The following is a 144,179-nucleotide window of genomic DNA, read 5'->3' as shown; positions in this document are numbered from 1 at the left end:
ATTGATTCATTCAGCATATTTCCATCAACATCCCAGCCTCAGTTCCCCTTACTCATTAATCCTTGATTTATGTGGCAATTAATCAACATTTAAATCTTTTCACCTTACCAATAGCCCTTCCAGGACCTGTGGAGCCATCAAGCATCTCATACCTTTGGTCTACTTCTAGTTAAACCATTAGATCATTTTCTGGCAAACACATCATCACTGCCTGATTAAGAACGGTGAGGAGATGGCTGATGGGGTGTGATTAATTTTCTAGAGAATTCTACATTGTAAGGCAGATTCGTGGATGGTCCTAAATGGCAAGTTATTATTTTGCAAATCTAGACAGTTAATTGTGGCATGAACTTTGATGAGCTCTTAGGAAGCCAAATAATAGAACTATTGTCATGGGAGTGTGACCAGTTCCTTGAGAGTCAGCTTTTTTGTTGCATGTGGCTTGATATCAGTTCCTCAGTTTAAGTATCAAACGTGGCTTCCCTTCTACAATCTTAAACAGCATAGGGCTTGAGAATTTATGAAGTTGACCCAAAAATACGGCTTCTAACTCAGGGTTACTTTTCCAGGTTACAGTTACTTCCATGAAGAGTTTGTCAGTTTGACTATGCCATATCATTTATGCTAACTTCCCAGTTACTGAAACAATTTACAGTTAATGGTTTTAGTAGAGTGTAACTCTGATTGGGACTGCACTGTTAGTGTAGTAGTTCTTTATCTGTTTAACCTGTCCTTTTCTTCTTTGTGTCCAAGGGCTATCACTTTATTTCTGCTTCCTTCTTCAATTCATTGGGATAAATTTGGCAACAATACTTTATTCATTAAGCCCATTGTTCCTGGTATTACAGTTTTAAAAGGGGGGATTAAATATTTGAAGTTAGCCTTTTATCATCAAAGCCAGGTTGATTTCTGTGCTTCTTTCTGTGTATAAAAAGCAGCCTTTAAAAATATGTAACTTTTATTCTGAATGCTGAAAATAATTTTGTACCAGAGAGAAAATAAACTTTGCTTTTCTCAAGGTATTTGTATGTGGTCAATAAATCATTTAATCTACTAGAGTTTATTTTGCACAATAATGCATAAGCAACATGGGGATATGCTTAAATCTTCTATTGACAAATAGTAAACTCTCTCATTAAACTTAATCCATTGTACTGCAAATGTCACTCCCTCTAGCATTTCTTCCAATCAATATCTTTTACTCTCTGCTACCCTGTCAGATAAGATACAGTTTACATACAGAGTATTGACTCCACTTCCATTAGAAGATAATAGCATGCACACTGAAACCTCAGGGAGTTTACTAGAGAATAAAAATGCCCACTCTGTCAGTCACCAAGGTTTTGTGTGTGTCTCTATGTATGTATGTTATGTAACAATAAACGGGTGAGGAGAACTATGAGAATTCTTTGTAGAGATATTTTCCTTTGCATTTCCAGTCCCATGTGTACAGCATGTTTTACCTTATAAAATAAATAAAAAGAAGTATTGTTGAAGGTGTGGCTTGACACTGAAGTAATATATATTCTACATGAGAATATGAGAATAATAAGGACAAAATGGTTGTCTTTGAGGAACTGTTTGAAGTTAAGCACTTTCCTAAGAACTCTGATTTTTAGAATGCTTTTTGACATGTGATGTATAAAAGTGTTACACGTAAAGAATGTGTTACACACACACCATTTAGAATAAACAATACTTTTTTTGAAGTGCAAGTGAGTTAGCATAACAAGTCAAGGTGGACACAGGCCAATTCTGCATTGATGTTTAAGCCAGCTTTTCTGTGGACTGAAGCTGGCTTATATAAATCCGGAGTATCCTCGAACAATCCACACTGTCTGGGTGTGATGATCCTGAGGGCTGTATTGATTCACTTATCCACAAGGTGGCGGCATTGCTCTCATTGCTTTTGGACCACAGATCCTTATGGATCCACGTGATTTCTGCTTTATTGGTTGCAGCCACCATGCTGTGTCATGATTCCAAAGATGCAGAAAGGCTTAGGGAAGTCGTACACCCTTGTTCTACATGCTGTACTCTTGGCTCACCAGGTCATGCTAAGCCAGTATGTTGTAGTGGTTGGAATATTACATTAGGATCTAGTAAACCTAGGTTCAAATCCTGACTGCCATGGAAGCTTGCTGTGTGACCTCAGGACAGTCATGCACTCTCTGCCTAACCCACCTTGCAGGGTTTCTGTGAGCATAAAAGTGGAGGACAGGAGAATGATGTCAGCCCCTTTGCTTTCATTGGGGAGAAAAGTGATACATGCACGAAGCCAGCAAACAAAGGTAGTTTTGGAGACTAATGGAATGAGATGCAAAAGGAGAACCCATCCTCGAGTCCTCCCATATACATGTGGAATGTGGGGTGTGGCTGGGCCTTTTCCCTCATCAAATATGACTGAGGACAGAAGTGTTGCCATACATATGTGATATGTGTCTTGATGGGACACCTTGAGAATGAAACAGGGTCAGTGGCAAAGGGTTGACTTTTTTCCATACATCACTTATCTGCTTAGAATTAAAACTTATTGAGTCTTCTTTTAATTACAATAAAAACATAGTGATTTTGCATAATCTGTGGTTTTCCCATGAGAGAGCAAGCTGTGCACTCCACCTTCTATGCTTGAGGGCAAAAGAGCTTCATAGGTCGGTTTCTGAAATGAGACTAGGAATTTCAAGGCCTGCTCTGTTGTGTGATATTCTGATGAATCCATCTCTCTCCCATTAGCTGAACCAGGATTGGATGATGTTACCGAATGACCATACTTTTCCTTACAGATATTCAGACTGGAGTACAGCTACCTATTCTTTGATTTGGTGCTTTTAGTGTACAGAAATGACAGCTGCTCTTGCGTGAGCTCTCTGGATGTAAGTGGGGGCAGAATATAAGGATCATGCTACAGTTTTACATAAAAGCAGTTTTGTGGACTGCTGGCCTATTTATAGTTCCGGGTTTTATTTTCGAAGTCTCAAACAACTGCAGGATTTTTTTTCTGAACCTAGTGCCATATTCATTATAGCATGGGGGAGACTTATCTTTGCAGCACTATGTATGAAACTAATCTAGGGGGCTTCGTGGACCACACGCTGAACATGAGTCAGCTGTGTGATGTGGCGGCCCAAAAGGCAAACACAATTTTGGGCTGTATCACCAAAAACCAAGTGTCCACATCATGTTCAGTGATTGTGTCATTTTATTCTGCTGTGGTTAGGACCCTCCTAGACTGCTGTGTTTAGTTTGGGGCACCACAGGTTAATAAGGAAACATGCCCAGAGGATATGCCCAGAGGGATATGGAGACGAAGTCCTATGAGGAAAGGTTGAAGGAGCTGGGGATGTTTAGCCTGGAGAGGAGGCGGCTGAGAGGTGATATGATCACCATCCTCAATACTAGAAGGGCTGTCATATAGCGGATGGTGTGGAATTGTTTTTTGTGGCCCCAGAAGGTGGGATCAGAACCAATGGGTTGATATTAAATGAAAAGAGTTTCCGGCTCAACATTAGGAAGAACTTCCTGACCGTTAGAGTGGTTCCTCAGTGGAACAGGCTTCCTCGGGAGGTGGTGGGATCTCCTTCCCTGGAGGTTTTTAAACAGAGGCTAAATGGGCATCTGACAGCAATGAAGATCCTGTGAATTTTGGGGGAGGTGTTTGTGAGTTTCCTGCATTGTGCAGGGAGTTGGACTAGATGACCCTGGAGGTCCCTTCCAACTCTATGATTCTATACAATTTTATGATTTTAGTGTAGAACAGGGGTGGCCAACGGTAGCTCTCCAGAAGTTTTTTGCCTACAACTCCCATCAGCCCCAGCCATCAGCCATGCTGGCTGGGGCTGAAGGGAGTTGTAGGCAAAAAACATCTGGAGAGCTACCGTTGGCCACCCCTGGTGTAGAATGTCAGTTTGGGGACACCGCTAAACCAGGAATAAAGGTCTACTGTGAAATTGTTTTCCAAGACTCCTATCTTCTCATAAGAGGAACCATGAGGATCCGTGCCTCAAAAACATGTTTTGGATCCATGGTGCTGCCACGAAGCCATGGATCCATTATATCTGTGGGGAAAGCTCTTTCCATGGACGCAACATGAGATTGGATGGTGAGCTTGGGATGATCCAATGCAGATATCATGAGGATCCATGAGGATATGTGCTTCAAAGCCATGTTTTCGCTCCATGATGTTGCCACGATGCCCAGGATCCATGATTTCTGTGGTGCAAATTCTGCCCATGGACGTAATAAGTGACTGGATGGAGGGCTTGGGGGGATCCGAAGCAGAAATCATGTGGATCCATGAGGATCCATGGTCCAAAATCAAGTTTTTGGTCCCCGGCACTGCCATGAAGCCGTGGATCCATGATTTCTGTGGTGCAAACTCTTCCCATGGACAGGATATGTGATTGGCTGGTAATCTTGGAGTGGCCCAAAGCAAAAAACATGAGGATCCATGAGGATCCGTGGTTTGGAAACATGTTTTTTCAGTGCTGTGGTGCCACAAATTCGTGGAGGCATGATTTTTCTGGTGCTGCCTATAGTCTAAGAGAGGATCTACAACATGATGGTGGTTTGATTTCATTTCACCATAAAAATCATATGAATTCATGAGGATTCATGCTTTGCAACTCAGTTTTTGCACTGCTGAGGCGCCACGAATTCGTGGAGGCATGATTTCTGTGGTCCTGCCTATAGTCTAAGACAGGATGTATAGAATTAAAGTGGTTTGATTTCATTTCAATGTAGAAATCATATGAATTCATGAAGATCCATGTAGATCCGACTTTTACCCAGACCCTTCAGGGACACTGCATGATGAACAAATATGTCAGTTACCTTCACATCGGTCGTGCTGAAGAAAGTAGCCTTTGGCCCAGTACTATTAGCTTAGCTGTTCAAACCTTAAATTAGGAGGTGCACCCAGGTTAATACTTGGCCCTTAAATAAAACATATATCTAGCCTACTGAGATCGACTGTGGGCTTTTGTGAGCAAGAGGGGGGATGATTAGCATTTCTTCCTGATGGAGGAGGAGCACGAGTGCTGAGCATTTGCAATACTTTAGCCAGCTCTATTTGGGCTAGTCTTTAGGCACTCCATACAAGCTCAGAGGCTATACCACTGTAAAATTCATAGAGCTGAGGCAATGAATATTTTCTGATTTTATAAGTGGCAGAGAAAGATGAGCTTGGGAGTTTCAAAGATTTACATTCAGCCAATTTGAAAGTTGAAATGGTCATTTCCTAACCATTTGCCCTGAATGTTTTGAATTAACAAAACCTTTTTCAACCTCTTTTTCTCAGGTGCTTGATTCTGCCATTTTAAAGGGTTAAAATAAAGATATTACATCAAACTCCCTTCACCCTGCAGAAAAAACTGAAGGCTGGAAACCTTGCTGGGATTCCAGGGGATCTCCAGCTCTTGGCTGGAGAACTGCCCTTGTCTAATGTTATTTCTCTTTTTTTTTGTATTTACTTGAGGGAAAAGATGCCTCTGTTACCTGTTAACCTTACAAAACAAGGTTTCTGTATTCAGGTTTTAAAGTTAGATTTCCCTTGGGGGGAGGGGAGGCTCACAGACAAAGCCTGCTCATGTGGGAATGCCATTCTCTGAAGTTCCCCAGAATTATGGCTTTCAAGTTCCCCAAATGGGATGAGCTAAGGACAGAACATTTCTGGGGGAAAGGACTGGGGCTTCCTCATGTGGGAGTGCTTGAGCTAGTACTTGCTAAAAGGAATGCCTTATGCCATGAGTGTGGAACTCTGCATAGGCTCAGAGACCATTCTTCCTTCATGATTCTTGGGTAGCAGAACTGAGAAACGGATTGCCTTCTCAATTTCATTTCAAGCGCACAGACTGCCTAAACCTTTGTCCCTCGGATGGTGCCAGAAGAAAAAAATGCATCTTCACATGAAAGCCAAGTAGCTTTTTTGTGTAGACCTGTCGCCTAGGTGTCAATTTGGCCATCCATTGATATGTTTAACAGCTCTCACAGCAGGAGTTTTCCTCTCCTTTTGTTACCTGGTAGTCCGATCAGATAACATAGGACATCACATAGGACCGACCAATGAGGATTGCTGCAGGAAGCGCCACCTGCTGGTGGTAATGAAGAAAAGCTACAGAAAGAATAAAACCCACTAAAAGTACGCTGGAAAACAGCTCTTGGAAAGTAAGCAGCAACACCGAGGCTAATGCAGCTTCACTCCTGTTCCAGGATTTCAAGTGTAGATCGTACCGAAAAAGCAGGAGCTAGACAGGAGTGAGGCCAGTTTTCAGTGTGGATTGAACCATCTGAGAGGGTAGTATTACTGGCTCTTTTGCCCAGTGCAGAATCGGCCACAGTTTAAAAGCTGAAATCTGGTAGATATAAGTACAATTAAGTGGTGTGGAATTGGGATTGAACAGTGTAGTGACCAAGTTTATGGGTGAAATCAAATTATTCAGTATGGTTAAAACAACAACAGGCAGATTGTGAAAAGCTTCAGGAAGACATATCTAATTTCATTAGCGGGCATAACATACCAAATGATGTTTGGTGTAGGCAAATGTAAGGCAATGAACACTGGAACAAAAAAATCCTACTTTAAATATATCCTGATTAAACATTTGAGAGTGAGAGGGAATGAGATTTTGGCATTTAAAGGATAAGACAATGGAAATGCCAACTCAGTGTGAGGTTGTGTGACGAAGACAAATTCCATGCTAGCGATTATTAGGAAAGGAGCTGAAATTAAAACAACCAATAGTGTAATGACCCTGTAGATCTTAGATAAGGAATTAAGAACTTGAAAGGTTAAATAGATACAAATTAAGGGGCTCAATATTAAAATCAATAAATGTACAACATAAATATTACAAATTATGAAGAATATATTTATTACAAATTAGTTCAATTATTTATATTTATTTAAATTTTTGACTCCCCTTTCCGATGGCCAGGCTCAGGGTGGTTCACAGCAATTTACATTTCAGAAACAGGTAAAGCCAGATTAAAAAAAAAACCAGTAAAACGTTTCAATTCCCTAAAAACAAGATGGCATCAAGTTTGAATGATGCTGCTATCTTGCAGGAGAGTGAGAGCAGAAGTGGGAGTGCCAGATGTAAACAGTAGCTATCCTCAACCAAATACTTGGTGGAACATTTCTGCCTTGCAGGCCCTGTAGAACAGTAGTAATTCCTGCAGGTCTGGGATGGAAATTGGCAGAGTTCCACCAGGTTGGAGCCAGGACAGAGAAAGCCCTGACCTGAGTCAAGAACAGCGGGATATCTTGGAATAAACTTTGTAATAATGTCTTAATGGAAGAACACTGGTCTGCTATTTGGCATTCTATGCTTGTCAATTCATCTTCATGACCCATGAAACTTCAAAATTTAAGATATTAAGATATTTAAGATAACCAAGGATGAATATAAACAAATCACCAGTGCTTGTCGAGAAAAAGGAAAGCTAAAGCTCAGTATGAGCTTAGGCTGCCCAAAGATGCTAAAAACAACAGAAAGGGTTCTTTTCTTATGTTCAGAGTAAGAAAAACAGCAAGGACATGGTAGGCCCATTGCGAGGGCAAGAAAGTGAAATTGTAACAGGTAATGAAGAGAGGGCAGAACTGCTCAATTCCTACTTTTCCTCAGTCTTCTCTTCTGAGGGAAACGGTGCTCAACATGGCAAAAACAGAACATATAAGGAGGGTATGAAGTTTCAACCTAGGATCAGCATAGGGGTAGTACATAAACACCTAGTTTCTTTAAATAAAATTAAGTCCTCAGGGCCAGATGAATTGCATCCAAGGGTTCTGAAAGAGCTTGCGGATGTAATTTCTGAGCCTCTGGCTATTATTTTTGAAAATTCTTGGAGAACAGGAGAGGTGCCAGAAGATTGGAGGTGGGCGAATGTTGTTCCCATCTTCAAGAAGGGGAAAAAAGATGATCTGGGTAACTACCGACCCATCAGCTTGACATCTATACCTGGAAAAGTTTTAGAACAAATCATCAAACAGTCAGTCCTGGAACATTTAGAAAGAATGGATGTGATTACTTAGAGCCAGCATGGTTTTCTCAAGAACAAGTCATGTCAGACTAACCTGATCTCTTTTTTTGAGAAAGTGACTACCTTCCTGGATCAGGGGAATGCTGTAGACATCGTTTATCTTGATTTCAGTAAGGCTTTTGATAAAGTTTCACATACTATCCTTGTTGACAAGTTGGTAAAATGTGGTTTGGATCCTGTTACCGTTAGATGAATCTGTAATTGGTTGACAGATCACACCCGAAGAGTGCTTGTGAATGGTTCCTCATCCTCTTGGAGAGGAGTGACAAGTGGAATGCCTCAAGGATCTGTCCTGGGACCTGTATTATTCAACATCTTTATCAATGATTTGGATGAAGGAATAGAGGGAATGCTTATTAAATTTGCAGATGATACTAAATTGGGAGGGGTTGCAAACACAGAAGAAGACAGAAACAGGATACAGGATGACCTTGACAGGCTGGAAAACTGGGCTAAAACCAATAAAATGAATTTTAACAGGGATAAATGTAAAGTTCTTCATTTAGATAGGAAAAATCCAATGCATGGTTATAGGATGGGGGAGACTTGTCTTAGCAGTAGTATGTGCGAAAAGGATATAGGGGTCTTAGTGGATCATACACTGAACATGAGTCAACAGTGTGATGTGGTGGCTAAAAAGGCAAATGCAATTTTGGGCTGTATCAACAGAAATATAGTATCTAGATCACGTGATGTGATGGTATCTGCTCTGGTATTGTGTATTGTGCTCTGGAGTATTGTGTTCAGTTTTGGGCACCACATTTTAAGAAGGTTATAGACAAGCTGGAACGAGTCCAGAGGAGGGTGACGAAGATGGTGAGGGATCTGGAGACAAAGTCCTATGAGGAAAAGTTGAAGGAGCTGGGCATGTTTAGCCTGGAGAGGAGGTGGCTGAGAGGTGATATGATCACCCAGTACTTGAAGGGCTGTCATATAGAGGAGAGTGTGGAATTATTTTCTGAGGCCCTGGAAGGTAGGACCAGAACTAATGGGTTGAAATTATATCAAAAGAGTTTCCGGCTCAATATTAGGAAGAACTTCCTGATGGTTAGAGCGATTCCTCAGTGTAACAGGCTTCCTCGGGAGGTGGTGGGTTCTCCTTCCTTGGAGGTTTTTAAACAGAGGCTAGATGGCCAACAGACAGCAATGAAGATCCTGTGAATTTAGGGGGAAGTGTTTGTGAGTTTCCTGCATTGTACAGGGGGTTGAACTAGATGACCCTAGAGGTCCCTTCCAGCTCTATGATTCTATGTTAACCTAGTGGTATCTTAGTCCCAAACAACTGGCTAAATTTTCAACATCTAACTCCTCTTTATGTTGGAAAGAGTGTGGAGACATTGGCTCTTTTGCACATTACTGGTGGCAATGTCCATTTATTATGGCTTTCTGGAACACAGTTCTTGAACACATTGCTAAAATGACTGGCTATAACATACCATTTCAGTCTCTGATACTTTTTCTGCAATACTGGCGAGATACAATGGTACCTACAATCAGATGCTCTTTAATTGATAGCTTATTAATGGCAGCAAAGACATCAATAGCTTCTCTCTGGAAGTCCAACACAACACCTTCAGTCTCATTATGGTTCACAAAAATATGGGACCAATTAATTACAGAAAAAATCACAGACCAAATTGCCCAATCAGATATTTACCCTAAATCTACTTCTTTTGAAGAAAGATGATTCCCATTTATGGAGTATATTTCAGCTCACAATGTCCTACCAAGCAACTCAACTTATAGGCAAATTCTTTCTCTCTGAATCTTCGAATAGGATTTATTATTAATTTTATTTATATCTTACTTCTTTTATGATATTTTCTGTTATTTTTAGTTTACTTTCTTTCTCATTTTATATTTCTTTCATTATCATTTTCATCTTCATCATCATCACCAGATTTGAGGTGCAGTCAGACAGCACCACAGATTCAGTTTTTGGAAAAAAATACTTTGAGTATTATTTTGGTTAGTAAACTTGGTTAGATGAAGTAAACTTTTACTCTTGAAGATATCATTATGTTGAATTTTTTTTCATATATACAAAGAATCCAGGGATAAACAAAAACAGAACTTTATGTTTCTATGGGAAAATAAAGGTTTAGGCATTCAACAATAAATGCTATACAGTTTTAGCTGTTGGTATGTTAACTTGGAGAAACTAATGGATAAATTGTTATAGAGGTACAAAAAGAATCAACTAGAAATGGCCAGTCTAGATTATGAGTATAAAATAGCCAAATTTATCTTTCCCATCCTAGTCCAAGATTTCTGGAGTTTGTACCACAGAGACCTCAATATGTCTTTTAGATTTCCTCTACCGAAGAATACTGAATTTGAGAGTTTACAAATCAGTGCATGCCCCTCCAAGCAACCACACTAAACCCTGTCTGTTTCTTCCTGAAGACAGACTATGAGATAGGACTCACAAAACTCATGGAAGGGGCCATGGCTTAGTGGCATGCAGAAGGTCTGTAAGAAAAAGCCCCCTACTTTTTATACACATGGACATCATGATCACTAGTATGGTTGCCAGGGTGCCTGGGGTTTTGACTTGCACACATCTGATCTAAGAAGTGGACTTTGCCCATGGTTTCTAAGGCTTATGTGGATACTATAAGCCTCAGCTTTGCAGCAGCATTCTACATCTCTGGATGGGTGTTAGCCAGAACTACAGACAAGCTTCCAGCCACTCCTTGTGTGCACAAACTCAGCCATTGCAGTGGAAGAAGCCACGCTGCCATGAACTGTACAGGCAAACAGTTTCCAGCCTGTTTCCATGAACCAAAGGCTAACACCACCAGAATCACCATCTTGTTTTCCTGACTCCATTACAGCAAAGCAAGAGACTCATGTATACAACAGCTGCTTCAACTTTTGCATAAGGCAATCAAGCTTATCTTAAACATGGATCCTGCCAGACTGCTTAAGCTTTTGTCCAACGGAACCCAAGACAAAGGAAGGTGTCAGTATGGAAATAAAGTAGATGAAGAACATTTTCACCTAGAGCCAAACTTCTTTGTATAAATCGGGTGTCACCTTAGGTAACAGTTTGGCCTTCTATTGTCACCTTTAGATAAGTTTAATAGCTTGTTAATCACTTCCACCCCAATACCCTCACCCATTCTTTGCCCTAAAGGTCACCCTGGAGCCTCCCCCTTCTTGCCCATTGTTACCTGAAAGCCCAATCAGGTACCCAGGGCCAGGTCCACTCATTGGTCAGATATGGGTATCCAATCAGGTGCCCCTAATAATCAGGCCATTGGCTACCGCACTAGTCCAGCCCTTATGGTCATTGCGGAACCTCCCCTTTTTCTGAGGTCATGTACCAGCTGACCACCTGTCATCCGCCTCTGCACCTCCTACCCCCTAAGGGTTCAGGGTAGTCCTCTGACCCAACTCCCCACACGTGTGCATTTGACAGTACCCTATATCCCACTGTTAGATATGTCCCCGGTTCCTGATCAGTTGAGGGTCCATCCCCCATCTCCTTTTTGTCGCCATTGGAGCCGTCTTTGAAGACTACGATAGGTAATTATTACCCTGTTTGTCAATCCGTTTATGTACCCCTGTCTATTTCTATCTTATTTTTGTTAGGACTGTATGTTTGCTGTGTGACCTTATACTCTTGTATGTTTGTCTTTATTTCATAATAAATCCTTTTATATTATATTACATTGTCTCGTTATTGGGTAAGTTCCAAAGCAGACACCTTCTGTATAAACAGGTTTTCTGATCTTGCTAAAGGCAGATTGCCCGCCACTCTAAATTCCCCCAAATCCTATTTTTAGGGCAGTTTGCTTAACAGGTCTCATGTTCAATCCTTGTAATCTTGAGTAAGGACTGGGTGTGTGAGATGTGGAAACCTCTGCTTTAAACTCTGGAGAGCCACTGCCAGCCTTGGACAATATGGACTAGTTGGCAGGGTATGAACCTTTGTGAGTCACTGCTCATTTCTTCAGACTCACAAAAGTTCATACCCTGCGGCAAATTTTGTCCGTCTGCAGGGTGCTACTGGACTCTTGCTCTTTTCTATTGCTATAGACAGACTAATACAGCTACCCATCATGATCTATCTCAATATGTGTACATCTAGAGTGCCTGTTGGAGTATTTAAACCCTGTCTTAGGTGAATGACCAGTGCTCTGTTTCTCCTATCAGCTTCCCCTCCCATTTCCCTCTGTGGCTCCAAGGGCTCTGATAGGCTGTTTCTGGCTTCTCCATTGTACCAACAGGGTGAAAAAGGAATTATCTGTAAAGGATCAATGGGTTTAATGGGTTTAAAATCAATGGGTTTAATGATTGCTAACTCTGTCCAGTATAGTATCCATTATTACAGGTAAATAATGTAATATAGAAAAAATACCTACCTAGCACAGGTATCAATCTGCTTCCGCAAGTCCAAAGATCATTTTTATCATTCTCCTTCTTGACTTGAGAAACTGCTAAAAGATCTAATAGCTCCTTGAGGCTCACAAGAAAAAGGATAAACCCCAGGAGGTACTTCTTGAGCTTCTTCTATCAGGTTAGTTATATATCCTACTCATGGAGAAAGACACATCTGCCTCATGGTGCAACTGCTGTGTGAGCAAAAACACTTCCTTGATTGATGACAGGAAAGAAAATACATGAAAGCAAGAAGGAGAAAGGAACATCTACTTTTAACATTTTTGCTCTCCTTCCATTATAAGCACCTTATACCTCCAGTCTTTCAAACCTCAGATGAAACTGTCAATAAATCTTGAGAATGTAAAAGTCCCCATCTTTAGTAACTTTGTAGTACATGAGCTATATATATATGAAGGAATTATTCCTTTTTTAAAAAATTAGATGGTCCCTTTCCTTTTTTCACTAACTTTTTTAAAAAAGGCTTTCATTGTATAACTATGAAACAATGATAGAACAAAAATAACAAGTAATTATATTGTGCAACTATGAAACAACTATGGAATAAAAATATTGAGTGAATACTTTTAAAAAGTGTCTTCACAAGAAGACTGCATGTAATAAAGACAATATCACCCCCTAAAAATGATAGATTTAAATATTTTTAAGATATATCATCAATATTTCAGATGATAGTTAATCCTACTGGCAATTTTGAATAAATAGTATAATACATTACATTGCATTTTTGGGGGTGAAATAATAAAAAGAAAGAAATATTCTCTCTCTTCTATTTTGACAAAAGTTGCTACCGAATGCCTTCTTATAAGAAATTGATTCCTTTCCTTTCACAACATAAATGTATATAATAATCTCATAAAGCTATACTTTTCCAAAAGACCTGATACGGATTTATCATTTTAAAAGTTTTATTAGTTTCAAAAAGTTGAAAATGGGGAATAAGAAGGAAAAAGAAATAAAGATTACAAATCAGTCTTAATCTGCATAGAGAGTACTTTCAAATGATACAAGTCTACATCTGCAATACTTTCTTAAAATACATAGATTGTCACATATTGTTGTATCTAAACTGTGCAACATCAACATTTTAGTATTTAGTGTTATAAATCTTTTTGTTAAAATAACTATTGAATTTGACATTTCCAGTAAAAGCAATCTTATAATACGGAATCCAGAAAAAGGGAGATATAAGTTCACACCAGAGAATCTTAAGAGTCTTGAGTATCTAACCAGGTATAGAATTTCAACCAATATTTTCTTGCATCTTCTTTAGATTTTCCAGCCAACAGTTGGGATAAAAAGTCCAGCTCTGCTGTTTCCAGAATTTCCATATTTTTATCTAACCCCCTCTTGAAGGTGGCTATGCTTGTGGCCGCCACCACCTCCTGTGGCAGTGAATTCCACATGGTAATCACCCTTTGGGTGAAGAAGTACTTCCTTTTATCCATTTTAACCTGTCTGCTCAGCAATTTCATCGAATGCCCACGAGTTCTTGTATTGTGAGAAAGGGAGAAAAGTACTTCTTTCTCTACTTTCTCCATCCCATGCATTATCTTGTAAATCTCTATCATGTCACCCCGCAGTCAACATTTCTCCAAGCTAAAGGGCCCCAAGCGTTTCAACCTTTCTTCATAGGGAAAGTGTTCCAGCCCTTTAATCATTCTAGTTGCCCTTTTCTGGACTTTCTCCAATGCTATAATATCCTTTTTGAGGTGTGGCGACCAGAACTGCACACAGTACTCCAAATGAGACCGCACCATCGATTTATACAGGGGCATTATGATACTGGCTGATTTGTTATCAATTCCCTTCCTAATAATTCCAAGCATGGCGTTGGCCTTTTTTATTGCAAATGCACACTATCTTGACATTTTCAGTGAGTTATCTACCACGACCCCAAGATCTCTCTCTTGGTCAGTCTCTGCCAGTTCACACCCCATCAACTTGTATTTGTAACTGGGATTCTTGGCCCCAATGTGCATTACTTTGCACTTGGCCACATTGAACCACATCTGCCACATTGACGCCCACTCACCCAGCCTCAACAGATCCCTTTGGAGTTTCTCACAATCCTCTCTGGTTCTCACCACCCTGAACAATTTAGTGTCATCCGCAAACTTGGCCACTTTACTGCTCACTCCCAACTCTAAATCATTTATGAACAAGTTAAAGAGCATGGGACCCAGTACCAAGCCCTGCGGCACCCCATTGCTTACCGTTCTCCACTGCAAAGACTGCTCATTTATACTCACTCTCTGCTTCCTATTACTCAGCCAGTTTTTGATCCACAAGAGGACCTGTCCTTTTACTCCATGACTCTCAAGCTTTCTAAGGAGCCTTTGATGAGGAACTTTATCAAAAGCTTTCTGGAAGTCAAGGTAAACAACATCTATCGGGTCTCCTTTGTCCACATGTTTGTTCACCCCCTCAAAGAAATGTAACAGGTTAGTGAGGCAAGATCTTCCCCTACAGAACCCATGCTGAGTCTTCCTCAATAACTTGTGTTCATCAATGTGCCTACTCATTCTGTCCTTGATAATGCTTTCTACCAACTTTCCCAGTATTGAAGTCAGACTGACTGGCCTGTAATTTCCCGGATCTCCTCTGGAACCCTTTTTAAAGATGTGGGTGACATTTGCTACCTTCCAGTCCTCAGGAACAGAGGCAGATTTCAATGAAAGATTACAGATATTTGTTAGAAGATCCACAAGTTCAACTTTGAGTTCTTTCAGAACTCTTGGATGTACGCCATCCGGACCCAGTGACTTATTAGTTTTTAATTCGTCTATCAGTTGTAGGACCTCCTCTTTTGTCAACTCAATCTGACTCAGGTCTTTCAACACCCCTTCCAAAATTAGTGGTTCTGGGGCGGGCAAAAAGTTCTCATCTTCCGCAGTGATTTCCATCTCTCTGCCAAGAGAATCCTGGCTGCTGTATTGCAATGTGCCAACAAATGTCTCATCTCTTTGGAATAGTCCTCAGGAAATATATTCAATAAAAATAGTTCTGGTTTGAATTGAATCTGTGTCTTCATTATCTTCTGTAGTAATTCATGAGCCATTTTCCAATAGTCCTTCACCATCTCACATGTCCAACACGTATGGTAGAAAGAACCCACCTGTTTAGCACATTTCCAGCATTTGTTAAACATATTAGTATACATCTTACACAATTTCTGTGAAGTCATGTACCAGATATAAAACATAGAGATTTTCTTTAAAAGTTACTGATCTGGTTAATTTAATATTGAACTTCCACAATCTCTCCCATTCTTCTAATGTAATATTATGACCCAAATTTTTCACCCATTGAACCATACAGTCTTTTAAAACTTCATCTTGCATCTTCATCTGTAGTAGGTATGCATATAACTTAGAGATTAGCTTTTCTTGAGGGCTTAGGAAAATTTTATCAAATGGGTATTGTTCTGCATTAAAGCCTATCTTCTTGTCTTTGGCATACCTAGATTCAACTTGCATTCTCAACCACCAGTTCATTTTAATGTTCATATTTTCCAACTTCTCTCTGGTTTTCAAATGATTGTCTTTTCCCAACAAGTCATCATATCTATAACTCTGGTTAGGTTTTAAAAGATTTGGATGAGTAAATGCTTCCACTGGAGATACCCATCTTGGAATTTTTTGATAAATTCTCCTTTTTAGCCATGATCATGTATGGTACAAAGATTTCCTAAACCAATGGCTCTTAAAATAAAAATGTCCTTCAAGTCTTTGATACCATAGATACACATGCCAGCCCAGAGTGAGATCATATCCCTCTAACAGCAGTTGTCTCTTATCATTCAATAGTATCCAGTTTCTTACCCACAAGAGCACAGAAGCTCTGCAATACAATTGCCAGTCTAGAAGGCCCATACCTGCTATGGATTTACTTGAACACTTAGATTTCCCTTTATTCAAATACATGTTGAAAGTCACTAAAAAAGAGACAATTATGAAAAGAGTGTGCAAAAAACATCAGGACCCCTCAAAATACCAGTATAATGTCATGGTGCCACTGTCTTCCTCACCTTGACTTGCACAGCACCAGGCACTGCTATATGCCTTGCCTCATGTGGGGCTCAGCTGTGCCAGGTGCTGCCACCTTCCTTATATCCACATGGTGCTCAGCAGGTCTCATTCCTCTCCTCACCATTCCTTTTACAAGGCTCATTCAAGCATGGTGTTGCTGTCTGCCTCACCTTGAACAGAGCTCAGCCTGGGTACTGCTATCTGGATTATCCCCCAAGTCGGAATGAAGAGTCGGACACAAGGTATAACTAAGGGCCACTTTATTAAGTATAATAATAAAACGGCAAGGACAACCAGAACTGCGGCCTGGTCAGGACCAGGGGTCTCAACAGACCACTCCCCTGCCATTAGTGGGCAAGAGATGCAGCCCCCAGCAGGAACTGTTTGGCACAGCTCCTGCCAGGCCAGCCCAGCAAGGAGGCACGCCCCAGAGGGCCCAACCACCAGATGCACATCTCAATGGAAGGCAGCCTCTAGTGGAGCCTCAAGGACGGTCTGAATTCTCCCATCCCGGGTCATCAAACCCAAAGGTTGATCCTGCCAGACCCCTAACTTTCCAAAAGGGGGATGCTTTCTGGTCCTCCCCTAGCTGCATAGTACCATAAACCCTGTAATAACCTGCCACTACTAAAGCCAAGTCTCTACTTAGGCCTTAGCACACACAGGGAGGCCCAAGGCCACCCGCAGCTCTTGCTGGAGATCTCTCAAGAAAAGCATGTTACCTTTTTTCAGGAAATGCACCCCATCCCCTCTGTAGAGGTCAGGAAATTTCATAGAAATATCCGGGTGGGACAGATAGTGACCCAACCCCTCCCTTCCAATGCCTTCCTAATTTCTTTGTTAGCTTTGTAATGGGCCCCCTGCAGGGTCCCAAGCACTATGACAAACAAGGCAGGGAATCATGGCTGACCAAATTATAGTGGTCCTGGGCCATCTCTCCCTAATGTACCAAAAATCCTCTTGGGCCTGCAAGACTAAAGCCTGGCCTTTTACTAGCCTGAGATCATTCCCTCCCAGGTGAATGATTAAAACCTGAGGAGGAGGGCCAGCATTCCCATGGAATAACAATGGAAGCAGGCCAGGCCAATGAAGACTCCACTGCCCACGCCATTCAATAGTAACATATTGACTGAATCCCACCTGAGAGCCAACTGAAGTTCTCCTAGCCTGATGTGCGACCCAAAACACATAGCTGTGTCCACAGACGGGAACTCGGCTCCTCTGGCTAGGAACAATAGCATCTAAAAAACAATAACTGTCAAACTAGAAACCACCCTGAGCCTGCTTCGGTGGGGAGGGCGGGATATAAATTAAAAATTATTATTATTATTATTATTATTATTATTATTATTATTATTATTATTATTATTATTATTATTATTATTATTAAACAAGAACCATAACATTTCAACTTCAACAAATGAAGCTAGGAACTGAGCAGATGGTGAACATAAGATTTATAGGCTGATGAGCGCCAATGGCCCAAATGCTGAATGGAGGAGGAAGGATATACCAGAGTAGCTGCCATAGAGGCTGCCCCAATTCTAAAGGAGTGGGTACCAAACCGTACCCCGGACGACCCCAGATTAGCTAAAACCTGGGAAGTCACGGCTCAAAATTGATGCTTTGTCAGTGGGCTGCCATTAAGGCGACAAAACAAAAACTCATCATTGGTCCTCTGAACTGCCAAATAAGCAGCCAAAATGGAAACTGGGCACAACTCAAGTTCAAGCTTCCTGGCCCTATTAGAAAAGAAAAGAAAAAACTTACACATATATTCTGTTACCCCTGTGTTCAGGGGAAAAGACCAAGAAAGTTGGACAGGTTGAAGCCTTATCTTGATTGGGAAATGTTAGTGCTGAGAGCAACAGAGAAGGAAGGAGGAAATCTTAGTGGAGGTTTGGGCTCAATTTTCTGAACCAGCTCAGTGGAAGAAGCTGGAGTGGCTTGCAAGTTGGTCAGTTCAGGGCAGAGAGAAAATCTTTTCAGTTGTGCATCAGTTTGAGAATCATTTCAGGAAGGAATTGGGGAAAAGGATCTGATTAGGTAAGGAAGAGATGCAGGGTCTCACTTGCTGATCATTTGGCCCCCTTAGAGAACAGAAGGTAAGGGCTGTTGGCAACTGGAATTGGAGAAAGAAACTGGAGTTAAATCTGCCTTCATCACTCCTGAGGGTCTGCTATTGTGCGGCATTTTGGACCTAGGAAAACAGATGTATCTTTTCTGAAGCTGGCAAATAACTTGTGGAGTGGCAAGTCAGAATGTACAGAGGTTACATCACAGCTTTTTGAAAGGACTTGGACTTGACACACTTAACAAGGGTGCCAGGTGCCATCCAGGGGGAAGGTCTCAGCATCAAACTGGAAGAATGTCTGTTTAGAATGCCAGAGATGGTATTCTTGAGATACAGAGTGGGTAGAGGAAACATTCCACCAATGAGGGACAAGGTAGAGACAATCCAGAGTTGGGAACCTCAAAAGACCAAGAGCCAGGTTGGGGCTTTTCTGGATTTAGCGATGTTATGGAAATTGGACAAACTTAGGCCTTGTTTGTGGGCCAAGAGTTCATCCTCTTAACTGACTACACTTCTCTACTATGGCTGCAAACTGTGAAGAATGTCAAACTTATTTAGCAGCATGGTTCATATTAGCATAGAGGTGAACAAAAGAGAAGCTGAGTTGTAGCAGGAAGGTAAGAAGATGGGCCATTAGCATCTGGCTGGTGATTAGATTGTGAGTAATACTTGATCTGAGAGCTCCATTGTTCTTATTCATGGCTTTTGGGCAGGGGAGAAAGCCAGGCCAGGAGGATGCCTATGTTGTAATTGCTATACAGTCAGAACAAGCTCAGACATATTTTCTCAAGCCCTTTGCAGAGAGTGACTTCACTTGGCCTGTTTTTCTGATGAACGTCCTCCATCTTATGTACAGTCTTCGGGAACCTCACTTCTTGTGAAGTGCTCCCATAAAGGCAGACAGCGCCTCCTGGCTACACATTAATAAACTGGGATATAAAAAGTATTCAAATAATAGATGTTACAGATCTCCTAAGACTTATTAACATCCCAACAAGTTCTCTTCATGACATGGTTTGAATGGATTAAATCTATCTTTGGTTGTTGATCTCACTTTTCACAAAAAGGCCATGCTAATACCAGATAAAGTGGTAGGTGGTCACTGCCCATTGATTCACCCATCCTGAACCAAGAGCTATAAGGGAGAAGATTTGGGGATGCAAAAATCAACTATGATATCTCCCTTCTCACTGATTCTTGTAAATTCTCCTGAATTCTACAAATCTCTATTGCCATAAAGAATGTTAAATCATAGCATAAGGGCAGAATTAGGGGGGGAAACCTTGCCCTGTAAGTCAGAGATGTTCCACCAGGCTTTTTTTTTTTATCACAGCAATGGTTTCTTTATAGCTGGCACACTCATCCTTTATTTTTCCCCCCTTAATCTTTGCTTCGGCTCTCTTTTCACAATGGAGAACCTGTCCACACCACGTGTCAGTGATGCAGTCCAGAGTGGGGTAACATGTTTGATGCAATCTGAAATAATGTAGCCACCTTTTTTGTTCTTTGCTTTTACATTTGTTTTTAATGGTTGTATATCACCTAGAGCTTTAGACCAGTAAAGAATAGGTGATTCATAAATTGAATGAATTAAATAAATAGTGACTATTTCGGAATCTTTAGTCATTTCCAGGATTATAATGTTCAAAGCATCAGCTCCATCTAGGGAAGAAAGTATTGATCTAGCATCCTGTTTGGACATTCATATTGCCAGTTAGCAAGAAAAACACTTCAGGATGATCTTGTATAATACAGAATATCCTAGTTGTAATGACCTTTCATAAAGAAGATCATTCACCAATGGACAGCTTTGGAGAAATGTAAGTGGTAAACAAGACTGAATGTTGGCTCTCAGTTTCAAATTTAATGGCCAAAAAATAATCTAATTCTAAAATTAACTCTAAACTATGACATCTAAGAAAGGAGGAAATCAAACAAGCAAGGCCACTCTTAGGTTTATCTCCCTTCAATCTGGGGATAGTAGAACTAACAAAAGATACAAAACCAGAAAAATAAATACATTCTTTATACCAAGTCTCCTGAAGCAAGATAATATCATGGGTACTAATAAACTCTTGGACTTCAAAGGAAGAAACACAAGAAGAACAGCCAGAAATTCCAGGAAATAAATTTCAAAGCTAATCAGCTCTGAGTTTGATTAATAGATTGAATGTAATTAACAGACTTCTTCTCAACTATAATATGTGATTCCAGAGGAATGATTGATCTGGTAGATGGAAAATCCTCTCCTCAAATAGAAACAATAGCATCAGGTCTTCCCAAACATTTATAACACTGGTTTGTGTGGAGATATAAGGAGGGAAGAGATTCTCGCAAATTGGCACCATAGCATGCTCTGAAACATTTTGCAGCTAGGTATCACATTTCATGAAGCAATAGATTTTAGGTTAGAATACATTGCAACAAGTCTGATAAACATGTATGACTGATTAGAAGGTGGTAATCTGCTACAGGAACAAAGTAGATTAGAATTTGCTAGATCATAGCGAGCATTTAAACCATTCAGTTTATCGGGACTGCTGTTGCCTTCCCCAGTCATCTATACTTTACCCTCAGCAAGCTGGGTACTCATTTTACTGACCTCGGAAGGATAGAAGGCTGAGTCAACCCTGAGCCGGCTGCTTGAATCCAGTTTCCACTGGGATTGAACTCAGGTTGTGAGCAGAGCTTGGACTGCAGTACTGCAGTTTACCACTCTGTGCCACAGGGCTCCTTTTAATGGAACTACAAGGTTCTGGCACTTTCTGACACTTTCAGTTTATTGGGAGTAGAAGGTTCTGGCACTTCCAATTAGCTTTGAAAGAACTTGCAGATGATTTTTTTTTTTTTGAGAATTCTTGCAGAATGGGTGAGGTGCCAGAAGACTGGAGGTGGGCAAATGTTGTCTCCATCTTCAAAAGGGGAGAAAAGAAGGATCCGAATAACTAAACACCCATCAGCTTGATGTCTATAACTGGGAAAGTTTTAAACAAATCATCAGTCAGTCAGTCCTTGAACATTTAGAAAAGATGGCTGTGATTATTAAAAGCCAGCATGGGTTTCTCAAGAACAAGTCATGTCAGACTAACCTTATCTCTCTTTTTTGAGAAAGTTACTATCTTAGTGGATCAGGAAAATGCTGTAGACATAGTTTATCTTGATTTCACTAAGGCTTTTGATAAGATTCCACATACTGTTCTTTTTGATAAGTTGGTAAAATGTGGTTTGGATCCTGTTACTGTTAGGTGGATCTGTAAATGGCTGACAGATCGCACCCAAAGAGTGCTTGTGAATGGTTGCTCATTCTCTTGGAGGAGTGACAAACTGAATGACTCAGGGATTTGTCCTGGGACCAGTTTTGTTCAACATCTTTATAAATGATTTGGATGAAGGAATAGAGGGAATGCTTACTAAATTTACAGATGATACTAATTGGGAGGGGTCACAAATACAGGAGAAGACAGAGACAGAATACAGGATGATCCTGACAGGCTGGGCAGCTGGGCGAAAACAAATAAAATGAATTTTAGCAGGGATAAATATATAAAGTTTTGCATTTAGGTAGGAACAATCCATCGCATCATTATAGGATGGGGAAAACTTGTCTTGGCAGTAGTATGTACAAAAAGGATCTAGGAGTCTTAGTGGACCATACACTGCACATGAGTCAGCAGTGTGATGTGGTAGCTAAAAAGGCAAATGCAATTTTGGGCTGTGACAACAGAAGTATAGTGTCCAGATCAAGTGAAGTGATAAGATCACAGGTTTTCTAGGAGACAGTTGGAAAGAAGTAGATTAGATTGCTAAGAACTTTATTTTAAGCAGGCTCATTGGTATAAAAGGCAGAAATCTTTAAAGATGTTGGCATGAAAAGTTAAAAAACAGAGAGCCAGTAGACATGTACATCATATTAGGGTTGATCAGGGTCGAATAGATCATGACAATACTTCTATCATACAAGCAGGGCTTTTTTTGAGCAGGAATGCACAGCAATGCAGTTCCAGCTAGCTTGGTGTCAGGGGTGTGGCCTAATATACAAATGAGTTCCTGCTGGGCTTTTCTGCCAAAAAAGCCCTGTGTAAAACCATGGTGACATCAGGGTATATGGCTTACTATACAAATGAGTTCCTGCTGGGCTTTTTCTACAAAAAAAACCCCTGCATAGAAGTATTTGAAAAATATGATAGGAACCTTTATTCATCCTCTAACCCTCAAAAAATTGATATTCAACAATTTCTACATAGTTGTTGTTCTCTTACAATGTTTAGTTAGAACATCAAAAAGAATGAATCAAGTTTGCTTTGGTTTGTTTCACTAAAGAATTGTTCTGATCTTCTCTCAAAGGCCAAAAATAGGGCTTAAAAGTACCCCACCCTCTCCCCTGCCTTTTTACACACAGAAACTGAGAGTGGGATACTGTGGTTGCCTAGTAACAGCTACTGAGGGAATCATTTGCTTCAAGTTCGAAATATTTGCTTCAAGTTATAGACTCCCCTTTTATCATTTTCATGTTTTTAAACTCCCAATGTATTTTCCCCCTGATTTCACATTTTTCTTCAAACCTGGGACCCTATTCAGGTGTAGTGTATTGCGACAGCATAAGGCGACAACCATTTCATTATAATGCAATAGCGTTATTCCGCGCAGCCGAACAGCGGAGGCGACTGGGGACACCCAGGCGACTCCGCGAGAGCGCTGAGCCCACCAATCACCAGCAGTGGCGGGAAGCTCAACAGGCCAGGATTGGGCTGGCATGTCGGGGAAGAAGTTCCGGGAATGTATATAAGCGGAACCCGGCCGCGTGTTCCCTCTCTTGTAACGTGCCTCCATTGAAGCATGTTGCCCTACCAACGTCTCCCGTCTCAGTACGTTACAGTGGCGACGAAGGTGGGATTCTAGCCACGTCGGCTACATCGGAGACAGGGCAACCCACGGGCCACGACCGCCGCCATCGCCACCACGGCAACCCAGAGCGGTACCACCGGTCACATCGAGCCGTTCAACCCCGCGAATCCCGAGGGCTGGGAGTCCTACGCAGAACGGGTTGAATGCTATTTGAGGGCCAATCGAATCACAGAGGACAGCATGAAGAGGGACGTTCTCCTGAGCGTCTGTGGGGCGGCCACGTTCGAGATCGCCAAGGGTCTCTCGGCCCCCGCAAAACTCACCGAGAAGTCCTTCGCAGAGATCATCAGGCTCCTCACTGGCCATTTCCTGCCCCAACCATCTCGGTTGGCCCGCCGGTTCCTTTTCCACCGGCGAGACCAAGCAGCAGGAGAATCGGCCGCCGACTATCTGGCGGCCCTGCGCCAGATTGCGGGAAACTGCAACTTTCCTCGGCTGGAAGAGACCCTGGCCGATCGGTTCACCTGGGGCCTTCGCGACGAAAGGCTCCAGCAGCAGCTCTTCGCGAAGGAAGAGCTCACCCTGCAGAGTGCCTTCAGCGAAGCCATGGCATTCAAGAGAACCGCGAGGACCTTCCCCAAGGCAAGGGCCGATGCAGTCCACCACGAGGAGCTGGACCCCGACCGTCAGGACGAGGGAGAAGCGTTCCAGCTGCGCCGCCCAGCAGGGGCACCCAACCGCGCGCCACAACGACCCCGAGCGGCCGAGCGATCCCCAGCGGCGGAGAGACCGCCGGCCCCCAAGTGCGCCAGCTGCGGCGACCCCCACGACAGAAGGGACTGCCAGTACCGGACCTGGGACTGCCGGAGCTGCGGAAAGACCGGCCACATTGCAAGGGCTTGCCGAGCCAAGCTCAACCGCCGGAGGCCGACCACACACCACGAGTCGGCGGAGTTCCACTCCACAGCCTCCACAACCCTACAGGTACTGAACTTGCCCCTCGCAACCCCCGACAAGATCAAAATGGCGGTCCTCATCGAAGGGAACCCCTGCCAAATGGAGGTGGACTCAGGTTCCTCCATTTCCATTATAGCAGAGGAGACCCTGAGGAAACTGTGCCCCCGCCAGCGGCTTCAACTAAGGCCGGCGGACTTCATACGCCGGGACTTTCAGAAGAATCCGGTGCAAATCGTGGGGTGAGCCCGGGTGCAAGTCGAGCGGGGTTCCTTCTACGGCCCGCTGGACATCCTGGTGGTAAAGCACCAGCTTACCACCCTGCTAGGACTGGCGTGGTTCAAGCCCTTGGGGATCCGCTTGGAGGGGGTGGGGCAAACCCTAACACCCAGGGGGTTCGGGGAGATATGCCTAGAATTCCCAGACGTGTTCGACGGCTCCCTGGGGAGCTACAAAGGGCCGGCCATCTCCCTACCACTAGACCTGACGGTCAGGCCGATCCGGCTCAAGGCGAGGCGGGTCCCGTTCGCCTTGAAACCAAAAATAGAGGCCGAACTAGACCGCCTCACTGCCCAAGGGGTCCTGGAGCCGGTGGACTACGCCACCTGGGAGACCCCCATCGTAACCCCAATCAAGCCAAACGGGGAGGTGCGGATCTGTGCCGACTATAAGTGCACAATAAAAAAGGCACTGCAGGACAACCCCTACCCAGTGCCGGTGGTGAGCCACGTCTTGGCTGCCCTAGCGGGGTCTAAGATCTTCGGGAAGCTGGACCTGGCACAGGCCTACCAACAGCTCCCGGTAGATACTAAGACGGCGGAGGCCCAAACTATTGTGACACACAGGGGGGCCTTCCAAGTGCGGAGGCTACAGTTCGGGGTTAGCGTCACTCCGGGGATTTTCCAAAGTATAATGGACGCTCTCCTTAAAGGGAATCCCGGAGTACAACCGTTCTTCGATGACGTTTTAATCGCCGTCCCGGACACCGAAGAATTCAGCAACCGCCTAAGAGAGGTGCTCCACAGGTTCCAGGCAGCGGGGCTCAAGGTCAAGAGGGAGAAATGCTTGCGGGGGGTCCCACGGGTGGAGTTCCTGGGCTTTGCCATAGACGCAGCGGGAATCCACCCCATGGAGGGAAAGCCCCGAGCCATCATGCAAGCCTCGGCCCCCACCTGCAAAGCGGAGCTACAAAGCTTCTTGGGGGTGCTTAATTTTTATCATTCATTCCTCCCCCACAAGGCAGCCCTAGCAGAGCCCCTTCATCGGCTGCTGGACAAAAAAGCCCCTTGGGTTTGGGGCAAACAACAAGCCGCCAAGTTTCAGGTGGTTAAGGACGTCCTGGTGTCTAATGCGGTGCTCCACCATTTTGACGAGGGCCTCCCCGTCATCCTGGCTTGCGATGCGTCACCTTCTGGGGTGGGAGCAGTCCTGGGGCACCAACTCCCGGATGGGAGGGAGGTACCGGTAGCGTACTACTCCCGTACACTCACACCAGCCGAGCGCCATTACGCGCAGATAGACAAGGAGGCTCCGGCAATCATGGCGGGGGTCCGCAAGTTCCATGATTATCTGTATGGGTGGAGGTTCACAATAGCCACGGACCACAAGCCCCTCCTAGGTCTGTTGGCCCCAGACCGACAAACCCCCCAAATCCTTTCACAGCGCATGTTGAGGTGGAACCAATTCCTCAACTCATACACTTACACACTGGTCCACCAGGCCGGCAAGGCTATGGGCCATGTGGACGTACTCAGCCGTTTGCCACTGCCCGAAACAGGACCTGACCCAGCCCCAGCACACCAGGTCATGTTGGTCGAGTCCCTCCCGGAGCAGCCCCTCCACGCCGCGGAGGTTGCGAAGGCCACTGGCAAGAACAAAACACTGGCAAGGGTTCTCGACTGGGTGGAGAAGGGAACATGGGGGAAGAGTTCAGGGCCTACAAAACGAGGAGAGAGGAGCTAGCAGCTCACAAAGGGTGCATCTTGTGGGGAAGCAAGGTGGTGGTCCCCTCCACGCTGCAGAAGCGAGTTCTAGATTCGCTTCACGAGACCCACCCCGGCATAGTCCGAATGAAGGCTTTAGCCAGGAGCTACGTCTGGTGGCCGGGGATGGACGAAGAGATTGAGAACTGGGTTTGGAGGTGCAGCGTGTGCCAGGAGTCATGGCCAGAGCCACCCAGTGCCCCGGTTACACGATGGGAAACCACTAGGAAACCCTGGTCCAGGCTCCACCTAGACTTCGCGGGGCCCTTCCAAGGACAGATCTTCTCCATTAAAGCATGTTGCCCTACCAACGTCTCCCGTCTCAGTACGTTACATCAGGTTTGTAGAAAGATCTGTCTTACATGTTCACAGATCCAGTCACCAGATTTAAGCATCCAAAGATTTGGCCCACTTCTTTATAACCTTATAGCATATAGATGATGATATGATGATGCAAATAAAGCCTCATTAGAATGAGAGGGGGATTCTGTCCTGCAACTTTTCTGGCCCCTTGTAGTTGGCTGCAGTGGTGGTAACGGCTTCCCCGCCCTCTTATAAATGCTTCTATGCCATGGTAACAGCTGTGACAGCTTCTCTGCCTACCTACAGTTTGCTGTTTTAGTAGGAATAACCCCCTGAAGTTCAGTGGTTGTAGCAGGGAAATTTTTTCAGCCTTGGTGGCACAAGATAGAGCTCCCTAGCCTGCCTGCAGCTTCACAGTGTTAGCACTGTTGGTGTAGAGAGCATGACAAATTCTCTTCCTTGACAGGGAAAAAAAAGGCTCCTCTGGTCACTTGTAGCTTTGCTGTGTCTGCATTGACAGCAAGGATGGCTTCTCCACCTCAGCAGTGCGGTGGCTTCTCCAGCTTGGCTGCGGTGGAGACAGCTTCTCCATTGGTCCACAGCTTTGCAGCCTTTGGGAGACTGTCAGGACAATTTGACTCCTTTACCTGCTTGCAGTTCCACTGAACTGAATGCTGGAACACTATTTGCACTTGTAAAGATAACACTTGTTTGGAGGGGTATTGAAATCTGCTTTCCATTTTTTTTTTTTTAAGTTTTCAGATCTTTCAGCAAACTTGGAGCAAACCCCCAAGAACTATCTATTCATAGTCAGTGTGGCCCTGATCTGCAGATTAGATATCTCCCTGTACAATTAAGAACATGCAAAGCAAATTTCCCCAACCAAAATGGATTAGTGTTCGTATCAGCTTAAACTGAGGCTCTTGGGAGTAGTGTGGAAGATTGTGGTTTTGAATGTCTGACTCAGACACAGAGATCAAGAGTCAGTTACACTGTCTCCATAAACTTTCCTTCTAATAAGCAGAAACAACCCAGTGGGTATAGCAAACAATTGTGATATACCCGGGAAGTGAGAGAATGCTGTGGAACAATTTGTGTACATTAAAAAAAAACCTGATCCTTTCACAAGCTGCTGATATTGAAGAAAATTAGTAAGCACTTACATTTTATACTTTATTTCAGAAGTCATGGATGTATTAATATGCCAACTAAAATATTAATATCCCAACCAAAACATTAATAAAATAAGCTTTGTGAAATGTTTCCTTTTTCTTGGTTCTGCCTTATTGGAAAATATTGTTTGATTTCAGTATTTTAAATTTAGCAGTAAGGATCAGGTGAAGTTCTAAAATATTTTAAAATATTAATACATCTGGGAAGATCACAAACATAACACATTTTGGATCTTTTTTATGAGTGACAGAATGACATTATTAAATAATGTATAGCATATCTGAAGACCTTGAAGAAATGGGAAATGGTGTATTCAATAGTTCATGATACAAAAATAGTAGTTAATTAAGGAAGCAGGGCTTATCGTAAACATATCTCTATCTCCTCTGTTTATAAAGAATAAAGACAGCTATAGTATATGTTGGACATCTACAGAGTGCTCAGTTAAGTTAGCTGCTATTATTAGAAATGGTTTGGCAAATATACAGTACATGCACAAGGAAGCTACATTTATGAGTTAGGCTTCTAAGATTAAAAAAGGAAGAACAATTTGTATGTTCTGTCCAGGAAGACAATTCTCTTTATAGTCTACATTAAAAAGGTCTCAGAGTAGTATCCTCAGAGCCACTAATACCAATTTTATGTTATTGTGATCTTGATTCTCCAAACCACTGGATGTTAGAAACTACCAAATGAATCCTTTTTTTTTTTTTGCCAAGAAAAGAGACATCCAGTGGATAAAGCCCCCTTTCATTAGAAGGTCTTCCTCTAGTACAATATTGCTTACTTAACAACAAGGAACTTTGGATCCAACCTGATGATTGCTGCATGCTATGGAGAACTCTAGAAACACTAGAGGCATTCTTACAGATATAAGAAACCAAATCCATGAAGGGCCTTGTATGTGTCAGTGAATAAATTTAATTGAGCCTGATAATTGGAGAGCAGCTAGGAGTGACTGGAGAATGCGACTGATATGTACGTTCCACCTAGCTCCCAATAATAACCTAGTTGTGGTGTTTTGAACTATCTAGAATCTCCAAACTGACTTTGAGGGGAGACCTAGGTAGAATGCATTACAATAGGCTAGTCTTGATGTTACTAGGGATGAGCACAAACTGGGAAAATGCAGTTTATTTCATTTCATGGTTTGTGGCATACCCACAAACTTTTAGGAGGTAAAGAAACTGGTTCAGTTGATGAGGGTTGTGACTCAGTAGAATGCCCCGCCTAGCAAGCTAGAGTCACCAAACTTGCAGGGGATCTGCAGCTGATGTGCCATTTCAGCTTGGTGAGGATTGGACTGATGGGGTCCAAGTCATACCCTTCCCAAAGAAGACGTGCCCAGGAAAGTGCTTTCTGGGGAAAGGACTGCCTGTCATTTCCCTGAAAGCACTTTCCTGCGGATCACCTTTTTGGGGAGACATAACATGGACCCCATAAATCCAACCATTACCAAATTTGAGGGCAGGTAGTGGAGAGTCACCTGGAGATCCCATGAAATTTTGGTGTCTCTAGCTTGCACAGGACCCATTATATATACTTCACCTTTTAAACCTTCACCTGTTAAAATGACCACCTGTCATTGACAGGAAGACATTTTGACAGGTGCAGGTTCAGGAGATTCAGGAGTGTATAGAACAGATCCTATACAAGCTCGAGACATCAGGATCACAGGGAACCTCCCCCAGATGCTCCTCTACATGCCCTCCAAGTCCTGTGCCTCTGTTGCTTTCATGTTTTGTAAACATTTTGATTGAGTGGAGACTGTCTGGAAATTTATCCATTCATAAACTGCCATGAACCACTTGGAAAGTTCATGCCAGATGACTTGCCATGAACTTCACTTTGTGAACAATGAACCACCCAAAATTTATCACAAATTTTAATTCATGAGCTGGTTCATACCCATCCCTTGATTTACCAGGTTGCCAGATGGCCGCAGGGGGCCATATTACAGTATTGGGCCATCATGCAGGTAGACTGAGTTGGAAGAAAGTGTTTTGCACTTGTACTAACTTTCTTCTCCACCAGTAATGATGGATCCAGGTATAACTCCAAGGTTCTTAACTGAGTCAGCAGCCTCATGAAAAATAGGAAGCACCATGTCCTTCAAAATACCAACCTTCACTACAAGTATCAATTGCAGCTTGTCTGAGTTCTTTTCCAATGTATTTTGCTTTCAGCCATTTGACCATAGCAGTCATTCTTTAAGTTAATGTTGTTCCTTCTTTTTATTTGATTTTATACAAGCTTGTTCACAGAGTTGAGTATTGAGCTACATTTAAATTAAAGAGGCACATAGATTTCCAGGAGCTATTTACAAAATTGGGCTAAACCATGGGGTCACCTATCATTAGTGGCCTCACTTTAAGAGCTATAGTGGTTGGATTTCAGGAACACTATTTCCGATATATTATTGCATTTACACCAGCATTTTTTATTACACAAGCTTCCCATGATAGCTGTCATAATTTGAATTTATTCTTCCCTATCACAGGGTCATCTTTTTTTTTCTAAAAGGAAGCACTGAAGTGAAACTTTTTTATTTATTGAGTGCCATTCAGAGCAATGTGTTATGTTTTACATTGTATGGTGATGCAGGAATGGTTTATACTGCTCAGCAAAGTAGAAAAGCAATAAATTCTTTGATTATTTTTGTTAACCTTGAAGTGGAATAGGTCTTTCAGAATAAAATCAAAGTATGTGCTTGTGGTTCTGTTCTACAGTGGCAAGCTGTACAGAAAATCATTTGTTTTTTTGTGCTTTCTTTCTTGCTTCCCTCCCCCCCCCCCGCCCCCTCAGCATGTTAACTTCAACGAAAATCCTATTTATTTCAACTGAATTTTCAGGAAAGTATATTTGAATTTCCAGTCTCATTCCTTGCATATTAGCATAGTTTCAGGGTTGAGCTTGATGAGTCCTCATTAGAGGACAAACATGTCATGGTTGCTGATCCCAAATTAGTTGAAACCCTTACAGAACATCACATTCCTGGATACTCCAATTCCCACATGGCTGTCTGGACAAAAGCACCGATAGAAACCTGGACAGGAGACCCTGCTGAGGAACCCACTGGAGATCCATCTAGGTCCAAAGACCTGGCAATCAGTCAATCAAACAAACCTTTAATGGCATAGTAATACACTAAAGCAGGAATAAACAGTCCATAAACTAGATGCCTAAAATATAACAGAAGTTGCCACCAACCAGAACCCATTGAAATTAAAAAGTGTGAGCAGGCAGGCAGAATAGATCTATATATTGTATTCTCTAGTCCTTAACTTTCATACACATGACAGAAATTCAGCCACAGATGCAGTGGTTTTGGGAGACTTGTCAGATAACAAAAAGGCTAAATCATTATTGGTTATAGGTTTTGTAGCGGGGAGAAAAGGGTGAATCAAGTAGTGGTGCAGAGAAGAATAATGAAAGCAGCAAAAAAAGAATTTGTTGCATGGAATAAGGTTTATTAAAGAGGCAGGAGCAAACTCTTTCATTATAAGAAATACCCTTATATCTGTATAATATAGTGGGTTCAATGCATAGAAGAGGTGAGGTGGTAGTGATCATAGCTCTCTTTATTTAGTACAGCAGGGTAATGGCTGAACTCAAAGACTGCAGAACTGGGCCAAATATATGCACTTCAGGGTTCCCTTGCAAGCATGCCATTGGATCATTTAAACCAGGAGGGGGCCTGTGATTGGAGCAGGGCAGCAGGGATTTGAATCCTATTGCCCATTGTTCCTGAATCCCAAAGCTCAGTCCTACAGGCTCCAATGAGCCAGGCAGGAACACCATTAAATATACACACTTCAGTTCACATACACAACAATCTGCCTTTCAAGACAGCCAAAGGAAAAAGATTAAATCTGGCTAGCATAAAGGCTCTGCGATGTAAGAGATTTATTATGTTGGAAAAATATGTGCCATAGAATCTTGTGCAAAAAAGAGGCCAAAGTAACATGGGGACAAATTCCAGAGCTACTAGCGTTGATTGTTTGGTTTTCAATATCCCAGATCCTTCTTCAGACAATCTGAAATATGGCCCTTTCATCAGAATTGGCCAGGGAATCTAGATCAATTCCATGGATTTAATTTTGGACACTATAAATTGTGACCATGTCGAGATGTAAGGGTCCACAGAGAGGAGAGCAATAAGACTATTGGAAGGAGGGCTAAAATGAAGATGAAGTCAATGCTTGATAGCAGAGAACCATACGCATGATTCGATAAGATATAAACCTAGTTCAGCACAGAGGGTAAAGTAAGCGACAGAATTAGGTATACCAAGAATCCCGTGGAAGAAGATAGCATTAATGCATTCAACCTCTTTAGAGAAATTCTGGATCCACCCAGGGATCCCATACAGCAGATGTGAGATAATTGTGGCCTGGAAAATCCACAGAGCAGCTGGAACAAATTGGTTACCTCTTAGATGGAAAAAACGTGTTATAGCCACACTCCTATTCCTGGTCAAATTAAGAGAATTCTCCTAGTGGAAACACCATTTTAGGTTGTTCTGAAACAATACACCATGGTATTTTAAATGATTTGACCTGTTCAATTTCTCTGCCCTCTATTCTGCAACGAAAACACTTCCAAGATTTAGAAAAGACCAATATTGTTCTCTTATCAAAATTAACAGAGAGTTCTGTCTGTAGTAAATAGTGAACTCTGATAAGGATCGCAGTCGACCAACCCTAGTAAAAGAAAGAATCACTGCATCATCTGCATGTAATAAAATAGGGACCAAGAAAGTGTTCAGTTTAAGAGGATACCATCTATTTTAGCTAAGGAAGAAGAGAGATCTGAGAGAAATAAATTAAAGAGTGGGGGCCTTGTTCCTTGTTCAACACCCTTAGCCACAAGAGATTTTATGTGTAAGGGACCCTCTCCCATCGAATCTAACCTGGCAGATGTTTCCAAAATGTAATTTGTGGAGCAAAAACAGAAGACATTGGTTGATCCCCAGTTGGTGCAGTGACCATTTACCTACTTTACTATCTCTCTAGACAAGTTGTGTCTTATACAGACAGTCTATAGTTTGCCCTTCAGAAGGTGGACTTCCTCAATATAAAAAGATAAATTGTTCCTCCTCCTCACTGACCAAGATCCAAATTTGGAAGTCTAGTAGCATTGGAATGCAATTCAACAATAAGCTAGCCCATGCTACGTCTCCCGAAGAAGCTTTTCTAAAGGAGACTGTCAGTTATATTGTTAGTCCCAACTGGGCACCCTTTTATGGAGTCCCTCCTTTTATTTTAAAGCAAAGAGGGACTGTCACCTAATGCTAACCCAAAAGCAGCATTCTTTTTATATGAGGAAATGGCTTCAACTCCATAATGCAGTTAGAAGTAACAATAACAGAGCCTTCTGGTCCCTGGTATGTGGCCTTGACATTCCAATTGGAACTCAATCTACTCCTAATACTCCAGCAATGAAATAGAGTGCCTATTATGTTGATTTGTTTAATGATCCAGCGTCAACGGTTTCAATTAATGCCTTCTCAATGCTTTCAGATGTGTCTGACTGGCCTCTGGTTACCCATGAAGAAGTAATTGAGCTAATTAATTCTCATGAACTGCCTAATTCATAGAATCACAATTCCAAAAACCACCAAGTCTAAATCATAAATATTTAAAATCTAATAGTTATTTCTAGAATAGTTTCAGAAGCTTTGTTTAAAAACCAGTCTCTATTATCTAAACATGTATTTCAAATCCAAATATTATTGTATTCCATTATAAAAATTTAAGACAAAAATCCATACAGAAAGTTCCATTAATTAAGGAAATAATGCTATTAAATTGTGTTTAACAGAAATTAAAATGTTAGAAGATTGGATTTGTAATATTATGACAATAATTGAGTGCATTATCAGTATTATTTATTAGTTTTGCTGAAATTATAATTGTAGAAGGGGAGATCTCTATGTGTATAGTGGGGGAGGAGAAAATGCAAAATGAACATAACGTATTTTCTGGAAGAAAAAGATAACAATGAAACTAAGGAAATAATGCTATCAATATGGTTAAGAGAAATCTAAATGTTAGAAGAATGGATTTGTAATGTTATGACAATAATTTAAGGCACTATCGGGGTTTGTATGAGCTGCGTTGAAATTGCTATTGTAGAAGGAAGGATACTTATGTATATTCATATTTTGTATTTCTTATCTCTTCTTTCAGATTCTTCCCTCTCTTTTCTTTATCTGAGTTTTTAAAAATAAAATAAAATTATTTGTAGCAAAGAAAGTTCCATTTACAGATATTCCTCTCTCTGCAAGTTTCAATTGTAATACAAATAGCTATTCAGTCCATACAATTCAGCAGAGGAACAAAAGTACAAAAGTTCATTCAGCATCAATACGCCCGTTCTGGATAGTTCAAGACATTTCAGTAAATATCTTCTTCGGCTTCAGGCTGCTAAATGGAACTAAAAAAATCAAAACCATCAATTTTGTCATATATTACCCAGGACACAAAAGCAAGAAGAAGAAGATGATATTGGATTTATATCTTGCCCTCCACTCCGAAGAGTCTCAGGGCAGCTCACAATCTCCTTTACCTTCTTCCCCCACAACGGACACCCTGTGAGATGGGTGGGGCTGTAGAGGGCTCTCAAAGCAGCTGCCCTTTCAAGGACAACCTCTGCCAAAGCTATGGTTGACCCAAGGCCATGCTAGCAGGTGCAAGTGGAGGAGTGGGGAATCAAACCTGGTTCTTCCAGATAAGAGTCCGCACACTTAACCACTACACCAAACTGGCTCTCCAAACCAAACACTTAACCACTACACTAAAAAGCAAAATAGACACCCACTCTCATGGTCTGAAATGCTTACCTAAATTTCAATTTCTTTTTGCACAGAGTTCACAGCTTTGCAGCTGAATCAGTTGAGTTCTGTAACCCCAAGTAAATAGCACTTAAAAAGCAAACAGCTGCAGAGCCTCCGACACTGACTTATAGCACTTAAAGAGACATAACATTCTTACAGATACATAGAGAAGTCAATGCCGTGATTGAGACCAAATGGTTCATAGGTTTTAAACTCATAAATGAATCTAGAACTTTATATTTATCCACATTAAAATTCATTTTATTTTTTTTAGCCCAGTTGTCCAGCCTGTCAAGATCCTGTATCTTGACTCTGTCTTCTACTTGCCATGGGGAGTAAACAAAAACTCCATCTAAAGAGGCAGCAAATATCTGAATACCAATGGTGTGAGGCAGTATTAAAGAAGGCCTCAGTCCAACTGGTTGACCACTGTTTGAAGCAAGGATGCTTGACTAGATGAACCATTTGTCTAATTCAGGGGTGACCAAACTGTGGCTCTTTCATACATATCATGTGGCTCTCAAAGCCCCCACCACCCCATCAGCCAACTTGGAAAAGGTATTTCTCTCTTTAAATTACTTTTCGAAGCCAAACCAACCAGCCGCTTGAAAAATTTATTTAAAGTTGCTTTCTTTCTACCTCTACCTTTCCATCTATTTCCATCCCTCCCTCCCTCCTTTCCTGTATTGCAGCTCTCAAACATCTGGTTTTTTATTCTGTGTGGCACTTATGTTAAGCAAGTTTGGCCACCCTGGTCTGATTTAGCAGGTCCTGTTTATTTTCTTATTCTATAGCTTGTTGTAGTGTACTGTAATATATAGTATTGTAAACTATTGTTCATAAATATATTTCATGAGCATAATTTATTGGGTTGTATACACAAATTTTATTGGGACAGGTGCACCTAGGGCTGGCTTGTCCACTAGGCAAACTAGGCTGTTGCCTAGGGTGCCATGAGGGAGGGCACACCAAATTGGGTTCCCCCCCTCCCAGTGCCCAAGTAAAATGCCTAAATTTGCTTCCCTCCCCCCTGCCACTGCTGCCACCAGCCCCCTCTTTCTGCCACGCTCCTGCTGCCCCCTCCCCTCCAAAGCTTGCCATGACAATGCTGAGCCCTACTACTGGCTTCTCGCAGCTGCGTCTGCACGTTTTGTGAAGAGACGGATGGAAGAGACTTTGCTCCCCCCTCACTTCCGGTTCTGAAAAGGAGGGTGAAGAAGCTTCTCCATCCATCTCTTCATAAAATGTGCCGACGTGACTGTGAGAAGCTGGTAGTAGGGCTCAGCGTTGTCGTGGCAAGCTGCAACAGAGCACAGTGGGGGGGCAAGCAAGCACAGGGGCAAGCGGAGCATGGCAGAGGTGAGTGGTGATGGGAGGAGCCTACCTAAGGTGCCATGTGCTGTAGAGCCAGTGCTAGGTGCACCCATCATATTTTAGGATAAAATGGCTATGAGCCATTTCACTGGTCCATTTTGCTTCCCCTGCTTTCAAGCAAGGGGAAGCGAAACTGACAGGTTTAATGACTCACAGCCATTTAAACCTAACAGCTGACAGGTGGACCCACACTACTTAGTTATTAGGATTAAATGGCTCAAACAGCTGAACCAAACTAGAGAAAAGTCTGTTAAGTGTTTGGAAAAGGCACCTCCCGTGAACATTGCTTTGGGGGCTCCAAACAAGGCCAAGTTCATGCAGAATTTTGGCTCATGATTCAGTTCATGCCCATCTCTAGTATATATTTCTTCAGCAAATAATGGCTTATTCAATTTCATTTTACACAGGTGTGGAATTTTCATGTGCAGTATTTGCATGGCATATAAACTAGGAAGACACAATGAAACTGACCAATGCTTTTTTTTTAACCTGCAGAGAACACCCCACCTCTCAAAAGTAGTACTTTATAACTGTAGAGAACAAAGGATGTAAAAGCATTCTGAATGACTCTCCTCTACCTGCCCCTAAGGTTGGTGAGGATTGGATTTACAGGGTCCCACTTACATTCCCCCAGAAGGTACTACATTGTTCCAATGGATGAGAAAAAAACAGCAAAAAAGGGGGGGAAAGAAAAGAGAAAAGCAAGAGCAGAAGCCCTGCAGAACAGAAACAGAGACTGCTTTGCCCCCAGGCTTCTGTTTCCCCAGTGCGAGTGATCAATTTCCCAACAGTTGCTCCGTAGGTGCATTTTAAAGCACTGCGCCCTCCTATGCCCCTTGTAGTTTTGTGCTGTCATCTTTTAAGGATTAAGAAACTGTGAGGGGAACTGGAGGGAGCCATGATTCAAAATTCACCCATGGAGCAAATGGTGGGAAATTGATCACTTGCACTGGGGGGAAACCAGAAGCCTTGGGCTGGAGCAACAATAGTGAGAAATTGGAAAGAATCAAAGTCCCTGAGAACCTTTCCAGTAGAACTGAAGGTGTGTGTGTGTGTGGGTGCATTTTTGCTAACCTAGCAGAATCAGGGCAATGTGTCCTGAGACCATCTGAGACCCAAAACCAAATCAGTGTGCAATGCAGGGGTGGAATTCTAGCAGGAGTTCCTTCGCATATTAGGCCACATACCCCTGATGTAGCCCATCCTCCTGGAGCTATTTTTTGTAAGCTCTTGGAGGATTGGCTATATTATGGGGGTGTGGCCTAATATGCAAAGGAGCTCTTGCTAGAATTCCACCCCTGGTGCAATGACATATATAGACGTGATAACTTCAAGCCCTGAGAAGTAAGTAGACCTCTACAGGAAACTACAGGCCAGTCAGTCTGATCTCTGTCCCAGGGAAGATACTGGAGCAGATTTTAAAGGGATCAGTTTGTGAGCATCTAAAAGACAACTAGGTGAGCTGGGGAAGTCAGCATGGATTTGTCCTCAGCAGGTCCTGTCAGACCAACCTCATTTTCTTCTTTGATCAAGTGATAAATTTACTGGATTGAGGGAGTGCTGTTCATGTTGTTTACCTGTAAAGCTTTTGACAGGATTTCCAATGATGCTTTCATGGGTAAACTGGAGGATTGTGGATGGACTCTAGGATAGCTAGGTGGGTAGGGAACTGGTTGGAGAACTGCACTTAAAGAGTAGTTGTCAACAATGCTCCCTCTAAACTGTGGAGTCTTGTGAGCAAAAACTCTGCTTTGTGAGCTACTGCATAAATTAGGTTTCTCTGGGGTGATTTTTTCTGAGCTAAAACAAAAATTTGTGAGGTTAAAAAACTGTGAGCTAGCTCACACTCACTCAGTTCTAGAGGGAACATTGGTTATCAATGACATTTCATCTGAATGGTGGGAGGTGTCCAGTGGGGTGCCACAGGACTTGGTTCTGGGCCAGGTATTTCAACATTTTTATAAATGATCTGGATGAGTGTGTGGAGGGGCTACTCATTAAATTTTCAGATGACACCAAATTGGGAAGAGCAGCGAACACACCAGAAGATATAGAATTCAATGAGATTTGAACATGCTGAGTGGGCAAATGTGAACAAGATGCAATTTAACAAGGGTAAGTGCTGAGTTCTACATCTGGGAAACAAAAATGATCAACATGCATACTGGATGGAGGATACACTTCAGTGTGTGTGAACAAGATCTTAGGGGACAGGTGTACTGTAAGTTAAATGTGAGCAGCCAGTGTGATGCAGCAAAAAAAAAAAAAGCAAATGCCATCTTGGGGCATTTCAACATGGGCATAACATCAAAATTGCAAGATGTCATAGTCCCACTATACACTGCACTGGTCAAGCTGCACCTGGAATATTATGTGCAGTTCTAGAGGTCTCACTTCAAGGATAGGGACAGAATGGAGCGTGTGCATAAGAGAGTGACAAGGATGATCAGGGGCCTGGAGACCAAGCCCTATGATGAAAGGCTGAGGAACTTGGGAATGTTCAGTCTAGAGAAGAGGGAGGTTAAGGGGGGACATGATTACTCACTTTAAGTATTAGAAGGGCTGTCACTTAGAGGAGGGCAGGGAGCTGTTGCTGTTGGCCACAGATGATAGGACTCACAGTAATGGGATTGAATTAAGGATGGAAAGGTACCTGCTGGATATTAGGGGGAAAAATTACAGTAAGAGTTGTTAAACAGTGGAATCAGCTACCATGGGAGGTGGTGAGCTCCCTCTCACTGGCACTTTTTAAGCAGCAGCTGGACAAACACTTGTCAGGGTTGCTCTCGGCTGATCCTGCATTGAGCAGGGAGTTGGAGTAAATGGCTTATGATTCTATAAATAGACATGATGGCTCGAAAACACTGAGAAGTAGAACAAAAATTGATTCCAGTGGCACCTTTCAGACCAACAAAGTTTTATCCAAGCTATGACCTGAATTTACCCTAGGAAGTAGACCTGGTGATTCAAACCCCTGAGAAGTAAATAGATGTGGTTGTTTGAAGTCCAGAGAAAGACGTAGACATGGTGGCTTAAAAGCTCTGAATCCACCCCTGATACCCAAACCTCAAAGTATACAATGACATATGTAGACATGATGAAAACAAGCCCTGAGAAAGGGCTACACATAGTGGGTCAAAGCTCTGAGATAGAAGTAGATGTGGTGGCTCAAAAACCCCGAGAAGGAATTAGACATTGTGGGTCAAAGCCCTGACAAGGAAGTAATTGTAGTGGTTTGAAAGCCCTGAGTCCCCAAAGTACCCCCATGAAGAAGAAGATATTGGATTTATATCCCACCCTCCACTCCAAATTTCAGAGTCTCAGAGCAGCTCACAATCTCCTTTATCTTCCACCCCCACAACAGACACCCTGTGAGGTAGGTGGGGCTGAGAGGGCTCCCACAGCAGCTGCCCTTTCAAAGACAACCTCTGCCAGAGCTATGGCTGACCCAAGGCCATTCCAGCAGGTGGAAGTGGGGAATCAAACCTGGTTCTCCCAGATAAGAATTCGCACACTTAACCACTGCACCAAACTGGCTCTCCGTGGCAGCAGAGACGGTGTAATGAATGTTGGTACTCATTCTAGGGCAGAACCAGACAGGTGCAGAGCGCACCCATTGTTGGAAGTGTTTATTATTATTCTGCACACCCAGCCATCATTGTGAATTCTTCTACTCTATGGATAAGTGGAAACATATGTGAAGCTGGAAGTGCTACCCCACAAATCTAAATAAGTCAGGTTAGGAGGGACAGAAAGGCAGACCAGGCATCCCCAGAGATTTGACGGGGACTCCCAAGAGTACCTCCACAGCAAGTGGGAGGGTATAATGAATGTGGATACTCAGCTGAAGAACCTACTAGCTGGGGCTGATACAGATGAGTGCAGAGCACACACCCACTGATGATGGTGTTGTCTTTGACTCTACACCTGGGTCCATGAATGCCTAATTGCCAACAGCCCCCCCCAAAATGGCTTAAAGATGCAAATGTATACAATGGGAACCCCCAGACTTTTGACAGGGGCTCCCCAAAGTACCTCCATGGCAGAGGGGAGGGTATAAGTATACTCAGCCAAGAAACCCACTAGCTAGGGCAGAAAAAGACAATTTGCAGAGCACATCCACAGATGGAAGTGTTTTATTTGACTCTGCATCTGAGTAGCACACCCATCCATTGCAGTGAATACTTATGCTCTGCAGATAACCGGGAAGACATGTTAAGATACCAGAGCCACCCTTCATGTCTGAAAAGACCTGTTTTTAGGGTTAGAAATGTAGACCAGGTATCCCTAGAGTTTCAGTGGAGGCTCCTCACAATGATGCCCCAGCAGCTTGGCAGGCACCATAGCTAGATACCACAAGGAAAGAAGCATGACAAGAAGGCTCCCAGTAGCCACCAGAAAAAGCAGGATGTTAGGCCAAATGCCCTCAAAACGAGGTTGGGGAATTAGTTTGATGGACACCTGGCTCAAACAGGGATCTTTTTATCTATGTATACCAGGCTCAACCATTCAGAGAGTGATGCTCAATAAACATGGACTCTAATTTAATAAAATCAATTGTAATTTATTTGAAATAATAGTTAGTTCACACAAGGTATAAAAACAGTCACACATTCACACAGGTCTAAAGAAATATAGAGAGATCGATAGGGGTACATATAAGGATAAACATACAGGGTGATACTACCTCTCGCAGACTCCAAGGAAGACTCCGATGGCGACGAATGAGGGAACGGGGGAGGGCCCGAAACTGATCAGGAATCGGGGATGTATCTATACAGCGGGATATGGGGGTTGCTGAATAGAGAACACACCTGTGGGTAGCTAGTCCACAGGTTATATAGAGTCACCTCAGTCCTGAGGGGATGGGAGGTGACTGGGAGGGGAGATGGGAGGTTCCGCTGATGACCACGAAGGCTGGACATCGGCTGGACCAATGGCGAGTCTTTGGCGACACCTGATTGGGTGTATGCTTTGACCAATGAGCTTCACCTTCATCTGGGCATCCTGGAAACCTCCAAGTTGCGACAGGGCCTGGGGCGGCTCCAGTGATATCAGTATGGAAATGGCTGGGTGATTGGGATGAGATGGGATTATCTGGGAATGTGACAATAGAGAATCAGATATGGACCTAGGTATCCCCGGTGTAGACAAAGGACCTGGATGTGGCAGGAGAGATCCTTCCTCTTTCTCATCACCTCCTGGGTAAGAATTGCTGTGCAGGATATTACTGAGCAATTAGGATCAACAGTCGAGCTATTAATCCATTCATGAAACAGATGGGTTGCTTGCGGGCTAGGAATGACTCAAGGTGTGTACGTGAGGTTCCCACTTAGAAGGAATGAAGCCCAACCAGGCAGGAAGATGGCTACAAGTGGCGTTAGCAAAACACAGTGGCTTCCATGCTTAGCGCTTCAACACCGGTCGCCTGGACAGCTCCGTGGCGGCGTAGCCTCCTCCTCACCATGGCGGACTCCACGCATTAGCGGGGAAACGTCCGTGTGCATCTGCAGACACTCTGTGCCTGTCTCAAGCACATATACACTTATGCTGTTGGTACACATGAGTCCCTTTTGGTTCCTGAATAGCTCTGCTCGCACTCTCTGGCCAGACGGGTGCAAGCTTATTTCTCCAGGCGCCCTGGCAACCACGTTTGTGACTGCAATATTGGGGAAAGAGGGGTCATTTCCTCACAAGGAGGAAGTGGGGCAGTGAGAGCAAGAAGGATTTTGGACTTGGGAGAGGAAGATACTTTCCCCACCATCTCTGAACCACTGCTTGCCTGAAGATTTCTCTTCAAAGAGTTCTAGCAACTGCTGGTTTCTGGATGTTGCTAGTGCCTGTTTCCTCTTGGGAAAGAGCAGGGAAAGAAGGCTCCAAGACCCTGGGTGCTGTCCTGCTGGGAGAGTACTCTGGTGGGAGTGTTAGGTTTTGTGCTCAGGGATAGGGGCTTCTGGTTCTCTGTGGGTGGAGGGCTTCTTCTCCTTGTAACAAGCACCCCTTGACTTACTTTTACCTTCATGGTGTTCACTGAGCCCCTGTGCTTGACTTGAGCACAGGAACAAGGTGCCAATCTGATCCCTGATTTGAGAAACCTCCCAAATCCTTATGGCAGAAAGCAGATGAGATAATGAGCCAGAGTGGGGAAAGGAAAATAAAGGTACCTAACAGCTAATTGGATCCCTGATTCAGGAAACCTCCTTAACCAGGGGTGGGGAACATCCTGCCCAAAGGCCATTTACGGCACTCGAGATCACTTGGTCTGGGCCTCAGGGATTGCTGGGCCAAGCCAAGTCACATGGCAGCCTTCCAGGGGCCTGGTTGGCTGGCGAGGATCACTGTGGGGCCTGGAAAAGTCACTGTCACAGTTTAGGTAAGTTTCCTCCTCATTTCTTTATTTTCCTTTCTTTCTATTCCCCCCATTTCTTTGTTTCCCTTTCTCTCTCTCTCTCTTTGAACCTCAGTGGTGAGCATTGTGAGATAGATAGATAGATAGATAGATAGATAGATAGATAGATAGATAGATAGATAGATAGATAGATAGATAGATAGATAGATAGATAGATAGATAGATAGATGAATTTATTGTCATTGTTCTCAACAAAAAGAGAGCAACGAAATGAGGTGCTCTTCCACAAACATACCAACACATCAAACACACATATTCATAAACCATTTAAATACATCTAAAACCATTAAACCATTTAAACCATTTAAATACATCTAAAACGGATAAACATTCATAAAACCATTAAAACCATTTAAACCATTAAATAAACATTCATTAAACCATTAAACATTCATAAAACCATTAAAACCATTTAAACCATTAAATACATCTAAAACAGATAATCCTTCATAACCCTGCATTTAACCTAACCACAGCACTTGGATAGAAACTGTCCTTAAATCTGTTTGTCCTAGCCTTCAACACTCTATATCGTCTACCTGACGGTAAGATCTCAAAAAGCAAATGGCCCAGATGTGTATGGTCCCTTAGGATCATTTGTATCTTCCTTTTACATGCCATATTATACAGATCCACCAATGAGGGGAGAGAACATCCACAAATCTTTTGTGCTCTTCTCGTCACTCTTTGGAGCACCCTTCTCTCTGCTTCCGTGCAGCTCCCAAACCACACGCAGAGGCAATAAGATAAAATGCTCTCAATGGAACTACGATAAAAGGCAACCAGCAGACTCCCTGACAGTTGTAGTGATCTTAAGAGTCTTAAGTAGTATAGTCGTTGCTGGGCCTTTTTCTCTAGAGCTAAAGTATTTGCCCCCCATGTTAGATCCTGTTTCATGGTAATTCCCAGAAACTTCCATTCTGTCACCTGTTCTACCATAACACCATCAATAAACAACGGCTGGGTGTCCAAACTACTCTTCCTGTAATCCACTATAATTTCCTTTGTCATTTATATTTAAAATAAGATTATTTACTTTACACCAAAGGGACAGCTGTGAAGTACTGCTGCTGGGGTATGTGGGTGCCTTTAAGGGTCTGCTGGGAGCAGCTGCAGTTTCCGCATGAAGGGAGCGGTGGGAGGTGGGATCCAGCTACTACCAGTTTAATTTGCACTTGATTATACCAGATAGTGCGCCCTAATATGCTAATGAGTGTGTGACCTAATATGCTAATATTAGTGGATTTGGTGTAATATGCTAATGAGTTCCTGCTGGGCTTTTTCTGCAGAAAAGCTCTGGACCTAGGCATTTGCCTAGAGCGGTGGGCCAGGTGGCTGGGTGTACACCAAATTAGGCTCTCCCCACATGATTTCAAATAGAAAAACAACTATTTGCATTACTTTTGCTGGCTTGAATCATTCTCCCTCAGCGGAGCAGTTTTTTAAGTTGATAATTCTGTATGGTCTGCAAATGATGTTATAAATTAGGGTTTGTAGAATCTTTTGGGATCAAGTGCCGTGTTCTACTGGAGAAAGTTTTCCTTCCAGACATTTCATTCTCAGCTGCGGAGAACATCCTCAGTGGCGATGTTCTCCGCAGCTGAGAACGAAACGTCTGGAAGGAAAACTTTCTCCAGTAGAATACGGCACTTGATCCCGAAAGATTCTACAAACCCTAATGATGTTACCAGCCGTGAAAACCTGAAATCTTTGGATGTTATAAATATCCAAATGACCCTTGACAGAAAAAAGGTTTCCCATCCCTGTCCCAAATCCTGACAGCAGATAGCAGATGAGATCACTTATGGGGGGTGGGGGGGATGAGGGATAGAAAGGCATTCGATAGCTAAGTCTCTGTGCTCAGCATGAGTACAGGAAGAGCAGAACTATGTCTTTGGTTGCAGAAAACTCCTAAACTCCCACAGCAGACAACAAAGCAGATCACTTGCAGGAGAGGTGGCAGGAAGGGGGGAGAAGGCACTATAGCTAAGCCCCTGTGCTGAAAGTCAGAGCCCAGAGTCTACCACTGCAACCTAATCCCAAACCCCAGCAACAGACACCAAATCAAGCAAAGCAATGAATCAGCTCTTCTAGCTCTGTACCTCTTTCGCTTCACCAGCCAACAAAGGACGGAGAAGGAGGAGAGCCTGGAGCCCACAGACCATAAGGGGAATTCTTTTATTGGTATCCAGCAGTGCCTGTTAATTTTTGGAAGGCTCCTACAGGTTTTTCCAAGGCTGGAGAATTCTGTTTCCACTCTTGCCTTGGTGTTTTGTAAACAGCTTGATTGATTAGCACCAGTCTGTCTGTCAAGCAGCGATATTTTGAAATAATCAAGCTTTTGTTGTAACTCTATGACTTGCTCCAAGGACGGGTCATTGGAAGTAATACTGAATACAAAGTTACCTAGAGTCTTATAGGTTAGTGCAAAAGGTAGGGTTACAGATAACTTCAAAAGAATAACATAAAGATGAAAATGGGGATGAAGGTTCAAAGGCTACTCACTACTATCTCTTTATGCCTAAGGAATGTTCACATCTCCATTTCTCACACATTCCCTGCTAGCTGATAAGACATGGCTGTGTGAATCCGGGGGAGAGGCATTTTACACTGCTTCATACAAGGTTACTCTACACATCCTGAGAAGAGAGGGTTTTTTATTATGCACCCAGAGAGGGGGAAGGAAGAGGGATAAATGAGAGGGGAAGGGGAAGGAGCAGAAAGGTATGAATAAATCAGCACTTAGAAATAGCATGCTTGACACTATGTCCACTCATGAAGTGGCACAAATTACCAATTCATAATGGCAGAACCTCCATGGATGTTTTCCCACAGATCATGAACTGCCTAGAGTTTGTGATGAACTTTGGTTCATGAGTTGGTTCATTCCCATGCCTAGAAAATTGTCAGAGATCATAACTGTCATCCAAGGGATCTTCATAGTCAGATTTCAGCAAGTAAGAAAATAATTCTCCTTTATCTAGGACAGACTTCTTTTGCAGGTAGGAGTATGAATTTAATTCCTAATAAGGTACCTGTCAGATGCCTATATGCACAGTCATTGCATATAGAAACAAGAATGCAGCCATAGATTGCAACAAGAAAACACCTGGGCTTAAAAAGAAACACCCAAAGATTGGCATGTACAGGGGCTCATTCATAGAGCTGCTATCTCGGGACTGGGAAATTCCTTGAGATTTGGGACTGGAGGCTGGGGACAGAGGGGTTTGGGGAGGAGAGGAACCTTAGTAGGTTTAATGCTGAATAGTCCACCATCCAAAGCAGCTGTTTCTTATAGGTGAATTCCAAGCTGTTGGCAATCCTACTCATATCTTGTCTACTCTTTTTGTGTGTGTGCTTCCTCTAGTCGTTATTTCAATATTATATCTTTTTATGTGGGGGAGGGGGACTGCCAGTTAAATCTTCAGAGAGATATGCTGGGCATTAAGTGATGTAATATCAAATCAACCACAAGAGAGAGCAAAACATGGGCAAAACAAGAAAAAAACTCTAAAGGAACAGGAACACACAAGTGAGAAAAATGAGAATGCAGAAAACCCCAGAAAACCTTTTCTCTGCCAGGGGCCATATGGATATTTATAACATCATTCATGGGCCATAAAAATTATCAACTTAAAAAACTGCTCTGCTGAGGAAGAATGATTCAGGCCAGCAAAATTAATGCAGATAATTGTTTTTTATTTGAAGTCATGTGCGGAGAGCCTAATCTGCCCCCCCCACACACACACATAGCCCACTGCCCTAGGCAAATGCAAAGGTCCAGGGCTTTTTTGTAGAAAAAGCCCAGCAGGAACTCAGTAGCATATTAAACCACAACCCCTACTATTAGCATATTAGGTCATGCACTCATTAGCATATTAGACCACACCATCTGGGATAATCATGTGCAAACTGAACTGTGACAGTAACTTTTCCAGGCCCTGCAGCAATTCTGGCCAGCCAGCCAGGACCCAGGGAGGCTGCCACACAGTACATCTGGTTCTTGTGATCCCTGCCTGGCCCTGGGGAGGCTGCTGCACAGCACGGCAGGGCCCCGCGATCCTCACTGGCCAGCCAGGCCCCAGGGAAGCTGCCACATGGTTTGGTTCAGTCCAGCAATCCCCAAGGGCCATATCAAGTGACCTTGAGGGCCATATACAGCCCTCGGATGGAGGTTCCCCACCCCTGCCCTATGACAAGGAGCAATGCAGACCAATCTTGGTTCAAAACAACTGGAATTTTTTTGGTTTCTAATATTTCACCAGGCAAAGGAACTTGATCTTACCAGCTTTCCAGCGGTGAAACCAAAAAGTGGGGCTTCCGGTTTCGGCGATGCGCTGTTAGGAGTGGCTCAGACCGGTGTGTCCAGAGCCGCTTCTAAATCTGACAGTGGAGGGGTCTCCCCCCCCCTGGAGGGGAGACTCAACTCTGGGACCCAGGAAGGGTCCTGGAAGGCAAGTAGCTTGAGCGGTTGAACGGGGGTGACAGCGAAGGCGGCTGCCCTCTGATCCCAGTTCACTCCAAGCCTCACTGTCTCGATCGCCATTTTTAAATGGCTTGAGGGTTGACTGCCGGACTTTTACTTTTCCTCTTCTGATTTAAGCGACTTTGCATTAGCGGTATAAGCTGCACTACTACTATTAAGACTGTAAGTTTTCTTTCTTCTTACTATTGAATCTTGAGGCATTATCTTTGACAAGCAGGAAAAGAGGAGAACTGGGGCTGAAGCGGAATCCAAACAGAGGCAAAGGCAGAGAAGGGGGAGGGGAACTCTCTCTCCTTCTCTTTCAAGGCTTCTAAAAGTTTCTGCCTAACCTGCTGATGCTTATAATCCCTGCATGAGAAAGAATCACACTAATTTCTAAACATAGAAGAGACTTGATGGCTGAATTTAACTGATTGTTTTAAACTTCTTTCTGGAGAAAGATTTGACTTTGGGAAAGTTGTTTGCAAGTATATGCGGATGAGAAGGACAGCTGGCTTAAGAAGTGATTTGAAGCTTATGCTGAAGTGCTCTGAACAAATTTATGTGAGCTCCAACTAGACTTTTAAATCCTGGTGGGCATTGTATACTGAAATATAAAACATAACCTGGTTGTTGGTTGAAGGAAGAATGCCTATGCAAATTCTCAAAGTGGATTATAATTCTCTGATGGTGGATGTTATGGATATAACCCTTTAATTTTATTTTTATTTTGTATATGGTTTGAACATTTTATATGGTTTGAATATTTTTGGTTTTTGATTCATTTTTTTTTTTTCACTTTTCCCCTTTTCTATATTTGGACTTTCTTATTTTTGTTATTATTTTTTGGGGGGAGTGTCTGGTCCAGTTTGTGTTTTTCTTTTTCTCTTGGGTTGTTTGTTTAATTTTTGATCTCACTTGTGGATTATAAATAGGGCATTCAGCCCTGGATTACAAATTTACACCTTGAAGCAGTTGGAGGATCCTGTTGTGACTTGGATTTTAATTGAACTATCATTGGTAGAAGACCTGTTATAGTGAATTGTTTCTGCTTTAGTGAGTTGAACTGTTTTGGCTAATTGGTACTAAGGATGTTGTACTAAAAAGATTTTGTTTACTACTAGTCTTATCATTGTTTTGGGTCTGGCAAATTGTTGACAGAAGCTAGAAGGCTGTTTTTCTTTTAAAATCATTCTGTAATACTGACACTGCCTGGCAGAGATTAGCTTATCTACTATAAACAGGAATATTGAGTTTCAAAACAATCCTCTAAGAGGCAGCATATGGACCTTGTGGATGTGGGTGCAATTAGATGAGTGCCATCAAGCTTTACAAGATGGAATAAACTGCCCAGTGAAGTTCACTTGAAGCTTACAAGAAAGAGGATCAGAAATGATATTTTGAAGCAAGCAAGAGACAAACCTATGATGATAGCTGGAAATCTGGTGAAAATTTTGAGAGAGGTACCAAGGTCAGTGAGACAAAAGAGGAGAGAATATCAAGCTTTAACAAGCTTTCTGAGAGTGAGGCCGTTTTCGCATTAGCATTTACTCCAGGGTGGCATCCCATTTACCTCCAGATCTTTTGCTCGATTTCACACATGTTGCTCCGTGGTCACAGTTTGATCCACGGCGTCAGCACTTTCACCGCACAGTAGCTGGATGCGCATGTTAGCGGAGTTTCCTAAAACCTGCGGATCCACTCCACGGAGTTTGTTGTGGGAAACTCATCCCGTTCCACATTGACTGCTTTGGGGGCGGCACCCTCCTCTGACTTTCAGTCCTCCCACTCCATCCCCCTGGGATGTGCAATGCAAATCATGTACGCTGCTGGCCTGGCCAAACATCAGCCGTATAACCTAGTAGTCTGTGTTCGTGGTGCTTCTGAAACGTGCCTGCCTGGCCATTTTTTTTTTATTTTAGTTTCTTGCGTAATAGCGATACTTTACAGCTACGAAATCACGAAATTTCAATATATCAAGGAATCAATACCCTGTGTTTAATAACATATTTCGTTGAATGTTAAATTGCCTCAATTACCATTTCCATAATGGTTTAAATATAAGCCAAGACAGCTCCTCAAAACAGCCCCTGCATTTTCCCTTGAGCTCTTACGCTGAGTAAAAGCCTAAACCATTTTTTTAAAAAAAAGGGAAACACAGTTTTCATTTATTTCAATATAGGAAATATAAACACTGGGGTTTTTTTACTTCTATTTGATTGCGTTACTGCGATATTTCGCAACTACGGAATTTCGTCATATCTCTAATGCAACATACATCAGGGTCGATCCCTGCAAACATTTTTTTGGGGGGGAGAATCTCGTGAGAATTGTTACTGCTGTACAAGGATCAGGGAATCGCCCACATCACTGTGAATTAGCTAATGCTGGGAGGCTTCTAATGGGAGTGACAAATCGGGATGCGAGTGGCTGCAATAGTCACAATTTGCATGAGCTGAACAGAACACTGGGAGGAAGAAGGGACCAGTATTACTGGGTGCCATTGCACAGCTTACTGCCTCTACCACCGCACAGCAGCTACGTGCAATGGCATCCAGCAGCAAGCCGATCAGCACTCGTGGTGTTTCCTGGCATGAGAGGGAAACAGAAGCCTTGCTGTCCATTTGGACTGAGAATAAGATCCAGAAGGTGCTGGCTGCTAGCCACAAAAACATAGATGTTTACGAGGTAATATCTAGGGCAATGCATGCCATGGGACACAAGAGGTCGGCGCATGAGTGCCGCACTAAGACTAAGGGCTTGCGTGGAGACTACTGGAGATGCGTTAGCCACAATGTGCAGACTGGAAGATCCCCAGTTTACTGCCCTCACTATGATGTGCTGGACCGCATCCTTAGGAAAGATAAGTTCGTGCATTCCCCAGTCATCAAGAGAAGCTGGAAGATGCAGTTTTACAAGGCAAACAAGGCAAACATGCCGAATCAAGGATCAGAGAACATCTATTCCGCGAACCTCCAAACAATTAACACTGCTGATCTCGGGACGCACACCACTGAATCAACTCCTGGTGAGTATCCAGACCATGCAGTGCTCCCTGCCATGTACTGCTTATGATTTAGGCTCCCTTTTTACACATAATGAAACCCACGTAAGGGATTCCTATAACTTAGACATGTACTCCAACCTTAACTACAGCTTAGTTCTGCATTTGCATCCAGCATTCTCTACATTCCACACCAAGAGTGGTTCCTGTGGGGTGGCCGGTGATAGGAAGCCATGCTGTGGAGGCGTCGAACGACAACTCGCCTCCCAGTGCTTCGGATGCACCGTTATCCAATGTGCGACTGGAGAATCCCACGTGATGCGGATGGGGGACACTTTAATGAAGGGCAATGTGGTTGTTTGCCTTATTATACTTGCTACACTTCTCTGCCTTCTGTCTACCCTCCCTGAACTAGCGCAATAGCATTGATTTTTCAACATTACTATAGGCTCCAGCAGCGTGAACCCAAGCAATGCATTCCATGACCAGGATCAGGATTTTACTGCTGAACATCCAGCCAGCGTTGAGGAGTCATTGTGGGGTAAGTGCGGCATGCAGTGCTTGGGAGAACTGTTATGTGGCATATGAAAGCTTTTAGTGTAACTTAGAAGCATTGCCCAGGTTAAAATTGCTGAACCCTTGGCACCAATAAACAATTCAGCATACAAAGATCAATGCATGTTGGAGATGTCATGGACGCTGTGATTACTGCTTCATGTATGAGCAGAACTGCTCCTTGATGTGCGTTCCTGAAGAGATGGCACATGAAAGTATTTTAAATTAAGCATGGGCTTTGGACCACTAAGCAGGTTGAGGAAGGAGTCATGTATCAATTTCAGATGACGTTGATGAGGAAGGAGGGTGCACTATCCAAAGGCGAGGATCTGGACATGCTGTCCTCTCGGAACAGGAAGGAGGAGAAGGAGGTATGTTCGTGGGCTTTCTGCTTAATCCACAGCAGTGATGTCAATAGCTGCAGTACACGTCAGTAATGGGAACTTGTATAGTTACTCAAACATGGGGTGTATGGCCACAGTTCTTCAGGCAATGTAATCTTTCCATCCTTCTGCTTTAAGATGCTTCAGGAGAGGAGCTGCCGGTATCAGCAGCACAGCAAAGGAAGGATGAGAGTCTGGAGAACGAAGGTCAACGTCAACGAAGGGTTGCCATGCTGAATACTGTAGCTGAAAAGATGATGAGTCAAAGTCTTCTGGATCATGCTGACACCATGCAGCACTTTGACAGACTGCTATCGAATGAAGACCGCAGGTTCTCTTTCTTAGAGGGGGAGGGGGAGCGTGACAGGCAGGTTTTGAAAGAGGCCACAAAGGAGACTTTGGATGTTATGAGGGCAGCTGTGGAGATGCTAGGCAATGTTGCCCAAATTATCAGGGAAGGTAGGACACAGGCAAGGGTAGGTGAGGTACCAGCCACTGCAACATCTCCACCATCTGTCACACATAGCCAGCTACACCTCAACTGTGACTGCAGCAATACTCGGGGAGCACTGCCTTCAGATATAGCTTACCCAGTTTTGGCAGAAGACTCTATGCCTGAGAGTCAGAGCCTCCTGTGTCCTGCACCCTGCTGAAGTGGCAGTGTGGTTGCCCGTAGGGGCAAGAAAAGATCTTGCACAGGAAAGCAGAGGGTGTATTTTGAGCCCTAAAACTATTTCCTTTGGGATATCTGAGGATAACTCCCTTTAAGTATTGGTTGGCTACTTCACACGTGCAATACTTTAACTATTCCTGCTGCTCTGCCTATTTATTTTGCTGCGTTTTTCAACACTGCCACTTTATGGGTACAAGAAGGAATGCCCATCAAGGGAGGCAGTGAGTTGCAGCCATTGTTTACTTGTTATGACTGCTGTTATTGATGATGTTACTTCATTTGTTATACCTGCCCTGCACAGCCAGAGTGTTCCTGTCTTAATATACAACAGCTGTAAATCTGATGTTGTGTTCTTCTCAGGTTGATATAGCTGGAGCAATACTGCACTGTTACCGCACTTGTAATAAAGGTATGTTTTGCACAGGTTCCACTTTGGTGCTTAAATAACACACAGCCATATCTTAAGATTTAACAACAATAATTAATTAATTATAACACCGTAAACAAATAACCCTATTCCCCAACACACACACCCTCATTTCATTCAAAAGTGCACGCATGGCTCTCTGCTCCCTTTCAAAATGACGCATCCTCCTCTCCATGGCGTCCCTGCGTCTGGTAAATGCGCAGACTGTAATTTAGGAGAAAATCAAGTTAGTGCAATGTCCTCAGGAATGCATGCAGAGCACTCTCAGGAACTACCCATCATGCAAAATATTGAGCACTCACATGTAGACCTGCAGAGGGCCTCTAGGCGTGCGATGGTGGCTAGGCCTGCTTCCGGTAGAACCACTGGCGCAGCTGGCAGTGGTCCTCTCAATGGCCCTGCAATGCAAGCACACCATACATATTAAAAAATTTTCTACATGTGATGCATTGCGTAACAACACTTCCTCCATAAACCTTGCCTACTTCAATTACTTTTAGCAAATTGGAGGTGGTGCTTGTGCATTGCCCATAAAGGACCATTAGTATTGTAGAAAGCAGTGCACTACTTTAATAATCTCACAGAGCGGTTTGAAGGGTTGCAATGTGATGCACATCACTTTTATTTCCATCTCGCCCACCATGCCTTTTGCTTTCTATCAGCATCTCCTTTCCTTGCTCCGGCAAACCCACCTGCTTCCTCTTCTTCTTGTGCAGCAAATTCAACAGCTTCCTCCAGCTCTGGAGATCTTCCTCCTGGACTACTGCCACCTAAGATGTGTCACATAAATTATTTAATCCTGGAGAAGCAGTAATACCTCAAGCATTGCATGAGCATAGGTGGATTAGGCTTGGAAATCATCTGCACGCGTATATATGCATTCCTGCCTACCGCCCTATCTGCCACACTTCACGCCTCCCCAGGCAAGCTACGTACCTGCCACCCTTCAGACACTCCCTCCTTCCTGCATGCATTACTTAAAGCCTTCCTCACCCCCTCACCAACCCTCCCTTGCTCAATAAATAAATGCATGATAAACAATATTTGCAATGCTTGATTTTCCGCATGTGAGGCCACAGTACTGCCCATTTCAATTCCATATCTGCTTGCTAAGACGCATATTAGGTTTGGGAACCCCTGCACACATCACTGCTTATTGCGTTTCGTGCGCAGCACCAAAGAAGTGGCTGCTTCGTCAGGTAATGTACCTTCTTGCTCCTCCACCGCCACTTGAGGACCCTCCTTGTCGGGATCTCCATCACCCTCTGGATCCTCGTGCTCCTCCTGCAGGGGTTGGCCTGGCTGCTCCCCTTGTTCTCATGGACGGTTGTTGACTGTGGCATATGATGGGAAAAAACCAAGGAATACAACTCATACATGCAATTAATGTGAATGACATCACATGATACGTGTGAGGGCCTCCATTGGATAACAAGCACACAGGCTGATCAGTGCTTTAAAAATGACAGTGCCATAAGCAGTGGTGCATTTAATATGCATTTTAGAATTCCTGTGTGTGCACGTAATATTATCAGAGCATAAAAGGAGGTAAGGGGGGGAATAATCTCATGCCTTACAGCATTAATAAAAAAGGGGGGGTGGCGTTTGTGTGTTGTGATCATACTCCCAATCATGGTGTCTATCCTCCACTTTCAAGAGTCAACACCATTGCATTGCTGAGTCCAAGGCTGGCCCATGTTAGCATTGGCTCTGAACTTAAAATTGCTCTGCAATTTGCAGGGCTCCTTTTTTGGTTCAAGAAGCCTTATCAGAGAATAAAAGGAGGTGTGGGGGGGAATCATCTCATGCCTTACAGCATTAATAAAAAAGGGGGGGTGGCGTTTGTGTGTTGTGATCATACTCACAATCATTGCCTATCCTCCCAACGGGGTCTACCTGCGAGCTCCCAAAAATGCAGCATTGCGTCGTGGTAGGGTGTCCTCCCTGACGCCCTTGGAATCCCACCCCAGGCCTGCAGGCTGCCCATGAAGTCACATTGGAGCCTTTTGAATTTTGACTGGCAGTGGGCTGCGGTCTGGTCATATCCCCTCCGTTGCAACCTCCTGGCTATCGCCTCATAAATGTGCCTTGTCTCCAGGTGCATGCTAGACATAAGCTGCTCAACATGCCCGCTCATCTCAGCTATGTCCAGCATCGCAAGAACTTCCGCTGCCAAAATGTGCCTCTTCCCCTTCTGGTTGCCATTTCATAATAACACACTTTCAATTTAGAGAGATAATGCCCCCCCTTTTCCTTTTGAGTTATCCAATCAGGCGGCAATGCATATGCTGATCGACAGGGGACAAACTAAGGGAGGCAGGAGCACATTTAAGAACCCCTTGTGTATGGAAATATTCCCCCCCCCTCCAAAGAAATAAAAACAAGGACATAGTTCTCTTCCATTTATACGTCCAAAAACTTTATTTAAGGCTGTAAGAGAAAGCAGTTGCTGAACGAATGCTGCCATAACTTTAATAAATAGGCAGTTATTACACGGATAACTTTATTGCATGGACATAGCGTCTGGGATACAGGGAACACTTGTTTGAATTGGCATAATTATGCAACAACGCAACCACACAAGTGCGAGATACAAGGTCCGGCTTTCAGGAACAGGCGGCGGCAGCGGGACTCTTTAGAGAGATATGATGGACAGAAAGCTGCAAAATCATCTCCTTCTTCTTTGATACATATACTCCGCTACAGCGTCCTGCACAATCTTCCCCCTTTCTAACTGCCTCCTGTTAATAACCCTGTAGTCTGCCTCTTCTGGGTCTGGTCAGAAAGCTGTCCCCTTATCTGGAATATCCAGTGCAACCTCATGACCCTTTTCCTCACATATGTTGTGCAGAATAACACATGCGGTCACAATGGAGAAAACATCGTACTGTGCGTTGAGTCTCGATTGCAGCACACGCCAACGACCCTTAAGTCTTCCGAAAGCATGCTCCACAACAATCTTGGCCATGGAGTGTTTCCTATTATAGTGCTTCTGGATGGCCCCTCTCAGTGTCCTGAATGGAGTCATCAGCCAAGGCCTAAGTGGGTACGCTCCATCTGCCAATACAAGCACAGGGATGCTTACATTGCCAAAAGTCACCTTTGGGTTCCCAGGAACGAAGATTCCTGTATCCATGCCATGGTATAGGTTGCTGTTGGCGAATACGAAGGCATCATGGGTCCTGCCGCTGAACCCAAACTCCGCATTAATGAAGCGTCCGATGTGATCGACCATGCCTTGGAGGATCACCGAACAGAACTGCTTCTGGTTGCAGAACTCCTCAGTTCTCCCCCTAGGTGCACGTATTGGAATGTGCGACCCATCCCAAGCAGCGATGGTATAGGGTACCCCAAGTTTTCCGAAACCATCCATAATCTGTTGAGAAATGGAGCACAGTGGATCAGGTCACGGTTATCACTGTAGTGCAATGCAATGGCCAATATATTAGCAATAGGAAATCAACCACATTACGTTCTGACATACCGATATTGCGTTATAAAGCAAAACTGACGAAGGAAATAAAAAAAAAACATACCTTTCCAATATCATCACCAAGGCATATGACCTTGGAAAACAAACGGGACTCAAGGGCTTCGCAAACCTCCATCACAATTCCATGAACGGTGGAAACATCGATACCAAACTGTGTACTGACAAGCCGATAGGTGCATCTGTTTGTGAGGTACCATAGTGCTGCCGTGAGCCATTTTTCAGAGTGGACTGGAGACCTCATCCATGTGCTTTCTCTGTCCATTTTGTCTTTCACAGGGGCATAAATCTCTAAGAAGGTTCCTCTGCTCATCTGGAAGTGTTCAAGCCATTGCTCGTCATCCCAGAAGACAAGCACAAAATTCTCCCACCAACCCACTTCATGGGGGTACACCCAATACCTGGGTGAGAACCGCAATCATGCAAGATAGTGCCATCTAAGCGAGTGCCACCTGCATTCAGTCCAAGGCGGCCATCGGACATTTAAGAAGAGAGCAGAGCCCTAAGATTTCGTCTCCAGGATCTCCTTGCATGTTCATTGATGAGTTGGCGTCCGGCGTACAGGCACAAAAGCAGAACCTCCACTGTGGAATAAAGACACGCCACAGTCTCGTTATCCAGATTCTCCACTGCGAATGCTTCTGCCGATACAGGGCTGTGGAGGATGCTACAGCTGCAGCCAATATTTAAACAGAAGCGGCACACGTGATACGGTTTGCCCACGAAAAAAAGGGGGAGGAACAGCGGTGACGTCTCTCTGTTACGTTGTTATGCAGTAACGCAACCAGACTTGTGCTTAAAAAAAAATGATTGACAGGGCCTCGAAGTCAAGTCAATGCTAGTGCAAAAACGATTTGACCCGGGGCTGCATGGAAACCGACTGCGCAAAAGAGACCATAGTGCGAAAATGAGGGAAATGGTCCGGACAGAATTCCTCCGCGGAATATCGGTAGCAAACGCTAAGTGCGAAAACGGCCAAACCCTATATATGGCTAATGCCAGAAGGCCTTCTTTTTACTTACCAAAATAATAGCTACAGGATAAATTCCATTTTTAAAGCCCAGAATTTTCTGGATAGAGTGAAGGAAAAAGAGGGGAAGGAAAAGGACAATGAAGAGGAAGAAGAAAGATCTGGTGAAGAGAATCCAAATGAACCACAGAAATATCCGACAAGACAGCTGACTAAAAAAGATAAAAAGTGATAAGAAAAATCCATAATGGCTTCAATAATTTCTATTAATATGAATGGACTCAATTCTCCTGTCAAAAGGAGGAAGACCTTCAGATATCTGAAAAATTGGAAATGCTTATAATTTATTTACAAGAAACCCACATTTTAACTAAAGACCAACACTTTTTGAAAAATAAGAAACTTGGTAGTTTATTTACAGCAACAGACATGAATAAAAGGAAAAAGGGAGTGGCAATATATATTAAGGATAAATTTAACCCACAATTACAGTACGCCTCTAAAGATGGAAGAACCCTATTAGTGGAAATTACAGCGGACAACAAAAAAATCCTACTGGCAAATATTTATGCCCCAAATGACCATCAAGAGAAATTCTTTCAAGATCTACATCTTAAATTTCTTAAACAGAGAATCTTGGATGTCGAAAGACAGCATGATTTGAATCAGCTTAAAGGTTATTTACCAGGAATAGAGGAACTACATAAAATAACACTAATGCCATACTTGCTTAATCTTGACAAAGTTGAGTATAGGAGAGCATTTACCCTTCTCAGACTTGATATGTTACCGTCAGCCATTATGGAAGGCAGATACACAGGACAACCATATGAGGAGAGATTGTGTATTTGTGGGGACAAGAAACCGGAAGACAGGGAACATGTATTATTCCAATGTAAATTATATCAGTGTATTAGGGCCGACTATATACTCCCGATCTGTTCCAGTGTCCCTGGGAGAAATGTTAGACATCAGCTAGACAAATTATTGGCGGATAGGAATAAAAGAACCACTTTATGTGTGGCAAAATTTGCTTCGCGAGCTATGAGTCTCCGGAAGCAATTCCTAAGGGAAATATCCAACCGAATGCCTTGCCTATGGAACCTAACTACTGTTCTGGAGGGAAATTATATCATACTGTGTATGTTTTATTCTGGTTATTGTTTTACCTGATTGTATTTTATTAAGTTATTTGTATCTAATTTGACTGGTCTATGACTGTTTTAAACTTGATTTGACATCTTAAATTATCCAATTTGGAATATGTGGAATACTGTATAATAGGAGACTTTAATGCAGTCTCTGACAGACAACTGGACAAAACCCCCCACATAAACAGAATAAAAGTAAAAGTCTTCAATTGCCAATAAGCTTTTGGAAGCTAGCAGAGGAACTGGATCTGGTTGATGCATGGAGAACAAGATATCCAAATTCAAAAGACTTTACCTATTATTCTCCTAGCCATCAAACATGGTCAAGAATTGATATGTGTTGGCTCTCTACAAATTTGATCAAAGATTTAGTTGGGACAGAAATTCAAACAAGAGTCATATCAGTTCATAGTCCTGTAACGGTAAAGTTTAAAGGTATACGAATAAGAAGATCATGGAGGTTAAACACCTCAGTTCTGAAAGATAAAGATTTTCTTAAAGAATCTAAAGTTGAAATGGAATCCTTTTTCAAACGGAACATAACTCAAGATGTAAAGATGCAAGTAGTTTGGGATACTGCTAAAGCATACTTTAGGGGCCTTGCAATTAGATATAGTGCCAAGAAAAAGAAAGAAAGAACTGAAAATTTTCAAAAACTAATGCTGCAAGCTGGAGAAGCTGAAAAGAACTTAAAACGCAACCGACAAGACAAGAGTTCCAAAATAAGGTTAAAGAAATGCAACACCAATTGAACTTGTTACTCATAGAGGAGATTGAGATAAAATTGAGATATGCCAGACAAAACTTTTTTGAGCATGCTAATAAGCCTGGAAGGTGGTTGGCCTATAGAATGAGAAAAGAGAACGCCAAAAAAATAATATCGGTCTTGAAAGATGAGAATAATAAAGAGAAAGTTCAAAATCAGGAGATATGTCAAATCGTGGAACAATTCTATAAAAAGTTATATGAAGATAAACAAGTTCACAAAACAGATGTAGAAGATTATATTAACCAAAATAATCTTAACAAATTTACAGAAGAACAACAAAAAAATTTAAATAAACCAATAACAATAAGGGAACTTGGAGACGTAATGGCATCTCAAAAGAATGGTAAAGCCCCAGGTCCAGATGGACTGCCTGTGGAATTCTACAAAGTTTATGAGTAATCCTTACTGTTACCATTTAAACGTCTCCTTGAAAAGATTCAAGATGAAGGCCAAATGCCAGCTTCATGGCAAGAAGCCACAATATCCTTAATCCCAAAAGAAGGTGCAGATTTGAAAGATATAAAAAACTATTGTCCAATCTCTGTTTTAAATGTGGATTATAAAATCTTTGCTGCAATATTGGCACAACGTTTGAAGAAATTTCTACAGTCTATAATACATCAAGACCAGGCTGGATTCCTTCCTAGAAAATACTTGAAAGATATTTCAAGTGAACTTATTTCAAATAAGTGCAGCAGTTTAAAAATTATGATAAACTACTTAAAGAAGTATGACAATTATGATAAACTACTTAAAGAAATTAAAAAAGACTTGGAAAAATTGCATGATTTGAATTTATCCTTAATGGGAAGAATAGCCTCAATAAAGATGAATATCCTCCCAAGGTTATTATCTTTATTTCAAACTATCCCAGTATTTTTAAATAGTGGGTTTTTTCAAGAATTGAATAAGATGGTTTCTAAATATATTTGGCAAGGCAAAAAAACAAAAATCAAACTAAAGATATTGCAAGACTCTAAATTGAGAGCAGGTATGGGCCTTCCAGATTGGCAATTGTATTATAAAGCTTCTGTGCTCTTGTGGGTAAGAAACTGGATACTATTGAATGATAAGAGGCAATTGCTGTTAGAGGGATATGATCTCACTCTGGGCTGGCATGCATATCTATGGTATCAAAGACTTGAAGGACATTCCTATTTTAAGAACCATTGGTTTCGTAAATCTTTGCATCATACATGGTCGTGGTTAAAAACGAGAATTTATCAAAAAATTCCAGAATGGGTATCTCCAGTGGAAGCATTTACTCATCCAAATCTTTTAAAACCTAACCAGAGTTATAGATATGATGACCTGTTGGGAAAAGACAATCAACTGAAAACCAGAGAGGAGTTGGAAAGCATGGACATTAAAATGAATTGGTGGTTAAGAATGCAAGTCAAATCAAGGTATGTTAAAGACAAGATGATAGGCTTCAACACAGAAAAATACCCATTTGATAAATTTTTTCTAGGCCTTCAAGAAAAGCTAATCTCTAAACTATATGCATACCTACTACAGATGAAGATGCAAGATGAAGTTGAAAAAGATTGTATGGTCCAATGGGTGAAAAATTTGGATCATAACATTACATTAGAAGAATGGGAGAGATTGTGGAAGTTCAATATTAAATTACCTAGGTCAGTAATTTTTAAAGAAAACTTGTATAAGATGTTTTTTAGATGGTATATGACTCCACAGAAGTTGTGTAAGATGTATGCTAATATGTCTAACAAATGTTGGAAATTTGCTAAACAGGTGGGTTCTTTTTATCATATGTGGTGGACATGTGAGATGGTGAAGGACTATTGGAAAATGGTTCATGAATTATTACAGAAGATCATGAAGACACAGATTCAATTCTAACCAGAACTATTTTTATTGAACGTATTTCCTGAGGACTATTCCAAAGAGATGAGACATTTGTTTGTGCATTTCAATACAGCAGCCAGGATTCTTTTGGCACAGAGATGGAAATCTCAGGAAATTCCCACGAGAATGGACTTGGTGGGAAAAATTCTGGAAACAGCAGAGCTGGACTTTTTATCCCAGCTGTTGGCTGGGAAATCTAAGGAAGAAGCAAGAAAATATTGGTTGAAATTCTATGCCTGGTTAGATACTCAAAACTCTTAAGATTCTCTGGTGTGAACTTATATCTCCTCTTTCCTGTATTCTGTATTACAAGATTGCTTTTATTGGAAATGTCAAATTCAATAGATATTTTAACAAAAAGATTTATAATACAAAATATCAAAATGTTGATGATGCAAAGTTTAGAGATAACAATATGCGACAATCTATGTATTTTAAGAAAATATAGCTGATGTAGGCTTGTATTTTTTTTAAAGTACTCTCTATGCAGATTAAGATTGATTTGTAATCTTTATTTTTTAGCCCTTCTTATCCCCTATTCCCAATTCTTTGAAACTAATAAAAACTTCCAAAATGGTGAAATAGAAAAGTTGGGCCCCTTGTGACTACCCAAATTAAAACAAAGTCTCATGGAATAAGACTGCAATGAGTATGAAAGTTTTACTACATAGAGCAGAAAAGCTGCTGGGACACAACCCACGGCCAAATATAAACTTATTGTTATATTTCAAAGAGCTAAAACCATGATTTTTTAAAATGTAGCTTAGTTCTGTACCTCTTTCTTTCTTTCTTTCTTTCTTTCTTTCTTTCTTTCTTTCTTTCTTTCTTTCTTTCTTTCTTTCTTTCTTTCTTTCTTTCTTTCTTTCTTTCTTTCTTTCTTTCTTTCTATAGAATAGACATAGCTTCAGCAGTACCAAGAAAAGATACAAAGAGACTGCAGGGCTTATATTGCACCTTGGGTTATTTTAACAGCATATCCTCTGACAACAGCAGGCTACTTGGCTTCATTTTAGACCTTAAAAGGCAATTTCATTTCCTCCTTATACTATATGGATTTCATGGTTTTCAGGTCAAATGAAATAATGCATTGCTTTGCCAAAGCCTCCAAGGAAAGCTTTAGGAACTACTGGGGTGAATATGCGTAACTAAAAGTACTTCTGTGTTGTTAAATATATTTAAAATACACAGGACAACTACAAAGGGAAAACTAAAGTATCATTTCACAGTTACAGTTATGAACAGAGAACACAAATTCTTGAGAAGCAAAGGTTCTGTTACCACCAAAAAGGCCATTAATTACCAGCTAGATTTACAAGGCTGCCCAAGCATGGTATGCAGTTCATTTTCTAAGGATTATTAGGAATGTGAACTTAATACTGTTGTGTCAGTGAAATATCACGATTATTGCCCCCCCAGGCGGAATAACGAGGCAGACACAAGGTTGGGTTAAAGGGCCACTTTATTAACTCAACGGCAAGGGCAAAACATGGGGACAGGTCAAGCCAGGGGTCAACCGGACCACCTCCATGACCTGAAACTGGGCGAGCCCCCAAAGCCCCGGGTGTGAGCCAACTCAACGGCTCAGACCCGGCCGGCCCGGCACCTTGATCACCGCTCACCTGAGCTCCGCCATCCCCACAGACAGCAGCCTGGGATGCGGACGCTCACACGTGCCGGGATCATCGGACTCCCTGGAGCCAACCTTGGGCCGTACAGCTTGCGGTTCCCCAGGACAGTCAGCGCCAAATGGCGCGATGCTACGGGAGCTCACCAATCCCCAAAACATAATGCCAACCACAAACTGCCAGTGACCAACCTAAATAACGGCACCGCCTAACCAATTGCCAACACCACATATCAGCAGTACAGGGTAGGCAAAAACACCCCCGGAAATGGCCAATCCTCCGAGGGCGAAAAATTCCTACCCGGCCCCAAAATTAGGCGACCAGCCTCTGCCTGTACTGCATAAAGGGCGGGCGGGCGGGCCGAGAGCTATTTTCCACTGCGTTTGAGGGGGCGGGAGCAGCCTTTTAAGGCTGCTCCTCACCCCCTCCCATCCAGAATATCCCATTGCCTCTCATCCGCGCGGGGAGGCAATGGGCGGCCCCCAGCCTCAGCAGTCTATGGACTGCCCGGCTGGGAAGGGGCCGAATAGTATTGAGGGAACATAGTTTTTGGAACAGAAGGACTGATTCCACCACCCGCTACTGCCAAGCATTTAGAAAAAAGAATGAGTCAATAAAAGCAAATTATTTTCAAAATTGGCTTAGTACTTTTATATTCCCTTGAAACTTGATGAACATATGTGCAGTCTTGTATTCCAGAAACAAAATGGTATGTTGACAATTAGGAGAGAAATTCCAGTGCTGTCACTGGACCATTGTCTTCCATGAAGAACAGAAATCTTTACATTCTGTTCCTAAACCTCTTAACTCAGAAATAAGCCCCATCAAGTTTAATGAGACGTTATTTCACACAGAGATGCTCAGGAAGGATTGTTGCTTGAAATAAATTCAGATTTGTTAAAGCAAGATATTTGGCAATGAACATAATCTAATTTTATTCTAATAGCTTGGCAAAAGAGATAGAATTGCAACATCAGCTACCTGCCAACAACACAACAAAGAAAAATAATATGAAAAATTATGACGATACGCTTGCACCTGTTACTCAGCACTGCAAGCCAACATGGGCTACAATTTTGAAACCTAGCAAATGTTGTAGCAGTGCTTGAGAATTCACAGCAAAGCAACCTTGTATTTATTACTTAAAGGCAGATGATCACAAAGCTCCAGTGTTCCACTGGTTATTGAAGAGAAGTAATCTTCTGATCCAGTCTTAAGAATATAAGAGAAGCCATGTTGGATCAGGCCAATGGCCCATCCAGTCCAACACTCTGTGTCACACAGTGGCCAAAAATTTTATATACATACACACACTGTGGCTAATAGCCACTGATGGACCTCTGCTCCATATTTTTTATCTAACCCCCTCTTGAAGCTGGGTATGCTTGTAGCTGCTACCACCTCCTGTGGCAGTGAATTCCACATGTTAATCACCCTTTGGGTGAAGAAGTACCTCCTTTTATCCATTCTAACCCGACTGCTCAGCATTGAATGCCCACGAGTTCTTGTATTGTGAGAAAGGGAGAAACATACTTCTTTCTCTACCTTCTCCATCCCATGCATTATCTTGTAAACCTCTATCATGTCACCCTGCAGTTGACGTTTCTCCAAGCTAGCCCCAAGCATTTTAACCTTTCTTCATAGGGAAAGTGTTCCAAACCTTTAATCATTCCAGTTGCCCTTTTCTGCACTTTTTTCCAATGCTATAATATCCTTTTTGAGGTGCAGTGACCAGAATTGCACACAGTATTCCAAATGAGACTGCAACATCGATTTATACAGGGGCATTATGATACTGACTGATTTGTTTTCAATTCCCTTCCTAATAATTCCCAGCATGGTGCTGGCCTTTTTTATTGCAATCGCACACTGTCTTGACATTTTCAGTGAGTTATCTACCACAACCCCAAGATCTCTCTCTTGGTCAGTCTCTGCCAGTTCACACCCCATCAACTTGTATTTGTAGCTGGGATTCTTGGCCCCAATGTGCATTACTTTGCATTTGGCCACATTGAACCTCATCTGCCACATTGATGCCCAGTCACCCAGCCTCAACAGATCCCTTTGGAGTTCCTCACAACCTTCTCTGGTTCTCACCACCCTGAACAATTTAGTGTCATCTGCAAACTTGGCCACTTCACTGCTTACTCTCAACTCCAAATCATTTATGAACAAGTTAAAGAGCATGGGACCCAGTACTGAGCCCTGCGGCACTCCACTGCTTACCATCCTCCATTGTGAAGACTGCTCATTTATACTCACTCTCTGCTTCCTATTAATTAGCCAGTTTTTGATCCACAGGAGGACCTGTCCTTTTACTCCATGACTCTCAAGCTTACTAAGGAGCCTTTGATAAGGAACTTTATCAAAAACTTTCTGGAAGTCAAATCACCTTCTCCAAAAAGTCATTACATTGGAGAAGTATTCTCCAACATGTTACCCACAGGCACTGTGGCACGCTACAGCACTTCCCATGGTTCTTCACTGCTAAGGTGTTTGAAGCAGGTTGGCGATGCCCCAGTCACTTGTGTGGTGAGGGGAGGAGAAAGCCTGGAAGGCAGTGGCAGTGCCTCAATTAGCAGTGCAATGGGAACAGTGTTTTAATTTTTGTCCAGCATTTCCTTCTCTCATTCTCCAGCAGTTGCCATAGTGTAGCACAAGGAAGCCAAGTACTACTTATTTATTTACCTATTCAGAAAATGTCTTTGCCATCTTTTCAGAGCCCTGCTTGAGCGGGCTTACATTTAAAAAAAACAACAACCAAACAATAAGTAATTGGACATAAGCAGCACAAAAACTATCCATAAAACAGAAGCACCCAATTAAAATGTTGATAAGATAAAGACCCTAATTACAAGTTTGGTCAAAACATGTGTTTTAGTGTAGTGCCTACAAAGGTAAAACAAGTGCCAGGCAAGCCTAAGAGAGAGAGGACATTCCAAAGGAAAGGTGTCAGCACATGAAATGCCCTGTCTTTAGTCGCCACTTGTGTCACCTCTGAAGGCAGGGGCATAGAGAACAGGGCTTGAGAGTCAGCTCAGAACTGATAAGCTGGATAGTATAGAAGAGATGGTCCTTCAGGAACCTGGCCCCAAGCCATTTAGGGCCTTAAATGTAACAACCAGCATTTTGAATTGTGCCTGAAAATAGACAGGTAACCACTACCAATGCAGATCTTTAAGAACTAGGCTCCTCCATGATGGGGGACTTTTTTTGGGGGGGGGGCATTTCAGGAGGGATGTTGTGTGCTGCACTCAAGAAGACTCTTTTAGGATTCCTGCAAGGCTCACTGAAGCCATATGAACTGAGCTTGGGGACTTGGGAACAATGGGCAGCAGGATCCAAATCCCTGCTGCCCTGCACCAGTCTGAGAAACCTGGCTGGTTTGAATGAACCAACAACGTGCTGGCACAGGAACCCAGTATTGTATATAGTTGGCCCTGTTGGCCCAGGCCTTTAGTCTTTGTAGTGTAGCCCCTACTATGCTGTATCTAATAAAGTGCATAGAACTCACTATATTATAGTGGCGACGAAGATGGGATCCTGGTAGGCAAGCCTAGCACCACACTGCACCTCATGGCAGCTGCATCCAGCTTCGCACATCGCATCACCATTGCTGAGAACGATCACCATGCCAGGACCAAAAAATGAACAATCCAGCTTCCAGCACCGCCGCCCAACTGAATCCGGGGTCTGGCCCGGCCGCTGTGCTTGGGCCACATGGGTACCTTCCGGAGTTCAATCCTGCTCACCTGGAGCAGTGGGAGACCTGAGAGAAAAGGCTGAACTACCTAATCCATTACCACAAGATCACAGATGAAGAGCAACAGAAGCATCTCCTGCTCAGCATCTGTGGCATGGACACACTGGAGCTGGCCGAGAGCCTCATCTCACCCACAACGTTGGATGAAGCCACGTACAAGACCATCATGGAGAAGAGCTGACCCACCACTTCTCACCCCGGCCAACTTGCATGACCAGATGCATTGAGTTCCACAAGTGGGACCAGAGGCCCAGGGAGACAGTTGCCATCTTCCCCGCTGAGCTCCGCCACCTGGCCCACAAGTGTGCCTTCTCCAACCTGGAAGAAGCCTTGCTTGACCACTTTGTGACCGGCATCAGAGAAGAAAAAATGCAGCAGAAACTGGTGGTCCACACAAGACCCTCACCCTGGTGGACGCCCTGAGTGAAGCCGCTGCCTACAAGAAAACTCACAAGGAGTGCCGCATAACCGGGGTGCACCAGGTCGCTGCTGTTTCTGCCTCCAAAGATCCAGAAGAAGACGACACACTCAAACTGTACCAGGCAGCCCTGAAGCATCTGCCTCCACATGCAACCGAAGCTGCATCTGCCCAAGCATGCACCAGCTGTGGGGCGCCCCATGAGCACCACTTCTGTAGATTCCACGATGCCATCTGCCATCAGTGCAGGAGCACCAGACATTTGGCAAAGGTTTGCCCATCCAAGCAGGTCTCAGGAGGGATGCAGAAGAGAAAATATGGCCACCACCCTGAGGTCACCATTGTGGAGGACTTACACGCCCTCACAGCTTCGACAGGCCAGGTATGCCAATTGTCCATGCCCTCCCCTGAAAAATTTAAAACCACAGTCTTCATTGAGGGTGCTCCATGTAAAATGGAGGTACTTTCAGGGGCTGCCTATACCATCATTTCAGCCTGGATCCTCAGACAACAGTGCCCAAGGGGGAGACCTCAGTTACACCCATTCCGACTCATAGTGAGGGATTTCCAGAAGTGGGAGGTTGCTGTACTTGAGGTGGGAATGTTCTGGGTCAACAATTGGGTCTTCCCCCCTGCCCATGCTCATGGTAGAGGGGAACCTGTGCAGTTCACTAGGGAGGACTTGGTCCAATCCCCTGGGCATCAAAGTGACGGGCATCTACCAGACCCCTGCCATCATGAACTTCCAGTGCATTTGTGGGGAGTCCCCCCCCATGTTCAACAGGACTTTGGGAACATACACAGGGCCCCGGTAATGCTAAAACTCAACTCCAACGTGCAGCCCATAAGGCTGAAGGCACAGCGGATCCCCCTCACCTTCAAACCTAGAAGAGAGGAGGAGCTAGACTGCCTTGTAGAGCAAGGGGTTCTGGAGCCGGTCATCAACGCATGCTGGGAAATGCCCATTGTTACCCAGGTTAAGCCCGATGGCCAAGTCCACATCTGCGCAGACTATAAATGTATGATTAACCGGGAGCTGCAAGGCCATGCATACCCAGTTGCAGTGGTCAGCCACATGCTAGCAGCACTTGTGGAGGCTAAAATTTTTGGGAAGTTGGACTTGACCCAGGCCTACCAGCAACTCCTGGTAGATGCCGCCATGGCCGAGGCGCAAACAATTGTAACGCACTAGGGCACATTTAAAGTGCCTCCAGTTTGTGGTCAATGTGGCCTTGGGGATCTTCCAGAACTTAATGGACTCTCTTTTAAAAGGGATCCCCGGGGTCCAGCTATTTTTTGATGATGTGCTGATCACTGCGGTCACCGAAGAGAAATTCGCCTTCTGCCTCAGAGCGGTTCTCCAGCATTTTGATGCAGTGGGGCTGAAGGTGAAAAAGGAGAAGTGCCTCCTGGGGATCCCAAAGATTGACTTTCTGGGGTATTCCATGGATGCCAACAGGATCCATCCCCCCCAGGAGAAGGTCCACGCCATCTGCGATGCATCGGCCCCCCATGAATAAGACAGAGCTACAAGGCTTCCTCGGCCTCTTGAACTTTTACCACACCTTCCTCCTGCACAAGGCAGCTGTGGCCAAGCCGTTGCACAGGCTGCTGGACAAGAGGGCTCCGTGGGTGTGGGTTAGGAGGCAGGCCACCACTTTCCAAGCTGTTAAGGACCTTCTCACATCGAACAGCTTGCTAGCGCATTTTGATGAGCAGTTGCCTGTAGTTTTGGCTTGCGCTATTTTTCATTTTCATTTTATTTAGTTTATATCCCACCCTTCCCACCTAAGCGGCTCAGGGCGGCTCACAACACAAAATTTCTAACATAGGATTAAGTTTTAAAATACATCAATTTACAACATTTAAACAATAAACCAGTAAAAACAGTAAAACAGTAAAACAAAGCCATTTACCAAAGTACCATACTACAGCCTTCTATTCGAAATTCAAGGTAGGGGCAGCATGGATGCCAGGTGTTGGAATCTGTCATGCACGAGGTCACCACAGAGGGCAGGTTCACAATAAGATGCCACATTGACCAGTTATGGTCACGGGAGGTGCCCAGGGTTGAGGATGAGGTGGAAGACTACAGTGCGCCATCAGCCACTTTGACCATCTTGGGCCCTGAACCAGCCACTTCACCAGCCGATCACACTCCTAGGCCACAGACTTGACCGGACCATAGGCCTCCGTCCCCATGCTTCCATCCAAGCCAGAAGCCTATGGAGACCCAGATACGCTGGCTGAAAGACAATGCATAGAACCCACTATATTATAGTCATCATACTGAAGGCAAAGCCCCATGGAAGATGCCATCAGCACTGGCTTGCAAGAACCATTTAAAAGGAACCTTTAAATGGTTTTTGCAAGCAGGAGAACTGGCGCCCCACATGCCTGATCTCCAGGCAGTGAATTCACCACTTGGAGTTCAGGCATGCACAACCCCCGCTCACAAAAAGTACTTAAAGGGTTCCTTTAAATGCCTTTTGAGAATGGGGGCCAGGCATGCCTGAACTCCAAGAGGTGAATTCACTGCTTGGAATTCAGAGGCACAAGGCTCCCACATCTCAAAAAGCATTTAAAGGGACCCTTTCAATGGTTTTTGAGAAGAGCAGCCATACATGCCTGAACTCCAAGCAGTGAGTTTGTTGCTTACAGTTCAGGTGTGCAGCCAGTGGTTGTCTCTTCCCTCCCCTTCTGCAAGATTTAAAGGGCCCTCCAGCAGAAGTGGAGGGAGAGATTATTAAATTGGGACATGGTAGAGGTTTATAAAATTATGCATAGGGTGGAGAGAGTTGAAAAAGATAACTTTTTCTCCCTCTCCCAAAATATTAGACCTTGTGGATTACCAATGAAGCTGATGGGCAGCAGGTTCAGGAGAGATAAAACTAAATACCACTTTATCCAAAGAGTGATTAAAATGTGAAATTTACTGTCAGAGGATGTATAAAGCATAAACAGCTTTAAAAGGGGTTTAAAATAGATTCATGGAGGAGATTGGATTTATACTCTGCCCTTCATTTAGAGTCTCAGGGTGGTTTACAATCTCCTTCCATTCCTCTCCCTACAACAAACACTCTGTGATGTAGATGGGCCTGAAAAAACTCTGAGAACTGCTCTTGAGAGAACAACTCTCTAAGAACTGTAGCTGACCCAAGGTCACTTAGCAGCTGCATGTGGAGGAGTGTGGAATCAAACTCAGTACTCCCAGATTAGAGGCCATGCACTTAACTACTACAGCAAACTGGAGGATAAGTCTTTCAGTGGCTACTAGCTGTGGTGACTGAGGGGAACCTCCATATTCAGAGGTTCTAGTCCTTTGAATCCCAGTATATATAGATAGCTAGATAGATTTTATATCATCTCTCTCTCTCTCTCTCTCTCTCTCTCTATCCATAGACAGACAGACAGACTGACAGACAGTATCTTCCTAAACGCTTTATGCATAGATAAGAAAAAGTAATGATATCATATCCCAGGAGACCTAGTCACTCCACATCCCCTTTTGGGTCTTACTTCTGTCGTGAACTAATCATTTACTTATGCTTGTGCTCTTTTTTGTACCCTTGCACTTTCTTCTCCAAAGTAAAGTGCTAATTCTGGCGTTCCACTAACTCAGTGGAGTAAGATGTGCTTCAGAAGATCTGAGAAGATATCACCACTGGGTCAGAGGGGAGAGCATCCATCTGGAAACAGCTTCCTCCATCATAGGAGGATACTTATTTCAAATCAACTAAAAAGACTGTGACTGATTCAATGCTCCATGATAGCCATTGTGTAGTATCATATGTCATCTCTTCTCAGAAATCCAAAAGTGCCCACAGGCTCAGCAAGATGTTGAGGTATAATAGAACATTTAAGGTTGCCAACCTCTGGGTGGTACATGGAGATCTCCAAGAAGTGTGATAGATCTTCAGATGACAAAGACCAGTTTCCAGGAAAAAATGGCTGCTTTGGAGGGGGTAGACCTGTTATATACTAAATTAATAACTGAACTTGAAGCAAATATCCATTGCAGGCCAGGATCCACTTCATAATAACCTATATCATTATAACCCACTTAGGTCCTTCCCCTCCCCACACTCCATTCTTTCAAGGTTACACCTCTACATTTCCAAGAATCTTTGTAATCTGAAGTTTTCATCCTTAAATAGAATATAGAACTTCATCCAGATGTTAGGCTAATTTTGACAGATATGTGAGAGAATTAGATTTGGATATACAATACCAGTTTGGAAAAACAATGGGTTAACAGCCAGAATATTTTCAGAAATGATATGGTTTGCCTGTCCATCCACAGGGTTTACAGTTTTTTTATTCATGACTCAAAAGTGAGATTTTTAAAAAATACTAATTCAAGCATTTCTTATGTGCTGGAGAGCAGGTGGCCAAGTTAAAACTAGAAAACTAGGTGGACAAACCTTATCTAGGAGAGCCAGTTTGGTGTAGTGGTTAAGTGTGCGGACTCTTATCTGGGAGAACCGGGTTTGATTCCCCACTCCTCCACTTGCACCTGCTGGCATGGCCTTGGGTCAGCCATAGCTCTGGCAGAGGTTGTCCTTGAAAGGGCAGCTGCTGTGAGAGCCCTCTCCAGCCCCACCCACCTCACAGGGTGTTTGTTGTGGGGGAGGAAGGTAAAGGAGATTGTGAGCCGCTCTGAGACTCTTCGGAGTGGAGGGCGGGATATAAATCCAATATCTTCTTCTTCTTCTTATCTAGAAGCACAAGACAGAAGACAGAAAATATATTTTTACCACATAGAGAATCATTGGACACATAGCTTCCACTTTCTAAGCTAGCAGTATTTACTGGGCCTAGCTTTAGGACTGAAGAACTGGAATACTAAATAACAGTAACATCCTCCCTCACCCCTATCTTCTGACAAATGCATAGGTTCTACGAAGATTATTGTGACCACACTGCTATTGGTCTTGTTTCTTCAGATCCAATTATATTAGAAAACAGTTGTGCAGTTTTTGGTTATTCAGCCTCAAATTCTAGATAGAATTGTAGACTGTAGATTACCCTCTAAATTCACAGAGTGCCAATTTGTATGTATTTAGCATTCATCCAATTATCTTTAATAAAAGAACATCCAATTATCTTTAATAAAAGAACACAGTCCTATTTAAAATCCCATATTGGTTTGCGCAATTTACCAGTTTACTTTACCTGTTGCACATTATGAATCTGAATATCTGAATTAACAAAAATCAATGATTCCAAATTATTTGGAAGGGGCTATAATGACAATTGATTTAACATGGAAATAGCAGGAACACTTTGGGGGTTATGCTGTATGACCAAGAGAAGATGGACATGCCACTGATCACCGTATTGCCAAATCATCTCACATATTGACCTGCTAATCTAGTTGAGACTCATGATTAATTACAGGAGATTCATATCAGATGAACTGGACTTTCATGACAAGGTGAGCTTTTTCTTCCATCCATTTTTTCTTAGTTGGAAAAAATGAGCTTTTTCTTAGTTGATGTCTTCCTCTGGTTTTTAATTATTTGTGTTTCCATAGCAACCAGTAAAACATTCCATGGCACCAGTGAGTCATTTGTACTGCAACTAAGCTATGAAGTTATATATTGGCATATTAATGCTGCTTAATTATCAGATTTAGCAACACATATTTGAACAGTAAATATAAGTGTTCAGAGTAGACAAAAATGGTCTACAAAAAGAGACCAAACCAATTTGATTATGTATTAAGACTTACTTTACATGGTCACTTTAACTTTTCTGAAACATCCCTATAGAAAACATTCTAATCTGTGCATGGACCCTTATGATCTGTTTGATATTACTTATGATAGTAGCTGAAATACTGGATGATAGTAATAGCTAAAAAAGAATGGAAGAAAAGTGGAAATCAGGTGATTTGCACATCTGAGCCACTTTCAAATTTTGTGACTGGCATAAGCAGTCTTAAATCTTTAAAACTGGGGGGGGGGGTGGCATCAGGCGATAGATGTTGGATGTACATTATGCGAGCTCTCTCCCCCTCCCTCCCAAAATCGTCAACAAATCTATATGTAATGACAAATTGAACATAAAGAATGGCAGGTAAAGTGGCAGAGAATTAAAAAAAAAGTCTCCGATAAGGAATACCTCAGTTAGAACCTTCTCTAAACAAGATGTTGCCTTTAAGAAGGCCTCACAACAGCATAGAATGGAAGCCAAGATGGTCACCCCTGCTGTGACAGACGAAATGGAAACTAATCTTTCTAATTCCCAGATGCAAGATCTTTAAGGCCTATTTGATTCTTTCAAAATGGACATGCTGGAAGAAATCAATCGCATGTTCCAACTGGTGACTGACCAATTATCTGCTATACATCATACATTACAAACTGTCACAGACACAGCTAATTCTGCTTTTGAGACTGCCATGGCTAACTCAGACAGCATCCAAGACCTGTAAAAGGCAGAGTCATGTGCAAGAGAAAAAATTATTGTGCTGGAACAGAAACTCAAAGAGAGACATCTTAAATTCCATAGATTTGAGGAACAAGTGGAAAGTAACCAAGAACTTTCCTCATTTTTATTTTCCTGGCTGGTCTCACTTTTGCAGCAAATAAAGGGGTTGCTCTGGTTATACTAAAAGCATATCAAATCGGCTTTCCCAACAACCCTAGACAAAAAGGGCCACATGATATACTTGTGGAATTCTTTGACATCAGAACAAAAAATGCCATACTTCGAGAAGCGAGAGAAAAAAATGGGCTTCCCTTTAAGGACATTAAGATTTCTACTTTTCCTGATCTCCCAGCAGAGGTGTTACAGATCAGACATGTTTTAAAATCCATCACTACCCAACTCACCAAGGCAGCAATTAAATACTGATGGCTTTCAATGGGGAAGCTACAAGTGCGCCATAATTCTATGATTTTGCAAGCCGATGATATAGACTCTGGCTACGACTTATATGCTTTGAAGCTCGAAATGGACTCTGACCCCCCAAGGAAGACAATGAAATGCAAATTAGAGCTTACAATTACCCCACCACGTTGGAGCAGATTTTCCTCTACAAGAAGTCCTGACTCACAGAAGGACAAAAAAGGAGACAGTTAAATTCTTTTCACTAAAACTCTCTTCAAATCTAAGGGTGGTTGAAATGTTAATATTTGTTGGCGTTAATGGTTATTTAGCTTAAATTTGGGAGGGTAAGGGGTGAAGAAGCTGGTCTGACAGCTCCTGAAGATCAAGCAGCAATGTTCTATTTTTCCTTTTTTGTTTGTTTGTTTATATCTTCATTTTTTTCTTGATTTCAATGCTCATTATGATTTTTGGGGATGAAGGTCCTGTTCTGGGCCTTTGCCTGGAAAATCTTCTTTCCTTAGTAGGGAACAGGTGCTTATCACCCAGTCATCTCTGTTTATTAGTGTCTACCTTCGGCAGTTAAACAAATTTCTACTCCCCCCCCCCCCAGTATAATACTGTTTAGTTATGCTTTGCATTATAACAACAAAGGTAGCACATGTTTCTATAGTAACTCTTAACAGGTTTTTTTATATGTTCCCAAAATTTCAGGGTGTGTTGGGGTTAGGGAGGGTACGGGAGGGCAGTTCAAGGTGATGGTAGTATTAAAGGTTTTTTTTTGGTAATTTAGTCACATTTTACAGTAGGATGGTAATGCTTTGTAAGAGCTTGTTAGGTTTCTTTAGAAATAATATGTATGATGCAAAGTTTTTCTTGGCATCAGTGAGCCTTTTTAATGGGCTTTTAACTGTGTTCTCATTACAATTTAGATGGTCATGTATGAAGCTATGTTTTACTTTTAAAAACGTTAAGTATAAAATGAGTATTAATCACCAGAACAAATCCACCACTAACTGGTTTCATAAGAATAGGTTCTTAAAGTTTCTTTGGAAATTTTTTTATTTGTTTGCAGAAAAGACAGTTCAGCAATGGGTCTTGAAAAGGAGCCAAACTGCAGGAGATTGCAAGACTTATGAAGCCATCACTAAGATCATCAAAAAAATGAGAGTACACACAGGTTCTTTACCTGCGCTGATTTTTAATAGTAATTTGTCATTCCTTTTGTGTAACTAAGTCTATACACTACAAATGGCCAATGATTTGAATGTGTACACTCTTAACTCCAGAGGGCTTAATAATTTTATAAAAAGAAAGAGGTTAAAAACTGCCCTACTAAAGCAACTTCTTGATATCCTGTGTATTCAGGAGACTCACCTTAAAGCATCAAATTCAAAGCTTTTTATTCTAAGAGATTTTCATTTCAATATCATGCAGCTGGCACAACAAAGTCTAGCGGTGTAGCCATAATTATTTCAGATAGACATAAATTTAATTTTGAAGATTTGGTTTTAGATCCTAGAGGTAGATATATCTTTTTAAAAGGAAGTATAGATGACAAGCCAATTACCATTGCATCTATATTTGCACCGAACGAAAACCAAATTGCATTTTTATTAGAAGCTTTTACTCAACTATCTTTGTTTGCTACAGGCAAATTAATTATTGGTGCTATTCTAAACTATGTTATGAATTTAAATATAGACAGGTCCAATATCTTACCCTGTTTTCAAAAACAAAAAAAACAAAAAAACCCTTTACAGAATTATATTTTTTGTTAGAGAAGTTTTATTATTCAGATATCTGGAGAATACTCAATCCAGGAAACAGATACTATACCTACTACTCCACTATACACAAAGTGCACACAAGAGTAGACTACCTCCTAGGCTCACAGGCAATAACTTCTAGAATCTCTTACTCAGAAACTGGGCCAAAAATTTATTCAGGCCATGCCAAAATTAAATGGAACAACAATTTAAATAGTCACAGACAATGGACTTTAGATTCCTCTATTTTATTACAAGACCATATCAGAAAGGAAATGGAAACATATTTAAATCATTATTTAAAAAAAATGATACTGGAGATGTCAACAATGCTGTGCTTTGGGATGCTATGAAGTCGGGGTTGAGCGGTAAAATCATTGCACTCATATTGGCCTACAAAAAAAAATAGGATTCTTTAAAAGCTGATCCGGTTAACAGAATACAACATTTAGAAAATCTACACAAAAAAACTACAAGTTTTAAAATCTATAACCAATTACTTTTAAGGCATAAAACCTTAGAAAATCTAGAAGTATCTAATCTAAAGAGAAAAATCTTCAAAAATAAAGAAACATTTTTAATTCATAATTCTTATGCTCAAAAAAATTTAGCCTGGAAAGTTAATAAAAGACTTAAATACCAACCAATTTAATTTGAGATTCTCAAGGTAATTCATTCTCAAATAGCAATCAAATCTTAAATGAATTTTATACCTATTTTAAATGGGTATATAAATCTAAGGCAGTTGATTCTGATTTCATAAATGAATTGCTTGACAAGACTGAAAACATTCCAAAATTGCAACAAATCCATAAAGACTCCCTGAATGCCCCGATTTCTGAATCAGAAGAACGTGACTCTATTAAAAGGATAAAAAAATGGTAATCCCCAGGAAACAATGGTTTCACTGAGGAATTCTACAAATCCTACATACATATATTCCCACAGTATTTCACAAGAGTCTGCAATGATTTATTGATTAAAGGAATATTACCACCTTTATGGTCTGAATCTGTTATGGTCAAAATTCCCAAACCTGGCAAGGATACAACTGATTTAAAGTCATATAGACCTATCACCTTGTTGAACCAGGACTTCTATTGTAGTTCACAGGTTAAACCAATTTATCTCTTTATACATACATAAGGATCAATCTGGCTTTGTTCCAGACAGAAATATGACTGACAATATTCAAAAATCCTTAAATTTAATTAATTATGGCTGTGCAGTTAAAAATGATTCCATTCTTTTATCTTTGAATTTGGAAAAAACTTTTGATTCTTTGGAAATTAATTATCTTCTTACGTTATTGAAAACAATGAATTTTGGTGAATACTTTATGACAGCAATTTCAGCAATTTATGAAAAACCTAGAGTTAGTATTAAAATTAATGGACTTAACTCAGATCCCTTCTTTCCTACAAGAAGCACTAGACAGGGCTGTCCCCTTTCCCCTCTTTTGTCTATCATCACCCTGGAACCATTAGCTTTCCAAATCAGGTCAACTAAAGAAATACCAGGTATTAATATTCAAGAGACAGAGTATAAATAATCACTATTTGCATATGATGCTGTATTGGATTTGACCAGTCTTCTTAAATCTTTAGAAGCACTGCAGAATCTCCTTGATAAATTTGGATTAGTCTCTGGACTAAATTTAAACCACCAAAAATCTGAACTCTATTTTATATTTCTTCAACCAGAAACAAAAAAAGCATCAAGAATAAATTTCAATATAATTGGGTGAGCAAAACTTGGAAACATTTGGGATTAGTCGTCCCTCTGGATTTAAATGAATTAATGACTTTTAATTTTAATAAGATAGAGTCCACTGTCAGATTGAAGCTTAAAAACTGGAAGAAACTCAAATGGACTTGGCAAGAACGTATAGATCTGGTCAGAGCCTTTATCTTACCAATATATGTTTTTCTGTTCAGAGCCCTTCCCATTGAGATCCCTAAACACCTTCTTCATGAAGCCCAAAAGTTGCTGTTGCAGTATTATGGGGCTTCAAACAACCAAGAATACACTTTCAAACACTCTCAAGACGTATATCCGAGGGCAGCTTTGGCTTTCCCAATCTATTGTTTTATCATGATGTCGCAGTGGTGGGATTCAGCCGGTTCGCACCGGTTCTGTCGAACCGATACCTAATGTGCTATCGGTTCGGCAGAACCGTTTGTTGGCCGGGCGCCTGCTGTTAATTTTTATTACTTTTTTGTGTGAGCTTCACCCTGAGCCCCAACTTGTGGCCACCAAGTGTGCACTATGCGTGTGCCTGACGAAGCAGCTGCTTCGCCAAAGCATTCGGCATCCTCTCACACGCGCGCTTTCCTCAGACCGCTGGTTTGGCTTCGCCCTCGCCTTTCCCTCCCCCCCATTCTCCTTCAGTGCGCACGCACCCGTCAGCCCATGCGCGTGCACGTGTCTAGTGTGGCGCGTGGGGCACCTGCTTGTCTGGCTGCTATTTGCTGCTGCTGCTGCTGCCGCCACCAGTACCATGCAGGGCTGCCGAAGCTAAGACTCCTTTCTGTTCACTGCCGGCTCCAGTCTCCTCCTTCCCCTGCCCACTTCCCCTCCATCACCCAACAACATAGAAGTGGGACCCTTGGAAGTAAGCAGGGAGGGAGGGTGGAATGCTGCCTTGGCATCCCTTTCCCTCTGGGCTCTTGGAGATCCCACCGCGCAACCCCGAAGAGAATCCGTGTGCACCGACCTGGCTGGCGAGGGGCTTCTCTGGCTTACCGCGAAGGGCAGAAGGCAGCGTGGCCCCGGCTGGCTGGCTGGCCGGCCACTCTCTGGTCTGCTTGCCCGGGGAAAAGGGCAGGCCTGCGAGGCAGTCTCTGTCTCCTTGGCTGGTGGCCCCCTCTCCTCCCCCGCCCGACTGGCTAGCCGGGGATTTTTTATCCTTCCAGAATGTGACTGTTTGTTGTTTTTCCCCCTGGCCGAGGCGGAGCGAGAGCAGCACGGCCGGTGGCAGGAAACGTTTGCCTTTTTGGCATACCAGCAGCACGGATGGAGGGCATGCCGCAGCAGGCCCTTCGCCTGGCCTGGGTTTGTGCGCCAGCTCAGCTGTATGCAAAAAGCGCTTGCAGCAGGGCCTGCCACCACCACGTGCCCGGCAGAGGTGGCAGGTTTTAGCAAAAGCAAGGGGGTCTTCCAAAGCCAGAGGGGTAGCTACATTGATTCGTAAGAATACTAAGGTGGAGGACATTGAAAAATTAGTAGATAAGGAAGAGGAAGGTAGATACCTGTTAGTTAAGTTTAAGCTGGAAGCCATAAAAATCACTATAGTAAATGTTTATGCACCAAATAAAAGACAAGTGTCGGAGAGTGGGCCGCAGGGCAGTATTCCAACATGATAATGACCCCAAACACACCTCCAAAACTACCACTGCCTTGCTAAAGAAGGGTGGGGGCTTTCTAGTTTTTTGCACTGAGTGTCACATGTATGTTGATGCAAAGAGCTCCTGGTTCTAAGGGAATGAGTTCGTACCCTTGCGGCCGAGGTGACTGCCCTGGAGAAGCAGAGAGGGTCAGTTAGGCACTCAGCGAAGACTCTCAGGAGCATATTAGATGAGCCCCGCTCTGAACGTGGCAGCCCCATTGCTGCCAGGCAGTGTGAGGGTCGAGAGGGAACAGGGCACCGTGCTGAGGATAAGGGAAATGCACCCTCAGAAGGGACCTCTTCTTCAGTTGGTGAGCGGGAATCCTTTTGTGCCAAGGAACCATCCCTGGGCGGGGAGAAAGGGTGGGTCTTGGTAGTTGGTGATTCGATCCTTAGGCAAGTAGACAGCTGGGTGGCAAAACCGTGTTCTGACCGTATGGTGACTTGCCTGCCTGGTGCGAAGGTAGCGGACATTACGCATGTAGTAGATAGGCTGATAGATAGTGCTGAGGAGGAGCCAGTGGTCGTGGTGCATGTTGGCACCAATGATGTAGGAAAATGCAGTCGTGAGGCCCTGGAAGAAAAATTTAGGCTGCTAGGCGGCAGAGTTAAGGCCAGGACCTCCAAGGTAGCCTTCTCAGAAGTGCTACCTGTTCCACGTGCAGGGCAGGAGAGACAGGTACAAATTAGAAGTTTCAATGTGTGGGTGAGACAATGGTTTAAGGAGGAAGCGTTAAAGTTTGTTAGGCACTGGGATGCTTTCTGAAACAAGCGGGAGCTGTACAAAAGAGCCATTCTCCACATGTCCACCGATGGAACCAGGCTGCTGGCGCTTAAAATCACAAAGGTGGCGGAACAGTTTTTAAACAAAATCTTGGGGGAATGCCGACAGAAGATGAAATGTCTCTGCTTCAAGAGGACTCATCTCAAAGAGATGAAGGGTTAGCTGTTACTTTTCGACTGAATAATAGATCAGAGTTGTCGACTGAGATGGTGACAAACAGAATGGACTGCCTGCCAGAGTCTCGAGGTGGCAGAAGGAAGGTGGCAGGCCTAGCTTGCCTGGGAGATTATAGATGTTGGTACACAAATGCTAGAAGTGTTCAAAGTTAAATTGGTGAGTTGGAATGTTTAGTGTTGGGAGAAAACATAGACATTGTTGAAATTTCAGAAACTTGGTGGATTGAGGAGAATCAGTGGGACACGGTAATTCCTGGATATAAGTTATACCGGAAGGATAGGGAGGGAAAGGTTGGAGGTGGGGTGGCTCTGTATTACAGAGAGGTCATACGGTCCAGTAAGACTGAAATCAGAGAATTAGACTCCCTTATAGAAATGCTTTGGGTTGAAATAGAGGACCCAAAAGGCAATTTAACTATGGGAGTACGTTATCGCCCACCAAATAAAAAGATAGAGGACTACTATAATATGAGGGAAGGATAAAAGATAGTGGCTAAACGTAAAAACTTTGTTGTAATAGGTGATTTTAACTACCCGCAGATTGATTGGGTCAATATGTGTTCCGGTCAAGAGAAAGAGATTGAGTTTCTTGATGCTCTCAATGACTGTGCTATGGAGCAGATGGTCTCAGAACCTACGAGGGGTGGGGTGATCCTGAATTTGGTACAGGGGTGGGGCGATCCTAAATTTGGCCCAAGACTTGGTGAGAGATGTAAAAGTGATCGCACCGCTTGGGAGCAGTGTCCTTAATGTTATTGATTTCACAATTTGTATAAATAGGGAGTTGCCCCAAAAGACCGGCACAACCATGTTTAACTTTAAAAGGGGTAAATTCTCTCAGATGAGGAGGCATGTGAAGAGGAAACCGAAAGGAAAGGTAAATACAGTCAAAACCCTTGGGGATGCTTGGAGGCTATTTAAAACTACAATCTTAGAAGCTCAGATAAAATATATACCACAAGTTAGGAAAGGCACAAATAGGTATAAGAAAAGGCCTGCATGGTGAAAAAACAAAGTAATGGAAGCTGTAAAAGGTAAGAAGGACTTCTTTAAGCGGTGGAAAACCAGTCCAAATGAGATTAATAAAAGGGAACACAGGCTGTGGCAAATCAAATGCAAGACTGTGATCAGGCAGGCAAAAAGGGACTATGAGGAGCATATTGCAAAAAACATAAAGACCAACAATAAAAATGTCTTCAATATTAGAAGCAGGAAACCAGCCAGCTGGACTATGAGGAGCATATTGCAAAAAACATAAGGACCAACAATAAAAATGTCTTCAATATTAGAACCAGGAAACCAGCCAGGGAGGCAGTGGGGCCCTTGGATGACCAAGGGGTAAAAGGATTACTGAAGATGAATATGGAAAAGGCTGAGCAGCTGAATGCATTTTTTGCTTCCGTCTTAACTGTGGAAGATGAGAAGTGTTTGCCCGCTCCAGAACCACTAATTTTGGAAGGGGTGTTGAAAGGCCTGAGTCAGATTGAGGTGACAAGAGAGGAGGTCCTACAAGTGATAGACGAATTGAAAACTAATAAGTCACCAGGTCCGGATGGCATACATCCAAGAGTTCTGAAAGAACTCAAAGTTGAACTTGTGGCTCTTATGACAAAAATATGTAATCTTTCATTGAAATCTGCTTCTGTTCCTGAGGACTGGAAGGTAGTGAACATCACCCCCATCTTTAAAAAGGGTTCCAGAGGAGATCCAGGAAATTACAGGCCAGTCAGTCTGACTTCAATACCGGGAAAGTTGGTAGAAACCATTATCAAGGACAGAATGAGTAGGCACATTGATGAACATGGGTTATTGAGGAAGACTCAGCATGGGTTCTGTAAGGGGTTCTTGCCTACTAACTTGTTACATTTCTTTGAGGGGGTGAACAAATATGTGGAGAAAGGAGACTCAATAGATGTTGTTTACCTTGATTTCCAGAAAGCTTTTGATAAAGCTCGAGAGTCATGGAGTAAAAGGACAGGTCCTCTTGTGGATCAAAAACTGGCTAATTAATAGGAAGCAGAGAGTGAGTATAAATGGGCAGTCTTCACAGTGGAGGATGGTAAGCAGTGGGGTCCCACAGGCTCAGTACTGGGTTCCATGCTCTTTAACTTGTTCATAAATGTTTTGGAGTTGGGAGTGAGCAGTGAAGTGGCCAAGTTTGCAGATGACACTAAATTGTTCAGGGTGGTGAGAACCAGAGAGGGTTGTGAGGCACTCCAAAGGGATCTGTTGAGGCTGGGTAAGTGGGCATCAACGTGGCAGATGAGGTTCAATGTGGCCAAGTGCAAAGTAATGCACATTGGGGCCAAGAATCCCAGCTACAAATAAAAGTTCATGGGGTGTGAACTGGCAGAGAATGACCAAGAGAGCGATCTTGAGGTCATGGTAGATAACTCACTGAAAATGTCAAGACAGTGTACGATTGCAATAAAAAAGGCCAACGCCATGCTGGGAATTATAAGGAAGGGAAGCGATGGTGGCTCAGTGGTAGAGCATCTGCTTGGGAAGGTCCCAGCTTCAATCCCCAGCATCTCCAACTGAAAAAGGGTCCAGGCAAGTAGGTGTGAAAAACCTCAGCTTTAGAACCTGGAGAGCCGCTGCCAGTCTGATTAGACAATACTGACTTTGATGGACCAAGGGTCTGATTCAGTATAAGTCAGCTTCATATGTTCATGTATTCAATTGAAAACAAATCATCCAGTATCATAATGCCTCTGTATAAATTGATGGTGCGGTTTCATTTGGAATACTGTGCGCAATTCTGGTCACCGCACCTCAAAAAGGATATTATAGCATTGGAGAAAGTCCAGAAAAGGGCAACTAGAATGATTAAAGGGTTGGAACACTTTCCCTATGAAGAAAGGTTAAAATGCTTTTTTTATATATATAATTTTTTTATATAATTTTTTTTGGCCACTGTGTGACACAGAGTGTTGGACTGGATGGGCCATTGGCCTGATCCAAAATGGCTTCTCATGTTCTTATGATTTCAAAGCATACAATGACCTTGCAAACTGACCCATAACAGTTGGTAATGATTTCATATAGAATTGTTTAATGCCAGACATCAGGGTGGTTTTTTTCAAAATTAAAAACAAACAGATGAAATATATACTAAATCCAGCAGGGTTTACAAGGAGCAAAACAGAAATTTCTCAAAAAATATACTTTGAAAAAAAAGATTGAAATAATGATCAGATTGTGATGAAATCTTGTTAGTTTACTCAAAAGAGCAAAGACTTACTGTTTTCCTTGCAAACTCTTTCCTAAATGTCAAAAATTACTTACAGCAGTTGGGTTTTCTGACTGGATGAATGTACTCAGAACCCTGGAGAATTATGAAGACTGCATTGAATGTAAGAGGGTGATGTTGTATTGGATAACAAAAAAGTTAAATAAAAACACTGTGGATCAGCAACTTGAGGAACATTTGAGAAAAAAACATCAAGTACTATTTTGAAGTCCTGAAAAGCTGTTATGTAGTTTTTAAGTAAAAGAGGTTTGGCATTTAGAGGTCATGTGGACAAGTGGGGTTCACCAAATAATGGAAACTTTATGGGGTCTATTGAACTTATTATTCAACCCATTTTTACATGAACATCTCAATAAACGTAAAAATGAAAAAGTAAATATTACTTACATATCCAAAATCTTGTATGAAGAACTGATAGAAATCATGGGCAAACATGTGCAAGATGAAAATGTGAATCAAATCAACAACCTAGACACCAAATACTACTCTATTATTGTTGTCTCTATGCTTGACCTGACACAGGTTGACCAACTGGTAATTGTGGTTCGATACTGCTATAATGGAAAACCCTGTGAGAGATTTTTTAACATTTATACCAATAGAAAACCATTCATATATGACCTTGTTCAACAAAATACAAGAAATCCTGGGTAAACATAAGCTTTCACTTGAAAATATCCATGGTCAGTCCTACCATAATGTATCTAACATGAAGGACTTGGAGAAAGGGCTGCAAGCACTCCTAAAAAAATTAACAGTTATGCGTACTATGTACCATGTGTATGTCAGCCGATGTAACCTTGCTGAATAAAATGCTTTGTAACCTTACTGAATGAAATGCTTAGCTGCACTGTAGCCATCTTTAAACCCTATTACTAACCATGAGAAAGGGCCTTGCATATCAAAGTAGAAAATGCAGATGTTACCAATGCTTACTGTGAACCTTTATTTCCCTTGATACTAACAAAAGCAGAAATTCCACTCTTTGAAGATAAGGCGCCTCCAGGGACAGATCTGGGCTGTCCCCGGAAGACTAGCAGTAACAATAAGATAAGAGAACAAGACCATGTGAATCTTTGCACCTCACCTCAACAATGTTTAGAATTGTGGCTTTGTATGACTCCCTTTGATGTATCCCCATATAGCCATCCTCCTAAAGCTATAATGTATCAGTCTCAATTTCCCTGCATTCAGATACTTATGGATTACAGAATAAAGCCTAACTTTGCAACAATTCAAGGTCTGGTTGATTCTGTCAAACTTTGTATGACTCCCTTTGATGTATCCCCATATAGCCATTCTCCTAAAGCTATAATGTATCAGTCTCAATTTCCCTGCATTCAGATACTTATGGATTACAGAATAAAGCCTAACTTTGCAACAATTCAAGGTCTGGTTGATTCTGTCAAACTTTGTATGACTCCCTTTGATGTATCCCCATATAGCCATCCTCCTAAAGCTATAATGTCGACTGTGAGGTGACATGATAGAGGTCTACAAGATTATGCATGGTGTAGAAAAGGTAGCGAAAGTACTTTTCCCCCTTTCTCACAATACGAGAACTCATGGACATTCAATGAAATTGCTGAGCAGGTGGGTTAGAACGGATAAAAGGAAGTACTTCTTCACCCAAAGGGTGATTAATACATGGAATTCACTGCCACAGGAGGTGGTGGTGGCTACAAGCATAGACAGCTTCAAGAGGGGATTGGATAAGCATATGGAGCAGAGGTCCATCAGTGGCTATTAGTCACAGCATATTGTTGGAACTCTCTATCTGGGGCAGTGATGCTCTGTATTCTTGGTGCTTGGGGCGGGCACAGTGGGAGGGCTTCTAGCCCCATTGGTGGACCTCCTGATGGCACTTGGGTTTTTTGGCCACTGTGTGACACAGAGTGTTGGACTGGATGGGCCATTGGCCTGATCCAACATGGCTTCTCTTATGTTCTTATGCATCATGCATGTATACAACATTTCCTTAATTTTCATCCCCCATAATTGGGAAACCATAAGGTATAGCCTAGGAAATTTTTAATTCAAGCAGGTGACTTTCACATGTGAGATAACCCAGTACAGCAATTTTAATCAAAATCTGAAATGTAGTGGTTAAATTTTTAAAAGATTTGTGGTGATATGCCATCGAACAACCCCACTAAAGATAACAGTAGTTAACCAGACCTCATTGCTGGTGGGAAAGGGCACACTGTATGGCCCATTTTCAAGGGCTCCACCCCACCATCCCATTCTCTTCCATTTGGGCCTTGAGGTCCTTGTAAGGGCAGCAAGGCCCTTGGTCTTTGTTGTATGTTGCCCTATTGTTGCTGGTTGTGAAGGGGCCCCCCATAACAGTTCAAGCTTCAGGGCCCCCAAAATGTAGATCCACCCCTGCCTCATTCTGAGAAGGAAAGTAACATGAGCACTACATGAATAGGCTAACTGGCTCTAGCAACAAAGCTGGCTAAGGGCAGGTTAAGAGGTTTTTTATCTCATAACATTTACAATCTGTTAAGAAGAGGAAAACACAGTGTTTTCTTCTTGTAATAGTTTTTCCATTCAAAGCAAAGATGTAATTACTTCAGTTGAAGATTGGGAGTCATAAAACAAAAGAAACTTTTCAGAAGTTTGAACAATAATATGATAAAATGCCTGGAAAGTAGCAAGCTCGCAAATTCCTGCACTTGACATCTGTCAGAATGTAGAGATACCTCAAAGAGGCCAAATGACTTATCTTCTTCTATTTGATATCTTAGAGGCTGTTTTGATACAGACATGCTGCAAAGATGATGTTTATTAACTACTTTGAACAGTTGAAGGGAAAATATTTTTACTTTAATCAGTCTAACCTTGAGTAACCGAAATTTGTTAACGCAATGCAATGCTTGCTCAGTCCATCCCCCCCCCCCCCGAAAGGCAAAGCAAGCCTTATGGTTTGTTTGTGAGATACAAACTTCAAAATTTGTCTTCCAGGCTGAATTGTCATATGTTGCTGCATTAATTAAAGAACAAACTTCAAATGCTTCCAGTTCTGAGTGACTTGGAAGCACCAAAGTCCCCATAGGCAGCTTTCCCAACTGTTATCTCAGTTTCTCACAATGTTCCTATCTTCTCTATCACCCACATGCCTTTTTTTTTGCCTCTCTGCAGTGGATTAAAAACTTATCTCTGTTCAACAATGCTACAAGATCATTTAAGCAGCCTGGCATCCCTTTCTTCTTTTCTGCCCCTGTCAGTAAAAGAGAGACAAATTTGTCAGCTTTGTTTGGTGATTCAGTGATCTTTGTAATTTATTACTCAGAAGAAGGCAATTATTAAAGTAAATGTGGGATCTCATTTAATCCCCAAAGACAAACAAACAGGACTGAGATTTATTTGTTGGAAGTGGAAGGGCAGGAAGCCCTTGGGCAAGCACTGTAATCATTCAGCAACCTGGCTCTTAATAGATGTTCAGAACCATAGCCTCCAAAATATTCAGAAAATGCTGCTTTCCTTGCAAAATGCAAGTATTGTGATATTCCAATTGAATCTTAAATGTGCTCTTTAGACTCACAGCTATTGGGATCTGGCCCTTACATATATGGGGGGGCGGGCAGTGATACTCGGAAACCCATTTTAAATGTAAGCAGCATGGACCCATCTCTGAACAATACCATGAATCACCAATTAATTAATTAATTAATTAATTAATTTGTACCCACTTTCCCCCCCAAAGGAACCCATCCCCATCAGTTATCTCCACAACAACTTTGTGAGGTGGGTTAGCAAGTTCAACTGGCATCCACAGTCAAAAGGGTCAATATCAGCTAGAGTAGACAATACTGATTTTGTTAGACCTCTCAGATAACTCAGTAAAAGGCAGTTTCATGTGTTAAACTGAAAGAAAGTGAGTGGCTCAAGGTCACCCAGTGAGCTTCCATGGCAGAATAGGTATTTGAACCTGGGTTTCCCAGAAGCTAGTCCTCAGACTATGGAGGCTCTTTTATTATTTTCACTCTGTTCCTACACTCTGGTCTTTAGCTGTTTTTCTTTCTTTAAGTTTGTAAATTAGAGTATTTATTTATGAATACCTATACATTGTCCTGCACTGTTTTCTTACTAAAGCAATAGCTGGAAATCTCCAAGATTCAGTTTTAGTAAATGTACAGTAAAAGAGTCCAAGGGCATCAGGTGTTTCCCTTCAGTATAGTTACAGCCCTGAAGCATCCTAAAGTGCCTATTACATATCTGCTGCATTCACTTACTCCTCAAAACCTGCCCTCCTATGAATTAAAAGTCAAAACACTAATAATTATTTTGGATAAATATATAAATAGGGAAAATGTAATTGTCTTCAATATGTTATCAACAGAACAAAATACACTTCAGAAATTGCAGCAGTGGTAAAATTTGTAAGCACTGCATGGTGCTTACAAATTCAAATGCATGCATTGTTATTTGCACTAGAGACCAGATGCATTTCCTCCCACTCTGAGATTTAACTTCTAGAGAACCTTGAAGAATGACAGCTTCAGCAAGTTACACTAACAGATTTAACAAGGCAAAAAGAGGGACAGTGATTTTCCAGGAACAGGGACCAGAAGGGACTGTTCCCAGTAAATGTAAACAGATGGAACATATGGTGTTAACATAGAAGGCAGGGAGCACAGGACTTTTGAGATCATGTTCATGTCGCTTTGTTCAGCCTCGCAGGATAGGCTGACTGTCCCCAGCCCAAAAGATGCCCGTCTTGCCTCTACCAGGGCCAGGTCCTTTTCAGTCCTGGCCCCAACCTGGTGGAATCAGCTCCCTATAGAGATCCGGGCCCTACCTGGCTTACTAGCCTTTCATAGGGCCTGTAAAATGGAGCCGTTCCACCAGGTCTTTGGGTCAGGAGGCGAGCATCTGCCCACTAGATCGGTCGGCCTCCCCTACTATATATCCTACTGTGCTGACTCGCTGCACTGTCCAGCTGCACCATCTCATCAAAATTGTTCTGCTGAGCTATATGTTTATGGAATAATTGTAATTGCTTTTATTAATATATGATTTTATTTATCCTGTGCTCCGCCCTGAGCCCCCATGGGAGGATGGGCGGAATATAAATAAACTAATAATTATAATAATAATAATACATGAACATTCATTTAAGACTGTATATTATACAAATTCATATACACACCTATAAACAGTCATGTGTTAAAATCATGGCTGTTATAAATAGGAAATATTTTGCTGTGAGAACAGAACAACTTGACATCCCTCTGATAAATCAGGAACATTCTGTTAGTTACAAAACTCTTAGGAAGCAACCAGGGTCAAAATGTACATTTATGCAACCAATACAAAGTAGGGGGAGACTGTGGCTCCATGACAACATTCTTGTTTTGCATGCAAAATTTCTGGCTTCAATAACTGTTTTTCCACTTAGAGGATCACAGGTATTATGTCTGGGAAAGCCTTAAAGTATAAAGCAACTTCATTGTTAGCCAAAATGCCTTTTCAAATTAATTCGGGGGATTTTAGTCAATTAGGTAAGATGGCAAAAATTAGCATGGGGTCAGTAACCTATGCGGAATTTCCCAGGAGCCCTTAGTCAGTGATGAGATATTTGGTATATGCAATTATATTTATTAAAGGAAACTCAAGCATACAGGGGAATAATCATACATTTATCACACAGTTCAGAACGAAGAAAGTAATTAGGAAAAGATTAGCAGGAGTATTGTTTGTGGGTAATATGTTACCTGTCCAAGTAAGAAACTGAAGTTCAGCAACAGAGGGGGGAACCCATCAGATGACCAATGTCACATGGACAAGGACCCAAACTGATCAGAAGTGGGGGAGGCTTCTTCCCACAAGATAGCTGCCAGGAAAAAGTCAAACTTTAATGGCAGGAGGACCTGCCTTAAATAGCCAATTTCATAACCCAGGGCCGGTCCTGTGATAGAATTTCCTGCCAAGTTAATGGATCCCAAGAAATTTAACAATAGCATCCAGAAAGCGATTAAGGTGTCAATGAGTAGAAACATACATAAGTAAAGAAAACTGAAATGGACAATTTAGGGTCTAATGGTTGGTGATGGTGACACCTCTTGAGGAATGTGGGGGAAACAAAGAAATCGGGAAGAGGGGAGATGGGTCGCAGGTTATGGCTGATTATAACTGTAGGATGATGAGATTAGTCCAGTGATGTTCTATTGACAGAGGTGCCATTTGGATGGATAGTAGGAAGATTCCTTTGTTCATCAGAGATCTTCTTAAATGTGGTGCCCAAAACTGAACACAATACTCCAGGTGAGGTCTAACCAGAGCAGAGTAAAGCAATACCATCACATCACATGATCTGGACATTATACTTCTGTTGATACAACCCAAAATTGCATTTGCCTTTTTAGCCACCGCATCACACTGTTGACTCATGTTCATTGTATGATCCAATAAGACCCCTCGATCCTTTTTGCACACACTACTGCTAAGACAAGTCTCCCCCATCCTATAACCATGCATTGGATTTTTCCTACCTAAATGCAGAACTTTACATTTATCCCTGTTAAAATTCATTTTATTGATTTTAGCCCAGTTTTCCAGCCTGTCAAGGTCATCCTGTATCCTGTTTCTGTCTTCTGTGTTTGCAACCCCTCCCAATTTAGTATCATTGGCAAATTTAATAAGCATTCCCTCTATTCCTTCATCCAAATCATTTATAAAGATGTTGAACAATACAGGTCCCAGGACAGATCCTTGACACACTCCACTTGTCACTCCTCTCCAAGAGGATGAGGAACAATTCACAAGCACTCTTTGGGTGCGATCTGTCAACCAGTTACAGATCCACCTAATGGTAACAGGACCCAAACCACATTTTACCTACTTGTCAACAAGGGTAGTATTTGGAACTTTATCAAAAGCCTTACTGAAATCAAGATAGACGATGGCTACAGCATTCTCCTGATCCAGCAAGGTAGTCACTTTCTCAAAAAAAGAGATCAGGTTAGTCTGACATGACTGTTTTCTTGAGAAAACCATGCTGGCTCTAAGTAATCACATCCATTCTTTCTAAATGTTCCAGGACTGACTGTTTGATGATTTGTTTTAAAACTTTTCCAGGTATAGATGTCAAACTGATGGGTCAGTAGTTACCCGAATCGTCTTTTTTTTCCCTTCTTGAAGATGGGAACAACATTTGCCTGCCTCCAATCTCTATTTTCGAAGAATTATCAAAAATAATAGCCAGAGGCTCAGAAATCACATCCACAAGTTCTTTTAGAACCCTTGGATGCAATTAACATTGCCCTGAGGACTTAGTTTCATTTTAAAAAACTAGGTGTTTATGTACTACCCCTATGCAGATCCTAGGTTGGAACTTCATATCCTCCTTATATGTTCTGTTTTTGCCATGTTGAGCTCCGTTTCCTTCAGAAGAGAAGACTGAGGAAAAGTAAGAATTGAGCAGTTCCACCCTCTCTTCATTACCTGTTACAATTTCACTTTCTTGCCCTTACAATGGGTCTACCATGTCCTTGCTCTTTTTCTTACTCTGAACATAAGAAAAGAACCCTTTTATGTTGTTTTTAGCATCTTTGGCCAGTTTAAGCTCATACTGAGCTTTAGCTTTCCAAACTTTTTCTCTACAAGCACTGGTGATTCATCCAATTCCTAAAGGAGTCTTTTTTATTTCTCAAGTCTTTAGAGAGCTGTTTATGGAGCCACTTCAGCTTCTTTAGGCTTTTTCCATTTTTTCTTCTCATAGGAATCGTCTCTGATTGCACTTTCAGTATTTCACTTTTAAGAAACTCCCACCCCTCTTGAACCTCCTTCCTCCTAAGTATCTCTAACCATGGGATTTTACCCAGCATAGTTCTAAGTTTATCAAAATTTACCTTTCTGAAGTCCAACCTATAGGTCTGACTACGTATAGCTTTTCCCTTCCCTAAGACTGTAAATTCCAAAATCACATGGTCACTACTGCCCAGGGTGCCCACTATTTCCACTTCTTCAATCAATTCTTCCTTGTTGGTGAGAATCAAATCCAAGAGGCCAGATCTCTTTGTTTTCTTCTTCACTTTCTGGAAAAGGAAGTTGTCAGCAAGACAAGTCAGGAATCTATTTGACTTTTCATTTTTAGCAGAGTTGGACTTCCAACAGATGTCTGGGTAATTGAAATCTCCCATGATCACTGTATCCCTTCTCTTGGAGAACTTTGCAATCTGCTGTAGAAGTATCTCATCCAAGTCCTCTGCCTGACTTGGTGGTCTATAGCAGACCCACACAATAATATCACTGTTATTTCTTACTCCTTTTATTTTTACCCAGAGACTCTCAACTGAGTTGCCATGCTCATATTCACATATTTCCTCACAAGTAAATATCTCCTTCAGATATACTGCTATGCTTCCGCCCTTTCTCATTTGCCTGTCCCTTTTAAATAGGTTGTTCCTCTGAATCCTAATATTCCAGTTGTGAGTGTCATCCCACCAAGTTTCAGTAAGGCCTATTATGTCATAGTCTCCTTCCTTTATTAGGACTTCCAGTTCCTCCTGTTTGTTTCCCATACTATGTGCATTAATTTACAGACATCGGAATCCACGTTTTAGGCATCCCGAGGGTTTAGTTTCTGTACAAGCCTGCAAGTTAACATTACCTAGCATATGCGCCACTCTTTGCAAATCTTTACTTTTCTTATCCCCAGTTTCTGGCATCATATGAGTCTTTGAATTATTGTCTCGCTCCCCCATACAATTTAGTTTAAAGCCCTCCTTATTAGGTTAGCAAGGCTGTTACCAAACACCCTTTTCCCTACAGCCATAAGCCACAAACCATCTTCTGATAGAAGACCACCATCTCGAAAGTGTAAGCCATGGTCAGGAATCTTTCCTGACGACACCATCGACATAGCCAGTCATTTATTTGAAGTATTTTTCTTTCTCATCCTAAGCCATGGCCTTCAACAGGAAACACTCATGAGAACACAACCTGTGTGCCCAGCTCCTTCACCTTCTGACCAAGAGCCACATAGTCTTCTCTAATACACTCAGGGCTATGACAGGCAGTATCGTTCGTTCCCACATGGATCAGCAAGAAAGGATAGTAATCCATGTGCTTGATAAGTCTTCCAATCCTTTCTGTCACATGCTGGATGTGTGCACCTGGCAGACAGCAGACCTCTTGGGATGACAAGTCTGGTCGGCACACTTTGGGCTCCACCCCTCTGAGCAAGGAGTCTCCAATCACCACCACCTTCCTCTTCCTATATTGGGAAGCAGAAGCTCCAGGCTTCTTATCCATAGGATCCTGAGAAACTTTCTTCAAGCTTTGTGAAGGCTGGGGAAGTAGCCCTTGTTCCAATGGCTCAGAATCAGTTACTGTGGGGAGATCCTGGAACCCATTGCTGAGCAGCAGGGGCTCAGCCCATTTCCTGATTTTCTTTCTCCTTTGGGTTACATTTTTCCAGGAACCCTCCTCCTGTGTTGGGTCCTCTTCTAATTGGTGAAATACCATTTCCTCTTCCTCCTCTTGTCCTTTCAAGAGCGCCTCATACATTTTGTCAAGAAAATCTTCATCTTCCTTTATACACTGCAGTGTGGACAATCATGCCTCCAGTCCCTGTATCTTTTCCTCCAGCAGGGCCACTAACTTATACTTGCTGCAAGTGTAATTCATGCCACTCTCAGGTAGAAATACAAACATCCCACAGTCTTTACACATCACTGCCTCTGCTCCCTCACCAGTCATCCTGCTGCAATTCATTTCAAAATTTTCCTTATCTTCACTTTTCTTTAAATCTCACTACAAACTGCCACTTGAAACTACTTTTGAGTAACTACCCACCTTTCTACAGAACCCGTAGGCTAGACCCCCCCAGGCTGAGAGCCGCAGGCCAAGAGCCTTTCGGCTCTTGCCAAAGGCTCATGCCTCTGGCAAGGATGAGCCTTACAAATTAAAGGCTCAAGTCCCCACCCACCTCTGACTCAACAGCCAGAGCAACAGCAGAGGGTGGGGCCAGCAATTACCCCCAGGCAAACAAGCTGTCCTCACTCAGCAACAACTACACAAAAGACACACAAAAGCAATCAGAAACCCCTCTCCTTAATACTTTTAGCTGGAGGTGACAGTGAAAAAACCTTGTGCATGTAAGAAAGATATTCTACCACTAAGCTATGGCTCCCACCCCATGGCTCTGTTAAAGTAGAGTAGGAAGGATGAGTGGCAGCATACAACTTCAACAGCAGCCAATTTTTAGAAACTGTAATTGGCTCTTCTTCAGCTTTTACAGTTAATATATCCCTGCCGGGCTCCGAGGAGCACATTGCACAGGTGCAGTTCACTTTTGCGCAAAACCAGCTGGGCAGCATCTGCACTCCATGAATCCTGCTGTCCATTGGGAAAGCTGCACATGGGGAGAGGTTCCCCCTACACCAGGTAGCACCCTAGGCAGCCGCAAAGACCCATGGAATGCAATGCACCAGCCATGCAAGGACCCTGGAATGCAATGCACAGTGAAGATGCAGCCACTTTGTGGCTGCTGCAGTAAAATAGTATGTTGTTTTGAAATTTCCAGGAACATGGCTTCCCCTAGATCTGCTTCTGGTCTTGTCTCTGTGAAAACAGAGCTGCAGGCATCTGCAACAGGGTCTGGGCAGCTGAGGGTGAAGCCTGGTTTGAAGTCTTTACAGTTTCTGTAGGCAAAACGACACACAGCATAATAGTCCCAGTGAGGGGTGTTGGTGTAATGAATCTATCTGCACCCAGTCTGACAGCTATGTTTTGACAGCTGGTGATCTAGCAAGCATGCTAGGTCACAATGACCTTATCAGCAGGCCGGTTTGAGCCGGCAGAAGCCAAGAGAAGAAACCTGCTGAGTAAGCATGACAGTGCACAGCCAGGATTGGCTAGAAGAACTATAAGTAGACTGTGTGTGGACCACACAGGTCTCTCTCCGAGAGTTGGTGTGTAGGCGGAGCATTTTGTCTGTTAGAGTAAGGTATTGGACTGCACTAGTGAGCACTTATTGTATGTATCTGTAAATACACTATTTTGGCACTAGTTGCAGGTGTCTGGCTGATTTCTTTCCTGGAGCCCTGTGTTGGGCAGGTCACCAAGCTCACTCTGCTAACTCCCGCACCGACAAGGGGTGCCTTCTGCATAGCTTGGCTCAACACCAAGACAGTCCAAGAGGACTGGCAGGAGTGCCAGTCTCTGTGCAGTCCATTAAAGTCAAAAGGCAAGTGTGGGGGTTGCTCGAAATCAGGGTTCTTCATCAACATCATACATGCCTTTTGATGTCTGTATCTGATAAAGCAGGGGCGTCAAACTCATGAGAGCCATATTTGACATAAATGAGACCTTGTTGGGCTGGGCCATGTCAGGCTGGGCCATGTGTGTACCTATTTAAAATTAGGTAGCAGAGATATAAATTTTATAAAGGACACAAATAAAATTAAAGATTTTTTTAAAAACAACAACCATAAAGTATGCTTAAAACATTAGCACTCAGTCTTAAAGGTGCTTTCTTTGTATTTCTCACCTGGGATCCAGGGAACTGAGCAAAGGAAGCTCTGTCTCTTTCCTTCCTTCCCCAGGGGACCAGGAGGGAGAAGAGCCTCAGCCAATGGAGAAAATAGAGGTTTTGCTCTGTAGCTCCTATGCGATTCAGCAAGCCTGGCAAAACAAGTGGTGATGCAGAAGGGAGCAAGAGAGAGGGAGAAGGAAGCAAATGACAGCCAGCTGGAGCCCTGATTCGGCTCCTGGGCTGCTTGTTTGACACCCCTGTGATAAAGTGTCCTTGCACATGAAAGCTTATTTCATGAAAAAAAACTTTGTTGGTCTTAAAGGCGTCACTGGACTCAATTTTTGCTCTATCTCTTTCAGGATAATTCTTGGGCCTAGTTCAGGCTTCTGGTAGTTTAACAATATATTCCTTCTTAAAGTTAGTATGTACACTAAATCCATATGCTGTGGAAGGAGCTTTAACACTCAAAAGCCTATACCCTGGAACCTTTATTGTTCTCTAAAGTACTACTGGACTCAAATCTAACACACCATCAGAGTGATAGCAATTTGAATTTCCTCACCCTGGAGCTACCCACCAATTGTCAGAACTTGGTGGGCAACCTTGCCTTCAGTATTTCTATTTTTAGACACAGAATTGCTTCTCATGATCCAATTTATTTATTTATTTATTTTAGATGATTTATATCCCACCCTTCCCCAAACGGGCTCAAGGTGGATAACAACATTTTAAAAACAGTATCTCTCGGCTTGACTTCGCGAACGAAGATTTAAGAACGGTGCAGTAGTCCACGTCTGCTGCAGGCTCACTGGTGGCTGACAAGACCAATGCAGGACAGGCAGATCCGGCCACAGTGGCTGCAGGGAAAAGTCTGATTTGGGTTTGGTGCTGTAGCAGTGCGATTCTTCCTCAATCTCCTTTTGTTCTCAAGACCAGCTATGCGTGCATTCTCAAAGGAAGAGACAGCCTGGTGGATGGTATGCCTCCATGCTTTGCGATCTGAGGCTAGGTCAGACCACTGGTGATGGTTGATGCGACAGGTGCCAAGGGATTTCTTCAAGGAGTCCTTGTACCTCTTCTTTGGTGCCCCTCTATTTTGATGGCCGGTGGAAAGTTCGCCATACAGAGCAATCTTGGGAAGGCGGTGGTTTTCCATCCTAGAAATATGCCCTGCCCAGCGCAGCTGCGTCTTCAACAGCAGTGCCTCGATGCTTGTAACCTCCGCCCTCTTGAGGACTTCAGTGTTGGTCACAAAGTCACTCCAGTGGATGTTGAGGATGGTGCGAAGGCAGCGCTGATGAAAGCGCTCAAGGAGTCGCAGGTGATGACGGTATAAAACCCACGATTCGGAGCCGTAGATGAGGGTTGTCATCACAACCGCTTTGTAAACATTGATCTTTGTGCCTTTTTTCAGATGCTTGTTGCTCCACACTCTTTTGTGCACTTGGCCAAATGCACGGTTTGCCTTTGCCAGCCTGTTGTCAATCTCCTTGTCGATCTTGGCATCTGAGGAGATGATGCACCCCAGGTAGCTGAACTGCTGGACTGTCTTCAGAACTGATTCACCCACAGTGATGCAGGGAGGGTGATAATCTTCCTGGGGTGCAGGCTGGTGGAGAACTTCTGTCTTCTTCAGACTAACTTCTAGGCCGAATAGCTTGGCAGCCTCTGCAAAGCAGGACGTCATATGCTGCAGAGCTGATACCGAGTGGGAGACGAGTGCAGCATCATCAGCAAACAGTAGCTCTCAGATAAGTTTTTCCATTGTCTTGGAGTGAGCCTTTAGTTGCCTCAGGTTGAACAGGCTGCCATCAGTGCGATAGCGGATGTAGACACCATCGTCACCATCAAAAACAGTATAAAACAACAGTTAAAAACCAATAAAAGTAAACAATACAGTTTGGTGGCTGAGTTGGGCACATCATAATATACTGACAGTCTCAGATATCAGATAATGTAAAACCAGTATTTCAGCAGAGGTGGCATTGCAGCATAGGGTCAGCTGATAGAATAGGATGCCTGCTGTCTCAATCAAAAGCCTGGTGGAATAGCTTCATCTTTCAGGCTCTATGAAAAGGTAACAATTCAGTAAGGGCTCGGATCTCTAAGGGGGAGCTGATTCTACCAGGCTGGGGCCAAGGCCGAAAAGGCTCTGGCCCTGGTTGAGGCTAGTCTGATGTTTTGGGCTAGGGATGGTCAGCAGATGTTGGGTGGCAGATCGTAGTGTTCTCTGGGGCATATATGGGTAAATGTGGTCCTGTAGATATTAGTCCCAGGCCATGTAAGGCTTTAAAAATTAAGACCAAAACCTAAAAAAACCCCTTAAAAACAAAACAAAAAACTAAACTAGATTACTTACTTGGTAATTGATCCTGTTCAGGGCTCTTGTTTTTTTGTAGAATAAGCCCAGCAGGAACTCATTTGCATATTGGGCCACACCACTGATGCCAAGCCAGAACTGTGTTCCTGTGCATTCCTGCTCCAAGAAAGCCCTGATCCTATTAAAATACAAGCAATGTATTCCTATGAGAATACACAGAATACTTTTTTTCTCAGCAGTGTGACATCTCTCCTTACCTTATGAACAAGTCCAAGGATAATTTTTATTTTTACCCCACCTACACTGTCTCTTAAGGACCTCAGGGCACTATATGTCTCCCTTTAACTACTACAGTGCATAGACTTTCTATTTTCTGATTTTAGGGGTCAGTTTTGAAAATGGTTGACTCAAATTATACACACACTTGTAAAGGTGTATTTTACAGTTGGTTTTTGCACACATGTTTATTTTTCAGATTTGCTTTTAGTTCAGTAAATTATGTAAGGTTCTATCATGAGCATGCATCAGAACTTGTAGTCAGAAGTATATTTATCAACAGGAGATGGGGAAGAAATCTTACTGGGCTCTAAAGTTCCTGGTTGTGACTGATAAATGTAAGTAATCATGGAGTTTAAACTGGAAAGGATTAACAGAAGGCTGCATTTAAACTAGCAATTTTATTTGGGCCTAAAATAGCTGTCACAACAGCAGCAGCCAGGACCAGTTCTGCTGATTCCACAGCTAGTCTGTTATCTATAGGACTGAGCTTCAGTTTACAAAATGGAGACCAAACTTTGAATTTTTTGCAATCATATTCCTTCTCCAGATGACTACAGTTGAGCTTCTATGCAACTTGCCATGAGAAACAGGAACACATAAACAGAATGAAAGTGAAAAGAGAGCATTTATCAATGTTTTACACTGCTGAGGATTAATTGTAGAAAAAAATTGCATTGTGGTAAATTCTCTCCTGGTATGAAATTAGCTCAGTGTGGCTTAGATTGGAAGTAATATTATTAAAGAGAGATCTATAATTCTGGGTCATGTAAAAGCAGTGGAAAACACTAATTTGTGAGGAAATTCTCCAGTGCTATTTGCACAGTCCCCTTGCTTTAGTTTGGTTTTTCTCTAGTGATGTTTATCTCTGTTTCTTTGTCTTTATCGCATTCGAAGGATTCCTCCTGGTCAAAATATCAAAAGCAAGAGAGCTTTCAGAGCACAACTGCAATTATTCTCTTGCTTTGTAATACTAAATGCACAGTTCTATTATCTGGGGTTGTGTGCATGTAAAAAGAAAGGAAATGGATTCATTGCTGCTTATTACATATTTGTATCCAAGCTGTTGGACAAAACAAATGCTTTAGCTTCCCTGGTGTTTCTAGAATATATTCATAGGTCACTCTGTGGATCATTTTCCATTATATGTCAAGTATTAAATTAATAAACAATGCTAAAGTGATGCAATAATTTGAACATTCTATCAAATTGAAATAAAATATTGATTCATGGTAGAAGAAGGGTGTGTTATCAATGGCATTTGATTTTGTGGAGGTTGTTGTTTTAATAAATACACTCCAGTCAGTCATGAATGTCAGTCATGAAATAAACAAAACTATATGATGATCCCAGGGAAAAGTTAATATGTACACATAAATCACTTGTTTCTCTCTCTAGAAGCCTAATTCAAAAACTGCTATGCATTTTGCATCAATTCATTCATGAATGATGCTTTGAACCAGGTTTTTTTTTTTGTAGCAGGAACTCCTTTGCATATTAGTATACACCCCCCTGATGTAGCCAGTCCTCCAAGAGCTTATAGCGGGCCCTGTAAGAACAGCCCTGCAAGCTCTTGGGGGACTGGCTACATCAGGGGGGTGTAGCCTAATATGCAAAAGAGTTTTTGCTACAAAAAAAGCCCTGCTCTGAACTAATTGAGGCAAAAGGCATGGATGAACTGGGGCAATTGCCCAGTCTCTGTTGGATGGCCAGAGAAAGAACATAAAAGTATTTGCTGTGTGCAATGCCCGCCCCCCTTCTTTGGGGCAGCCTGGGATTAACTGGTCACTTTGGGGATAAGAAGGAATTTTCATGGTTTCCTATGACTCACACTTTTTTTGCCTGTCATGTTGCCTTAGTCTGCATCTTTAGGATCTCTCGGCTTGGCTTCGCGAACGAAGATTTAGGAAGGGTGCAATAGTCCACGTCTGCTGCAGGCTCGCTGGTGGCTGACAAGACCAATGCGGGACAGGCAGGTCCGGCCACAGTGGCTGCAGGGAAAAGTCTGATTTAGGGTTGGTGCTGTAGCAGTGCGATTCTTCCTCAATCTCCTTTTGTCCTCAAGACCAGCTATGCGTGTGTTCTCAAAAGAAGAAACAGCCTGGTGGATGGTGTGCCTCCATGCTTTGCGATCTGAGGCTAGGTCAGACCACTGGTGATGGTTGATGCGACAGGTGCCAAGGGATTTCTTCAAGGAGTCCTTGTACCTCTTCTTTGGTGCCCCTCTATTTTGATGGCCGGTGGAGAGTTCGCCATACAGGGCAATCTTGGGAAGGCGGTGGTTTTCCATCCTAGAAATATGCCCTGCCCAGCGCAGCTGCATCTTCAACAGCAGTGCCTCGATGCTGATAACCTCCGCCCGCTTGAGAACTTCAGTGTTGGTCACAAAGTCACTCCAGTGGATGTTGAGGATGGTGCGAAGGCAGCGCTGATGAAAGCGCTCGAGGAGTCGCAGGTGATGACGGTATAAAACCCACGATTCGGAGCCGTAGATGAGGGTTGTCATCACAACCGCTTTGTAAACATTGATCTTTGTGCCTTTTTTCAGATGCTTGTTGCTCCACACTCTTTTGTGCAGTCGGCCAAAGGCACGGTTTGCCTTTGCCAGCCTGTTGTCGATCTCCTTGTCGATCTTAGCATCTGAGGAGATGATGCACCCCAGGTAGCTGAACTGCTGGACTGTCTTCAGAACTGATTCACCCACAGTGATGCAGGGAGGGTGATAATCTTCCTGGGGTGCAGGCTGGTGGAGAACTTCTGTCTTCTTCAGACTAACTTCTAGGCCGAATAGCTTGGCAGCCTCTGCAAAGCAGGACGTCATATGCTGCAGAGCTGATAACGAGTGGGAGACGAGTGCAGCATCATCAGCAAACAGTAGCTCTCGGATGAGTTTTTCCATTGTCTTGGAGTGGGCCTTTAGTCGCCTCAGGTTGAACAGGCTGCCATCGGTGCGATAGCGGATGTAGACACCATCGTCATCATCTAGATCTACTGCGGCTCTTTGAAGCATCATGCTAAAGAAGATCGTAAAGAGAGTTGGCGCGAGAACGCAGCCTTGCTTTACACCTGTGCCTATTGGGAAGGTCTCCGAGAGGTCGTTGCAGTGTCTGACTTGGCCTCGCTGGTCTTCGTGTAGTTGGATGATCATGCTGAGGAACCTTGGGGGACATCCTAAACGTTCCAAGATTTGCCACAGGCCTTTCCTGCTAACGGTATCGAAAGCTTTGGTAAGGTCGACAAAAGTCACATACAGAGCCTTGTTCTGTTCCCTGCATTTCTCTTGGAGCTGCCTGAGAACAAATACCATGTCGGTGGTGCTCCTGTTAGCTCTGAAGCCGTACTGGCTCTCTGGGAGGAGTTCTTCTGCAATGGCGGGCACCAGTCTGTTCAGGAGTATTCTGGCAAGGATTTTGCCTGCGATGGAGAGCAGGGTTATCCCCCGGTAGTTGGAGCAGTCTGACTTTTCCCCTTTGTTCTTGTATAGGGTGATGATGATTGCATCGCGAAAGTCCTGTGGTAATTTGCCTTGTTCCCAGCAGGTGACAAGTACTTTGTGAAGTGACCTATGTAGTACTGTGCCCCCATGCTTCCAGATCTCCGGTGGAATTCCATCAACTCCTGCTGCCTTGCCACTTTTCAGTTGCTTGATGGCTTTAACAGTCTCTTCTAGAGTGGGGATCTCATCCAACTCTGTTTTCACTGGTTGAAGTGGGGTGAGGTGAATTGCTGAATCTTGAACTATGCGGTTGGCACTGAAGAGAACCTGAAAATACTCCGACCACCGGTTCAATATGGATGCCTTGTCTGTGAGGAGCACTTGGTCGCCTGCAATACGCAAGGGACTCTGAGTCTGATATGATGGACCATATACTGCCTTCAGGGCTTCGTAGAACCCTCTTAAATCACCAGTGTCTGCACACAGCTGGGTTCTCTCAGCAAGCTTGGTCCACCACTCATTCTGAATGTCTCAAAGCTTGCACTGGAGGTTGCTACATACAGCGCGAAAGGTTGCTTTTTTCCCAGGACAGGAGGGCTGAGCAAGATGTGCTTGGTAGGCAGATCTCTTTTTTGCCAGTAAATCTTGGATCTCTTGATTGTTCTCATCAAACCAGTCCTTGTTCTTCCTTGTGGAGAACCCGAGGACTTCTTCAGAGATCTGCATGACGGTAGTTTTTAGGTGTTCCCAGAGTGCTTCTGGAGAAGGGTCTGTGGGGCAACTGGGGTCCTCAATTCTTGACTGGAGTTTTGCCTGGAAGGCAGCTTCAACTTCGGCTGACTGGAGACTGCCAACCTGAAACTTCCTCCGAGGGATACCTCCTCTCCTGGGTGTGGGTTTAAAGTGAAGACGGAGATTGCAGCGTACAAGACGATGATCCGTATGACATTCTGCACTGGGCATTACTCGGGTGTGTAAGACATCTTGAAGGTCTCTCTGGCGCACCAGAATGTAGTCGATAAGGTGCCAGTGCTTGGACCGTGGGTGCATCCAGGTTGTCTTCAGACTGTTCTTCTGCTGGAAGATAGTGTTGGTGATGGTGAGCTGGTGCTCCATGCAGAATTCTAGCAGGAGGCGCCCGTTGTCATTGCAATTGCCAATGCCATGTTTGCCAAGTACTCCTTTCCAGGCTTCCGAGTCTTTACCTACTCTGGCATTGAAGTCGCCAAGGATGATCATCTTGTCCTCTGTAGGGGTCTTCCGTACGAGGTTGTGTAGATCAGCATAGAACTTGTTCTTTTCTGCAGGATCTGCTTGAAGGGTTGGGGCATACACACTGAAGAGTGTTGCATGCTGCTTGTTTTGAAGTGGGAGGCACATGGACATGATGCGATCTGAGTGACCTGTTGGCAGGTTTTCAAGTTTGGAGGCAATGGAGTTCCTGACCATGAAGCCAACGCCAGAAAGGCGGCTCTCAGCCTTTGACTTACCTGACCAGTAGAGGGTATAGCCAGCACCGTGTTCTTGAAGACTACCTTCCTCAGGGAAACGGACCTCACTGAGAGCTGCTATGTCGATATTCAACCTGAGAAGTTCGTGGGCAACTAGAGCAGAGCGTCGTTCAGGGCGACCACTGTCTACTGTGTCAAGCATGGTTCTGATGTTCCAACACGCAAGCTTTAGTCTTTGCACATTTTGTGAGGCAGGTGCATGCCTTTTCTTTGTTGTTATTTTTTGACCGCAAGTAAGGATGCCCGTTGACCGCGGCTAGCCAACTGGGGTGGAGGAGACGAGCTTTGTTTAGGCCACCTTTTCTAGGCCCCTCTCCGTGTGGAGCAAGCAGTGCTGTCCCTAGATAAGGCTGCTTGGTCGTTCAGGGTGCTGCCGAAAAATGCTTTCGTCTCCGGGTTAGCATCAGGCGACCAATACCTTGAACCGCCTACATGCAGGATCGGGACTGCGGCTTCCAGTGGCACCTTCCACCTGCCGTTTCGTCCCTTGCCCATCGCTGCAGGACTTGATGCGTTGTGGGTTGTGTATGTGGATATGCCCTTCAGGCCTGCGCAGGGGAATTTTTTAGGTGAACCCCAGTGTGCGCGGTACTGGCTCCACCCTTTCACCTGGGGGTCATCTGCCATGGCCCAGTAAGCCGGGACGCCGGCAGCGAGTCCTCCAGGTGGTAGGTGTTACATTAAGGAGCTCTATCTGCCCGGGTTTGATGTTAGAGTTTTCCTTCTCTTAGGCTGGCAAGGTTGGTGGGCCCAGCCTGCCCATCTGGTTATACCGCCGGACAATTTGGTCGCACCATGACGTAGCAAACTCTGTGAAAAACAGGGGGGACCAGCGAGAAGGTGTTGCTACGGATGCAGTAATGCAGGAGAGGCCATTGCAGTGACCATCTGCCAGGCATAGCCAGACAGTGACCACGCGGCATTCACTACACCGGGAGAGGAGAGGCTATGTATTGCGCATACACTTTCCCTGGGGGGGTAGGATACCCAGAGGGAGCCCCCCCCACACCCCCCCCCCCATCTTTAGGATCAGTTAGGCCATAACTAGATGATCTGGAATAGAACAGGTTGCTCGAGATAGGTAAGATAAATTAATGAGCACAATGGGTCTGCACAATTTCTGACCAGGATCTCCTGTATTTATCCTGCTTCCTCATTGTTCTTGCTCCCAATATGTAATGATTATTTCCCTGATAAATATTTGAATCTGGTTAGGAAGACCACAGTGCTATGGCTTTCTAAACTTTAAAGGGACATTATTTTCAATGGGAATAATTGTCAACTGAACTCTGGAGGCCAGTTCTACCCCCACTGATAATAATGGCCCTCTATGGTTTAAAAGTCAGATGTTCCAGTGAACATTGGGTGTTTTCTAATTAAGGGCTGGTGGACCTGCCCTCTAAATTCAAGGGACTGGTCTACTGGCCTTTCTTTTCAATGTAAGAGTGCCTGAAGAAGAAAGCTGTAGAGAACACATAGTTCACACTCTTCCAACTCTTCATCGTTAACTCATGTCACCTGTTTTCATGAATGTGAGTGGTTGGTGTTTCAAAGATAAAGAGAGGGTAGGATGAGGAAGAGGCTATTTTAGAAGATTATAAGCAACTACTGAGGATACTGACAGAATTTAAAACAATATAATCATAAAGATAATAAAGCCATGAGGCCAGGGTCTGGTTGCCTCAGAGCTTCATCCTACTCATCTTCCTGCCATAACCACAACATCAAAATAATATTCAAGAGCAGTGAGGGAGGGAAAAGTGAGAGATCTTTCACTCCCGCATTCCTCACCGCCCTGCAGCCTGCATGGGAAGGGGAGCCTGCAGCAGGGCTAGCTGCCACCACAGCCATCTAATACTCTAATAGCAAAGTCAGCCAATATTTGGATACTTAAATCCAGTGACTGGAGCTGTGAATGGGCATGCAGATCTTTCTACAAATCTGAAAAGGGACCCAGAAAAATCTGAAATCTAATATATATATCTCTCTCTCTCATTCTCTCTCATAAGAATATAAGAGAAGCCATGTTGGATCAGACCAATTGCCCAACCAGTCCAACACTCTGTCACACAGTGGCCAAAAAACCAGGTCCTCAGACTCCACCATAGAATCTCCAGGAATTTTTTAATCTGGATCTGGCAATCCTAAAGGAAACCAGTTCTGTAGATGGGAGATCCATTGTGATTCCTGGGGACCCACTGGTCAATGCTGCTATGGTGGGGGGAGGAAGCAGATGGGCAGCTAGGACCACCACCACCACCACTGCTGTTACTATGGTGAGAAGCATGCAGGAGGGGTGGCCATAATATCTGCAGGCCAGCCAGGGACACCTTGAGGGGGGAATGAATGTGTGTGCCGGTGATGTCACTTCCGGTGATGTCATGCCACCGCCGGAAACAGGAAGTGACATCACTTCCCGTGACATCATTTCCCCCGCGCCACCTGCCGGAAGCAGGAAGTGACATCACTTCCTGTGACATCATTTCCCCCAAATGACATCATTTCCCCCAAATGCCACTGCTGGAAACAGGAAGTGACTTCACAGCACTTCCTGTGACGTCCCCAAAAATCCCCCAAATATCACCGCCGAAAACACCAAGATTATTTATAGAGAGGGAAAGGGGGATATAAAGTTAAATAAAACTCTTTTTTTACTTTTTTCAAAGTGAGAAGACTAGAGAGAACGGGTTCCACGCTGAGAAGCCAGACAGATTCCAGTGAGATTCCAGTGAGATTCCAGGGGAAGTTCTCCAAGAGAGTTATGCCTACACTATTAGTACAGTGTAGTGAAGCAAAATTACAGAAATCCTGACTGTCATTTGGAATAAAAAGAGAGCTGTCCCTCAAGGACAGAGTCAACCATGCTTTGCTGTTATGTATGAATGCAGCTAAGGGACCATTTGCAAAGGTGGTATTGATGTAAAAATCCCCCCATCTACTGACTATTCCATAAGATGTCCCTTAATCTTTAAACCTATATTAGAAGCATCTCTGCTTTAGATGGTGGGAAAGTGGTACACTGTAGGAGGGCACTAGAGCAGCCTGTCGGTCATTTCCGGGTTCCTGTCCTGCATCTCGACCTGTGTTATTAGTGACAGGCTGCTTTGGCGGGCCGCCGCGCTGGCCCCCTGGGTCCCACAATGATGGGACTGATGCCACAGGGACGGGCTCGAAACACTCTATAACCCCTCAAAAGAACAGCAGTCTAGGTCGCTTCCCCCGAGCCCTGCCGCCATAAGCCTCAAAGGGGCTCATTTTGCGGCATCTCCCGGCGGGAGGGTGGCACCCGCACAGGACACATATCAAATGAAAGAGGGGACGCAGGGCTATCAGAAACAGCTGGCGGAGGGAGTTGGGAGCCCACTCCACTGGGGGATCCACAAACAAAAGAGCAACACAGAATAAAGGTCAGATGTTTGAGAGCCGCAAGACATGAACATCGGATATTTGAGAGCCAAGGAAGGAAGGGAGGAAGGAAGGGAGGAAGGAAAAAGGGAGGGAAGGAAGGGAGGAGGGAGGGAAGGAAGGGAGGAGGGAGGGAGGGAAGGAGGGAAGGAAGGAGGAAGGGAGGGAGGGAAGGAGGGAGGAAGGAAGAAAGGAAGGAGGAAGGAAGAAAGGAGGGAGGGAGGAAGGAAGGAGGGAGGGAGGGAAGGAAGGGAGGAGGGAGGGAGGGAGGGAAGGAGGGAAGGGAGGGAAGGAGGGAAGGGAGGAAGGAAGGAGGGAGGGAAGGAAGGAAGGGAGGAGGGAGGGAAGGAAGCGAGGGAGGGAAGGAGGGAAGGAAGGAGGGAAGGGAGGAAGGAAGGAAGGAAGGAGGGAGGGAGGGAAGGAAGGAAGGAAGGCCAGCTGCCCCCCCCGCTTTCGGCCCCCTCCCTCCCTGCCTGCCTGCCTGGGGGGGCTTACCTTCTTGCAGGGCGCGGGTGCCGGCCCCCCCTCCGGGCGGGCAGGCGGGCTGGCCAGGAGGCGCAGCGGTGGCTGGTGCTGGTGGTGGCGCTGCTGGCAGGGCTGGCGGTGGCTGAGGAGGAGGCGGCCGAGCCCACCGACCCGGGGCCTCCCGCCACGCTGCCGCCGGGCCTGCAGGGAGGGCGGGGTGGGGCACCTCGGCCTCCTCGCCGCTCAGACCCCCTCCCCCCTCGGCGGGGCGGCCACAACCAGGCCGCCGGGCCTGCAGGGAGGGTGGGGCGCCTCAGCCTCCGAGCTTGAGCCGGCAGCCTGGCTGCGGCTGCCCCGCCAGGGGGGGAGGGGGTCCGAGGAATGAGGGAGGAAGGAAGAAAGGAAGGTGGGAGGGAGGGAGGGAAGGAAGGAAGGTCAGCCGGCCCCTCCTGCCAGCCGCCCCCCCGCTTTCGGCCCCCTCCCTCCCTGCCTGCTTGCCTTGGGGGGGGGGCTTACAGTCTCGCAGGGCGCGGGTGGGGGCCTCCCCTCCGGGCGGGCAGGCGGGCTGGCCAGGAGGCGCAGCGGCGGCTGGTGCTGGTGGCGGCGCTGGTGGCGGGGCTGGCGGCGGCTGAGGAGGAGGCGGCCGAGCCCACCGACCCGGGGCCTCCCGCCATACCGCCACCACCACCGCAGGCGCCGCCGGCCCGCCTCCCGCCTCCCGCTCCGGCCACTGCTGCCGCTGCCATTGTCCCGCCGCTGCCTCCGCCGCCTTCTCTCGCTGGCTAAACCGGGACTTCTAATGGTCCCTGGATAGCCATCCCGGGAGGCGGGAATTTGGAGGCAGGAGCGGGACTTTCCCGGGTTGTCGGGACGATCTGGCCACCCTACAGGAGGCTGAGAGAGTGATGTGCAGGGCAGAAAGAGACAGTGATAGGGTGGGGCAGAAAGAAAGAAAACTAAGATGATTAGGGGGTTGGAGCACCTTATGTCTCTGAGGAGAGGCCGAAGATTCTGAGAGTTTTCAGTTTAGAAAAGAGATGACTAAGGGGGATCATGATAGAGGCTTATAAAATTATGCATGTGGTGGAGAGAATTGACAAAGATAATTTTTCTCCCCTCCCAAAATACTAGAGCTTGAGGGCATCCAATGAAACCAACGGATGGTAGATTCAGGATGGACAAAAAGAAATACTACTTTACACAGGGAGTGATTAAAATGTGGAATTTGCTGCCAGAGGATGATGGCCACAGGAATAAGCAAACTTAAAAGATGATTAGATAGATTCATGGAGGATAAGTCTATGAATGGCTACTAGTCATGGTGATTGAGGGGAACCCCCACATTCATAGGCACTAATCCAGAGCCAGGAGAGGAGGCAACATCAGGGGAAAGCCTCAGTCTCTATGCCCCATTGTTGGCCATCCAGAGGAACTGGTTAGCTACTGTGTGAGACAGGATGCTGGACTAGATGGACCATTGGCCTGACATAGCAGAGCTCTTCTTATGGTCTTAGAATATGTATTCATATGTCAGAAAGAAAAAAAACACAAACAAAAAATTTTCTCTTGTGCATGCTGTCTAAACTATTTTCTAAACTTGTTTAAAATCAGTTATTTTAAAAGGTTTTAAAGGCAGGTGTTCTGTTGCCAGAATACTCCTGAACAGACTGGTGCCCACCATTGCAGAAGAACTCCTCCCAGAGAGCCAGTGCGGCTACAGAGCTAACAGGAGCACCACCGACATGGTATTTGTTCTCAGGCAGCTCCAAGAGAAATGCAGGGAACAGAACAAGGCTCTGTATGTGACTTTTGTCGACCTTACCAAAGCTTTCGATACCGTTAGCAGGAAAGGCCTGTGGCAAATCTTGGAACGTTTAGGATGTCCCCCAAGGTTCCTCAGCATGATCATCCAGCTACACGAAGACCAGTGAGGCCAAGTCAGACACTGCAACGACCTCTCGGAGCCCTTCCCAATAGGCACAGGTGTAAAGCAAGGCTGCGTTCTCGCTCCAACACTCTTTACGATCTTCTTTAGCATGATGCTTCAAAGAGCCGCAGTAGATCTAGATGATGACGATGGTGTATACATCCGCTATCGCACCGATGGCAGCCTGTTCAACCTGAGGTGACTAAAGGCACACTCCAAGACAATGGAAAAACTCATCCAAGAGCTACTGTTTGCTGATGATGCTGCACTCGTCTCCCACTCGGTATCAGCTCTGCAGCATATGACATCCTGCTTTGCAGAGGCTGCCAAGCTATTCGGCCTAGAAGTTAGTCTGAAGAAGACAGAAGTTCTCCACCAGCCTGCACCCCAGGAAGATTATCACCCCCCCTGCATCACTGTGGGTGAATCAGTTCTGAAGACAGTCCAGCAGTTCAGCTACCTGGGGTGCATCATCTCCTCAGATGCCAAGATCGACAAGGAGATTGACAACAGGCTGGCAAAGGCAAACCGTGCATTTGGCCGACTGCACAAAAGAGTGTGGAGCAACAAGCATCTGAAAAAAGGCACAAAGATCAATGTTTACAAAGCGGTTGTGATGACAACCCTCATCTACGGCTCCGAATCGTGGGTTTTATACCGTCATCACCTGCGACTCCTCGAGCGCTTTCATCAGCGCTGCCTTCGCACCATCCTCAACATCCACTGGAGTGACTTTGTGACCAACACTGAAGTCCTCAAGCGGGCGGAAGTTACCAGCATTGAGGCACTGCTGTTGAAGACGCAGCTGCGCTGGGCAGGGCATATTTCTAGGATGGAAAACCACCGCCTTCCCAAGATTGCCCTGTATGGCGAACTCTCCACCGGTCATCGAAATAGAGGGGCACCAAAGAAGAGGTACAAGGACTCCTTGAAGAAATCCCTTAGCACCTGTCACATCAACCATCACCAGTGGTCTGACCTAGCCTCAGATCGCAAAGCATGGAGGCACACCATCCACCAGGCTGTCTCTTCCTTTGAGAACGCACGCATAGCTGGTCTTGAGGACAAAAGGAGATTGAGGAAGAATCGCACTGCTACAGGACCAACCCTAAATCAGACTTTTCCCTGCAGCCGCTGTGGCCGGACCTGCCTGTCCCATATTGGTCTTGTCAGCCACCAGCGAGCCTGCAGCAAACGTGGACTATTGCATCCTTCTTAAATCTTCGTTCGCGAAGCCAAGCCGAGAGAGAGAGAGAGAGAGAGAAAGGCAGGTGGGGGAACTAGGGAAGGAACTTAAATGACTTTTTAAAAAATGTACAAATGTATAACAAATCTGATACAGACATTTTTACTGTTTCACAAATTTCATTCCCACTCCTCATTTGTTTACAGATCTCCATCTTACATAAACTTCTGAATCATAGATAGGTCTGAGATGCTTCCTCCAAACTTCCAGAAGCTTTACTCTGAAAATCAAAGCCATATGGTATAATGACAACATTTTGAACTTTGAGCAATTCAGGGAACTTGCTATATTGGAAATACCATGTATTTGAGAACAGTATTGAAGGAAGATAACTTCCTGTTTGAGAAGCCAAGAAAGTGACAGAATCACATAGCAATACAAGTTTTTAATCAAAAGGGATTTATCATGTATTATGGCTAGACCATCTTGTATTACAAGATAGGATGAAAAGTATTCTGGTTTATACTCTTCAATATTCTTTTAATATGGGTTTATCATAGACAGTCTAACTGTCTCATAAATGTTTGTACTGAGGTCAAGAGTTGATAACAGAGTGAGTTATTGGCAGTGTACTGGATCCTGATACTGTGACCTGCTCTAAGACATGATGATTTATGCAAGGTGGAAAACTGTAACTCATTCTCCATATTTTGGTACTGGAACCATGGAGGATAGAAGAAGAGCCTTACCTTTCATCCTGAAAGTGATCCTTACCCTTGGAGTCAGATGCAGCATTGTAGTTTCTACCTAATATTCAGTTTTTAAAGGGAAGTCATAGTCCAAAATATGCATGAGAGGTTAATATTCTCAGCTGTGTATTTAAGAATTAACATTGCTTATGAGTATTGGCTGTATTTGATTTTGAAAATTAATACTTCATATTTTGAGTATTCTGGAAAAAATATTACAAGATTGCAGGATGATATATACAATGGTACTATATATAGAATTATATAATTGTTTTTCAGTTTTACCCCTCTCTAGCAACATCATAATTAGGGTTCTAAGTATAATTAAATCCATTGTACATAACATAGGAATTTCTCCTCCCTCCCTCCTCTAGCCACATCAGTGGAAGTTGCAGGTGTGCCTAAAAGTTCCTTCATTCCTTCTGATAATCTCAACCATTCAATTACATTTGTGGAAACACAATAGGCAGTTCTTATTTTAAATAGTGGGAAGGAAGTGCATGGATATTCTGAGGTTTTTCAGAGGAATGACATGGATACCTGTAAGACAGGTCTCTGTTTCATACCATCTTTAGAAATACTATTTATGAGTAAATATTATACTAAATTCTCTTTATTCGTTTCTAGTCTGAGATAGAACAAAGAAACCATAACTTTTTGAGGGAGCATGAAAGTATATATACTGTTCCATGAGAATTAAATGCATCTAGGGGGTTTCCGGTTTCGACACAATGAAGGGCTGCTGTGCCTTGCAGAGCTCTGCAGAGACAGGGGCCAAACCACCCAATTTTGGGGGTCTTTGTGATCCAAGGACCACAAGAAGTCCCTGTCATGGGAGCAAGGTGAAGCGGAGAGACTTAGCTGGGGTGAGTCCTGATCGGGTTTCTGTGACTCTCAAATCCCTGTAGCCCGAGACAAGGCAGACACCATTACAGCGAGCCAGTCACGTAACTGGAGAAGGTGAGGAGAAAGCAGCAGTGAATGCAACAGAAAATGTATAAAATGCCCACAAAAGGTAGAAGATTGTAAAGTCTAGAATGGGACTTGGCAAAACAAATAAGTAAAGGTGAAGACGAACTGGGAGAAAAGATACAGAAAGCGGAGGACTGAGAGCAAGAAGGGAGGAATGGCGAGAGGAGGGATGGTTTTCAGTGGAGGCTTGTGAGCAGAGAGCTGATGGGAATGACAGCTGGAGAAGAAATGGACACATAAACTTTTTGGAATTAAAGAGGGATTAAGAGAGAAATTGAATTCTTCTCCAGACTTGGCAGGAGATGTAGAGGGTTTACGTACAGTTGGGAACATTAAATATTGAATGCTTGAGTAACAGAGCATAGAGTGTGTAATGTACTGAGTTACTAGACTTTAGAAGGCAACATGCTTTATTGGCGAGTACATCACAAAGAGAACGTGGTGAGGCCGGGTCCCCAATTATATACATCTCCCAGAACAACCCTCTTACCTGGCCAGGTCCGATCCTGGCCAGTTAAACTTCCTGCCACAGATCTTCATAGGCAGAGGGTATTTACGTCCTTACATCCAGTGACCTGCGGTCTCCCACAGGCCACCTCTGTGCACGCGCACACGCATTGTGTTGTGAATTCAGGGACCGAATTGCAAGACACAACACTCCTCCCCCCCCAGTTCAAGAAACATAGTCTTTCAAGTAAGCCAGTACCCTTTGTTCCCTACTTGACCGCCGAGGTTTTATCTGAGGAACTGAAGCGGCTGCTGTGGCTGTGGGGGATGTGGGTTCCTTGTTGTATGGTGAAGCCAAAAGAGTGCTGTCCAGTGCCTGCAGCTGCTCCAGGGCCTCTCCTTGCACTCCCATTGGGGAGGGGTCAGTCCAGCCGCTGCTAGGCTCCTCTGCCTGCGAAGCCGGCATGGCCGACACTGGCTGGGTGGCTTCTGGTGGTGCTGCTGCTATTACCCCGCTACCTGCTCCCCCAGTCTCTGCCTGTTCTTCTGGCAAGGTGCGGCAGCGCAGCTGATCCATGTGCCTCCTAAGGATCTGGCCCCCCTCTGACAAAACCTCATAAGAGCCGGACCCAGTGACCCATAACACCCGAGCTGGTAACTACTACTGCCCGCTTGCAAAGTTCTTTGCATAGACCAGATCTCCTGGAAAGAACCCCCTAGTGGCTTCTCTTGTCTTGGGGGAGCTGCGGAGGTCTGGGGCCTGGTCTGGATGCAACCTATCTAGCCTAGTGGTCAACTTCCTCCCCATAAGCAGCTCTGCAGGGCTTATACCGGTGACCTGGTTGGGGGTGATTCAGTTCCAAAATAGGAACGCTGCCAGGTGGTGGTCCCAATCCTCCTGTACCATGCGACCCAGGACCTCCTTGGTTGTACGCACCATGCGCTCTGCTTGGCTGTTGGTGGCTGGATGGAAGGGAGCGGACCGTATGTGCTGGATGAGGTACCTATTCAGGAACTTCTGGAAGTCCCGGGAGGTAAAAGCGGTCCCGTTGTCCGTGACTAAGGTCTCGGGAATCCCGTGGGTGCAAAAGACCCTTCATAGGGCTCTGACTGCAGCAGCGGTGGAGGTTGAAGCTATTGGAATCACCTCCAACCACTTCGAGAAGGTGTCCACCAGGATAAGGAATATTTGGCCCTGGTATGCCCCCACGAAGTCTAGGTGTATCCGGGACCACGGCACACGATTGGGCTCTCAGCGGTGGACAGGGGCACTGGGCGGATCTGGCTGGGACTATTGGCAGGGTAGGCACCTTCTAACCCACCCCTCTATCTCTTCATCCATCCCCGGCCACCATACATAACTATGTGCCAGGGCCTTCATATGCACTATCCCCAGGTGTGTCTCGTGCAAGGCTTCGAGCACTTGCTTTCGAAGTGTGTGGTGGGGAAACCACCACCCTGCTACCCCAGAGAATGCACCCTTTGTGTATGGACAGTTCTTCCCGATGGGATGCAAATGTCCTGAAATCAGCGTCCAGTTTGCCCGTGGGCCACCCCCTTCCCACCCAGTTGAAAACACGTGTGAGGATGCAGTCTCTGCCCGTGGCCCGAGCTACCTCAGCGGCATGGAGAAGCCTCTCCGGTAGAGTTTCCAGTAGCATCACTAGGTGGGCAGGGGCTGGGTCGGGGTCCATCGAGGGCAGCGGAAGGCGTCTGAGGGTGTCTGCATGTCCCATTGCTTTACCGGGGTGATGGACTAGCTTATACGTGTACGAGTTAAGGAACTGGTTCCACCTCAGGATGCGCCGTGACAGGATTTTCAGTGTCTGACAGTCTGGGGCGAGGAGGCCCAGCAGCGGCTTGTGGTCTGCGGCAATTGTGAAATGCCTGCCATAGAGGTAGTCATTAAATTTGTACATGCCCACCACGATTGCCAATGCCTGCTTGTCTATTTGGGCATAGTTTCGCTCCGCGGGGGTCAGAGTCCAAGAGTAGTAGGCCACAGGGACTTGCCTCCCATCCGGAAGTTGGTGCTGCAAGATGGCACCCCCCCCCCCCCCCCGTACAGGGAAGCATCGCAGGTTAGAATCACTGGAAGGGACTCATCAAAATGGTGGAACATGGCATTGGAAACCAGGATGTCCTTGACTGCCTGAAAAGTGGTGGCCTGCTTTTTTCCCCAGACCCATGGGCGTGTTTATCGAGGAGCCTATATAGGGGTTCTGCAAGGGCAGCTTTGTGGGGCAAGAAAGAATGATAAAAGTTCAAGAGTCCCACGAAACTTTGCAGCTCCACCTTGCACGTGGGGGCCGGGGCATGGACTATCACCCTGGTCTTGTCTGCCATTGGGTGTATTCCTGCGGCGTCCACTGCAAACCCCAAGAACTCCACCCTCGGCACCCCGAGAGAGCACTTCTCCCACTTCACCTTAAATCCCGCTGTCTGAAAGCGGTGGAGTACCTCTCGCAGACGGCAGCTGAACTGCTCGGCGTCCGGGGCGGCAATCAAAACGTCATTGAAAAAAGGTTGTACTCCGGGAATCCCTTTAAGGAGAGCATCCATTATGTTCTGAAAGAGTCCCGGAGCCACACTAACTCCAAATTGCAATCACTGGACCCTGAAAGCTCCCCTGTGCGTCATTATTGTTTGAGCCTCAGCTGTCTCAGCATCCACTGGGAGCTGCTGGAATGCTTGGGCCAGGTCCAGCTTCCCAAAAACCTTAGAGCCAGCTAAAGATGCAAGAACATGGCTGACCACAGGGACAGGGTATGGGTTGTGCTGGAGTGCATTATTTATTGTTCATTTATAGTCTGTGCATATGCACATGTCCCCATTTGGCTTCACGAGAGTGATTATGGGGGTCTCCCTGGGCCACAAGGCGGTCCAGCTCTGCTTCTATTTTTGGTTTTATAGTGAACAGAACTTGCCTGGCCTTCAGCCTTATTGGTCTCACTTAGGGGTCGAGCTGTAAGGTGATGGGAGGCCCCTTGTAGCACCCCAGGGACCCATCAAATACCTCTGGGAATTCCTGGCACACTTTTTAAAAATTGTGCGTTTGTATCTACTGCACCCCCACTATTTGTATGCCAAGAGGTCTAAACCAGGCCAGCCCCAGTAATGTGGTGAGCTGGCGCTTGACCACGAGTATGTCCAGTACACCCATAAAGTTCTTGAACTCTACCCTCATAGTGACCCATCCCAGAATCTGTACGGGGTTTTTCTGGAAGTCTAGCAAGATGAAATCAGCAGGCTGCAACCAGGGCCTGCCATGGGGGCAGAGTTTTCTTAGGGACTCTTCCAAGATTATGGAGATGGAGGATCCTGAGTCCAGCTCCATTAGGCAGGGAGCACCCTCGATTTGGACAGATACCTTGACATTATCCGGGGTGGCTAGGGGCAAATTCATCACCTGGATGCTGGTCGATGTGGTCATGTGAGCATCGATCGAGTCATGGTGAATGGATTGGCGCCTGTGGATGGTGTTGACCCTGCCAGCGCGCGAGATGTGGCTCACTTTTCCGCAGTTCCTACATTCAATGTTGTGATAGGGGCAGTCCTGTCGCTCATGTGGGCCTCGACAGCAGGCACACTTTGTGCTGGAGGGCCTCTCTGTAGCTTGTGGCCGGGTAAAAGATTTCGGCCCGTTTCCTGGTTCGCGGTGGAGCTGATGTGCCTCTTCCTCCTCGGGGTCACCCGACGCCATCGCCTCCTGGTGGACGGCTTCCGCTTGAGGGCTGGAGTGAGCCTTGGCGGCTGTCTCGAACGCGGTGGCTTCATTGAAGGCAAGTTGGAGGGTCAGCTCTTCCTTTGTGAAAAACTTTTGCTGTAACCTTTCGTCTCAGACAAATTGATCCTTCAGGGCTTCCTCCAGCTAGAAGTGTTCAAAGTAAAACTGGTGAGTTTGAATGTTTAGTGTTGGGGGAAAACATAGACATTGTGGGAATTTCAGAAACTTGGTGGAATGAGGAGAATCAGTGGGACATGGTGATTCTTGCATATAAGCTATATCGGAAGGATAGGGAGGGAAGGGTTGGAGGTGGGGTGGCTCTGTATGTCAGAGATGGCATACGGTCCAGTAAGACTGAGTTCAGAAAATTAGATTCCCTTCTTGAAATGCTTTGGGTTGAAATAGAAGGTCCAAAAGGAAATTTAACTATGGGAGTTTGTTATCGCCCACCAAATCAAAAGATAGAGGACAACTATAATATGATGGAAGGCTTAAAGATAGGGGCTAGATGTAAAAACTGTGTTGTCATAGGTGACTTTAACTACTCGCAGATTGATTGGGTCAATATGTGTTCTGGTCAAGAGAAAGAGATTGAGTTTATAGATGCTCTCAATGACTGTGCTACGGAGCAGATGGTCACAGAACCTACCAGGGGTGGGGCGATCCTGGATTTGGTCCTAAGTAATGCCCAAGACTTGGTGAGAGATGTAAAAGTGATCGCACCGCTTGGGAGCAGTGACCATAATGTTATTGATTTCATCATTTGTATAAATAGAGAGTTTCCCCAAAAGATCATCACAACCACGTTTAACTTTAAAAGGGGTAAATTCTCTGAGATGAGAAGGCATGTGAAGAGGAAACTGAAAGGAAAGGTAAATACAGTCAAAAACCTTGGGGAAGCTTGGAGGATATTTAAAACTACAATCCTAGAAGCTCAGATAAAATATATACCACAAGCTAGGAAAGGCACAAACAGGTATAAGAGAAGGCCTGCATGGTTAACAAACAAAGTAATGGAAACTGTAAAAGGTAAGAAGGACTCCTTTAAGAGGTGGAAAGCTAGTTCAAGTGAAATTAATAAAAGGGAACACGGCTGTGGCAAATCAAATGCAAGACTGTGATCAGGCAGGCAAAAAGGGTCTATGAGGAGCATATTGCAAAAAACATAAAGACCAACAATAAAAATTTCTTCAAATATATTAAAAGCAGGAAACCAGCCAGGAAGGCAGTGGGGCCCTTGGATGACCAAGGGGTCAAAGGATTACTGAAGGAGGATAGGGAAATGGCTGAGCAGCTGAATGCATTTTTTGCCTCCGTCTTCACTGTGGAAGATGAGAAGTGTTTGCCTGCTCCAGAACCAATTATATTGGAAGGGGTGTTGAAAGACCTGAGTCAGATTGAGGTGACAAGAGAGGAGGTCCTACAACTGATAGACGAATTAAAAACTAATCAGTCACCAGGTCCGGATGGCATACATCCAAGAGTTCTGAAAGAACTCAAAGTTGAACTTGTGGATCTCCTGACAAAAATATGTGATCTTTCATTGAAATCTGCCTCCGTTCCTAAGGACTGGAAAGTACAAAATGTCACCCCCATCTTTAAAAAGGGTTCCAGAGGAGATCCGGGAAACTACAGGAGAGTCAGACTAACTTCAATACCGGGAAAGTTGGTAGAAACCATTATCAAGGACAGAATGAGTAGGCACATTGATGAACACAAGTTATTGAGGAAGACTCAGCATGGGTTCTATAAGGGAAGATCTTGCCTCACTAACCTGTTACATTTCTTTGAGGGGGTGAACAAACATGTGGACAAAGGAGACCCGATAGATGTTGTTTACCTTGACTTCCAGAAAGCTTCTGATAAAGTTCCTCATCAAAGCTCCTTAGTAAGCTCGAGAGTCATGGAGTAAAAGGACCGGTCCTCTTGTGGATCAAAAACTGGCTAATTAATAGGAAGCAGATAGTGAGTATAAATAGGCAGTCTTCACAGTGGAGGACAGTAAGCAGTGGAGTGCCGCAGGGCTCAATACTGGGTCCCATGCTCTTTAACTTGTTAAATAATGATTTGGAGTTGAGAGTAAGGAGTGAAGTGGCCAAGTTTGCAGATAACACTAAATTGTTCAGGGTGGTGAGAACCAGAGAGGATTGTGAGGAACTCCAAAGGGATCTGTTGAGGCTGGGTGAGTGGGCGTCAGCATGGCAGATGAGGTTCAATGTGGCCAAGTGCAAAGTAATGCACATTGGGGCCAAGAATCCCAGCTACAAATACAAGTTCATGGGGTGTGAACTGGCAGAGACTTACCAAGAGAGAGATCTTGGGGTAATGGTAGATAACTCACTGAAAATGTCAAGACACTGTGTGACTGCTATAAAAAAGGCACACCATGCTGGGAATTATTAGGAAGGGGATTGAAAACAAATCAGTCAGTATCATAATGCCCCTGTATAAATCGATGGTGCTGTCTCATTTGGAATACTGTGAGAAATTCTGGTCACCGCACCTCAAAAAGGATATTACAGCGTTGGAAAAAGTGCAGAAAAGGGCAACTAGAATGATTAAAGGTTTGGAACACTTTCGCTATGAAGAAAGGTTAAAACGGTTGGGGCTCTTTAGCTTGGAGAAACGTCGACTGCGGGGCGACATGTTAGAGGTTTACAAGATTATGCATGGGATGGAGACGGTAGAGAAAGAAATACTTTTCTCCCTTTCTCACAATACAAGAACTCGTGGGCATTCAATGAAATTGCTGAGCAGTCAGGTTAGAACGGATAAAAGAAGGTACTTCTTCACCCAAAGGGTGATTAACATGTGGAATTCACTGCCACAGGAGGTGGCGGTGGCTACAAGTATAGCCAGCTTCAAGAGGGGGTTAGATAAACATATGGAGCAGAGGTCCATCAGTGGCTATTAGCCACAGTGTGTATATATATGTGTGTGTGTGTATGTGTGTATGTATCTCTCGGCTGGGCTTCGCGAACGAAGATTTAAGAAGGGTGCAATAGTCCACGTCTGCTGCAGGCTCGCTGGTGGCTGACAAGACCAATGCGGGACAGGCAGGTCCTGCCACAGTGGCTGCAGGGAAAAGTCTGATTTAGGGTTGGTGCTGTAGCAGTGCGATTCTTCCTCAATCTCCTTTTGTCCTCAAGACCAGCTATGCGTGCGTTCTCAAAGGAAGAGACAGCCTGGTGGATGGTGTGCCTCCATGCTTTGCGATCTGAGGCTAGGTCAGACCACTGGTGATGGTTGATGCGACAGGTGCTAAGGGATTTCTTCAAGGAGTCCTTGTACCTCTTCTTTGGTGCCCCTCTATTTCGATGGCCGGTGGAGAGTTCGCCATACAGGGCAATCTTGGGAAGGCGGTGGTTTTCCATCCTAGAAATATGCCCTGCCCAGCGCAGCTGCGTCTTCAACAGCAGTGCCTCGATGCTGGTAACCTCCGCCCGCTTGAGAACTTCAGTGTTGGTCACAAAGTCACTCCAGTGGATGTTGAGGATGGTGCGAAGGCAGCGCTGATGAAAGCGCTCGAGGAGTCGCAGGTGATGACGGTATAAAACCCATGATACGGAGCCGTAGATGAGGGTTGTCATCACAACCGCTTTGTAAACATTGATCTTTGTGCCTTTTTTCAGCTGCTTGTTGCTCCACACTCTTTTGTGCAGTCGGCCAAATGCACGGTTTGCCTTTGCCAGCCTGTTGTCAATCTCCTTGTCGATCTTGGCATCTGAGGAGATGATGCACCCCAGGTAGCTGAACTGCTGGACTGTCTTCAGAACTGATTCACCCTCAGTGATGCAGGGTGTGTGTGTGTGATAATCTTCCTGGGGTGCAGGCTGGTGGAGAACTTCTGTCTTCTTCAGACTAACTTCTAGGCCGAATAGCTTGGCAGCCTCTGCAAAGCAGGACGTCATATGCTGCAGAGCTGATACCGAGTGGGAGACGAGTGCAGCATCATCAGCAAACAGTAGCTCTCGGATGAGTTTTTCCATTTTCTTGGAGTGGGCCTTTAGTCGCCTCAGGTTGAACAGGCTGCCATCGGTGCGATAGCGGATGTAGACACATCTCCCAGAACAACCCTATTATCTGGCCAGGTCCAATCCTGGCCAGTTAAACTTCCCACCACAGATCTTCATAGGTGGAGAGGGTTTTTACATCCTTACATCCGGTGACCTGCGGTCTCCCACTGGTCACCTCTGCGCGCGCACACACGCGCTGTGTTGTTAATTCAGGGACCGAATTGCAAGACACAACAGAGCGCAGCATGGAAAACCAGTAAGATAGACTAGTGGAGTTTTAAAGACACAGAGCAATTTCTGAGGTGATTAGAGATGGTCTCCTTGTGACTAGAGGCTCTGTGCCGGTGATTAAGAGCAGACATAGATTGGTGGAGTGAATGAACAACAGAGAAGAGAAGGTAAGAAGATAGGAAGACAAGAAGACAGGAAGAAAAGAAGAAGGAAAGTAAATATAAAAGGACATTGATTGGAGAGACTATAGTGATTGTATGTGAGGATTGTGTGTATGTGTATGAGTGAGTGAGTGAGTAAAGGTGTGGGGGAGAGAGAAAGTAGAGAATTTTTTTTTACTCATTCATAGAAAGATCTTTGCAAGATGTGTGTAGGAATAAAGAGGCATTGCAGGTGTGTGAAAATGTGAAAGTGTGAAAGTGTGAGTGTAGAAAAGTGTAGAGAGGTGAGGAAGTATGAAAGTGGAAATATACTATTACATTTTCTGAAGTAGTTATATTTAAGTTGATGGTTAACAATATTAAGAGGAATTGAAATATTTAATTAGAGGTAACAGAAATCCAATGGGTAAAACTAATTAATGGGTAAAATTAATTGAAAGGGACATAATGACTTATTTCTCTGTCCTGTCCTGTTGAATTGTTGGGATGATAAAAATTAATTTGGTGATAAATTAATTGATTGATTAAAGTCTGGTGCAATCAGAATAAAAGGGGATCAGTAGAGGTACTAACCAGCTGAAAAGAAGTAGCTCGAATCCAGGATTAGTGAGAGCACTAGGGGCTAGTGTGTTCATTGAAAGGGAAGGAAATAGTAAAGTATTTGTTTATATATATATATATATATATATATATATATATATACACACACACACACACACACACACACACACACACAATAGGAATAATGAATAAACAAAGGAAGAGACTGCAAATCTAGCCCAGACAGTGAAACTAGCTGATATTAAAATGAAAGATATTAGCCAAAAAATGGAAGGTTTAGAAATTACACAAAAGAGAGAGGAAAGAGTAACAAAAATGGAGCTAGAGCAGGCGGCCCATGTACCGTGTTTACAAGATGTGCCAGAACGAAAACAGGAAGAATTAACATCCCTAGTAAGCAATGCCTTAGCAACAGCTTTGGAGATGAACCCCAAAGAAATAGAGCAAGAAATAGATCACACCCAGAGAGTGAATTCAGCGTACACTAGGAAGCATACATTACCAAGGGAGGTGCATATTAGATTCGTTAGAAAGCAATTCAAAGAACAGGTGTGGAATGAAACCAAGAACAAACTGGTGAAAATAAATGAACAAAAGAGCACTATGTTAAGAGAAACACCGTGATTAGTAAGGAAGAAAAGAATAGAATATAAACCACTGGTGACCTTTTTGCAAGAAAATGCAATCCAGTACAGATGGATACTCCCAGAAGGAGTACAATTTTCATATAAAGATGAGAGATATAAAATTGATTCTATCTTCAAAGCCATGAATTTTATGAAAACCAAAGGGAAAAAAGATGGGAGTGATGAGGAAGAAGGAGAAGGAACAACAGAAATGAAATGGGAAAGAGGACAGAGCACACAAAAAGAAGACAGCTCAGATTCAGAAGAAGCAGCTAAGGGAGGTACTACTATGGAGACAAGACTACAGAGAAAGAAGAAAAAAGATAGGGAGAATAATAAAAATACATATGCATGATGGAAGGAAGCTCATTAAGACTGTTCTCTCTTAATATTAATGGATTGAACTCACCACAAAAAAAGAAGACTTTTTTACAACTGAGCAAATTAAAATTATTTTTTTTGGAAAACAAATTTTATTCTTTGCAACATATTGAAATATATTTAAACATATACTTTAACATTTTAACCAATACATTACATATTTCCTCCTCCCCCCAACCCTCAGTTTCTTGACCTCTGCCATTGCTTAAAATAATTAAAAAAGGAAAAAAGGTAAAATTCACAATTATAGAATCTTCACTTAGATTTCCAGTTATCTTAACACAAAATAAACCAAGACTATGCATTAGTAATTATTAATATTAACCTTCTATTTTTCTCATAATCTACCTACCTATAAAATTGCATATCAGATCAGAAAGCCATAATAACAAATTTATCTTCCCATTAAAAGTTCATGTAATATTATCAAAGATTACTAAGTGTCTCTTTACTTTCCATTGTTTTTCAACATATTCCTGAAGTTTCTTCCAATCATCCTTAAATTTTTCTGAATTACAGTCTTTTAAGATTCTAGTAAGTTTATCCATTTCACTCCAGTGTAACACTTTTAAGATCCAGTCCCATTTCTCTGGTATTTTATCTTGCTTCCATATTTGCGCATATAATGTTCTTGCAGCTGAAAGCAAGTACCACAACAATGTCCTATCTTGTTTCGGAAACCTTTCCATTTGTAATCCCACCAGAAAGATATCTGGTGCTCTCTTAATGTCATAACCCAAAATTTTCGAGGTCTCTTGTTGGATCATTTGCCAAAACTGTTCGCTTTTTCACAAGTCCACCACATATGGTAGAAAGAATCCCCCTTTTTTTTTACATTTCCAACGCCTATCTGATATTTGATTATTTATTTTTGCTAGTTTCTTAGGTGTTATATACCATCTGTACAACATTTCGAAACAGTTCTCTTTGCCCCCCCCCCCCCCAGTCGGAAGAACGAGACAACACGGTAAATTGGATGAAAAACAGGGCAACTTTATTGAACTGAACAGCATGGGGCAAAACTAAACAGCTACCGGACAGGCCAAGGGAAAACACCCAGGACCCTTCCCTGTCCAGATGGGCGAGCCACCCTGCCCCCAGCAGCAGCCCGCTAGAAACGGCTGCTGCCAGGCCGGCGCAGGCCAGGCACACACCACCGGCACGGCCGCCCACCCAGGAACGGCCTGCCAGAAGAGGTGACCTGATAGCGGGCAAGACAGCAGAGGGCCGTACAGCCCCACTGCCGTCCGATCCCGCTACTTCCCTTAAACCCGGGAAAACCGTGGGTGCTCACCGAAACCTGTACACCTACTTAAACACCCACCAATAAAGTTACCAACATGGACCCCCTAATTAAAAAACAAATAGTACAAGGTAGGCGAAAAACATCCCAGCAATGGCCAATCAGTCGGGATGAAAAAATTCCTACCTGGCCCCGAAAACCGGCGACCGGAAAACCTGTACTATTATAGGGAGGGAGGGAGGGCCGAACAATGCAGCGAAGTGCGTGCTCCAGGGCATGGCTGGGCTTATAAAGCCCCAAACCACGCCCTGCCACTTACCCGTATGGACGGGGACCGTTTGCCTCGCTCCATCCGGGGAGGCAAAACGCGGCCCCCGCCCTAAGCCACCTGACAGCAGCGCGGGCGGGAAAGGGCCGGATTAATATTGTAACACATTGATATTTTCATAGAGTTTTTCCATAGGTGTTCCCATGTCTCCATTTGTATTTCTTTGTTCATATTTATTGCCCATTTTATCATTTGCAATTTCACTACTTCCTCTTCTGTAGACATCAATAGTAATTTATAAGTCCTTGAAATCAATTTTTCATTCTCACCCAACAGCATTTTTCTCAATTCTGTTTGGTCTTGTCTTATTCCTGTATTCCTAATATCCTGCTCCACCAAGCTATTGATTTGTTGCAGTTAGTACCAATTAAATTTATCCTGCAATTCTTCCACCGGTTTTCGTTCCACCTTGCCTCCCTGTATTTTTAGCAGTTGTTTATATGATAACCATCATCACCACATTTATTATATTTTTCCCAAGTATTCAACAAATTTCTTCTTATGTAATGATGTGAGAACAAACCATCCATCTTCTCCTTCCCATAATACATATAAGCATGACAACCAAAAACATTCCCATGGCCTTCTAATGCCAATAGTTTCCTGTTAAGTAAATTTATCCAGTCCTTTATCCATACCAAACAAATAGCATCGTGGTATAACTTAAAATTGGGCAACTGGAAGCCACCTTTCTCTTTCGCATCCATCAGAATTTTCATTTTGATTCTTGGTTTTTTACCTGCCCATACAAATTCTGAAACCGTTTTTTGCCAATGATTAAATTGTTTAATGTCTTTCACTATTGGAAATGTTTGAAAGAGAAACATCATTCTTGGTAGAACATTCATTGCAGAGATCCTACCCAGCATAGACAAATTCAGCTTATTCCACTTTTACAAATCTCCTTCAATTTTACGCCAAAGCTTTTCATAATTGTTTTTATATAGATCAATATTTCTCATCGTAATCTCTACACCTAGATATTTTACTTTTGAGGTAACTTTCCATCCAGTTACACTTTGTAGTTCTTTCTGTTTGCTTAATGACAGATTCTTGCTTAAAATTTTCGATTTTTCTTTATTTATATAAAAGCCCGCTAACTCTCCATACTCTTTAATTTTACTTAACAACAATGGCGTCATCTGTAATGGATTTTCATTTATATACATCACATCATCTGCAAAAGCCCTATATTTATAAGAAAAACCTTTCAATTTCAGCCCCTCTATTTCTTTATCCTCTTTGATTTGCATCAGCAAAATCTCCAAAGTCATTATAAATAGCAACAGAGATAGAGGGCAACCTTGCCTTGTACCTTTACTAATTATCATTTGTTCTGTCAGATCTGCATTCACACAAAGTTTAGCTTTTTGTTCTGTATAGATTGCCATGATCATTCTTATAAATCATTTCCCAATTTCAATTTCTCCATCACCGCAAACATAAAGTCCCAGTTAAGATTGTCAAAAGCTTTTTCTGCATCAGCAAAAAATAATGCCACCTCTTTTTTCTGGATGCTTTTTGTAATATTATGCAATATCTATTACTGTTCTGATATTGTCTCTTATTTGCCTTCTGGGGAGAAAACCTGCTTGCTCCTCCTGAATAAAAGTGTTTAAATGCTGTTTGAGTCGTTCTGCTAGTTTCCTAGCAAATATTTTATAGTCATTATTGAGTAATGAAATCGGTCTATAATTTTTAACACACGTGGCATCTCTGTCTTCCTTTGATATCAATTAAACAACTGCTTCCTTCATGTATTTGGCACTTTCCCTTCTTGTCTAATTATTCATTAACTTTTGGAGCTTCGGTACTAATGCGTCTGCAAGGACTTTGTAAAATTTTGCTGAAAAGCCATAAGGACCCAGTGCTTTGCCTAATTTCATTGAACTAATTTCTGCTTCTATTTCAATTTTTTAATTGGTTCATTTAAGGCTTTTCCATGGTTTCTGTTAAAGGCTTTACTTTTACTTTCTGCAAGTACGCTTCTATTTTCTCTTTATCTACTTGTTGGCCTTTAAATAGTTTAGCATAGTAGTTATAAAATTCCCTTTTAATTCCTGCTTGATCCACAATCTCTTTACCTTCAACTATACTTTTGTTTATAAATTTGTTCTCCCTTTTTTTCTTCATTTGCCAAGCCAAGTATTTCCCGGGTTTGTTAGCTCCCTCAAAAGATTTCTGCTGTAGTCTTTTTAGGTTCCATTCCATCTCCTTATTCAATAGGTGCGTCAATTGGCTCTGTAGAATTGTAATCTCCCGCAAAATTTTCTTTTCCCCCAGTCACTTTCTTAATTCTCTTTCTTTTTTGCCTATTTCTTTTTGAAAATCTACCATTTGTTTTTCCTTGTCTTTTCTGTCTTTATTGTTCAATGTAATTAAGATTCTTCTCATTACAGCTTGAAGTGCTGTGATCCCACACGGTCTGGTATTGAACGTCCTGATTTTCATTCATTTGGAAGAAAGCTTTAGTTTCTTTTTCAAGAGATGCCACTGTTTCTGCGTTTTGCAATAAGTCCTCATTTAATCTCCATCTCCTCACATTTTTCCTGACTTTTGCTAACCACAATAATGGTCTGCACCTATTTTTGGAAGAATCTCTATTTTATTAGTAATGTCCCAAGCCTTTGGTGGTCCATAATATGTCAATTCTTGGGAAGGAGTTATGCCTTGCTAAAAAGAAGGTATAGTCACGCACATTAGGATTAAACTTTCTCCATACATTCTCCAAACCTTCTTGTTTTATTAGTTCAAAAAATGACTTTGGTAACTTGCCATCTGTATTTTTTTTTTCCGGATCTGTCCAAAGAATTTTTAATAGTTCCATTAAAATCTCCCATTAACATTATCGGATCATATGTCACTTGGTCTAACTGTTGATGATGTCTTTGAAAAAATCATTCTTTGCCCAATTTGGGACATATGTCCCAATAACAACGTTTTTTTCTCATTTATCAACACCTCCATTGCAACGTATCTACCATCACTGTCCTTAAAAATCAACTTTGGTTCCAATTCTTTTTAATGTAAAAAATCACTCCCCTTTTTTTCCCCTTAGCCAATGAGAAAAATTCTTCACCTGAAAATTTATTCCATAAAAAAATTATAATCCATTTGTTTGATATGTATTTCTTGTAGACAAATTATATTACATTTTTGTTTTTTAATCCAATGAAATGTTGTTTTTCTTTTTGTGGTGAATTTAGTCCATTTACGGTACATTCCAAGGAATTAATTTGTAATCCATAGTGATTCTTCAATTATTCTGTATCTCCAAATTCCTTGTTGTCCGCAAAAAACATTTCCATGCCTTGAATATCTATTATTGTAATTCTCAGTCTTTTATACTCAAAGCTAAGACCTTCTGGTAAAATCCATCTATATCTTATTCCCTTCACCCTTAGCTTTTCTGTCATTTTTTTGAAATGTCTTCTGTCACTTATAACTTTTCTTGGCAGCTCCTTCATTATTCTTATTCTGCTTTATTCCACCACCATTGCCTTTTCAAATCATTGACTTAAAATCCTTCCCACCATGTCTCTTGTAGTAAATTTTACTACCACATCCCTTGGTAGCTTGTTTTTTCTAGCAAATTCAAAGTTAACCCTGTAAACATAGTCATACAAATGTCCCATCACCTCAGGGTCCTCTTCCATATACTCAACAATAATTGTTGAAATATACTTCTTTAAGTCCTCTTGTTCATTTTCAGGCACACCTCTTAGACAGATCATGTTTTCCATTAACTTACAGTCTTATAGTGTTGCTTTCTCCTGCATTTTCTTGATGGTAGCATCTTGGTCCTTAAATTTATTTCCTATTTCCTTTGTCTTCTGAGCTGTAGCTTGTGACTCTTTCCTGAGCTCTTCAATCTCTTTTTTAATTTCTTTCTTGACTTCTTCAGCACTGGAGTTTATTTCCTTTGTTAGTTTCTTCTCAGTTCCAATTGCTAAGTCTTTCATTGCCTTCAACAGTCTTGTCTCCATTGCATCTAATTGCTCTTGAACTTTAGCCATTTGTCCACCTCCCAGTGGACCTCATCTTAGTTGTGTAAGCCTTGGTTCCAACTTTTGATCAGACATCACTGTCCTCCCATTGCACAGAATGGGCTTATAGGATGACCTCACCAATCAGCAAACCAATGATATATTTCAATAGATTAAGGCATGCCATTTCCAACAAGCCCAAAATCGCTGTCCTCTGAGCTTCCTGGCTCAAGATATTAATTTTTAAAGTTCTAAAAAAATCCAAAATGGCGGTCACAATTTTTCCAAGCCCATTTTTCAAAAAGTTTTCCTTTTTCCAATAAGCCTTAAAGTTTGTTTTTAAACATATAGTCCAAAATGTTTCTTCTTTTTAGGATGATTGCTGCCAGTTTTATAAACTTTTAAAGACCCATTCTATTTTAAAAATATAAAACCTTTGACCCTTCTTTAATGGCTGCTGATGTTTCTCTATGATTTCTGGCTCTAGAGACACCTCTGGAGGCTTAAAAGAAAGCTCTTCTTTCAGTGCTTACTTCCTGACTTTTTGGCCATGAAATCTTGTTCTCTCTGGTTAGTAGTCTCACGATAGTTGTAGCAGGTCACTTCCTGTTTTGTCTTGAAGAACAGCAACCTTGTTATGTCAGGGTATTTTTTTTCAAAGCTACAGGTATGTCAAACATCAGTTATTTTTCTGCATTTTCCTGCTTATCTTAAGTTCCAAAAAGTCCAAATTTACCCCCTTTTACTTCTTCTTAACTTTATGCTCTTACAGTTCATTCCAGATCTTAATCATTTCCTTTTAAAAACCTTATTTTAGTCCCGGAGTGGTAGATAACAATCTTTACCTTAACAAAAGGTCTCTTCTTTTTTACACCGATCTTATTCCCTTCAGAAGTTATTGTAGTCCATAGAAAGTTGGAATCTTGGTGAACTTATGTCTATTTAATGATCCAGGAGATCCTTTCTAGACGATGGAATGCAATTCTTCACTGGGGGCTCTTCAAAGCCAAAAAGGAATCCCTCTGGGACTCCTCGCCAGCCAAAGTAAACCCCCTCAAAATTCTTCAAGCATGTCATAGATGGTTTCCTCTCTGGAAAAGGTAGACAGCAGGCGTTGGAATCGCCTTTTATGTCCAAAACAAAGGCTCCTGTCCACTCCTCTGGAAGAAGCAGGTCAGCTCTCCATTTTCCCAACCCCAGAAGTCCCCCAACTGAGCAAATTAAAATTGGACGTAATTTGCCTTCAGGAAACACATATAAAATGGAAGATAAACATTTCCTGGAAAATAAAAAGTTAGGGACGGTCTATACAGCATCACACAAAAAGAAAAAAAGGGAGTAGTAATATATGTGAATCCAAAATATAAATCGAATTGCCTTTATACGACAGAGGACGCAAGATCCATTTTTGTAGAATTGTATAAAGAGAAAAAGATCTTGATAGTAAATATATATGTGCCAAATACCAACCAAGAAGCATTTTACAAGGCCCTGCAACAAAATCTACAAAAATTGGAATATGATGAGCTATGTGTGGCAGGTGATTTTAATGCATTGTTCAATAATGAAATGGACAGGAAAATAATGAAGCAAACGAAAAAGAAAGGTCAATTACTACCTAGGGAATTCATGATGCTAGCGGAAGAACATGTACTGGTGGATATATGGAGATCACGAAATTCTACACTTAAGGATTTCACTTTTTACTCAGACATAACTCATGGTCTCACATAGACATGGGATGGTGTACAGCAAGTATGATGGAAGATATAAACAAAGAAGAGATCCTGCCAAAGACTTTTGCAGACCATAGCCCATTACTTATAAGTTGGAAGAGTACAATTAGAAAAGGCAAATGGAGTTTAGATAAACAGATACTGAAAAGCGAAGCCTTTGTGACTGAAACAGCAGAAGAACTGAAATTCTTTTTTGATGTGAATATACAAGAGATCTCATACAGTATGATTTGGGATTCAAGTAAGGCATTCTTTAGAGAACTAGTGATAAGATACACAGCAAAACACAATACATTGAAAAGACAAAGATGCGAAGACCTAGTTACACTGCTGAAATCAAAGAGATAGCATTCAAGAAAGAGCCAATAGCTAAACAGCTAAAGATAGAGATTAAAACACTGCAACACCAATTAAATGTGTTCTACCTGGATGAGATGGCAAAGAAAGTCATGTATGTGAAGAAGAACTTCTTTGAATGGGTGAACAATCCCAGTAGATGGTTGGCCCATAAAGTTAGGAAAGAGAAGAAGAAAAATCAGATTTTTTCACTAAAAGATGATTATGGAGAAGAAAAATTCAGGATGGAAGATTTGAAAGGAATTATTACAGCTGTCTATGAAAAATTGTACCAAAAAGGGCAAATTGAACAAAAAGAACAATTAGAGTATTTACAATCACAACATTTGCCAAAACTGTGAAGAACAAAAAAAGGTGCTAAATGACTCTATATCATTACAAGAAATTAGAGATGTACTAATGGAAATGAAAAAAAAATGAAAGCACTAGGCCCTAATGGTCTCCCAGTGGAGTACTATATAACATTTGAGGACTGTTTAATTTTACCATTAAAAAAATTAATGAAAGAAGTATGGAAAGTGGCGCAGACTCCTGAGTCATGGAATGAGGCAAACATTACACTATACCAAAAAATGAGGCAGAATGAAAAGGAATTAGGAATTACAGGCTGATTTCGCTCCAAAATGCAGACTACAAATGGTTTGCAGCAATCTTAGCAAGGAGATTAAAGAAGATCTTGACCCAGTTAATACATCAGGACCAATCAGGGTTCCTACCAAGAAGGCAGATCAGAAATAATCTTAGAAATATTATGAATACCCTAGAATACTATGAAGCCCATAGTGAAAAGAAAGTAGCATTAATATTCCTTGACACAGAGAAGGCGTTCAACAAACTTGATTGGAATTTTATCTTTGAACAATTAAAAGAGATGCAATTTGGAGACAAATTTGGGAATATGATTCAAGCAATTTACAAAAAAACAAATGGCAAAAATAAATGTGAATGGTGAGCTAACAGAAAGAATTGGCATAAGGAAGGGAACAAGACAAGGATGTCCCCTGTCACCATTACTGTTTATCCTGCATATAGTTTTAAATAGGTCAGTTCGGAATAACAAAGACATCAAAGGGTTAAGGATCAGGAAGGAAGAATATAAACTACAGGCTTTTGCTGATGATCTAGTTTTTATTTTAGAAGATCCACTAAATTTGATATAAATTCTGAAGATGGAATTGGAAGAATTTGGGAAAATGATGGGTATGAAAATCAACACATAAAAAACAAAAATTTTAACAAAAAACATTGATAAGCATGAATGTAAGAAGCTGAAAGAGGAATCACAATTTCAAACAGTAAAAAAATTAAATACTTGGATGTGCAATTAACAAGCAGATGCAATTCCATCTATGAGGATAACTATGAAAATTTATTAAAAGAAATTCAACAAAATCTGCTAAAATGGTCGAAATTGCAAATATTCTTTCTAGGAAGGATTGCAGTAGTGAAGATGTCAGTTTTACCCAGTGATGTTTTTGTTTCAAGTGATTCCAATTATCCTTCAAAAATCATTCTTCCGGTCACTTAATAAAATTACAAGAGAGTTCATCTGGCAAGCAAAGAGACCACGAATCAAAGCCAAATTACTTCACAATGCAAAGGAAAGAGGAAGGGCAGCTTTACCCAATTGAGAGTTGTACTAGAGGGCCAGCGTCTTAGCATGGATCAAAGACTGGATAAAATTGGACAATGAGAGGCTACTAGTGCTAGAAGGCCACGATCTAAAATTGGGGTGACATGCATAGGTCTGGTATAAAAAAGAAAAACAGAAAAACTTTTATAGTCATTTGGTAAGGAAATAATTAGGAACTGGGGAAAAATTAAGAGGCACATGTACAACAAGATCCCTCTATGGGTCAGTCCATCTGATGCTTTTACACAATCACATCTAATTGAACATAAGTCTAGATATAGGTATAGCAACTTATTGGACAAAGGAGGACAACTGAAATCTGTAAGTGAATTAAAAGCACAGGATATAGTTACAGTAGTGTTAAGCTTTCGTATGCATGCATACTTCATCAGACAATGCAATGGGTACAGTGATGCAGCTACATTCAGGATACAGCAAAGTGATGCAGGATACAGCAAAGATAAGGAACTGGGTTTTTATAAGAAGGAGTGTGAATTAGATAAACTCTTATTGGGAGTAGAAGAAAAATCGATTAGCAAAATATATAAGTATCTCCTTCAAGTAGAAACCCAGGATGAAGAGGTGAAGGAAGTGATGGTCCAATGGCCCAGAAACATAGGGCAGAATCTGGAACTAGAAAAGTGGGCTCAGGTCTGTATGTTAAATACCAAAATGACAAAATCGGTGTCATATAAGGAAAATATTTTTAAAATGGTGTACAGATGGCATATAACACCGGAAAAACTAGCAAAAATGTACTTGGGGTCATCCAAGATATGCTGGAAATGTGAGGAACAGGTCGGTACCTACTACCATATGTGGTGGACCTGCAAGGTCACTAAGGGATACTGGATAAAAGTACATGAGCTGATCCAAATGATACTGTCTATACCATTTAAGCCAGAGTTATTTTTGTTAAATATGTTCCCAACCAAGACAGATAAAATGACAAAGTATATGACAATTCATTATAATAACAGCAGTTGCAAGAATTATATTTGCCCAATACTGGAATAAAAAAGAGACCCCGACCATAGATGATGTGGTAATAAAGATAATGAACATAGCAGAAATAGATGAATTGAATTATAAGCTTAGCACTCAAACTTGTAAGAGTAAAGTACAGGATTGGTCAAGTTCTATGATTGGTTATGTAAATGTAAATAAAATTGAGTATGTAAATAACACTAAATGGGAAGGGTAGAAAGCTAAAAAAGAGGGCAAAACAAGAAAAAAAATTAAGAGAGAGAGAACAAAGGGTTGCTTATAGATAGAGGTTAAAGAGAGAAACTGCTTATCTCATCTTTATTGCTGTTATATGTTTTTAATTTTTTGTTTCTGTTATATTGTATGTTTCAGCCGAGGACTCTCTTAAAGGAACAGCCTCTGCCCCACCTCCTCACAGGCATTGAATCAGCTGCCAGACCTCCCCCCCAGCAGGGATGGGAATGAGACAGAGAACAGACCAAGGGAAGGGGTCCGGCAGCAGGGGGGGCAGCTGCCACCTTCCTGAGCCCACTGCCAGGTCCAAGTGGTGGAGACGCTGTCACACCACCTGGCTGCAAGCGAGGAGACGATGAGGAAATTGGGGCTGCACATTCGTACTTACCCAGCCATGGGCGATCATCCTCATATGCTGAGGCTCCAGATGCCGGGTACCTATTGAGTCCTGGAAACAAGAGCAGTTAGCTCCAGGGGAGAGACCTCGCTCTCCTTCTCGCAAGTCAAAGAGCTCGCCCTATACTATCTAAATAGCCTTGCTGTGCAGTGTCTACCCCAAAGGGCCCTGGCCCTCGCTCTAAGTCCACGCATCAGGGAACTCCTTGGCAGAGTCCTGTGCAGCATGCCCTGCCCTACTTGAAGGGTTGTGTGGGCCGGGATGGAAGGCTTTGTAGGAGGGGAGGACTGTGATTGAGTGCTGCAGAGAGGGCTCATCTCACCAAGGGCGTGTGGGGATTGGTGTGCCATTTAGTCGGCTTCTAAAGGGGTTTCAAGTCTGTACCAGGAGCGGCAGCAAACTTTGTTTTCTGGATCCATGGGTCTCTATGGGATATGCCTGCAATCCTGTTGCTGTAATTTTGCTCCTCTCGCGGGGGGCGTTCCCAGGCTGAAAGGTCTTAGGAAGCAGACTAATGGTGGCCACGCCACTGTGACTGCCCCCTTGTACACTGGATTAGTGGCGTGCTCCCCAGTTTTGCTGCTGCCTAAGCATAGTGCCGCCATGCCAGCAGCCATGGGCGGGTGTTCGCTGAGGCGGGAGTAGAGTGGTGCAACTCCCATTTGCACTGGCAGGGACGGAGTTAGAGCAGTGCAAATCCCATTTCCGCTGGTGCAGCAGTTAGTTGGCTTCCAAAGCACTTTCAGCTCCCCCCCTTAGGATTGCGCTCTAAGTGGCAGGCAGAATAAACCTAGTTACTCAAGTCTGTTACCATCTTCTCCTACTTGTCCTCTCTAGACATTCTCATAAAGCCATTTCATATCTAATAAGTCATATCTTGACTTCTGCAATTCCTTGAATTTTTCAGGGTTCTTTTTTTCCTCTTCTCCCCTCCCCTTTCTTCCTAGGAAACAATATTCTCCTTTAAGTATGGCCAGAGCATTTCTCATTCAATCTGTGGAAAATTACTAGCTTTAGCTATTACCTTTGGTGGTAACAATAGATTCCCACCCCACCCCAAGTAGGATAGTGGATTCCTTACATTGCTTCTTTATTCCTATACAGGACTGATATCACTTCTACGTTTTGCCTAAAAGGATGCCACACTGTCAAACAATGGCTATTTTTGATCCCCCCCCCCCAACAAACCATTGCTTAGAGTGGCCATAAAATTTGCAGTGATTTCTAGAGAGGCATGATATCACTTTCAGAATTTTCTCTGTGATGAATGATGTCATTCCAGTAGCTCAACAACAGCCATAGTTTTTCTCTCATTTTCCTGCCACCACTGAGCACTGGCAAGAAAAATGAATGAATGGCCTTTGGCTCAATGGTGCAACACCACTTCCAGAGGCAAACATGGAAGTGACATAACTCCTTTCTAAGAATCCTTCCTCATCCTATCCCTCCATCCCCCGCTGGTTGACAGGCCATGCCAGGTAACCCTACTGTTTATGTATATTTATTTATTTTTCTATTATAGAATCATAAAGTTGGAAGGGACCTATAGGGTTATCTAGTCCAACCCCCTGCACAATGCAGGAAACTCACAAACACCTCCCCCCTAAATTCACAGGATCTTCATTGCTGTCATATGGTCATCTAGCCTCTGTTTAAAAACCTCCAAGGAAGGAGAGCCCCACCTCCTGAGGAAGCCTGTTCCACTGAAGAATCGCTCTAACGGTCAGAAAGTTCTTCCTGATGTTGAGTTGGAAACTCTTTTGATTTAATTTCAACCCATTGGTTCTGATCTTACCTTCCGGGGTCACCGAAAATAATTCCACGCCATCCTCTATATGACAGCCCTTCAAATACTTGAAGATGGTGATCATATCACCTCTCAGCCACCTTCTTTCCAGGCTAAACATCCCCAGCTCCTTCAACCTTTCCTAATAGAACTTGGTCTCCAGACCTCTCACCATCTTCGTCACCCTCCTCTGGACTCATTCTAGTTTGTCTATATCCTTCTTAAAATGTGGTGCCCAAAACTGAACACAATACTCCAGGTGAGGTCTTACCAGAGCAGAGTAAAGCGATACCATCACATCACATGATCTGGACATTATACTTCTGTTGATACAGCCCAAAATTGCATTCGCCTTTTTAGCCACTGCATCACACTGTTGACTCATATTTAGCGCATTATCCACTAAGACCCCTAGATCCTTTTCACACATACTACTGCTAAGACAAGTCTCCCCCATCCTATAACCATGAATTGGATTTTTCCTACCTAAATGCAGAACTTTACATTTATCCCCGTTAAAATTCATTTTATTGATTTTAGCCCAGTTTTCCAGCCTGTCAAGGTCATCCTGTACCCTGTTTCTGTCTTCTTCTGTGTTTGCAATCCCTCCCAATTTAGTACCATCTTCAAATTTAATAAGCATTTCCTCTATTCCTTCATCCAAATCATTGATAAAGATAGATCCAAGAGGGCAGCCATGTTGGTCTGAAGCAGTTGAACGAAGCAGGAGTATGCTTATGGGGTCTGAACTGACTGATACTGAGGTGGAAAGAGATCTTGGGGTTGTAGTTGATAGTTCAATGAAAATATCAACCCAATGTGTGGCAGTGATGGAAAAGGCAACATTTAACCTAGGAATGTGTATGCTTATGGGGTCTGAACTGACTGAGGTGGAGAGAGATCTTGGGGTTGTAGTTGATAGTTCAATGAAAATGTCAACCCAGTGTGTGTCAGTGATTGAAAAGGCAACATTTAACCTAAGAATTATTAGGAAAGGGATTGAAAATAAAATGTCCAATATTGCAATTGCTCTTGTATAAAGTTTTGATACAGAATTATTGGGAATACTGTGTGCAGTTCTGGTCATTGTGTCTCAAAAGAATATTGCAGGGCTAGAAACAAACACAATGAAGTGCAACCAAGAACAGGGGGTTGGAGCACCATTTCTATGAAGAAAGACTGGAGAATATGAGCCTTTTCAATATACAAAAAAGACTGCTAAGGGGAGACATGATAAAAATTTATAAAATTATGCATACTGTCTACAGTAGAGTTCTTCCCCAATAATACTAGAATGGATATATTAAATATTGGGTTCAATGCATGAGGAGGCTCTTACATAGTGATTAAAGCTCTTTATTAGTGATTCAGCATCTCTACTAAGTGACTACAAACTACTGCTAAGCACCAGAATATGTGGCAATATATACAGTTGGGGCAGGAGAAACCCAACCTCCAAGAAGCAGAATCTCTTCTGTGATTGTGCCCTTTTTGGATCCTTCATTAGAATATGTATCCTCATTGGTAGATCCTAGGATCCTCTCAGTCTATTGTGATGTGCCTCAAGCTCAGTCTTATAGCTCCAATAAGCCAGGCAGGCACTTACACCCAACATGTCCAAACATGCCTTCACATACATAACAGGACAAAATTTGGAAAAAGACTCTTCAGCGAGAGTCAACCTTCTCACAGAAGAAGAACAAAATTTAAATTACTGGCTACAAGATGAAGTGAGATTAGAAAATAAAGCTGCTGGTCAAGATCATGCTTTGGGCTTTCTTCTGATTCATGATAGGAGATCCTCTTTGCAAAGTTTGCTGCTATGAGAGCATCTCACATGACTTATTTCTGCTCTACATTTGAGCAGGACTCACAGAATATTAACAGAAAAGTAGTTAAAGGGAAGATACAGAACGGGCAAAGAGCTGGTAGACAAAAGGAGAACATACTTTTGCCCCCCAAGGTCGCAATAAAGAGTCAGACACAATACATTGGAATAAAATTGGGCCACTTTATTAACTATAACAGAATAAACAGCAAGGGCACCCCACCAGCGGCTTGGCCAGGGCTAGGGGTCACCGCGACCGCTCCCCTGCCATTAACGGGCGAGAGACCCAGCCCCCCAGCCGGAGCTGAGCAACTCAGCTCCCTCCAGGCAGGCCCAGCAGGGAGACCCGCACCAGAGGGCCCAAACCCAGACGCACGTCTCACTGGAAAGGCACCCTCTAGCCGAGCCTCCTGGACAGTCTGCATTCTCCAAACCCAGGTCACCAAACCCAAGGTTGATCATGCCAGACCCCAAATTCCCCAAAAGGGGGATGCTTCGCAGTCCTCCCCTAGCTGCATAGTGTCCTAAACCCCAAAAACCTGCCAACTAAAGTGACCACCTATTTAAAGGCACCATCCCTAAGCCAATTCCACAATCCACTGTAATGCTATGCAGGGTAGGCAAAAAACACACTCCAGCAACAGCCAAACAGCCGGAGCGTAAAAAATTCCTACCCGGCTCCTCAAATGAGGCAACCAGCAAAGCCTACATAACATACAGGGCGGGCGGGAGGGCCGATCACCGACAAAGTGCCAAAAGGGGAGCATAGAACTAGCCGTTAACACGGCTATGCTCCGCCCCTCAATTGCGCGCCCAAACGGGCGAGCTCCTCCTCCTCCTCCCAAGGAGGCAAACGGAGCGAAAGCAGCCTAGCAGCTTTGCTGCAGGCTGCACGCTCTAGATTAGGCTCACAGAAAAAAAATTAAGGAAGAGTTACCAAGTTTTCTAGTTGAGATGATTAAGTTGCTTAAAAAGTGGAAAGTGGATCCAGTCCAGGTAAAGGAATTGGCTGTGGAAAAGACTTCTTGGGTAGCAAGGAAGTTGTACTTAAGACCTCAGGAAGAATGTCAACTGTATGATGCAAAATTGAAAGAGAAGATAAGTGTGGAAAGCAAGGAGGAGTGGATAAAGAAGAAATAAACTTTTGAAGACAAGAGAGTGCCTTTTAACATGTTGGAGACCAGGTGGACGGCTTTCCACTGAACTTTGAATATAACAGAGTCCAGCCCCTGGCTCAAGCAAACACAGCAAGTCTGCAAATGACCTAACTGTGCTTCCATGACATAAACCATTCAGCATTTTGTGAAAGACTGTGCTACATCTAGGGAAGTATGGATCAGACTGGCTAAGGTTCTGAAATAGTCTTGGATAAAAGAACAAGGGTGGTAAAGTGTGTTATCAGGTTTTGAATCATTACATGGGGCCAGAGGACCACAAAAAAAGCAAGAGAGGAATCAGCTAAGAACTGAAGGTGAAAGAATACCAGGGAAGCAGACAGATGAGTCTAAGGTCTCCTGGTCAACTCAGTTTGATAACTATACAAACATTGTGGTGGATGAAATGGAAGCAACTTCAGAAAATAAAAAATGCGACTCCAGAGAGAATGATAATGTACATTTGTAGAAAATTAAAAGAGCTAGCAACATATGATAGGCAAAAACACCTAAATACAGATGGAATTATTGGTGGCTGCGGTTGATGGGGAGCAAATACAACAATGCAAGATTGTACACCTTGCTATGAATATTTGTAGAAAAAGCTATAGATTGTATTTTGCTTTTATGGTGTTTAGTAAACGAAGAATTGTATGTAAATATATTTGTAATTGTGAGAAAGGATATGGCTTATGTAAATTGTACAATTCCAGAAAGGCTTTGTGTAAAATTTGGTGGACTTTGAGTGGTGTTGTTTGCTACTGTTAAAGATAAACAGTATGGAGAATGGTAATTTAAACCAGGGGTCCTCAACCACCAGTTTGCAGACCGGTACCAGTCTGTGGGCTGCTAGCAACTGGACCGCAGAGCAAGGCAGAGTCACTGCACAGCCACCGCCCACCTGGTGCCTAGGTGGAGAAAAGAGGCAGTGTGGCCTTGCTCCAAGGCAGGGAGGCAGCCTCGGTGCAAGACATAGCAGCCCTGTTGCCCCTTCCACTTGCCTGGGACCTCGACGGATGAAAGAGGCAGCAGAGCTTCACTTCCCTTGCAGGGGATGCAGCCTCAGAGCGAGGTCACAAAGCCTCTTTTGCCTGCCCAGGCCCTGGGCCAACATGAGGAGCAGTGTTGCTGCAACTTTAGTGTACCCCTCATTTATAGACTTCTGCCAATCAGCTGATCAGCAGGGGTCTTTAAATGAGAGGGGGAGTCAGATTGGCCTTTTGCCACCTAGCCACCTAATGAGGAGGTGGCAGAAACAGCCCCAGTCTCCTCCCCCATTTAAGGATCCCAAGGGGGGGGGGCAGGGATTGGGTGCTAGTGGGGGGCAGCCTGGGGCAGCAAAAATCTCAGCACCCCCCCACCCCAGCCTGTGGGAAAAGCGTCTTTCAGAAAACTGGTCCCTGGTGCTAAAAAAGTTGGGAGCCACTGATTTAAACAATAAAAACCATTTCCCCAATAATACTAGAATTTTGGGGTGCTCAATGGGACAGTTAGGAAATAAATTCAGGATAGCAACAACTAGTAAATAAAATGTGGAATGCACTGCCGGTGGGATTTGTGATTGTCACAAGCAATTTCTTTCTTCTCTTTTGTTTTTTGCCATTAAGTTGCAACCCAGTTATGGAGACCCCAAAGTGTTTTCAAGGCAAGAGATGTTTAGAGGTGGTTGGTGTTTAATACACTAGGTTTTATGCATATTATATTATCCTTATAATACTTAAGGTATAAAAGTATAATCATGACCAACATTAATTCACATTTATTCTTATTTTAGTTAAAGAGAATTGGCTTTGATTCTGAATGGCTGGAAACGTGAAAGTAACTGGCAGAATCCTGCATTCTTATCATGTTAATGGCTCTAAAGAGCTCTGAACAGCTTTGCTTAAGTACCGATATAAGGCCTCAAAGCCTGTGGGCTGCAGCGGTATTTAATTCTGCTCCAGAAGGGAGGTTGAGCTCAGGGAGCGAGATATCCCTTTGCAAGGCCAAATTTTGATACATTTCCAAAGACAGATTTACAATGGTGCTTGGGATTCCAGGATGTTTGGATAACATGTACAGCAGGCCTGTGGCCTTGGAATGGCCACATCTCCAATGAAACAATATGTTATTGCCATTTAGAGGTGCCAAGCAAGAAGAATGTGTTCTTTCTTAATGTCAACATTTGCTAATTTCTTGAGGACCATCCCAAAATTGAGATCATTATTATTATTATTATTATTATTATTATTATTATTATTATTATTATTATTACTTTGCATTTATATCCCGCCCTCTTCGCAAGCGGACTCAGGGCGGCTTACAGTATCATAAAAACAATCATTCCATAAAACATATAAAACCATAATACATTTATCAGTTTAAAACTATTACGCTATCTCGATCCAGTCTGGCGGTATTGGGTTCTGACTATGACCACCAGCTTCTGTAGGATGTCCGGTGGCAGCTCATTTTCAGTCAACCAGAAATGCCTGTCTAAACAGTTCGGTCTTACAGGCCCTGCGGAACGCCGACAGATCCCGCAGGGCCCTTATAGCTTCTGGGAGGGTGTTCCAGAGTTCTGGTGCTGCCACCGAGAAGGCCCTAGCTCTTGTTGCGCATAGCCTGGCTTCTTTTGGGCCAGGGGCAGACAGCAGATTTTTTGTCCCTGATCGCAGTGCTCTCTGGGGGATATATGGGGAAAGGCGGTCCCGTAGATAGGCAGGTCCCTGACCATAAAGGGCTTTAAAGGTTAATACCAACACCTTGAAGCGAACTCGGAACACAACAGGCAACCAGTGCAGCTCTCTCAGCACTGGCTGAATGTGCCCCCGTCGTGGTAGCCCCATTAACAGCCGTGCCGCAGCGTTCTGCACTAGTTGTAGTCTCCGGGTTAGCGTCAGGGGTAGCCCCATGTAGAGAGCATTACAGTGATCTATTCTTGAGGTGACCGTAGCATGGATTACCGTCGCTAGGTCGCTGCGGTCCAGGTAAGGGGCCAGCTGCCGTGCTTGCCGGAGATGGAAAAAGGCAGATCTAACAGTGGCTGCCACCTGAGCCTCCATTGTAAGGGAGGACTCAAGGAGCACGCCTAAGCTCTTGACCTTGGGGACCGGTATTAGTGGCACCCCATCAAGGGCCGGCAGCTGGATCTCTCTCCCCGGACCGCCCCGACCCAGGTAGAGAACCTCCGTCTTCGTCGGATTCAATTTCAGCCGACTCAGTCTGAGCCAAGAGGCCACGGCTTGTAATGCCAGGTCTAGATTTTCCAGGGTACAGTCAGACTGGCCACCCATCATTAGGTAGAGCTGGGTGTCATCCGCATATTGATGGCAACCCAGTCCATACCTCCTGACAATCTGGGCAAGGGGGCGCATATAGATATTAAATAACATCGGGGATAGGACCGCTCCCTGCGGCACCCGCAACTAAGGGAGTGCCTCTGGGATGCTTCCTCCCCTATCACCACCCTTTGTCCCCGATCTTGGAGAAAGGAAGTCAGCCACTGCAAGGCAGATCCCTGTATCCCCACATCGGTGAGGCGGTCAGTCAGTAGCTGGTGGTCAACCGTGTCAAAAGCGGCTGACAGATCTAATAACAGCAGCACTGCAGAACCGCCCTGATCCAGATGTCGCATAAGATCATCCATGAGGGCGACCAGAACTGTCTCCGTCCCGTGACCTGGCCGAAAGCCGGACTGGAATGGATCCAGTGCGGAAGTGTCCTCCAGGAATCCCTGCAGCTGAGTCGCCACCGCCCGCTCTATGACCTTACCCAGGAAGGGAAGGTTTGACACCGGCCGATAGTTCGCCAATGTGGCCGGGTCTGCTGATGGTTTTTTTAAGATGAATGAATCTTTTAGATCCAATGAATCCTTGCCAAGTCCCTGACAGTTATGGCTGTTGCTTTTACTGGTATTATTTCCTTAGCTTGTTAATGCTCCATTATTATCATGTTATGGCCATTGCATTTATATGATGTACTAACTCCATATTGCAAGTGTATCCACAAATACTATCCCCATTGATCTTTGTAGCCATTTGGTATTTTGTGTTCTGTGGGATGTTCCAGGTCTGCATGTGGAAGAGGAGCATGGGGGGCGGGGGGGCGGACACCACTAATCTAGTATTTCTGGGTAAAGCTGATAGGAACCACTGAACTGGGAAGAGTGTGTAGGATGTGACCTTGACTGGAAGTAACACTGAGACCTGGGGAAAGAACTTTATATTAATTCAAAAGACAGTTCGCGGGCATGGGGAAAAAGGGAGCTGTTGTGTTGTAACTTGTAATTGCCAAGGGTCTGCCAATTCAACTCAGTCTAGCAAGACTTGATCTTGCAGTGCATGTCATTAGTATGTGCTTCAAGCCTCATCATTAAAAGCTTCTTTTGAACCAACTTAAGGAGTCTTGTGATTGAACTTGGACAAAAATTTACAGTGCTATCTGTCCATCCAATAATATATATTTTTTGTATAATTATTCTGGTTATGTCACAAAGGGTATAAGACCCTATGTCAATCTTGTATTCTTCAGAGAACTCCTAGTCTCCTGAGGGCTTTAGCTCCTTGGGGCCTGTTCTCCCAGGTCTGTTAATAAACCTTTTAGTTTCTCTTCCTCATCGTCACAGGACTTCTTGTGTGTTCCTTTTTGGGTTGGGGGACACATCTGGTCATGGGTTATGTGTTACATTGGCCATTGCCCACATATGTTTCCTATCCAAATACTAACAGGGCTGACCGTACTTATCTTATGAGATCTGACAAGATTGAGCTAGCCTGGACTATAAAGATCAGGGTGCCAAAAATATGCATAGCTTTAGAAAGACAGACAGATTAATGGAAGACAGATCCATCAATAACTACTATGGTGAATAAATGGATCTCCCTCTATGTTGGATGAAGCCTAATTTTCCAGTAAACTGAGAAGAAAAAGAGCTGGTTTTATACCCCATTTCCTACACTAAGGACTCTCAAAGAGGCTTACAATCACCTTCCCTTCCTCTAATCACAAAAACACATTGTAAGGTAGGTGGGATTGAGAAAATTCTGAGAGAACTGTGATTGGCCAATGGTAACCCTGCAGGTTTCATATGGAGTGGGGAATCAAACCCAATTAGAGTCTGCTGCTTTTAACCACTACACCACGCTGGCTCTCATATTCATAGAAAAAATATTCATATCACTACTGCTGTTTAGAAAACATCCCCCTTCCCTTTCTATACAGTCATGGGTTTCCCATGGGTTTCCATACAGTCATGGATATATGTTCATTCCTAATATTTTTATATTCCTATTAGTGATTTATATTCCTATTAGAGGTTTCAGTTTTGCTGTTGGTGTTGTAGATTTATATTTGCATGTATGCTACATGTTTTTATTTGTAACTTATATGATATTTATTTGCCCAATGTATATAATTTGATGCTGAATTATTGCAACAAAAACAGTGTTGAAAATATATACAATTCACAAAAAATCAGAAAAGGAAATAAAATAAAACAATCAAATTTCACAAAAGAGTAGCAAAACTGCAATTTGGGGGGGGGGGTTCAGAACTATGCGGTAGTAATGAGAAATTTGATATCCTCCCCACTGAGAGTGTGTTCCAGAACAATAAAATAGTGCATCATGGGATATTGTACTGATTACACAACAAAATATTCCAAATCCTGTGTAAAAGATGCACTGTAAATTGTGTGCACTGATACAAAGCAATAAAATAATTGTATAAGGAAGTACTTCAGTTTTCTACCCTTGACAGCTATAACTTAAGAGAACAAACTCAGTGTGTGAGGATTTGTCTTTTTTCTCCCCATCGCCTTCCACAGAGAAGCCTTGGGCATGGCTTAATTATTGAAAATTCTTGCAAGTGTTTGGAATTTGCGTAGAATATCAAGGACAGTAAAATTATGCCAACAAAAGTAGTGTGGCACTAAATCAATAGCAAATGAAAGGTGTACTGAACTAGAATTAAAAATAAGGATAGAGGTGACTTTACATCCACATGGCTTTTTTTGTTTCACCCTCCAGGCTGTGGAAGGAAAAACTATAATCTTCCTTTATGTACTCAAGTGACAAAACATGATTTATAGCTCAAAATGTTTTTAAATGGATTTATAGCCATTGTGTTCATGAAAGATGCCAGAATGACAGCACATCAGATGGAAGTATTTGTTCACTCTCTAATAATAATAATAATAATAATAATAATAATAATAATAATAATAATAATAAATAGAACTAGAACTCAGGAATGGAAGGCAAACACTTTTTTTCTCTTTTTCTGTTCTTTAGCTAACAGCCATTATCTTCATTTTCTATATGCATCACTTGTGAATTAGTACGATGTTGTGAACCATTAGTATGATGTAGTGATTAAAACGACAGGCTAGCATACAGGAGACCTGGGTTCAAATGTCTGCTTTTCCATGAAATACACCAAGTGACCTTGATCAATCACTGCATCTCTTCAAACTTAATTCAAAGGATATTTTCGAAAATAAAACAACAATGGTCCATCAGATATGGTGCAATGAGTTTGCTGGAGGAGGGACCAAATAAAGATCAAATCACTGTACCCTGTAGCAAACACTGAGCTCATCCTGGGTGGCCATGCTATAGTGTGCACTTCTGACTTGACACAGGACTTTTCTGCATCATCTTTTTTCATTGGCTCTGGTTCCATACTGCTTTGGTTTATCCCCTGATATCCATACACATTTTTGTGACTTTAATTTTCACTTCACTTTTGTTTTGTTTTCCATCTCCTTTTTTCTCCCTGGCTCTTTTGAGACCACTTTTATCCCAATCTTTTTCTGGAAGTGTTTGAGTCAGCATTTCTCTAGTGTGTAATGTCGGTTTTCTTTGTCCTGCCCCTTTCCACCCACCTCTAGCCCACTTTTCAATGATTTGATTTTCATCATTGTTAAACCACTCCATCTCTTCCCACAGAATAGCAATTTCAATATTAAAGGGCCTAAAATATAGATATAACACTGTAGTATCACATGATAGTTCAAGCAAGTTCTCTGAATTCCTAGATTGCATTTGCCCCAGCACCCAAATAAAGATTCAAGACAACAGCATGTGTTTAACTAGTGTATTCAAATCTGCTGATCTACACCATCCATTAATTATGCTACTATTTAGTTAAGAGTGGGCTGTGCTAGGACGCCTGTCCATGGCTGCCTTTGTTCTGGCAAATCCACCTTGGCTCCAAACTTGGCCAGTGGCTATCACCTGCCTTGTTTATCCTTGCCTGTACATAGAGTGCTGAGAGGTTCCCAGACCCAGACCCTTTTACCATGCTGCACTGTTTAGCCACTATCAGGTCCAAGAAGATATTGCTCAGCAGTAAAAGTGCTCCTTCCCAAGCCCCATCCTGTTATCCAGCAAGTGATTGTCTGTTCAAGACACTCACTCCATCAAACCCAATGGCTCAGGGTGCTCACAGCTCATCCCTACTTCAATGAGCAACCCACTTATCCCCACCAAACAAGGGGGTTAGCCTTGCTTAATACCCCTTGCCCTAACTGCAGATTATAACTTCATGCAGACCCTGATGAAGATCAGCTAAGTACAAATTGCAGCTCTTTAGAGAAAGATAAACCCCATCATCCATCAAACAGATGAATGCCTATTTTTTTGTTTAAAGTAAGTCTCTAACATCTTCCTTCATGAAGATATAAAGAAAAAGGCACGTATCTTCAAGAGAAGAGGTTATAGACTTACTTTTTAAAAAGAAAATAAAAGAAAGAAAGCTACAAATTCAGAGAACCTGCTTAAATTATCATTGCAACACTACAGTGTTATACGGATATATTATTTTTAAAAAATAAGGAAGTGCTGTGATGCCACCAATAATGCACCCATGACGACAGCTACCTGCCTTGAAAATTCTCATTGTTTAAAGCCATGTGAGAAAGAAAGTAAACTGACTCCACAGCTGCAAAAAGGGATAGGGAAGGTGTATTGAAACTGATTCCAGTTCTTCTGGATAGGCTCCTAAGAAAATCAGAATTGACTCCAGCATGGGGAAAAGGTCACATACCCAAACCCTCACCTACCTTTGGAAACTGAAAACACACAGCATTTCTTCTCCAAAGCAAAGAGCCATTCTCACCAGCCTTCACCTTCTCAGTGCAGATCATTCTTTACAAGAGCCCAGGAAGCAGGCCTGTAGCTACGAGAGGACTCTCACCAGACAATGACCCCTCCCCAATTTGTCCAGACCAGCCAGCATACTGATTAAATCACACTTTAGTTCTGACTACATGTTTGCAAGGTAAAAGAAGTTGAACCTTCATTCCTTTCTTCCCCACAATAAGCAGGTAGTAGCTGGGAACATTATCACACTGTTGTGTATGGAGATTTCTGAATTAGGGCCACTACATTTCTCCTGTGCCAATGTTATGAATTCCTTTTTTTGGTCTACAGTGGCAGGTAATGTTGGATGAT

Source organism: Heteronotia binoei, chromosome 3 (assembly GCF_032191835.1).
Source record: "Heteronotia binoei isolate CCM8104 ecotype False Entrance Well chromosome 3, APGP_CSIRO_Hbin_v1, whole genome shotgun sequence".
Classification (NCBI taxonomy): Eukaryota; Metazoa; Chordata; class Lepidosauria; order Squamata; family Gekkonidae; genus Heteronotia; species Heteronotia binoei.
This window is presented reverse-complemented; position numbering follows the sequence as displayed.